Source organism: Rhopalosiphum padi, chromosome 2, assembly GCF_020882245.1.
Source record: "Rhopalosiphum padi isolate XX-2018 chromosome 2, ASM2088224v1, whole genome shotgun sequence".
NCBI lineage: Eukaryota > Metazoa > Arthropoda > Insecta > Hemiptera > Aphididae > Rhopalosiphum > Rhopalosiphum padi.
Genome location: NC_083598.1, coordinates 25,892,331 through 25,998,272, shown reverse-complemented (window position 1 = coordinate 25,998,272; position 105,942 = coordinate 25,892,331). Strand labels below are relative to the sequence as shown.

Sequence of the window (105,942 nt, the reverse complement as noted above, 5' to 3'; positions counted from 1 at the left end):
AAAGACAACAAACTCGTGTGAGTATGTTATATATATATATACACGCACATAGTACGCGCGTCTAAGTCGGGAACCACCTCTGCAATTTAAAAACGACTCGGAGTGGAGAGAGAGAGGGATAGACACAGGGATGTGGACGCCCAGTGACAGAGCGAGAGAGAGTGAAAATAAATACTAAGAGAAATGGAAAAAATAAAATAACAACCGCGAGTTCGGCCCGATGTAAACGAACCCTTCGGTTTATTCAGTACGGCCACGACCGTTGACCGGTCGACAGATCACATCATTATCATTATTATGATCGAGTCGCTGAGAGGTACCTTTAAGCCCGTTATCGTCGACACGGCCGTCGCAGGCCCCGTCAGTGATTTGTGCGATTACCAATTATTTTGCCATTACTACGCGTCGACAATATTATTATACCGCGATACTGCAGGGCACAACGATATACACCCGACTTCCGCAGCCACCGCGTAGTTATCACTATTTCCGGTCCGAGGCGCCGACGGACTCCTCGCCGTACGTTACAGGCGTTGCAGCATCACTGGCCACGGTTTCCGGACAATAATGGACGGTAAATAAATAAGCGACGTCGATGCAGAGTGCCGACGGTTGTCTATTTTTTTTGTTTTATTTTTTTTTTCCAATCGCGAGCTTTTGTTGTCGGTCAGAGCATTATCGATTGTGGTTTTGAAAAATTAGCATCCCCCCCACGGCCCCACCACGATCCCGTCGTATAAAATCCATAATAATAAAAACGCTAACGCGTTTATGAGATACAATGCGCTAATATGTTTTCATGTCAATCCGTACTCAATATATATATCCCACCGACATTTGGACCAGAAATATTTCAAGTATAGACATAATGTAATCTGATGAATATTTCGAGTGATAATGAATTGTTTCTCGTGCCATATGCATAATGATATTCTACATACATAACGATACATTTGCATCAAATCCCAAAAGGTTGTACTAAAAATTAAAATAGGTACAAATAATCTGCATGCAAGCACTTTAGTTCATAAAGACACTTAATATTGTCCTATCTAGGTAATTTATTATTTTATTCATCTAAAACCACTATTATATTTAACATACCGTATATAACTTAATTATTTCGATATTAATATATAATATAATATAATAATATATCAGGGAATTTCTTAAAAGTTTGTTCTGTGTTTACCCTTGAAATTAATGGGCTGGCTGGGCTAAATAAAATAAAACAGAAATATAGTTTTGTAACTAATACGTTTTAAAGTTTCTTAAGACAATAACAAATAAGTAATTGTTTTTTTAAAAGATTAACTCTTTATGTTTAAATATTTCAACGTCAGTCTCTTATAAATAATTATTTAATATAACAATAATTTAATCTTTCTCTAAGTAAATATGTGTACATCATAGTTAACATTTAATTTTGCAGTTATAGGTTAGGTACAAAGCTAAAGAAGTTAAATATTTACTTTCATATTAGTAATACTACATTTTAATAGATATTAACTAAATTATGTACAAAACATGCATTTACACCAAACGTTTCCTATAGTTAAAATGTTAAAATGTACTCATTATATTATAACTAAACGTATACCTACTATATAAGCGTAACATTAACTGAATTTGTCTGATAATATATTGTCAGAATTAATCAAAATATTAAAAATAAATCTAATAAAATATAAAACGTTTTTCTCTTGAACTAAGGACGCTGAGATGCTTAATGTATAATAAAAAAAAACTCATAATTATTCATACGTGTCAGCTTCCAAAGACATTCATATTTCAAATTATTGGATGTAGACCAGAACTTTTTAATAATGCATTACATCATTTTAAGATAGGTATGTAATAATAATATGTAGGTAGATAAAAAAAATGGAGTTCGTGGTTTAAAAAATACGATTAAGTACCTACGCACGTCTGTCACGAAAATATAACGAAATCAGTTTGTCGTCAAATTCGATCAAAGTGACCAACGTGTTTAGAAACGGAATTTTGAATTGGATTGGTTACGGGAGCAAATAAATAAATCGACAATGAGGTGAACTGAAAATTGCTCCGATTTTCCGGTAGTATATAGTCCATAATATAGAGATTAGAGTGTCATAGAGTTCGATAAGAAACTCGTAAAAACTTCACCGGCACGAACATTTTACCTGCACACTGTATAAGGATATAATAATATGTCAACTCCGCCGATGTATATTGTTTTGAAACAATCTTTTATGATCGAACTACACACAGCCCTATAGAGTTGGCGGTATTTGAAACGGTTTAACGTAGGTACCCATACTATATATATAATACATATAATATACACGTGTATATATATATATTAATATATATATATATATATCGTATATGTATTACAAACTTTATGATATGACGTCTTTGAATACAATTACTTTACAATCTTTTGTACTTTAGTCTTTACACACGATCGATATATCTTGCATAGTTACTCGGATGTCGTTTTTTTTTTATTTAGTATAGCGGTTTGGCGGGTTTTTCCGGTATACTGCGGGGTATTAAGACATATAGTTCGGGAAAAAACTTGGTACTTGTGTACAAATAACGTAAATACCGTGAGCCACTCGTCTCTGTATAATTCATAAAGCCATCACGCGCCATGACTTTGTGCAGTATTATCAAAAATATATTTTGACGAACTGCAATTAATACATAGGCGAGTAATAATCATTACAGTTCGTACAACCGTGTCGGTGGTTATAATTAATATCGACAGTTGATCTAAACGTTGAGCGAGTTAGTATCAATAAACAGAGATAACGTCATATTTTGTTCTATTTAATAGTGATATGAAATTATATGGATAAATAAGTGATTTTAAATTTAGAAAAATAAAGTGGTGTGTAGTTTTAAAAAACTAATAGCCCAATAAAATAGTTGATTAATAAATTATTTTCCAATGCGTTTGTATATAAAAATCGATATAATTAATTTGTCTAAAGTACATATCGTCCATATCGACATAAAATAAACATCAATTATTTTTAAATTATACGATAATATATTAAAAATTAAATAACGATAAACATGGCAGTTTTTTTAAAAAAAAAAACGATGGTTATATACATTGTACATACCTATTATACATTTATACTATACTAATCGATGAATAAAAATATGAAAGTATATCCAAGTAATGGTTTACCTTAATTTTGACGGATAAATTAACAATCGTATACTGTTGGAATTTACACGAGCCCACAATTTTTTTTTATTTGAACATGTCTGTGCTATACAAATAGCCATCGAATATTAAAATTCGTCTTGTCATAAAATATTTAGTTATAGCTACCTTTTAAAATGTAAATAATATATCTTTTGTCCAACAGGTGGACCCTACATGTTCTTAATACGCATACTAGTGACTATTAAATACAATTCCTACTTTATTTACACATTTAGTGGATAAAAAATGAATTATACTTGATAATCCTATGTCAGAAAAAGTATTTTTTCTGGTTTAATATCGAAATTTTACATTGTTAGTAATACTGAATAATTACTGGTTTGTAAAGTAACAATTGGTTATATTAATGTTTATAAAATTAATTATTGTCAATATATCATTAGTCATTAATCATTATACACACCATAAACAAGCATAATACTCGATTTTATTCATTCATCTCGGCCAAGGATATTGATATTTTCGTATCTTAGGTTTGATAACTATGTATGTATATAAATTATAAGCGATTATGATTTATAGTCAAGGAATGGTTTACCAAAAAATCATCGATATTTCGACGAAATAGACCGTTACAGTCATTAGTGATTTCTTATGTTTTACCAACTTTTCGAAGTCTAACGAAAATTCCAGTAATGTACTCCAATACAGTCATTGTTCAATTTCCAATATAATTACATACGTATGGCGTAGACATTTTTATAATATGAAATACTACTGGGGAAAAAAACTTAAAAATACTATAGTCATTATAAAATCAATAGCTTCCTCGCTTCACTCGAAACCTAAAGTACGTAGGAAATTAATCATCATACCGAAGGAGAGTTAAATTTATATCTCGTCCGGATTAAACACATGGCCATTAATTCCAGTAAACGATTAAACATTATTCTTCCAAATGAAAGTGGATTATGGAGAGATGCTATTACAATGCTACATTTCGTTACAATGCCTATGCTGTATAATATCTTAATTTTGAAATACTTGCACGAGTGAACACTAATTATGAAATTAGCAATTTCAAAAACCAGATGTTAACGTTTTAATATCCAATACTCCAATGAATATAAAATTAGGCTTTTAAAACTTTTTATTTTGTATGAAAATGAATTAATTATTTATATTACACACACGATTGGTTTTAAGATCTAACGCATACACAACACGTGTCACAATAATTATTATTATTATAATTGCCACAAATCACATTTCAATAATATGTAAAAGTCGAAATATATATTTAACTATTTAAGTAATTTAGCTTAATTTTTAACTTTAGTGAAAAAGGATAATGATAATAATTTATACCTAATAAAATAAATTAATACACATGACAATAATCTAAATGCTTACATGCAAATACCAATTAGGTAAGAGAAACGTATGTAATAAAATGTAAAGATGTATTAAACAACATGTTTTTATTATTTATCACTTTTTAAATGAAAACCTTAAATATTTATTTTGATCCATTATTTTTCAAGTTTTCAATTCATTTTTATTTAATTTATTTAAACTAATAATTAAATTACCACGAATCACATAATAAAATTTTAAATTAAAGGTTGTAAAGACGCTGTAATATGCATGATTTAAAAAGTAATGTAAATAAAAAAATTATATTATAATATTGAATAAAATACATTTTTTGATATTTTTCATAAAGATTAAAAATAATAATGTCATTATATAAGGCATAACAATAATATTATTTTTGAATATGTGAGGTAAAATACTAAAAGGTATTTTTGTCAATATTAACATTTATAATATGTACTTTATCGATTATTGTTACATAACGCGTATCTTAATGATTTTAAATTACTTTTTTTTAGTTATTATACAAAGCGAAAAAAAAGTTAAATTCAATGTTTGATCAAAAATTAGAATTTTATTTTTACTTCGAAAATTATTTAATACTAATTACGCGCCATAATATTAAAACAATTTTTGTAAGAACAAAACGTTACTAAAATATGTATGTGCCAAAAAATGTCCTAAATGGATAGTTATCGCATTTGACTGCTATGCATAGTAAAAAAGGTTATGGTATACGACATAAATGATTGCAAACTAAAAAAAAAAAAATAATAATAATAAAAATTCGTGTTGATTATTAATAACAAGTATCATTATTATTATATTCTCGACATGTGATGTATAAACAGTGTTGTAGCAATTTGTCTATAAACATTTTTTTATTACCACATTTAAATAAACTTACGCATTGACATCGTTGATGGTTTTGATGGCTTTCCGTGACATTTAAAATAATTTATGGGAAAATAACGACAGTTTGCATTATACGATGTAAAATTAATATAGGTATCTAAACCTTAAGCAATAAATCAGACGGATCAATAAATGGATTTAATTTGTTTTAATAATACAAAACTTATTGTAAATTTTTACCAAAAGTAATTGATATCACAATCTCTTTTAATAAGCGTAAGCATTGCTATCATTTAGTCATAGATGTCTAAACAATATAATTAAAAGAATGTAAGTACACATTTTTAATATTGCAAAGAAACAATGTATTTTATATAGTCATTAATAATAAGTACTAGTATAATGAGTGCTTAATATTAAAATATTTAGGGTTAAATATTAGGGTCAAACCTTATTATTAATATAAAATAATTTTTAACATACTTAATATTATCCAATTAAGAACAAACCTTAGAATGATTGATGTAACAATTTTTCTATTATTTAATGAAAAATCGAAGTCATATTGTGATAACAACTACCTTCACAAAAATTCTATTTTTTTTTATAAATATATTTAATTGATCTTTGTAAAAGTAAATTTTAAATACAAAACCCATATTATTGTCTAATCAAATGTAAAGTAAATAAATAAAGTAGGGTTCATGATTGTAACAAGACTTTTCCATTATAAAATAACGAAGTAGGTAAGTATATTGTACGCAGATGTGAACTAATACAATATATAGTCAAAATTGCATTATAACTCAAAATGTAACACTGTGAAAGTAACTTAAAATCAGTTTGCATTTTTCTTCAAAAATACATAAATAGTCTCAACATGTCTGAACATTTTATTGTATTCCTGAATGTATTGATTAATTATATTATAATATATAAATATATATATATTACATATTTATATAATATTTACATATTATATATATTATTTTTTTTTACTGAAATTCATCAGTTTATCTTATTACATATGTTAAATAAAGAAAAAGACATTCAAAAATTTAAATATAATTTAAATTTATCATTTTTTTTTTCAAATACTTGGTATACATGAAATTATGGAAATATATTTTGTTAAATTATTTACAGTATAAAAATAATGATTCTCCAATTTATAAACATGAATAATGATTATTGCAAAAATATATTTGCATATAAAATATTTTATTAATCTAAAAATAATTTCAAAGTTCGTTTAAAAAATAAAATCATAAAAAACCAGTCATGTGTTTATAATGTGTCTTCGTTAACCTCTAAAAGTAAACTAAATTCTACAATACTATTTATCTAAATATTGTGTACTTCGTATTTGTTACCTTATTTAATAGTATGTCATAATTATGTTACATTACAGTTATATTAAACTTATATATTAAATTTTATAGTATGAATTAACTTAAAATTACTTGTTAAAACCCAAGATTTCTGAATTATTTTCCACATTCTTTACTAAAAAACTATATCACAATATATTATTTTTCAATAATTAATATTACCATTAATTTTAAAATAAGCTTTAGGAAAATGTACATAATTATTAATCTATAATATATAAAATATGGATTTAATAAATATTTGTAATATTTATAAAATATTAATATTAATTAATTTGTCTGCCTCATCAAAATATATTAATATAATATTGTATGAAAAATATCGTACCTATAGAGATAGTATATTAAATTTGTAAATTTGTAATAAATTGATTCAAATTGCACAAGTACTTTGGTATGTGTTATACAATAATAATGATTTTAGTATCTATTCATTTTTAATAATATAACGTAAAAAATATAAATATTATATAGGTGCATGGTTACTCGATAGGTACACAATTACAACTGTTTAAATGTTAAAACAAAACTTATGAACAATACAAAATACAATATGTATATTTACATTAATGCACAAAAGTAAAAAAAAAAAAACGATTTGAACATTTTCTATGACAAATATGAAAGAAAAATATTTAACATTAGAGCAATTTCAATGGGTTAACCCTACTTCAGATATATTTAAAACAACACGTTATCAAAAAAACCAATTCTGTACTCAAAATCTAACAAATTAATAGATGAAGTAAAACAAAAAAAAATTATGTAAAAACTGCTACTTAAATTCATACATTAACCAATGAGATGTTTGGTTAGAAAACTGTTAAAAATGCAAATATATTTGCCAAAATATAAGCCCAAAACAATAGTTTATAATTTATAATAACAATATTAAACTTAGGTGTATACAAGAAATAGTAAGTACGTTCTTAAATTATGCATGTATCTGGTTTTCTATAAGATCATTAAATCTCAATATTTTGTATCTTTTTAATGTATGATGTCCATTGTATTTAATTAAGTATGATATACCTAATGTTAATTTCAACCACATAGATTGCAATACAATTATATTAATTTATTACGGTGCAATTCTAATACATTTTAAAACTTTCGAGTAACCTTTAGTCGCATCTAATAAATAGATGCGTATATAGCATTTTTTCCAAAATGTCAAGGTATAAATATATTATGATATCGACTAATAGTTTATCTCAACTCTAATAATACTAGTTCAAAGTTTTTTTTGTCTACTTAGAGCTTTTCAAGTTTAAATTGTTAAAATATTTAGTAAAATATTCATGCAGTATATAATATATTATACATATAAACAGTAAAATAAGCTAAAAGTATTAAAAAAAAGTATTATCGTAAAAATTAGGAATGTACCTAATTTTAAATAAATCTTTCACAGAAATATTTGATTGGATTTCACAATATTGTCAACGTTTTGTGAAAACGTATCGAATGACTTTAATCATCTAACATCATACTCACACAAGTAAACATACATGAGTGTACAAATTATTTAAAATAACGCGTAATGAGTAAATTATTATACGATAGTGCGCACATTTCGCGTAAGCGAGACGTTTCGTTGTTGTATAAACTGATTTTAATTGAAACGGTGTGGCCCGGTGCTTTGTGAATTTATATCGCAGGACCCGGAGGAGAAGGAAACGGGCCGCCGGGGCATCATCATCAGCAGGAGCAGCAGGAACAGGACAATGAACACCGTCCTGCAGCCGACGCGCAACAGCTGGATGTGCCCAAACCACCGGCACGCCGCCTGTCGCGCAGCACAATGTCACTGAAGATTGCACCTGATATACCAGCGAAACCGCCGAAATTCCAGTTTTTCCCGTCGTCCCCGACCGCCATGTGCATGAACATGCCTATGACCCCGACCGCCGACCCGACCATCCCGAATGGATTTTCACCGCAACTTTACCAGGCGTACACGTCCAACAAAGCCACAGATTTTTTCTTCAAACAGCTAGAAGGTAAACGTCGTATCATCGTTTTTAATTATAATATTATTCCTTGATTTTATTCTTGCGATGTTGTGGGTGCAAATTAACGGCAAGAAACGTTGGTGGTAGGTAATTGCTGATAATTATAATCAACAGCACGGCGTTGCATAACAAACGAAACTGAGAGCCATTTAAGTTCGAAATTAGGTTAGATCAGGTTAGTTTAGGTCAAATGTCGATAAAGAGTTATGTAGAAAATATACACTAAAGAATGTAAAAGGCCGAGGCAGTTAATTCTATGTTTGAACCCGATGAAATTCATCATATAATAAATGTGACTTCAGTTGATCGTTTAGTGAATATTAATTTTGTATAAATGAATGTAAACGTTTTACATTGCAATGGCGATATTCGCCTTTTCGCAAATTTATTTTTTAACTTTGGATACCTTTGTTCGTAATTACGAATACGGCAGGTGGTGTATATGTAATAGTATTATTTCTAACAAATAAAAAACACGATTACCCACGGACTATATGAATTACGAATTGCGTCAAACACATTATTAATAATAAAAATACCTAACGGCAGTGGCTATCTTTTGTAAGCCACTAACAATTAAAAAAAAAAAAAAAAAAGTGTACACTGCAAAAAAAAACATTTTAGTGATCTTTATAATTTCATTATAAACCGTTTATTTGTTAAAATATTGATATTTACAAAGTTAATAAATTCCAAGACCATAATAAGATTAAATTATGTTCTATTTTCAGGATAATTATAGGCTTATACGATAAATTAATTATCATGGCTAACTTTAAACGTTTAAAATAAATATCCTATAATAGCCAAAAACGTTGCATTTTATTAACACGTGTTAATATAAAAAATGATTTTGAGTATAATCCACCAAAAATAATATATTTTAAAAATATTTCTATTGGACTAATCCATAGTCATAATTTAATTTTTATAGCTTAGACGCTTAATTTTATTTACTGTCTTACTTGATCATCCTTACCATAAAAGTTTACATAAGTCCTTCCGCACACCCCTTTTATTACCATGGTTTATTTGTATCATACATTTTATATGTACGTACCTTTTATATAATATAGTTAAACAAAATTTGTTTCAATTAAAAAAAAATATGATACCAAATGATACTCAATTACAAGTATACATACAGTATATAAATTAACTAGTATTGGGTACTTTAAAAAATATATATATAAATGCCTTGAAGTTATAACTATTTTGAACACGAAGAACTATTAAATTGTAAAGTACCTACTAATCATCTTTAATTTTAAAAAGGAGTCAAAGATATCGTCTCCACGGCCAAATCAAGTTTGAGCTTTGGCGAAAGAGCCGTTTTCTGGATGTACGACAAAATTAGAGAATGGTCTAGAATGTGGCTTACTCATTTCTTCCTACTTTTCATTGCTGCTGGTTATTGCGCAGCTGGAGCTCTAATATTTCAAGCAGTCGAAGGGTCCAAAGACCAAAACATAGTTCTCAGAGGGAGAGAACAGTTGGTTATAAATGTTGCCAATGTAAGTATTGATTCATAAGCAAATTAATAATAAGCTATACGCCGGTACGTTTAAACTTAAAATATAATAACAAATAGCAGTGACATAAATCGCGATCAAAGGAATTATTTCAACATAATGTTAAGTATTAATTTTAATACGGATAATTTTTAAGCTTATTTGGTGATTTTTTTTTCTATGAATAATAATATGTATAACTTAATCAGTGGCGGCGCTAGGCGTGGACGGTGTGGGCCATTGCCCACGAACTCGCACCTCAAAGGGCCTCGCGTTCTAAAGGGCTTTATAATTAACCATAGAGAAATATGGAAGAAGTATATATACAAAAAGTATTGTATCTATGAAATTAATTTATTGTAAAAAAAAAATATCATAAACATAATAATTACATATATAGGTACTCGTCAATAATTCATCATATTAGAATACATTTTTGTACTAATGTAGTTATTTTTTGTTACTATGGTATATTGAAAATACACTATATGAGCGTCAGTTAAAATTAGAAACATGATTTATTATTTCTAAAAATCATAGGACAATTTGACAGAAACAGCATTGTCAGTATTAAACTATTAATATCTAATAATGGTCGTTTCTTGGAATTCCTCTATAGTCAACACATGTATTGTGTATGCTTTTGTTGCCGAAGCAAAAAGCCAAAAAGTCCATTTCTTGTAAATAAAAAAAAATTTAAACTTCTTATAGTATTATTAATTTAAAAAAAATATGTATTTAATTTTATAATTATGTGTAAATAAAATTATATTAAAACTACATTTGCAAATAAAAAGTTAATAATTAGAGTTTATTGTTTTAAAAAATTCTAAATCTTAATATTTATTAAATAACTATTATTACTTAAATAATGTTTACTAAAAAAATTTTAAAAAGGGCCTCTTTAAGTCTACTTCGGCCACTTATTAATTTTACCTCGCACCGCCACTGAACTTAATACAATTTAAAAAAGCGTCTATTATCTTTTAGACTGCATAATTGTACCTGAAGTTACTTGTTGGTCAACGTAAGGTTATTCTGATATTTTAACTATAACATGTAAAAATCGATTTAATTGCATTTTGCATACCACTATAATGACTGTCGTCGAAATAACACACGTTTTCTAGTTAGTAGTCCTCCCTAAAAAATATAAAATATTAATAAAACTTAAACAGATACCAATGTGCATATTATAATATTGCTTATTTATTAAATGTAATACTTAAGTAGATATTAATAATTAACGTACTTCACAATCAAAATTAAATCATTATTATTCGAGTCATTTCTTCAATATTCTGTAATATTTTTAGTTTATATTCAATAAAAAAAACTTATAACTTAACAAAACTTTATGAACTAGCTACAAACTGAAAGTATATAGAAAAATAACAAATCAACTAAGGGATACTAGGAAAATACATATAAAAACGATAAATCAAAATACAAAAGGTATTTCATATTATATCTATATCACTTTATAATATACATTAATTTAAACCAAACACATACAATGCAAAAAAAATGGTTATATTACACTAATATACAGCTATTCATTTTTACGTTTTTAAAATAAATTAAACTTTATGAATCATAAAGTATCGCATATTGCTCAAATATGCATTATACAATACAGGTAAAACAATGTAATTAAATAAATAGTTATAGGTACATACAATTTTAAGGATAAACTATTTTTGAAGTTTCATATATTTCACTTATAATGACTATACGACTATACATCTGTCTGCTACCACCAACGAGTCAACATTAATAATTAAAACTTTGAATGATGTACATACATTTATATCACTACAGACTAAAAATTATATATATTTAAAAATATATCAAAAATAACACAAGTAGGTAGTTATATGTTATAATATGTTTATAAACAATGTTCTGAAACCGTTAAATCCATTTAAAATGTAATAAATACTAATAATTAAACAAAAATATTTTTTTTTTTTAACTTCATTTAATTATTTGATGATTATATTATATACAATTAATGTACGGTTTATTTTATTGTTATTTTTAGCTGATGGAGAAAATCGTAAAAAAAAATGACTCAATATTTATAGAAACCGTAAACCTCATTCGAGATTACGAATCCTTTTTTGTGCAGAACAACAAACCAGAATGGAATTATTTAAACGCCGTATTTTATTGTGGCACTGTGTTCACAACTATAGGTAAGTTTAAATAATACACGAGTAGTGAGTACAGACCTCAAGACACATATTATATTGTGTACTTTAGACGCTCGCCGTTGTGTCATTGTTGGTATAATAAATTCTGCATTGTTCCTAATTCGTTTTGAAAACGTTTATACCTACAACTACTTAACTACATATTAACCTAATAAATTATAATGTGGAAACATTTTCGGGGACACCTAATTAGGTACCAATGGTACCATGATTGTGGCAAACGTGTAACAAATACTTAAACATCCAGATTCTTTACTATACAACTATGGATTAAAATCTAAAAATATTATATCAAAACTATAATGTACTACTCAAGTGAAAAAAAAATAGATAAAAGTAATAAATAATTTACAAATTTACATTCATTAAAATTTAAAATAATTAAATTTTTGATGTAATGACATTACCTGTTCAATTGATTTGAATTTTACTATTATACTTAAATGGATTATTATAATTTATAACATAAACAGTTTTGTACAATTATAAACAACAAATTCTCTCCTTTGAATTTATTATAATATATAACATATTATAACCTTATTAAAATGTGTACATAGAAATATGAGTAGTAAGAGTTAAAATCACTCCAAAGCGACCGTTATTATAAAGGCAGCAGAAAGTAGTAATATCTATTTGATTTTCTAAATAATAATTAATAAATAATTAGAATTTTCAAAATACTTTATACGTACTTAGTTAAAAATAAATAATACTAATTTTAAATAAACAAAAATAAAATCATAAAATAAATTGTATAAGCTCGTTTGTAGTTTTTTAATAATGATAATATCAACAATAAACAAATAGGTAAATATCAAGTATCATCAAACTTCCATCAATATTCCAAACGAAAACATCAAATAAGTATAATCTACTTATTTTCTACAAAGCATTTACTTCTTTACAACCGCATATAAAGGTATTTTATTTAGAACTATAGGTATGTCATTATCAATATAATATCCATGGTAGTTATCATCATAACAATACATTAAACAAACTTAAACAAAAAAAAAAGAAAATAATACAAGAATCTTTTAAAAATAAAAATAAATACTTATATACCAACATTAGTATTTTGCCTCAGATCTCAGAATTATTGACAATTTAATGTGCTATTTAATATTTTTGTATTTTCCATGAACTATATCAGTGTATTGTAATAATTTGTATAGATATTTTTATTTAACATTGACGCTGAAGTGCTGAACAAAAGACAATACATATTTGATTAGACACCAAAAATATTATATTACATAATAAACAATTTGTTTTCTTATATTTATGGAATAAATTCTATAAAACTATTAAAGAATAATCTTTCAACAATTCTTCATAATAGGTACAACATATTCTATACTATTCGTTACATTAAAGTAGTTAAAAGCATTCAAATACTATATTTTACTTCAATATATTATTAGAGTATACATTGAATAATTTACTTACAACATAATTAGATCGTTTAAACAATTATATTATCTTAAATTTAATTTAATTTCCTCTGTAAAAGTCTAAAACCATTTGAATTTTAAAATAGCATGTCAAAATTACTATCTTATTAAATCCTATTCTACGTCCACTAGTGTTAATTTTTAATTTTTATTTATAGCTATAGTATGTTTTGTATAATTCGATTGAACACAACTAAAAAAAAATGCATTTCATTCTATAACCGCTACCTGGTGAATGTCAATTACACAAATCTATTTAAGTTTGAATTGTTTAAGTGAAAAATAATTACCTATTTCATTATTACAACTTAAAAGTTGTAAAATAAAAATATAATTTTTCACTTTAAATATGCAGTGGGAAAAAAATAATTTTTAAAATGAATAGTAGGTAAGGTATTTCTAATTTATTATTTTATTTTTCAAAAGCTTTTGGCAATCGTTTAAAACAAAAGTTATCTACTATACCGCTGTCAAATACTCAAATCATCTAAACATTAATTGAATACAATGTAATACAATTTCAAGAAAAGGAACGATTTGAAAATAAAATTAATTATTAATGGTAATATTATAGTGTATTCAAGTTGTCGAAATCCAAGTACAAAATATGTAAATGAATGGATTAAAGCACCATAAATATAAAACCAAAAACGAAAAAGAAATCGCCTTTCGTAATACAAATGTTTTATGCATATAGCACAAATATATTTATGTTTGTGTTAAAACAAATAAACCACTTAACCACGTAAAAACAATGTCTTCGAATAGTATGAATTATAAACGAGGCATGTTAGTGCTGAATAATTTGGGTACAAAATGAATAGTTTTTAACAGGACCAATTCGAATTCAAGATAAACAATACGATTAGACATGGAATTTTCGATTTAATTGTATTTTTTGTTGTACGATGCGTTTGTTTCACTACAATAATATTGAATAGTGTTCAATGGTTATTCAAAAGGTTCTCACTAAAGCTCATAAACAAAAATATTATCAACAAAGAATAACTTCTCCTCGCGTGCCTATTTGTTTATAAGTTATAACACGTATAACGACTACTTTAGTGCTAAAATATTAATACAATTCTCTATACTCGATTTTAACAACGGTGATCAACTCAAAATATTTACAACACTATAAATAATATGTAGAACTTTAAAATAAATACTAGTTTCAAAGTATTATACATTATATGTATAATAGTTTATATCTGCAAAATTAAAATGTCAAATCACTTACTTTATTTTTAATTCACGATATTTTTGATATTAAGTGCAGCTGTTAAAATTTGAACCGATTACCAAGTATGCGCTAAAATCTTCAAATATTCACTAAAAATAATAATCTAAAATTATAATTATTTACCCTTATTTTTTATATTATAATATTTATAAATATGCGTTTTTAAAATGTTTGCAATTGTAATCGTAAAGTTGAAATACGGTTTTGTCGCTATTGTTAATAGCTAACAGCGATACGTCAGTTATTATCCCAGGTTAAAATAAAAACATGTAAATGCAACAGAATTCTAGGTCTAGTATACGGTTAATAAATAGGTATACTTGTTTACTGAGAGTACTGTAAAACTGCCAATCGGGCAACGAGAAAAGTTATTTTTATTAAATTAGCACGTATGAAAAAGATGTGTGTACAAACGGACATAGGAATGAGATGTAGTGGACGGTATACGTTATGTACGGCAAATAGCAATCATCTTCAATCCCAATTATAGTAATATTTTTCGTGACGGTGGAGATTATCACTTATTGTACGTCGATAATTGTCTAGAAAGTAAATTTGAAGAATTTAGATTTGATATTAATATGTTTTTGATTCAAGATGTATAGATTTAGAATTTTATAATTACGTATTACTGTATACATTTTGGTTTTTTTCTTTCCTTGCATATTATTATTAACTCATTATAAATTATTATTGGTCTTCACGTTGTAAATTCTAAAACTTCGAAAAACATAATATATTTTAATATAAAATAAATATACTAACACTTCTATTCTTGATATAATTTACTTGCATATAAATATACGACATTTTTGATAAAATATTTAAAAATGAATGGGGTAAAAAATACATAATATCTTATTTAAAAAAATAATTATTTTCTTCACTAGTATCAATATTATATTTACTAGAAGATACTCTTTTGATCACACTCAACTACATAATTAAATATTTCACCACATATATTATCGATAGCATATAATATTATTTATTAAACTTAATAAAAAACTTATACTTCGCATCAATTCTCAAGAACCGATAATAACAGTGTTTACGACGAAAATCGAGCAATGGTAGAAGGACGAACAGTAGACTGCGCGCGGGCTAGCCGCCGCTTTTCGGTTATATTTAACCAAGTTCTATTTATACACGGCCAGGCATTTCGCGGGCTGTGACACAGTTTTAATGTTTTTTATATGATGTGCCGTGTCAGTACACCAACGCTGGAACGTCCGGTGGTCAACGTTTTCGGTGACGGTGTCGTTAGCAGTGACGACGACCAGTTTGACTAGAAAAAAAAATTACACGATAACCTATTATTACTGTTACACCGCGTAAGACTCGCTTAAAGTCATAAAAATATCTCGGTATTTACATTGTCACGCCGAGCGATCCCGGTCGCAAACGCCGCCTGACGATGAAGAAAAGTGACGATGACGACGACGAGAACAACGAGAGTTGTTACACGGATTACGAGACCGATGGTTTCTGGAGCTCGGAGAAAACACTCTTGGAATCCGTACAGGGGAAAGCGGCCGCGAGCACGACGACGACGACCCGGAGGAGGAAGAAAAAGAAGAAGGCCAAGGACCGGGGAGACGGTAATAAGAAGCTGGACGAGGCCGGAACGGGACTGAGACACCAGTGGCGATGTTTCCTGCAGGAACACGACGACGAGTGGAAAAAGTTCTGGAGTGCCGGACGCAAATGCTTTATCAACACGGTATAGTTAGAGACGCGGTATATAGTCGTGTGATAGGCGAAGGGGTGGTGTAGTGGGGCGCGGGTGTGTGCATTGTTCGGACGGCGTCAAATAATCGATCGCGTCTGCTGTAGAGTTGTAGCAATATGGTAGGCCCCAACGGCCACGTCCCTTATATGATGCGATTAACGTACCTATTAACATTTTTCTTCGTGACTTTTTCCACCGACCGGTTTACAATCTTTGGCACAGTGGTAAATCAAAATATGTCACGCGTATACGAGTTAGACAGGATTAGATCAAAATACTCACAAAATTCTTGTATTTATAAAATATTATAGAAAGCGTTTTTTTTTGTCTTGATTCTGAGCAATAATCGATTTAAAATATTCAACATGATTTTTTTTCTTTTTCTTTTTTGAGTGCATAAGTCTCTAACTGTGTATTTTGACTATCGATACTTGGTGGTACTCTAAAAACACATTTTTGGATTGACTCGGTAATTTTATTTCGTGTTACATTACGTTCGGCTTATGCCGACAAATGGGTTTTTTCATGGATAAAAATTTACCGAGAATTGATGCTTTACCGCCGCTGCCGTTTTGCATTGTATATCCAATATATATATATATCATAAATACATCTTTCAAAACCGAGCGAATGGATTGCTCAGTTTTTCCGCTCCAAATGTATACGTCCTTCCCCGTGGTGGAAGTGGGAATCGATTCGCAATAGTGTGTAGCTACTAAAAAAAAGTAGTTTTGTCTCACAGCAAACATTTCTTTTGAATAGCGGTCAAATACTTTTCAGAGTACATACAAATTTCTGTCCGTGTTCTTTTTAGCGTATATACGAATTGCGGCCCACGTTGTTTTTGGGTACCAACTAATAAAAAATATAAAACTATAACATTATATTTTATATATTATTAAGCCTTGATTCTCCTTCCCATTTATACTCAGACCATTTAGAAATAAATTAAAAATATTGTTTCACGGCTTTAATTAAAATATTTAAAATATTAATAATGATAATATTATGTATATCTATTATGTTTCCGACCAAAACTTTTTTTTAACTTGTAACTTTCGCGCTATTGAACGGTCAACGATAACATGCTAGTTACAATAGACTACGTATCCTAAAATAATAAACAATAATAAGCATTAAAATGATAATATGTTATGAATAACCTATATTATATGATTGCCGATCACTGTGGTCGTTATCAAACGAGCAACGAAAATATTATTTATTATATGTATGATGTATGAGAATGTACAATAAGCACACATATCTTAAGATGGTAGAAACATTAGTCGCGGGCCGCACTTCGGATATTATACACCTGTTTTCGTAGTTATCTCGAGTATCTATTTCGGTGGAGTAGACAACCTGGCCGATCGCAGGTTCGGTCATAAGGGAAGTGGAGGAGGATAGGAAATGACCGCGTATATAGTCCGAACATCGGCACTATACGCGACTACTTGCTCTCTCTCTATATATATAACATATCTGACCAAGGGCGCCCGCAGAAACTTTCATCATGAGGGGGAGCAAACATAGTATATGTGTATATATAATATAATATAACCATAATGTATCGAATAAGACTGCAATGGCACTGAAAAAAATTCTATAATTCATAAGTCACTAGTTTTTTTATTAATTTTATACTAATTACCAATTTTATGAAATATCAAAATGATTGGTCATTAAATAAAAATTGTATAAACCTAGGTTGCATAACATAATTTTATTTTATTGTTTCATCTGTAACTATTTTCACTTGCGATTTTTTTTCTTTTACAAACAATAAAAAAAATTAATATTGACTAAAACAGCGGGGGGAAGGCATCCCCAGCATCCCACGATACCCCACTGCGAGCGCCCTTGCACACTACCTGACGCGGTCCATTGCTCATGACCAATGCACAGGTGATATTGGTGGTCATGTGCGGCGTGGGAGGTTTAGTGTTCCGTTACACGGAAGGCGCGTTCGAGTCGTTCTACAAGTGCGGCGTGAAGCGGGTGAAGCGCGACTTCCTGGACGGGCTGTGGACGGACAGCCGGCGGATGGGCGCGGACCAGTGGAAACAGACGGCCCGCCGGAAACTGGTCGAGTTCGAGGAGCAGCTGCACGACGCGTTCGAGGCGGGCACGACCACGTACAGCGGCCGAAGCTCGTGGAGCTTCGTCAACTCGGCCATTTACTGTTTCACCGTGGTCACGACCATAGGTAAATGCGCGCATTTCGCAGCCTAGCGCACGCCTGACGGACTGTCGGTTCAGCGCGACAGGAGTGATGTGTTTCTATTTCGCAAATCGATCAAAGCTTGTACCGCAGCGTTCTTGCCGCGTTTAACTATCGATTTATAGATACCCTCCTCATCCTCCCGCCATCGATGTGGTCCTAATTTGAATGTATTGCAGATCGATCCGTATACAGCAGATAATCCAAATAACAGATCCAATCCGTGTGCTTTAATATATAAAAATAGTGTTTTAGATTAACTATATACATTTAAATACGATATACAATAATACCAATAGGTAACCTGTAGGCCAGTGGTTTTCAAACTTTTTTTATACACGGCACACCGTAAACTTCAAAAAATTTTCACGGCACACTGACCTTTTTTTTAGATGAACAAAATTGTTTATAATTATATATACATTTAATAAGAAATATGTGATTGATGGGCTAACAAATATTTTTAATTCTTGGACGAATAGTTGACACATACCCGCATTTTCTTATATCACAATTCAGTGCAATCGATAATTTATGGAAAAACCGCGGCACACTTAGTGCATACTCGCGGCACCCAGTTTGAAAACCACTGCTGTAGGCTAAAGCCTTGTAAAAAACTATCATTAGATAAAATAAAAAAAAAAAATAGTTTTTGGGTTCTTAATCGGTCGTTGTAATTATTTGGAATTTCTCAATAATTAAAAACAGAATATTTCCATAGCGATTTGTTAACGGTTAGCAAACTAATTTATACCACAGTCGGCACGAGTGTGTATGTGTGTGAGAGAGAGAGAAAGAGAAGTTTGAGATCAGTATATTTGTAAATAGAGGTGCAGACGTGTCGACTTGACGATTTTTTCTAATTTAATCAAGCTTTAAAGTTTATATTCGTGCAGCAAAACTTTATTCGCTCACATCTTCCGATGGTAATGTTTTTCATCCAGCAAATTAATTGAAAAAGAAATGCGTTTTGCAGATATGACGTAAATTTTGATCACACGATTATATTAAGATGACCGGATAACACGGTTCTTTTTTACGGCCTTATCCCACGTTTTTCTAATATACACCATGATGGCTGCAGGTATAATGATCGTATAACGCGTATAACATTATATATCATATATATTACATTATAAGGTCTCAAAAACGTTTGACTACATTTTAACGGTGCAATAAACACAGTTCACCTGTGGTCTTATCACACCGAAACTTAATCATATTTATCACGAACACTATAAAATATTGCTATTTTTTCGTTTAAGTTTCACAGTAAATAGCGCAACGTAAGTTATATTTCACAAGGGAAATATAATACTAGTCTAACATGATTTATCATTTTTTGTGATTTTTTTGTAAAACCTAGTAGTTACTTTAATCTGATAATATTTTCAATTTAATTGTCGTACTTCGGATATGTTATATTTGCTGTACTTACATAATTATAGAATATTTTCTAAAAATCAATAATCATAATCGACAAATTTTCAATCTAATAAAATATTTTTAATACTTGAAAATTATCAATTTTTTTTCTATTTTCCTCGTAATAAAATAAAAATAAAAATAGCTTATAGTCATTGCTTTCACAGTGGTATTATTGATACTATAGCATTATTTAATATTTAGGACTCATAGGACTCATAAGTACCTATATTGTATTTGCATGATGCTCATGTAGTATATAACATAAATATTGTTAATTAGGTACACCAAAAATGAAATTAGCTATTTAGTTAAATTATCATAATGTTACTACGGCAGACAAATGATTGGTGTTTGATGTTTGGACAAGAAGAGTGATGCGATGGTAAAGTTATAATTTTATCTCGGCGCCCATTTTCCACATATAATAAATATTCACTAGGCTCCATTCGTCTAAACTTTAAACGGTTCATAAATCAATCTGATCTAACTCCCTCGGTATAAAATATTTTTGTTGCCACTAAAATTCTAGTCTTTTGATATTAGTTTTTCCGGCCACTAGACCCGGCGCAACGTATTTACAGTTTACACCCAAACATTCGTTCCATCGATCGATGTACAAAATTAGAAATATGAACAACAACAACAAAACAACACTACATGACGCTGATTACTCGCAAAACACGGATATTCGTACCTTCGTAGAAAATCTGAATAAATTATAATCTATAATATTATTATGTCCTGTGAATAATAATAATAATAATCTAGTTGAGTCGATTCCATTATGTCTCGTTTTACTAACTTTACCCATTATGCCGGTTGATATCCGTTATAGATTCACATAGTGTAATAGTAATCCATTGTTGTGCGGAACTGAAGAATTTAAACATCCCTCAGGTATAAGGCGTATTGGACGGTATTAAATAATATTAATATTACATTAGTCCAGTGTACATACATGGTGAATGAAACAAATTAGAAATAACAAGTATATACCTTGAATAGTTATCCATTGTTACTTCATGTAGGTAGGTATTTAAAATGTATACAGCATAGTGCATAGTATTGTTCATTTTCATTTGACCTACAATACGTATTTAACATGTGTAAAGTACGCATTTTCTAATGAAAATTCCGTTACATATATATATACGAATACACTATGTACGCGTAATTATATAAAATTAATTACATGCATATTTTAACAAATTACTTTCTTATTGTACACACGTGTACATTATTAAATATGTATTCAAATTTCTAAACTACTAAAACATTTTACCAACTAATAGAACACGTGAGTAGATTTAATTAAATGGGCTAAGTACAAGTTAAATTTATAATTTTAAAATTAAATTTATTTAAATTGAATGCACTTATTAGATCAGTAAACACACATCAAATTATATAATAGTCGACACATGAGTATGTAAAATGTCGGATCAAACGACTGATCATTTATAATTGTTTTAAAAATTAATCTTGAACGTTTGATCGATAGGCAATACAAATGATGCACGTTAATATGATATTTTTCTTAACATATCATGTTCGTGGTAAACACAGTATATCACTAGGTACCTATATATATTCAATACGTTGTAACTGTTGTAAGTAAATGTTAAAAATTGTTGGCGAACATCGATTATCAATAAACTTTTCATTGCGTATACTGTGAGACAACAATTAAATACTTACCAATTTCTAGTTAATGTGATTATTTAATTTAACTAAATAAAAGTATTATGTACTAGTGCATTAACTTACTACTGAAGTATTGAATAAACTAATGAATTAATATAATAATCATTAATTTTGAATTAAAAATCATTTTTATAACAATTCAAATTTGAAAAATATTATGTTATATTGAATATAGAAAAATAAAATGTAATAACAAATATAATATAATATGTTATGCTAGACTAGCGTTATACCGTTTAGTTCAATTAAAATATTAGAACTGATTGTAACATATTATTTTATTATACCTTAAATTATTTAAAAATATTTTTTTCAAAAGGTTTATAATTTTTAAGATAAAGAATTCACTGTTCACAATATTAAAATTAAAATTAAATGATTACATTATAATATGTGCAGTGTAGAAATTAATAACGTTCATCAAATACAAAATCCGGTTTCACTAAAATCACATATCTATTAACAAATCAAACAATATTATTATATTATACACTTCTCATAATTCTGCATATGAGGAAATGATTTCAGCTTGTATACATTATACAAATTCGACAAGTATAATGAGTGTATGACAAACGTTCTATTTTTTTGTTACGTGTGAAGTGCTTTCAACAAATTATAAAACTATGCCTGTTTTATAGTTTTCACTGTTTTTAAAATACTTTTCTTAAAATATTTATATTATTTATTGTCAAGGCCGGCTTGAAGGCTATGCAAATATAAAAACTGTCCCGTCCCACAGAGCCCTGCATATTTAAAGGCCTCGTGGTCAGTTGGCAAAAATAAATTTTTGGGCACTGATTACTTTAAATACATATTTTTTAATTAATTATTACCAATACTAATTAATGTCTTAGTTAGTTGTTTATAATAACAATACGGTATTTTAAATTTATTATACACAATTAAATATTAATATCATTACGTTATAAATTATAATATATATTTAATAATTGACTAAAACGAATTGTTTCCGTGTATTAATCCAGTCATCCAGATTCATAAAATCCCACCATCACTGAAGCCTCAAAAAAACAATTGAATTAACTGAACACGCCAAGTATGCCACTAGATAAGCTTTGCAATATTATTTTTCAAACAGCGCAGATATTCACCAAGCCGGTCCTTATAGTAATCTACATTAAATTTATAAACATTTTCTTTTCTTTTTCATTGCTTATCAGGTCTTATATTTATTTATTATTTTTTCATGTCTTGTAAAAAATACCTGCAGACAACCAGGCGCGGTTCTTATAAATTAGATAACTCACGATGGAATGTCGTTATTTCAGGTTACGGTCATATATCTCCATCGACGAATACTGGACGGTTGATTACCATTGTGTACGCAATATTTGGCATACCGATATTCCTTATATTGTTGGCCGATTTTGGTAAAATGTTCACCAGAGGCATTAAATTTCTCTGGGCGTTCGTCCGGCGTCTATACTACACCGGCAGCTGTCGAAAAGTTCGCAGAACTGCGCCAGTTCAAGTAAGTTAAAATAATTTCCATGACCATAATAAACCTTAAACTCTACGAACCGTATAGCGTACAATAGTGCTATCACTTATGAATGACTTGTGGATTTAGACTATGCGAATGTCAAGTCTTAGTTCGTTCATAAAGGACACGCATGACTAATAAACTATTTCATTTCAAAATATTTTATACATTTTAGCAAAAGTAATGCATGCAATATTGTAAGTGTAAGCCCAATATGAAATGTATATTATTTATAATTAAACGACCTTTGTGCATTGTATAAATATATTATTACGTTAATTATACCTTATATCACGCGCTTGAATATAGTCAAAATATAATATCTATTGACTGTTTCATCAATTACTTACTTTATTTTGCGATTCTGTCCTCTAGAATAGTATCTAAAAATAATATATATAAAATTTCAAAATGATTGTTATGATCTATAAATAATATATGTTAAATTGTTAACAGAAGTTGACTTTATATAAACACTACCCATACCTATTAAATGAATAGGAAAATGTTATCAATCATTGTGAGGGCTTTAAATTAAATTAGGTATTATTTACTTAATTAACTTACCTACGTTTATGTTGTGCTAATATTTTAAAAGTAATCGTTTTTAACTGTATATGAAATAAATATACTAAATATACTATACAATATCTATGTGTGTTTGTGTGTGTGTGTTTGTGTGTGTGCGTGTACTTTTAACGTATTAATTTATAACAAAATATTTGATAAAAATTAGATTAAAATGGGTCGAAAGAGTAATATGTTTATGACAAGTATTTACCTTCGCTTTTCTTGATTCTATACTGTATACGATGTACTATAGATATCAAAATTATTAATTCATTAAAAATTAAAAATTAAAACTATCAAACTATCCTTTCAAATATCAAATATTTCATGTATCGTACGTCAAGAGTATAGTGTACCTATGTACACGTGGTTACAACTGTTTACTCAATTTGGTAGTACATTTAAAATGTTGATCTAACGATACGTTTAATAGTTAAACCCACTTATTAAAATTTAAAGTAAAATAACAAGTGGATATAATAACCACAACACAAACAGTCGTACCATATTACAAAATTATATAAAGGCTACTGTTCTTTTTTATAAGTGTAGCATTTAAAAATTAAAACGAAGGTTCAAAATGTACAAAAACAAACTATTTAACTCTTTTAACAAAAAAAAAGTATTTTTTCTCTTATCTACAGTAACCACATTAAAATAAGAGATCGGGGGTATCATTTGATTTGATAGGTCGTTGCATTTCAAAAGTGGTAGTAATTAATTTAAAGCTATAATGGACGTTGAATTAATTAAAAAGACCGACAGTAACGGCGTTAATGTTTCGTTTCGTATTTCTATTGACCGGAGAAAAATATGTGAACAGTAATACAACGAAGACAATTATATTGTTTGTATTTCCATAAAATATACAAAATAACTTTTAAAAGCTTTTAGAAATCGATTACTTCATAAGCCCCAAATTCAAACATCGAAATCTAATTATTATTGATTTAAAATTAATTTGGTACAGTATGTTCGATATTATGCTATTTACCAAACACGCAAACATTAAATACTATTTAAACGCTTATTGAAATCAAAGCCACATTAAAATTAAAATTTTTACCAAAATCAAGTATATGACTATAATAATACTTTTATATTTTTATCGAATAAATTGTGTGTTTTGATACATTTTATGTCAGAAATGAGAGATTACACAAGTATTTATTTAAATCCTCTCCTCATCCAATCGTAATATTTTTACAGCTATTTATAATTATGATAAACTTTACCAGAAGGAAAGTAGACTTTTTGTAAAATATTAATCCTACTTTAAATGAATTTAAGAACCAAACTGAGCCGGTATAGTAGCTGAGAAACAAGTGGAATTATTATGATAAGCAATTGTAATTATTCACATTTTTGTTCTAAGTAGGTATCTTTAAACCACTTTAACCATATCTGACTCAAACTTGCAACATATTTTATGCAATAGGAAAGAGCAATATGTTATATTATATACCTATCGATATTCCGGGAGTTCACCCTCTTCCTTTATACACATCACAGTTTCCCGGTGTTTTATTCCTCCAAATTATTGTAACAAAGTCCAATACTAACCTTTTTTTTCAGGAGGTTATGAAAGGTGTACAGATGATGTACGACATTACCAAATTCCGGAGGCCAAGTAACATGTTTGGCGGGGTTCCGGATGGCCAGTCCGGATTTCCTCCAACATCTCCCAGCACGCCAGCCCTCAGCGTGTACACTATTGACGACGAGTTCAACTTGCCCGTTTCAGTGGCATTCATCATGCTGGTAGTGTACATTGTCATTGGAGCCATCATGTTCTGTTTCGAGGAAGGATGGGGATTTTTTGAATCTTTCTATTTCGTTTTCATATCCATGTCGACGATCGGATTCGGAGATTTTGTGCCCAAGGTACGTCCATTACCGTTTGATTAAGATAATTTATTACGTCCGATAATTTTCATGACCTAATTTTAATAGAAAAAGTTATTATTTGAAATCATTGAAAAAGGGTTTAAAAAAATAACTTATATTTAAAAAAAAAGCAATGCGTACACTTTCAATCCGCTAATACAAAAGTCTTACCGCGGGTTATCCATTACCATTCAATATTGATAGCAATTTAACATATTTATATTTATTTCGTAACCGTTAATATTGAACATTTATTTCACAGAACCAACTCGTGATGATTGTGTCTATCGTATACTTGGTTTTCGGACTCGCACTGACATCTATGTGCATAAACGTTGTACAGGTAAGAGTTGACTAATTCGTTTTATTTAAAAAGTATTGATATTAACATATTAAAAGGCTCAACCACTATGATAAAATAATCGGAGAATTTATTACCCATACAGAAATATATTTCTCTTATCCATCCGATCACTCTAGCGAAATTATATACTAACGGTCGTTTAAATTTTGGGAAATAAAAACCTAACAAACCTATTTTTAATCATATCCATCAAAGGCTCCCAGCTATATTATTTTAATATACATTATTCTTCATACCCCTCTATGCCCCGCACAGTTATAAGTAACTATATATTATGACATATTATTATACGTACACGAATTTCGCATTTGGTATATATTTTTTTTTTTTTACAATTAATATTTATGCATGCGATCAAGACGAATACGCTCAATATATTATAACGAAATTTGTGACGGATTCGACCTATTATTCTTTCAACGAGATACAGGGTTTTTCCCACGAGGTCATTTTTATCAACGAACATAGCGTGCTCTTTATTACGCCTAGCTTATGAATATATGCAAGCTTCCGGGTGTCCCGAATCCCGACCGTCTCTGGATTATTAATCGTATAGTATATATATATATATATATTACATATATTTGGGGTACCTACGGCGCAAGAGGATTTCGGTTCCTGTAAATGTGTACGTTGCATTATTAATTAAACAGTAGGTACGCGTGGCATAACGATATTTCCTACCCACGGAATGCGAAATCCAAAGGATAAACCTTCTAGCCGTTGTTATTATTTATTTTGGACGCACCGCAAAGCGCACGTACCGCAAGCCGAAATTTTTAATGTAAGACACTTGTATTTACCGTCAATGTTTGTGCTTTCGGATAAAAAAATGATTTTCATAGTATTATATTCAAAGTAAACTACTGTGTGACTTAACGTTTTTGAAAAAAATATTTAATTTAAACTATTTATTTAATCGTTGCTTGATAAGTCTTTTAGGGTTTTAGCATTTTATAAATTATACATAAAAATAAACAATAGTAAATAGTAATGTATTAATCATTGAACCAATAGTTTAAGGTTTAAAGCATTATATTATAATATTAAAAACATTGTTTTTAGACGAGCAGAGTCATTGGAGCCATATAATAAAAAAAAACCTTTATGTATACAAAATATTATACGATTTCGTGTTTATTATATTATTATATTTCAGGAAAAGTTGCAGAATTCGTTCAGACAAGCGACGACCAAAATAAGTGCAACAATTGGTCTCGGGTTACCAAGGACAGATAATAACGAGCCAGCGCCTATCGTAGTGAACGACATGACAACCATCGACGCAGACGACATGATGACAACTATCGATGCGGACGCAGTTACCGATAACGACGACGACTGATTTTCTTTTTTCATTTCAACGATGTACGATGACCAAGTACAAATTATATTATTATACGAGATACGAGATTCGAAGTTACAATGTTATTGTTTCCCTTGGTTGTTGTATACAATACATATAATAATAATGACGCACTCTTCCGAATCCTGTAAAAATGGAAAAATAATAATTGTGTATATATATATGTGATCAATATAAAATCGGTCAGTTTTTTTTCTTTTCTTTTTTTTTGCGTTTTTTATTTATTAAAAATAATACTTGTCCCATTTGTTGTCAACACACTGATGCATTATGAATTACGACAAAATGTGTGTACACTACGAAAATGCATTTTTACACTTTGTGAATTCATAAAACGTACAAACTAAAAACATAGTACCAATTTTCGTACATACGCATGAAAAATAATAAAAATCGTAAACAATAAGACATTTATTACCGCAAAGGTATTTAGGTATGACAACCGCATACTGTAACCGCATACTTCCAAAAAAAATCCGCACAGTCTTCCCAAAATCAAACCGTCCAATACCGCACACATTTATTTAAAATCGCATTATTGTTTAAAACCGCACACCAGTCAATCATACTTAATCAAAATCGCAATGAAAATAATTTAATAGGATATTTGAAAACACTATAGGATGTACCTAAATGTATTCGAATTTAATTAGTATCTATACTATATCTACTATACATACTATTCATTTTATCTTACTATTGAAAATTTCCAAAAAATGTTCTATTTATTTGCATAATTTAAAATTCATTAAGTATTTTAGATTGGTGGTCTCTACATGACACCAAATATATAAGAAGTATAGGTACTTTAATAATACACTAATAAGTAATAAAATATTTTATAATTGTAAACATCAAATATATACATATTATACTATACTAATTTTTAATTTATAAATTGTGATAAAAAAAAAAAGTTCAAAAGCCGTATAACAACAATTATTATAAATTATTACAATACGAACAATACCTATTTAGTTTATAATATCATACAATTGAAGTGAAATAATAAAATATATAACTATCATTATAAACATTAAAAATAGGTATATAAAATATAAATTTTATAATAAATATATGCATGTATAAACAATAAACATATTATTTAACATAAGTTATGCGTAAATAGCTAATTGCTATACATTATAGGAACTTTAATAAGAAATCTTATAATTCTAAATTCAATTATCATCTTACCTGGACGACATAAAAATAAGGCTTACTGTTGTCTTAATGCTAATAGAATTTTGAAAACTGGATATAATAGTTATACATTTTTTGATAGAAAAAATTACTCGAAAAATAACATAATAACTTTCTGACGTCCGACTAAGTTTTATTTTTATAACATTTAAAATGTTCATAATTTATGAGATGTGAATATAATGGACACCTTGTTTTGTTAAGTTCGCTTTATTTTCGTACTTAAAACAATTTAGTCGGAGTTTCAACGAAATTTATTGGGTAGATACACAGTAAACACAATTTTTAACTAATTACGCCGTTTTCACTTATATTATATTAGTACATATATTAAAAATTAAAATAGTATACATCTTATCGTTAATATTATTATGTATAATAGATCTCTTTGAAGATAATTTAATCATTTAACAATGGTAATGATTGTGTAATTTTATTATCAGCATACCATATTAATTGTTTTTGGACTTCTATACTGTCGGATTAAACAAGGTGAATTGAATTACATACTACCATTTCATTCCTAGTTAAATTATGTCCCAAACTTAATATCTATCGGCTATCATAATATTATTAATATAATGATAATATGATATTAGCACATCACAAGGAACATGTTTGCTTATCTATAATGCAAAACAAAATCTTTGGCAGTTTTAAATTCTGAGCCGAGTTATAAATATATTAATTTTACAATAATGTACGGTCATTATTATTTTGCCGTAGGTAAGCCAAAACATTTGAATCAGTAAAAATGCAATCATTTTCTGCGCTTTTGGGAGGAGGGATGATGTCTAGTAAAAAATTGAATCTACTTAGTAATCTGAAGAAGTTGAAAATTATAAATTATAAATGATTTTCAAGCAACTGAGAAAAACATAAAAAATAATATGAGGAAAATAGGAACTTTTATGCAAACCCAGTTGTATGGTATTTTTGTATTTAACAATTAATTATTGTTATAATGACTTAAAATAATCACAGAATCGTCAAATTTAAATTTATCAATTAGTAATTACTATATATTAAATAATTTTCATAATATGTTGGCTCTTTTTCAGTGTGTGTAGGTATTTTAAATTTCACAAGATTTTGTTATGTTATTCTAAAAAGTATGAGTCATAGAAACTTAAAATACTACACTGTAACTTTCATTATTATTTTCAGCGTTCAATGAAATATTCCAAAATATTTAACTAATTTTAAGCCATTTAAAAACATTTTAAATTTTAAATATAAGTTTTTTCAGATTTGATAAAAATATATAGGCTTAGAAAAAAATCTTGAAAATTTAATGCAAGATCCCACATACATTTTTCTTAGAACTATCTATATATAAAAATGTTGTTGATACAATATAATAATAATAATTGTTTTTTTGTTAACATTTTGACAATTTGGATATTTAAACAAAGAATGATGATTTTTAGTTATTTTCTTGTAATTTAAAAATATTATACTCGAAGAGACTTGAAACGTTTACTGTATCATTACATTTTACTATACATAGTGATATTTTCAAAATATTTAGATTCGTTTTAAAATTGTAAGCTATCGCTTAAACTATGCTAAGAACCTAATCAAACCGTAGTTAGCGTTGACTCAAAAATTAATATATTACGTAAATGTACACTATAATAATAATTTTTAATTAATCATAATATAATAAATTTAATGTTTAAGGAAAAATTTAATTCAACTAAGTGCAGAATTACTAATAGTAAAATAAATTGCTATGATAGCAATATAATTATATAATACAATATCATTAGAAATATAGGTGATAGATCATCTCCGCTCAGAATCATTTTTCGTATTCAATAATTAATCATTGAATTAACAGTGACTTACTCGATGACGAGTTACTGTTAACGACTACTGTACGGCAGAATGGTTACCTACTATTCAATTTTTATTTTTTTATTTATAAGAATCAAAAATAATTTCATTAAAAAAAAAAATGTTTAATCAACAATTTATGCAATAATTTACCTTGTTTTTTACAGCATCGTTAAGTTATTACTACGATGAGTATTCTAATTCATCGTTATAAACGCTAATAATATTAATTTTATTAATAACAATATATTTAATTAAATATGGATAAAAAAAATACAAGTGTCTATAATAGCCTATAGACAATTATTTTATTAAAAAAATAGAGTTAGGTTTATTTGTTATTTTAAAATATTTAGTATATTTATCTAATAATAGGAAAATTATAAAAAAAATACCTTATGTTTAATCAGTTGCAGTTATCCGACACTTGACAGTATCCCAATCTCATTGTTTTTTGTCGAATTACCGAGACTACTATAAAAACTTAAGACTAATTTGTCTACAAAAATTTTACAACGGTTTTCCTAAAACATAATATTTGTATTTCCAACAATCTTAACACATACATAATATAGATGTGCTTATAATTACGATAACGAATTTAAAGTTTTAAAAAAAAGATGACTAGGTAAGCACCATATTATATGTTATGTATCAAATTTTAGTAAATACGTTTATGATTTTTTAAATGAACGTAGATGATGTAAAATTGTCATGTTATTTAATGACAAAGTTTAGGAGATCCTGATTTATTGGATTTATGCCAGTTTATAATTAATATAAAATATTGTTTATTTTATAGGTACATGTACTTGGGTTAAAAATCAAGTTCTCCTAACTTTTTAGGACAAAAACGTAGTCCTAGGTTAGGTTACAATTATATATCACCTGATGCCGCATTTCTACCGGTTTTATAGGCAACTGAACTTTCAACAAAAGCAAGAACGGCCAATGAGCCAGAATCTTTTCATAGCCACTAAACCCTCAGTTTTATACATCTCATCATCCATCTATTTATCAAGTTATACATATTTTATTGGATATTCAAAATTAATTTTATTTAAAAAAATATAGTATAAAACAACAAAATATTAACAAGCCTCGTAAAGAGCAAGAAGAAAATATTTCATTTATAATAAATACTTGGAAAAATGTATAAAAACAATGAGATATCTCTAAAAAATTATTTGTTGAAATTTGGATCACGTTATTATGCTAAACAGTTATAAAAACTTGATTTTTGTTATATTTTTTTTTTTTTACGCGTAATAATAAATTACTGCTATGTAAGTATTATTTTAATATATTACGTTATTATTAATGTTGGTAAATTTTTTGAATTTATATTTATTTAAATATTTTTAGTTGCTCAAAGAAAAAAGATAAAAGGAGCGCAAATGTGTTGTATTTTCTCAAATACAAAAAGGTAAAAAGTGCGCAATCGTGTTGTACCGATTTATTTGTAATACACCTTTATATGTAATTGTAAAGAGACTAAGTATAAGTGTGAAAAAAATTCATCGACAATAAATTCTTCAGAACCAATAAAGCATATAATTTGATATTATTTTCTTAAATACGATGGTCTTAGGGCATCCAAAAACTGCACAATTTTAATTTTGACCCTAAAAAGGTCAATAGACAAAAACCACACAGCTTATCGGTCATTTTATAACAAATTACCGCACATTTAGAGTGGGTTAAAACCGCACAATATTTTTAGTGAAAATAGTGAAAAGATAAGATTATAAGATAAGTACTATACAATAATCAAGTCTTTAGTTGCCACTAAAGTTGCATATTTATTTTTAGGAGCATTTTTTTCAATTTTGGGAAGAATTTTTACGTCACGGAGATCGTATAAAGTTTTTAAATAATGTCGGCAGTTGGTTTTAGCCAATCAAACTTTGAAAGTTTTAAATTTTTTTTAAATTAGTATTTAAAATTTTTGAATATATAAATTTTTTTGATAAAATATGAGAATAATGAGAATAAATAATTAATTATACATAAACATATTATGCATTTTTTGTTTATCGACCTTTTTGGGGTCGAAATCATAAGTGTGCGGTTTTTAGATACGACAATTTTTAAAATTGTGTGGTTTTAACCTATTAAATGTGTGCGGTTTTAACCTACCAAAATTGTGCGGTTTTGTCCTGTATTTTATCAAAAGTGTGCGGTTTTTGGAGTCAACGATAATTTTAATTTTAATTTCATCTTATTATAAAACGATTAGGCAAATTAAAGTACTTTATATAATGTAATAACTAATAAATAAAACACTCGATAAAATAAAAATTAATATTTTCAGATAGCCTAAATCTTATAACATACCAAGGCAGCTAGGTGCCTAGATATAATAAAGTATAAGTACCTATAACTAGATATCTATATAGACATAAATTATAAGAATAAAGTATACAAATCTAACTCATTCATACTTAATGAAAACCGAAGAATCACAAAAATGTACCAGCTGCGAAGTTTCAGAGAACATTTTTTTTTTAAATAATGTATTTTTAAAATATCAGTCACACTTCGTGCCTTGTATATAAATCATTTAGATCAGAGATTCCCAACTTTTTTTGACTCGCGGCGCCCTTAATCATTTTCTAAAAATCCGGAGCCACCCATATGCCCTAATATGGCCTATAAACTAAACATATATTTCAAATAATTTCGCGGCACCCTAGTTGGGAATCTCTGATTTAGATTAAGTAAAATATTGTAATTATTAATTTAAATTTAAAATTATTAAGTTATAACCAAACCTTAATTATAAATTATGAATAAAAAAAATTTTTTTAACTTTACTATATAGTATGCAATATGTCAATATACATGTACCTACTTACACAACTTATCTATTACAAATGGTATTAAATTCCTAAACCCTAAAATTAATATGTTAATTTTTATATGAATATTTGTTCGTACAAATAACATTAGTCATGTGATTAAATAACGTTATAAGATCTTTAATTATAATTTATTTTATTTTTTATAGGGTCATGTAGCTTTTATTTAAGATTGCACTGTTACAAAATCGGAGTATACGCCAAAATGTCTTGATAATTAAAACAATAATTAAAAAATGTCTTACCTCACAAGTTTTGTATGATAAATTGATAATTTTATAATTGAACGGTACCATCTGTACTAGCTAGGATACGATGTTTGTAATTCACTATTATTTTTTCTTAAAGAGATTTGTTTGATGTATACATCATCCGTACTCTGAAATCTTAATACTTATTATTTATACGAAAAAGAGATACATGTTTTTATTTCGTTCTACAATAAACAAGATGTACTATATTATTTCAGTGATATAAACTTGACATTTTTATAAATATGTTGTCATGTTGAGTTTGAGGTGTTAAAACTGAGCAATTGACAGAAGGATTTACTTGGTGTCACAGATTTCCACCAAAAATGAACTTTCCGTTTTCCACCAGTTATAAATTAAAAAATTTTAAAGTTTGGGAACCCTTAGTCTTTACTTAAAGATTTAATAATATTATATATTTAGTAACTATAATATTCGTTTGACATTTTGTGTTGAACCCAAGGCCGTATCTGCAGGGGACCTATGAGATGCGGAACCTTTTAGGTGAAAAAGGAATTTCATCACCAAAATTGTTTCAATCATTATAAAATTATATGACTATCTTTTTTTTCTATATCATTAGAAAAATATTAAGACGCATATGAAGTTATGACTTATAATTATTAATTATAGTTAATTACACATGACTCATAAAATATAATAACTGTATAATACGTCTATACTTTATATACAATAAAATTGAAATACATAAACTAAAATTATAACACTTTTGTACCCACTAAAAAAATTCTTGACGCAGTTTTTGTTAAGCCTGATTATAGTATTTTTTTCAAGCATCAGATAATGAATACACAGTTTTTGCAAGATTTAAAGTATGCGTTGATAACATAAATTCAATAAAATATTGCAAAAATATTACCAAAACTTCGGCAGTAATTTTATATTAAATATCATGTATTTAATTAGTTGTTAAGATATTTTATTATTTAAAATTATTCAAAACCACAATAATATAATAATCGATAAACAAAAATTAAAATCGATAAAACTTAATATCCAATTAAAAAAAAAGTTTAACTTTCGTAAGAAAAATAAAGTTATAACGTTTGTTTCATAACTCCTCGCGTTATGAATAATACAAATTATAAAAATTAATAATACAAACCGTTATAACGATTTCAATACAGCAAGTATTTAGTCTTCAAATACAAAATAATATAAATAGGTATATGGATGAGTAGCTGTAAAATTATAATTTTTGACGTCGTGTTTTATTTTTAAAATATTAGAAGTCTAAACTTAAACGTACATTTTAGTTTATGTTTATTTCGTTTACTGTTTAATACATATACTTATATAGGTGTGGCTATATATACTATAGAGTACAATGCTTTGTCTTGTGAAACCCTTTTACTTATCCTTTCTTCAGCCGCTCTGCAGCGTCACATTTACATTTTCCTTGAAATATTTACTGTCCATAAAATGTTTATGGTTGTAAGTGCATATAATGTACTTATTACAAAATATTAAAATATTCGATAATTATCGCTATATAGATGATTAAAAATACACGCTCCCGACAGATCTGCACAATATACTGAACACATACGCCTCACACTATACACTTATAATATTTTCTAATGGAATTTAAAATTTAAAACGCGACGATTTGTGCTGAAAACTTTTTCTTGACATTAAAACGTATAGTCAGCAAAACTGTTTTTTACGAGTCATAAAAGTACTCCCTACGTTTGCTGCGGTGAAACAATTTTGGATTTGGGTTGCTTATAAAGTTATAACCAACATTATTTTCGCATAATATGTTCATGTGAAAATAATATTTGAGCTTATACATTTTGCTTGTTCCTTATTTAGTGTAGGTATTGCTCATTAGTTATTATAAATACCGACTAACGTATAAAGAAAATATATGAATAAAATTATTAATCTCCTTGTCTCTCGTACAGTCTAACACAAAATGCACGTTCTATATTATAATGTAGTACCTAGGTAACTATACTATAAAATGAAAATATATACAATACCTATATATATATATTGTATACTATAATATACTGGATACCCGGTAATACTGTAATAATTCGTTCGTAACGTTTGGTGGATACCTATAATATTATAATAAACATTAAAAATAACATTTAATTGCGTTTGACATATTTTCTAATGAATAATAAATAAACTACTTTTACGCAAGAAATTTCCACCTGCTCTCATGGACGACTTGAGATGGCCCGAATTTCCGCGAAACGCTTCCCCGCAATGGCAGGTGTGGACGGACAAGAAATGAATCAATCGATAGTCTTATTAAAAAACCTCAACGTCGAATTCTCTTTTAATCGCGATCATTAGTTCCTCGTCAGATACGATCCACGGTCGGTCATCGTTTTAATATAATACCATGGCGCAAGTCAAAATATCATTTTCATTATTGACAATAACATTGGTCATCTGCAAGAGATCACAATCATTCATGTTCGACCAGTGTGGTACTCGTCACACAAATCTAACCCAAGAATGTGTGGGAAAATTTATACTGGAGACTCTGGTTAAAGTCACTGAAGATCCAGAAAATTTCATCAAATCAAACGTGAGTGTATTGTATATATCATATATATCTCAATAAACATAAGATGGCTTATAAAACGTACAAAAAACTATGTGTTATAAATGAAACTTTATGATTTTGAAATGAAAAACGATAGGTCAGTGAGTACCGATCTGCTGTATATTAGGTATTGAATGAATCACTATTATAAGCCTGTTAAATTTGAATTCAATGGTCGTGTATCATTGTAAACGAAAAACGATTCTAAACGGAAACGGACTATATCACCAAGTTATGAGGTTTTTTTGATATAGCTATTAGAATAATTTATTTTACTATTGGTATTTTAGTAAGTTGGTAAAATTGTTTTCGACAGAAATAACATTTATTTAATTATTACAATAATATATTATATTTATACCATATTATATCAATTTATATACAAAAATAATAATAATAATAATACCAACACAAAATATAATAACATATTTCGGTAAATACCGTAAGACAGTAAAAATAGATTCAGAGAATCTATATAATATAAACAATATTTTTAAATAAATCAAAAATGTTATTGTGTATAGTAAAATTTCATAATAATTTAAAATACATAAAAGTTTAAGTTCCCTCAAATAATGTTTTTAAATTATAACAAAAAAAATATTAACTTATTATTTTTATTTATTGTTAAATAGGTAATTTTGTCCAAATTGGAACTTAAAATGTCTGTACAAAATAATTGTCGGAATACAATTTTTAGATTTTATGGCCTCAGTATGAACTACGTATGAAGAATCTTGTATTAAATTTTCAAAACTAAGCTATAAAACAAAAAATTTTTAAGAATTTTTTAACTATAAAATAGTTTTAAATTTTTTGAGATTTTAACAAATTTGGTCAAAATTCTAACTTAAAATGTATTAAAAAAAAATGTGCCAATGTATATTTAATATTTTTATACAGATTTTAGAGTTAAGTTTTTGAAATCTTATACTACATTTTCAACAATTTTGACCCAGCGAATAACCTTTACTAACATTTATAGAAAAAAAAAACTAATAAAAATTTAAAATTCCTCATGCCTATATTATGATAACTTAAAAAGAGTTAAAAAAATTTGAGTATAAAATTATAGAAACATTAATGAAAATAATAGTATAAATATTTGGTGAAAATTTCAAATATCTTTGGTTATTTTATTTTGAAGTATAATAAAATATTAAAAATTGTTTGAGGAGAAATTATTTTGCGCGTGAATATTAAATGTCGTAAATATTTAATTTGAAATACTCATAAAAATTTAATTTGACTTTCTGGTTGAAATTTTTTTCATATATATGTTTAAAAACTAATAAAAAACCTTGAATTACATTTTTAAATCTTGATTATAAAAACAAAATATTTTTAATTTCTAATTACAAAATAATTAACTAATTTTTACAATTTTTAAAAACTTTGTCAACATTTTAACTTTGAACACTTAAAAAAATATACTGTGACCTTAATATTTCAACATTTTTAATTTATTAATTAACAACTTTTAAGAAGCTTTATATTAAATTTTAAATCATTTATATGTGCAGCAGATAATTTTTAATAGACATTTATAAAATAAAAAATTGAAAATACCTTATGCCTATAAAAATGTCATTCTAATTAAAAACGATAATATAAACATTTGGTGAAAATTTCAAGTATCTAAGGATATTTGTTTTTGAGTCACATCAAAAAATAAACCAAATCGATTTTGTTAAAAAATAAATTACATAAAAATTATTGTTTTTCTCAATTTTTTGTTTATTTTTCTCTATTATAAAAATAATAACTGGGTATTTTTAAATTTAACCTCTTCAAAGTACAAACTAGATTCAATCTGATATCTAAAACCACTCTCATTGTTGAAAATCTAAATATTTTATCAACAACTTATCGTGTACTTATCCACAAAAAACACATCTCTCCGCTCAGAATCTAAAAAACAATAAATGTATAAAGTTTGAATTAGTTCAAATTAATTTTTACTTAACATGGTGTTATTCTCATATTTAAAGTATTCAATATCTTTAATTTTGTATTCTCTGGCAGATCACCTTAACAAAAATGTCCAATGTCCATGTAAAAATAATTTTCCATTTATAGGTGTTTTAACTATAAATATATGATGAAATGAGGAATTAAGACGTGTCTGGCAAACCTAAAATTTAAAACTAAAAATTAAAGGTACCTACACACATATTACAATACTACCGCAACCGTCATCTACGAGTAAATAACAAGTTATTGATTCAATATTTGGAAATTTCATATAAACTAAAAAAAGGTTATTATTTTAAAAATTTAAATGAAAATAAAATATATTTTTTTCCCATAAAAATCTAGTTAAATTTATTTATTAATTAAAATCCAATTATAAAATTGTGTGCATATAGAAGTATGAATACAAAACAAAAAATATTTGGTATACTTAACTATATAAACCTGTATTATAATAAATATTGAACAATTAATTGAACTAATATTAAAATTAAAACCTTCTATCGCTATATCATTTAATATTACCAATGGATATTTTTCTACTAATAGTACCAGCTACAACATAATTTGATTTTGCGAATTAATGTAGAATGTACAATATTATGAATTTATTATACTATTATGTACTTAAAGTTATACACATAAACAAACATTTTTTTTTAAAAACCCAAGAATCAACTGAAATATCGATCATTGTGTATTATATTTTTCTAAGTATTTAATGCGTACAATTATGAAGTTTAATTAATTTTAATTTTAATATTTAATTGCGCATCGTCTGATAAACAAAGCTCGATTTTACATATTTTTAAATAAATTATTTTCCATTAAAAATATTAAAACGACGGTATGAATGAAAATTGTTGTATTTTATAGCAATTGAATAACGACAGTGGAACGACCATGCGATTTATCAAACTGAAATTCGATAACGATACAATGAACATAGATCAACGCTACGAAATTGACGAAAGTAGATCGTGGAATACAGGGAATTTTTGGGATCAATTGGTTTACGCATTCAAAAAACTGACCAATTATAGTAATGATCACGGAATCCTGTTGTCCCTCCCGCAATGGTCGAAAAAATTTCCACCTGTCACAGTCGTCGATGAGAACGACATTTTTGAAGTGGTCAACGAAAGTGAGTATAAATACACATTTTATGTAACTTAAAATTAACGTATTATTAAATCTTTAAAATCGTAGCGAAAACCACTTGAATATTCATTGTAGTCTTTTAAAATATCAGACATCAAATTTATTTAGAAAATATAAATTCAAAAATAATACCTACTTTCATGGTATAACCGTAATATTATAAAAAATCAAATAACATCTTTACAACTATAAATTTTCGATTTTTAATATTTTATACTTTTATTGAGTTTATTTGAAATAACTAAATAGTACCTAGGTATAAACGATTTTTATCCATTCGGCGGTTTATACGCATGATTAAGCGTGTGATTTCTAACCCAATTGCTTAACCAGATGTGTAATATATTTTACTATTTTACTGCAATATTAAATATAGTAGAATATATGCAAAACAATATCATTTTAAAGTCACAAATTGAATTTATATAAATTCATTAAAATGGACATGATCCGTATACATGGAACAATAGAGGGTACAATATATTTTATCAAACGTTTTGAAATTGCTTGGATAGTTTAAAGGCTATAATTAGGACAATAATTTCAACATTAGATCAACATTTGGTTTGAAGCACTAGATGTAATTTAAATTTGAACAAGTAAAATATTAGTTAATTGACTAAGTTATAGAACAATACAAAAAAATATTAAAACATATAAGTACAATAAATCATATTATTACATCAAACAAAATATTTCTCACGACTAACCAATATTATATTGAAATCATTCTCGATAATTATACCTAAATGTATATCATATTATAGAAACAATACTACAAAATAAGTAGGTACCTATTACATTAATGAACAATTTATCTGATATACATTCGTTTACCGGGACTTAACAAAAATATTTGTTTCCCAATGTAGTTATTAATTTTAATATATTTTCATATTGTGATTTATAATTTAAAACAAACATTTTTTAAGCTGCAAATAAAATCGAAATAATTCGCAGTGAACTCAAATCGAAATTTTTATAAAATAACGACAATTTAAAATACCATAAAGAAATAATGTACTTTTGTATTATTGTAGTTTTATTTATATAGATTTATCATTTTAACTATCAATTATTCATGTATTTCATAAAACAGTATCAAATCAAACAATTCTAAATAAATCCAAATATACGTATTATGATTGGAATAAATAATTTCGTATATAATACTATAATGAATTAATTGTTTCGTAGAATACCTTTAATCATCAAATAAAATAACTATATAATGTTGAAAAGTTCTTGCTAAAAAATTTTATATTTTATTTATTCTGAAAAATATTTATAACTTAATTTCCAACATGAGTAGGATAAAAAAGCCGGTTCTAGGTCCACACCATGCATACCATGCACACCATGCACATCATTGCGCACCATGGCGCACCACGCCATATAAATGGAAATGGTGCGCCGTGGTGTGCCATGGTGTGTATGGTGCACCATATTATAAGAGAACTTATTACAATAAATTAATTAATGTAAACTTATTCATCTATTACGTTAACGAGTATAAATGGAAATAGTGCGCCGGGGTGCGCGGGCAATGGAGTGCTATGAAGGTGTGCTGGGGTGTACCGGGTGCGCATACTGTGGTGTGCATTGAAGGTACGCCGAGGTACGGATCATGGTGTGGACCTAGAACCGGCTTTTTTATCCTACTAGCATAATATAATTTGTATATTACATACATACTATAATACTTTTGACTTGTTATGAAAACAAAATTTTTAGCCAAAACCTTAAAATTAACATACTACGTCCTTAAATTTTGATAAAGTATTATGTATAATGCATGCAAAAATTCAGGAGTACTCAATTAAAAATTACAAAAAATATTTGATTATGACACATTTTTAAGAGTTACTAAAAATATTGTCAAGCAAAGTTTTTATGTTCAATCTACTTATAGTTAATTTAATGATATTGATGTCGAAAAAAGAAACACAACGTAGTGTGAAAAGACCGAATAGAAATATTCCCAATGCATAAACATATAAGTATATCTAAATATATTTGAGGTAATGTAAGTAAAACATTAAATAGAAATATTCGAAAATAAAGTTTTTGACACTTCATATTTTATCCTCAACTGATTCAAATTATCGAAATTCCACTGAAATTTAATTTTTTTTACACAATATTAATAAAATATACTGAGCGTAAAAAATTTATATTATATAATATTATTGTGAAAATAAAGTATTATTCATGTATCATGTTGTAAGTAAAAATACCTAGTAACAATAATAAGACAAATTTAATAAATTGGAATATTTTCATCACTTTTGCCTTTTGTTATACGCACAATATAACTAATACCTCGCAGTATCTTCACTATAATAACAAATACATTGTGTACTGAAATATTTTATTTCATATTTCAAGTTTTTAACACAAGACAATTTCTCGCTGCATATAAACATATATTTAATATCAATAATTATTTTGGCAATTTTTTCATGATACAGTAAATTTTATAACAAATAGATAATAACCTCGTCCATACATATAAAATTGACTAGGAGTTTGAAAATATTTTGACATTTTAAAAAATACCATTCGATTCACATATTATACATTGATGATTTTGAGGTTCGCTTTAGAGGAACTCTGATAAGTCATTTATTCGTCATTCTGTCAATCACTCATCGAATTATTACAATAATATCACTCTAAAAATTATAATATATATTTTACTTGTTTTGCTGGTCGATATTTCATACTCTTGCCCAATGCCCATATTATATGTATTAAAAAAATAAAAATAAAACCCCATTAGTGCGTGGATAACATTATATATATATATATTTTTTTAAATGAAAAATAATTATAAAACACAATAGAAGTAAAGACACTGCGTGTACGACAAAAAATAACGTTTTAATTTAATCACGTGTTATTTACACATAAAACTTTACACACGCGCTGACATATATATAATATTATGGTATACATAAACATAGTCTAATAAATTGTATAGACAGCACTATAGGTTTCCTTCGTTGTTGCAAAAAATACATTCACATTGTGTGCACCACGATAATTAATTTTATTTTACTGATTATAGTTTATAATATACAGATACCCATTGTATGAATGTTTTTTATATTAATGCCACTTCAGTCCAAACAAAATACGTTATGCATTGCTTCACATGAAAAAATTAAAAAAATCTAAAACAATAATAATGATTATATTCTATATACACACACGAGCGACACTCCAACGAAAAAAAGTTAAGAGAATAAAGTAATCATAAGAACATCAAACGTTTTAATTGTTCACGAGATTTTTTTAATTTGTACCAATTTATGATTATATTAAACTATAATATATAATACAATATAATAAAACACGTAGTTACCACGTAATAGTGTTATCAATAGTATGATAAATTATAATAATTTAAATAATCTGTTTGTTCTCTCTTGACGTCAAATTCGAAAACGTTAGTTAGGTATAACGTTTTAAAATGTAAACGTAAATAATATAAGAAAGATGTTCTATTATATTATTACTTACCTACAGGTTACCTCAATAATATAGACATAATATACACACGCGATAGATTCCCATTGATTAACTACAAAATTATGATTATAATAATAATTTACCTACGTACTTAACCTACTTTATACTTAACGAAATAAAAACGTAATTTTAGTGTGCGCGAAAAAACTAGAAAACACGTTTTATTGTAAACTTTGTTGGACTGTTTATCTATACGACTATACCTATGAGGCTATAACTTATAGTTATAAGTATTGAGTATTAAAGCACGTAAAAATACGAACACTGTTTGATTACTTATTTTATTAGTTAGTTTATTACATCATGAAGGATCAAATAAATCACAATTGATAAATGTACCGGGTCCCCAAAATCAATCAATCATTCATTCGTTAGATGACATCATTATAATTATAAAAAAAAAGAACAATACCTACAGTTTATATTTATTAGCATGCATGACACGGTTATTTGCATTTAAAAATTAAATATATTTTAGTTGTAAACAGATATTTTCCTTCGAAAAGTAGGTTTTTAAAAACTTTTTATTAATTATTAAAATCAATAATTATTCTCCTTAATTTTGTACAAAAAAAATTATAATAAACAAGTTATAAAAATATTCAGCCTAAACCTAAACCTAAACACAACTATTTTAATTTGTAATATAAGTTATAACAAAGTACTTTAAATAACAGGTATAATTCTAATCGAAATAACGTAATTTTTAAAGCATTTTCAATAACTAAATATTGGTATCGTCCATAAATTATCTAATAATTTATTATTGATATTTCATGATAATATATAATATATAAACTTACGTGTCAAACATGATAAATATTTTAGAGAAAAAAAACAGTGACTGCGGTGTAGAAGTCAAGTGGTTAGTGGCATTTACAAATAAAATATTGGATACGTAGGTACAGACTACGTCGGAGTCGACAAAAATAACGATGAGGTAACCCCATAAAATATTGCGGATTCTATGGAAAACGGTAACAAAAAAAGAAAAATAAACACGTAATAATAATATACGTGACTCGCGACAATAATTGAACAACAAAAAAGCAGACATGTTTCGTACGTGCGTAAGTCTCGTTTTTGGCTGAACCATTGCAGAATAAGATGTTTGAAATGCTTCGCCGTTTATAATATATTATTTATTATACATATATACTAACTCCAAAAACGATTCCAATAAGCCGACTCGTATTCAAGTATATATATATATATATAGGTACAATAGGTAATAAATTATAACTTTAAAATTTAAAATGCAATAATCATTATCATTTACGCAGCTACCACTTAAACTTCAGAAGCGTTGTGTAATCGAATGGTAGGTACATAATGATCAATGATGATATTCTCAAACTGCGATACCACTGGTCTGTGTTAGATTTCACACATACGGAACTGATTCGTATTTCGTAATACTCATAATGTGATACATACACTCGCGCGCAAAAAAAGTTTGAGAACCTCGTGTACATTATACATGTGACAACTGACAAGAAACTTTTTGACTATTTTTACTACCACTAAAATGTATGTTCTCGCAGCGAACGAATAATAAAAAATCAAAACTTACCGAGGTAACCGTTGCCGTTATATTTAGTCGGAAACCATTTCAACTAAAGTTCAAACTATTTTACTATACATGTTCAATCGTATTTGTGCTTCCACTTTACCGAAACAAGATTTGTTCAAAACATGCGTATACTTATTGTTCACGACTTCGCGGTTAGGTAGTATAGACATTATGCTACGCTCACCTAATAATAATAATAATAATTCAATATTTAATTGAATCCTTAGGTAACTTTTTATAATATTTTTACCGTTGACGCCGCCAATGGTCAATCCAAGCATCTTAACATTATTTTCCCAACTTTAACTTTTAAATAATCATCCAAATTATATATATATATAAAAAATAATTTGCTCATTTAAACTGCACCTAACCTAATTGACCGGTTACCAAATACGATACTATGTGATATTGTAATTTCTCGAATCTTTTCATAATTATTGACTATACTTCGATGATATATAATCGTCCTGTAAAATCTATTACATTATATATTATATTTCATATTTATTTATTTATTTATTTATTAATCAATATACGGACACGAGTCCTATTACATAATTATTATAAATATTGTGAGTATAAAATACATTCGTTGTACAATAAATCAACTAGTAGGTATTACTATTTATTTTTAATAATAATGTGATGGGAAAATTTTCAAAAACACCATAGTAGGTATATAAAATAAATAAATATATAGGTACTAACTTACCTCACCTAGATATTATTTTAGTGTTCTCATTTTGTTCAATAATACTTTATATGTCGTATCCGTATATATTGTCCCCGTCTCACACTAACGTACAACACGTATTGCGAATTTTCTATTCAGCAAATCCATTTTATGATTTTAGCTTTAATATTTCAGCCAATTTACCTATTATGTAACTTAAGGTAAAAATATTATCTAGGACATCCCACGGGAACATCTATTAAAAATATTATAATCTTAAATTGAGTTGTGAACATTTTAAAGCTGTTTTATATAGCTATATATATTCACTTTAAATGAAAATATCAATAAAAGCCTAAGAGATGCTCAAAAATATACTTTATCCAAACACACATAATGACACACGCATCACACACGCACATATAAATGTATACATGACAATAGTATGTTGTTTAACCCTCTCCCCTTGCAAACTAGGTACCTATCAAATGCTCATACACACCTATGTATAAGAACATAAGTAGAAATTATATATATTCACTTCTATTTACAATTTATATCACGATGATCGTTACCTCCCAGTGGCGGATCCAAAGGGGGGGGCGATCGCCCTCCCCATTCTCTCAAAAAAATAGTTTGAAGTCCCTGATTTTAGTTTTTGACGTAATTATACTTCAAGGCTAACAAAATTATAGATATATTTTTTTATTACTATTAATATAAAAAATATTTTTGTTCTGTATACAAGACTATGGAAATTAACATATGTATGTACCTAAATAAATACTTTATCAAAATTAATGTGTGCCCTTTAAAAATCGTTCCCCCTGTTATCTTGGTCTGGATCCACCCCTGTGGGTGTTGACCAGTTGCCCTCGACGGCTGTTATCGGGATTTTAAAAATATACCAGTTGCCCCTAACTGAATGTACCAGTTTCCCTCACATGATAATATTTACATGATTACAATATATAGCCCGTAAAATAGGGAAGATAAATATACAAACAATAAATAAAATTATTTATAAAAATAATGTAAAATAGTATAAAATGAAAGAAAAAAATTCATATGCTTAAAATTATGTATACCTCTACTTAATATTGTATTTTGTAATAATTACTAACAAAACAATATGAATACAATAGTCAATGAAACAATAAATATTTTAATTATGTGGCAATCAATGTGATAATTTGTTAACAAAAAAATAGTATAAAATTATAGAAAAAATACATATGCTAATAATAATTATTATACTATATTATATTTATTATTTATTACAAAATATATATACATCATACATATAATTGCAAATATCAAAATTTGATTCTATAATTTTATACTATTTTACATTATTTTTATAAATAATTTTATTTATTGTTTGTATATTTACCTCCCCTATTTTACGGGCTATATATTGTAATCGCGTATATATTAACATATGAGGGCAACTGGTACATTCGGTTGGGGGCAACTGGTGCATTTTGCTCTAGGTAGTTTGGGGGATTTGGTATGAAAAAAAGGTGCTTTTGAGGGCAACTGGTACACGCCCGCCCCTGTCACCTCCTCCCCACCAGCTCGCCCACAAAACCGATTAGACGACGACTGCAGCAGAAGCAATTGCACCCGCGGGCGCGACTAAAACAAAGATTGCCATGGCGGTGCGACTTAGATTTAGTTTTTTTTTTTTTTTCACAGTGGTTTACCTAATTACAGGTCGAGCCAAACACCCGCACAAGAAGTATGCGCTGCTGTTCCCACTGCTGGCCACGTTCAAGTTCCTGGTGATCAAAGCGCTGCTGGTGCCAATACTGGTGGCTGTCATGATCATCAAGAAGATGCTGGTGCTCGGCGTCATGGCACTGCCCACCCTGATGACCATGTTGCGACTCTGCCGAAACCCCAATTTCGGGGGCTTCGGGTTCGGTGCCGGTAACCTGGTGGCTACGGGCGCTGTCGGCCCGGTCGGCCAGGCGGCCGCGTTCGCGCCGCTCACCGCCGACATATCCGGCGACTACTCCTCGTACGTGCAACAATCGGCCGCCGCGTCCCAGCAGAACAACGCCTACAAGGACTACTCTAAGAATTTGATAGACGCCATGAAGACGACGTACCAACGGCGATGAAGTCTTCGGCGAATGTACGATCGAATCGCAGTTGATATTGTTATCATTGCGTACGACTTTAATTATATGCACTAACCCCCCCCCCCCCAAGTCAACACCACAACCCATCGACATTTTCAAAACCCGACTACCCTCATTATGTTATAAATACCTCATCTTGTTACAGCCGACACCACCTACATTGTCCAATACGCACATAATAAAACGCATTACCTAATAACTGATATTTTGTTTCCTGCAGACGCGATCTAATACATATATTATATTTTTCTTCTGAAATAACCTCCTACTTCCAAATGATTTCTTAAACTGATGACAAGTTACTTTTCGTATTTCCATTAATTTTCAGAAATTGCGTGAAAGTTAAAAGTTGGTATACCGTTTGGAGCTAATTAAGGTTTAACACCTCGCACTTTAGCTCAATGTTGGTCGATGAGTATCTAACTATTCTCAAAATAACCGTACAACATATTCCTACTTCCCTTACTTTTATTGTAACCTAACCCATAACCATAGGTAAATTTTGTGAATTCCCAAGTATTATACTCTGACTTGATTTGTTTTTCCGAGTAACAGGAAAAAAACAGATAGATATACCTATAATAAAACTGCTAGATATGGCGTGATTTACGTATAAGTATCAAACCTGATAATAAATTATCAGTGATAACATCAGTTTAGAACACAAAATCGAATTATCAGATTTTTTTTTTTCAAATTTATCATTCATTTCAAACACACCATCATTAGTGAAACACATTTGCATGTTGCATCAAAACTTTACTTAATTTATTGTTTTACATAATACTATTAATAAGTATTAATAGGTTAGTAACCTACACATTAATAAATCATAAAATATTATAATTGTATTCTTGGGTAGGTACATTTGTTCTTTTATTTATGATTATTTCATTAGTCGTATACAATAATGTATTGGTAGTGGACACTGGACAGTGGTACAATTTTCCTGTCGTTCTTTTGATGAAGTCTACGACAACAGCTTTAAAACGTGTTGTGTCTTATCGTTTAAAATTATATTATTTATTTTTCGCTTGTAAAGTAAAATTATGTTAAGACCAGTCATCAATCCTCATCTCGTGCCTTACGCTCGACGACTAATAGGTACGCATAGATTTCCAACTGAATTCAAGCCTAATAGTATTAGATAGGTGGATAAGCCGTTAGCATTGTGCTAAACAGTTCCCACCCATTTCTGGTTTTTTTTTTGGAAAAAAAAAAAGAAAAAAAAAGGTGGATAAGCCGTTTAAATATGTTAAAAGACACGCCACGTTTTGATATATTCCTGAAACCACTACCTAGATACATATAGTTAATGATGTTTTTTATTTAAAGTTTAATTATAATTTACAGATTACACCATATATATTATACTGTTAAAATGCTTTATGACTATTTTTTTAATACCTAGATAATACATTACTTAGGTATATTATATTTATTTATATAGTTATCAGTTATTCAAGTACGGTGTATGTAATTAAGAATATTAATATTATTTCAGCACTGCATATTACAAAAATTTAACAAATATAACAAAATATTATTTATTATTTTTACATTGTTTTTAAAGTGAAAACTAATTAGTAATTATCCGTCTATTTATTTATAATGTAAATATATAATCATATATATATATATGGTTCTATGCTCTTAGGTATACTTTTCTATATTTTTTAACGATTATGTATGTCGAGAATTCTAAATAATATAATAGTGTAAATTAATAAATTTACAATATGTTGTTACCTACTCGATAAAATATAGTTAGGTACATATACTATCTACAATTTATATAGCAATACCCAGTAAGTATATTTTAATAATTTTAGTTCCAATATTTATTATTGAATAAGTTATCATTTTGATGTACGACTGTACAAGAACCCTGCATTTTTTTATGAAAACAATAAAAGTTCTTAAACTTTTAATTTAAAGAGAACTTACATTTTTATTTAAAAAGAATATAACATTATTTTACCATATAATACCTATTACACGCGACAACAATGCACAAATTGTATAAGTATGTAGGTAGTACCACAAAAAGTATAATGATGAATATATTATATACCTACACGGCTACACTGCAACATTTTTTCACTCTTGCATTTTATACCTGCATTTTCACGTGGTATTTTTAATGCCATTTTGTCCCGGTGTAGATTCTTAATATGTGACCGAAATGTCTATGTTAAAAATACAAGGTGTAACAGATAGACTTGATAAAAAAAAAAAAAAATATATGCTATTTAAACGTATGACAAAATTTGACAAAAATTGTTATAGTACAATTGTAGAGTAAATAATTTAAGAAATATACTCATGACACAAAATTCTCAAAAATCATATTTATTAAAAAATTATTACGTTCCAAATTAATTTAATCAAAAAATATTGATATTTGTAATAACGCAAAAATAAGAGAAATTAAAAATAAGTTAAGAAGCATATAATGAGATTACATTAATTTTAAAGTGACAAGTATAAAGGACACAAGCCTTTAATAAATGTCAGATCTATGGAACCTTTCTCCTACACTTATAAGTGCTGGGGAATTATGGTGACCAATTAGATGTAAATATGAGAATTATTTAAAATTACGTTATTACCTTCCTCCTGATGGTCGAAGGGCTCTCGAGATCGTGATTCGAGAATATAATCAAATACACTGTATAGTGATTAAGTGTAGAAAAGCAGATTTACACAAATCAACGCAAACAAAATAATGCTCATGCACCTTACCTTATTCGCTGTTGAACTCGTTAACCAGTAATTGTCTTAACAAAATTAGAATGGGTTGATCACACGGATCCAAATAAAAAATAACACTGAAGTATTTCGTAGTAGTGAAAATGGTCCAGTTGTCGCTCGCAGTCTGTCTCTGGTGTGGTGGGTGTATTATTAAAGTATTTGGTGCTCATGCACTCTAGAGAGATGTTACTAATTCTAATGGTGCGTACGCACTGATGAGAGAAGACGACGTGGTCAAGCCTGCCAACGTCGCAGGCGGCTCCAACAAAGGCCTCCACGTCCTTCGAGAAATGACGGCGGAGAGCCCCATTGGACCATCCCTTGTCTTTGGCGGCACACGTAAAAGATCACACGCTTTGCGCCATACTGTCGCAATAAAGTGTGAGTTCCCACGTGACCAAACAATGTAAATCGTTTCTTTCATCAGTAATCAATAGGGATTATTGGTTTTTATTGACGGCTATCTACGTGCGACAACTTTACCGTTATTTATTTAAAAAGATAATAAAATATACAATAAATTATGATGTGTGAGCATATCATTACATATTTTAAAAAAAATTCTAAAAAATAAATTACTTGACTTAGATAAATCTTTTTACCATCAAAATTGTTTTTATAATCTAAATAATTTTTTTTATTTTCAGTACTAAAAAATAAACATAAAAAAAAATTAAATTATACATATAGTACTAGGGTCTCTTAATGATAAATAAAAAAAAATTGAAAATATTAATTAGAATAAGTTATTCCAAAAGCCAGTTATATATGTTACATCGTTGACAGTGACAAGTCAAAAACGAATATCCCCCTCTTTCAAAAAAACTGAGCACGCCACTGATCTAGTATACCTATTTTTTACCTTGTTGCTGCAAAATATATGTAGTATATTGTATATATGAAATATGTAAAAAGTAAACGACCATTTGTGTACAGTGAAAAATATAATTATAATATTTTAATGATTTAATAGGAGGGATTTTATATTTAATCCGACTTTATGTGATGGTGAGTTATTCTAATAAGTGAAATGAACAGCATTTCTTTTAGGCTAGTGTCTAGTCTAGTACAATGTTTAACTCGAAATTTAAACTTATATCAGGCTGTGTAATACTGAAGTCTGAAAGTGTACATATAGTAGTAACCAACGCCAATACGAAATTTCAAAAATAACTCTAACACGAACGAGACGCCACGGGTGTACATACGGGAATAATACAACTGAGTCGTTACTAATAGTATCTATACATTTGAAATACGATTTGTAAGACTATATACATACCTACAGCCTTTTCTTCTAGATAAAAATTATTCGCGGTTTGACAATTTGTCGTATATTCAGCAAAACTTATCGTATACGTGTATAATCATAACACATGTATGTGTGTAACATATGATATAAGATTAGTCGGGTCTATACCCTTAAAATCGTCACTTAAAGCCATTCGTACCCTAGCCATATATCGCAAACGTTGTAATAAATTGCCGGAGTATGTCTCTTATTTATATAGGTGGGTAGATAATATGGTACCTAACTATGTAGGTTTATTATAATAAAGTTACATGTATTCCTTCTTGACGACAATGCGATCAAGATTCAAGACGAGCGGTTCAACACCACCAATCGCTCCACACATCGTGATATACATACCAACTCTACATAACAACTGGTCAAAATTGGGGTGCGATTAATATCCGTATCGATCTGCAGCCCGCGCCGATTGACAAGGGTAAATCACGGATGGCTATACGACTCGATGGCAGTAGGCAGTTATTGGTTATTGGTAACAAACGACAGATAGACACCTCGTACCACGAGGTCTTCTCCAAATTCGAACTCATGAGATTTTCATTTTGAAGTTAAATTCACTTACGAATCGCGTCTTTTATTCAAAGTGAAATAAAGAGATGGCCGTACGTCGAAAACGTTTACTTCAGCTATGAACCATAACAGGCTTAATGAAGGAGATCAAAATGTTAATATAAATGATTCTATAATTTGACTGTATTGCATTTGTTTGTTCTCGACCTCGAACATGGTTCAGTAACACTAATCTGTTAAAAAAAAAAACAAATTTAAGGCAACACAGATGTTTATATGTATTCAAAACATTAAATTTAATATAAATAAATTTGAATACGAAAATTATAAAACTGTATAATATAAATAATATTATAATAAACAACTTAATCGTTTATCAAACACTGTTTTTAATACATAATTGCCAGTATGTATACACGATTCAAATTACCTAATTGGCTATTTTTCGGACACCACAAAAGCAACATTAACAAAATACTTTACAGCTCATAAAAATATAATAACAGTATAAGAGAACAATTAATATTATTGCCAACTTAATAATAGGTAGTAAAATAAAAAATCCAATTTGTTCAGCTAAAATCCATCTAATAAATACATCATAAATACCTATATATCACTTGTTCTCACTAAAATCGTGAATAAAAGTAATAGTTCTCAGTCAGCATAAATGACGTACCTACATTTATGGGCTATTAAAATTTAAATCAGCTCAATGAAATTTAAACCTATAATAGTTAATAAATTATTAACGAAAAACTTTTTTAGTGATTTATATTAATATTTTTAATAATAATTAATTTCCAAATTTAATATAACTGCATCAAAAACATTAAACTTTATATAAAAGATTAGTTGGTAATATACAGAAGTCAGAAAAATAAACACTTACATTTAATGTTATACGAGAAAAATCACGAAGAGGTTTTCACATAATGTTTGAGATAAATCATCTACTTGGAATCCTCGCGGACACAGGATAAAAATTATTTTTTGTGAAAACCGTGTTTGAAATTCTTTGATAATAATTTATTATCACTAAGCAAAGCAGATATAGATACCTCAATTCTAGAGTAGCCAAATTTTATTTCTTCAAATGCATACCTATAGAAAAAATAATACTATGAATCAATTTTAAATTTTAATAGAACTATTCAACCATTTTTTTATTAACACCAAATTATATATCGAAATTAAAACATTGGTAGGAGCCCCTGGTTATTTAATAATTTGAGTATTTATATACTACTCGTTAAGAAAAAAACTATCATCAAAAATACAAATAATGCATACTTCAAAAATATGTACTGGCTACTGTACCAAGATGCTTCCAAAACCAAGTAAAAATATTAACTGGTGGACAAAACAGTAGAAAAAAATAAACATTTAGAACAAATGGGATAATAATAGGTATACATAATTATAAAATTAATCATTGAAGTGTAATATTTGTTCTTAAATATGATTATATATTCAGATAGGTACACTAGGTACAGTCATTAAAAAACTTATACCTATATTTATCAGTTTATGATTTAAGAGGGATTTAATTATCAACAATATAATATAACAAAAATATTTATAATGGTGTTTTTATTGTCTGTATGTTTTAATTTCTTTTTTTTTTTACAACATTTGCTTAAAACGAGCAACAATTTGTTTACATGATGATATAATATAATGGTTAACAGTAATGTCATTTTTGTGAAGCATATACTAAATTTACAAGAAAAAATATTGATTTTCTTAAATATTTACTATTTAGCTGTAACTATGTCTATGAATATTACATATAGTAATTAGTAGGTACTGTACATATATAAAATAAATAGTAATCACTTGGTAGTAAAAAAAACCTTGTGATGTACATAAAATATTGAATAAACTTAATCATTGTAACAATTTAATTTCATTAACTTGCATTTACATTTTAAGTGTCTATTATTTATAATATTATTTGTTATTGTAACCATACACATTGCATTTTATCATTCTTAATTTTTTTATAAAAATAAAATTATTTCAAATTTATATCAAACGTTAACATAATGATATTACTTTCCTCCAAAGTGAACATCGTTATAATAACAAAAACATATCATATAACAAAAAGTAATAATAATAGTAATAATAATAATAATAATAAAAATAAATGAACATATCACAGACAAAAAGACATTTTAACATTTTTAATACACCTAACTTGTTTTTATATTTAAAAAACATAAATAGACTTGTTAAATTACAAGTCTATAAATTTTAAGATGGGTATGTCTTGTATTGTAAAGTGAAGTATTTTAATCAGTAATAACTCATATTCTTGGATAGTAAAACACAAGATCCTATTATATTGTTATAAACACTGTAAAACAACTAATAACTATTTAAATCATACCTTAGAAAGTAGTTAGTATTACATTCAACTAAATTAACATAATAAAAGACTACACAAAAATCGTCTTAGGATTTGGGACTATCAAAACCACAATTACAAGAAGTTAGTAGTGATCTTTTGAATAGAAACACTTCTTACTAAAACATTAAAATCAAAACAGCAAAATGCACAACTTGTAATTGAAATAACTTCCTTAAATTCATAACTAAAAAAAGACCATAATTGTTGTGTAAATTATATACATTTTAATATTTTATAACTTAAAAATATTCATGACTAAATTATCTAGACGGAAATATTATGTTTCAAATAATTGTATCTATAAAAATTTATAAAATGTCTCTGCTGACAACTTTTATGCTTGTGCTTTTTGTCCAATTGCCCAAAATATAAGATGTTTATACATATAAGTTACTAAGTATATATCTATTCTACAGAAACACTATTTTAACTATTTTGACAGTGTTATAAGAATTAGAAAATAAGGGTCAATAGGTACTTATTTTTACATTTGAACCAAATAAATATATTGTACATAGATATTATTATATACATTTATACATGTTACATATTATACACTAATAAAATAACATAAATATATACAATATATCTATTTGGTTATTATTTTATAAGAGAATATGTATATATATATATTATATATATATATATATACATATACATATAGTTTTTTTTAAATTAATTATAGGAATTGAGTTTGGGACAGAAAAAAAATTTAAAGGTATACAAATAACAATAATAATATAATTTTGCTCACTAATCAAGTCATCAACATTTAAAATATAAAGTGAGTAAGAATATAGTTATCATTTTGAATTTTAAGAAATATAATATAAATTCTTCTTAAATGTTAATAAATTTGCCATAAACCCGCATAGTTTTTAAAAACATGATTATTATTAACTGCTTTGTGCTTTTATAATTTCTATATATTTTTTCTTTAAACATTATATAATTTAATACTGAACACCTGAATCTAAAATTTTAACTTGGATACGCAACACTATGCAATTAATAACAAGCCTAATTTAAAAACAATTTGTATACATAATAAACTAATATCTGCCCACAATATACTAGTTTAGACCAGGTAACTCAATACTAACCTAAAATTGCTGACCTTTAGACCCATCATCTCTAACTGTATAATGACTATATATACGTGATCTTGAGGCTACAGGCAAATCACATCGAACACTAGTTGTTTTTGTAATTTTTTCATTAATCAATGCTGAATTTATTGGAGGAGGGGGAGGAGGTGGTCGATCATCAGAAATGTTTGATTTCTTCATTAGTACAAATTTGAAAAATTCATAAGTAGTCCAGGATATAGCTGTTGACGGCATTTGATACAAGACACGAGCAACCATACCTCTGAAAAATCCTCCAGGGCCACCTAAGGTATATACAGTTGTGACTGCACGGAATAAACCTTCAACTCTCACCTAGAAAATATAAAACAATTTTTACATTATAAATTTAAATATTTACATTTTAAATGTCGTTTTATATTTAAATGATTATTTTAAATATGATATAGCTATTAAATTTTAAGACTTAACTTGTAATTATTTATGAAAATTTGACATTTAAATCATAATAACGCTATCCACTAAATGCATAAACCGTTATAATAAACTAATGTCTAATTCATAATAAAATAAAGAAATGTGAATGAAAACAATAAAGTATAAGCTAGTAATAAAGACAAAATAGAATAATACAATAATTAAATAATGTACAACATATAATCACAATAATTATAATAGTAAGATATAATGAACTAATTAGCAACTAATTAGTACAATAAAATTAGACACCCATGAAATGGATAATTAATTTTTCTAGTAGCATATTTCTTTGTAAAATTATATAGTCCACATTTATAATAGTAAATAATTAATATTCGTGAATATACTAAAAATAATAATGAAATAACCTATGAACTTGTAATTCTTCTTTGAAAATTCTTTCATAACTACTTTGAATAAAAATAATTTATATTTTCAACATCATTATTCATATTTTGAATTTTAAAATATAATTTGGATTAAAATAATAAAGTTAATATAGCTATAAAAAAAGTTTTTTATAATATTTTATAATTTAAGTATTGTGTAACTTTAATATGAGATTATCTACCATTTGTTTGTTATGATTATTATATAAGTGACTTTTTAACCCAGTTACCAACATACCTAACCGCACTAACATTCTAATAGCCAATAAGTAAATATTAATACTTCAACAGAATGGACTTAAAAATAGATCATAAAGAAACACATTCAATAATAGGCGTACAAGAACAACAAAAGTGATTCAACAACCAAATATTGTAATACTTTTACACTTATAATAACTAAAATAAAGTATTATATCATTCATAAATTCAAGTGGATACTCATGATATATTTTGAATGGTGTAGCTGAACTAAGTCACATACGCCATAATCATTAAAATATTGAAATAATAAATAGGAATATGTGTGCTGAGGAAATAGTTTTTGATTATATAATTGGCATAATATATATTTAGTGATTCAAAAGAAATTTAAATACAATTTCTTACTTTTTAAATAAATACAATTAGATACAAGCGAATTAAATTTTAAAAATTGATAACTGAAACATAAATATAATATTTTAATAAAATTAGAAATTAATAATAAAATTTGAAATTAATAATAAAATTTGAAAAGTTCAAATTAATTTAAAATCTGTAGTCAATTAAAATCATATTTATTATTAATTCTGATTATTAAAAAAATTAGAAATAATAATGTCTATTACAAGACTTGTATTATAAATTTTACATATAAAATTATAGACAAAATATATTTCTATTAATTAAAAAACTAAAAGATATACATTGTATTACTTGACTTAGATAGCTATTAGTGTTTTAACATTAAGAGGACATTACAGCCACATGTGTTGTTTCCGTCTTACACATGTAAAACATAGCAAAAGCTATTTTGAGTAGGATAGAACCACTCAGGCTGTAGTGATAGTTGAGACACCAAATTGATATATAATACAGTTAAGAATATTATCTGTGAAATATCATTTTTATTTTTTAAATATCACTTATACAAAAAAATTTCTTATTGTTTCAAAATCCATTATTTTTGAACTTGAATAACTTTTTTTTTAAAACGATATCTAAAAAAATAAAAACAATATTCACAGCCGAAGTTCTCCTTTTTATGTGGTGAAAATTTTGTTTCTAAGGTAATTGCTAAAGCCTTCTCGATTCTTTCCTGTGCAAAATAGTTTTTGCTATGATTTACATTTGTAAGATAGAGACAACACATGCAAGTGTAACGTCCTCTTAAGCAAGATTTACAATAAAGTTGTATATTTTTATTTTAAAATTGAATCCTGTACTACCAGTACATGAGTAAAATTTCGTTATTACTTAATTAAAAATTATAAATGGAAAACCAAGAATAAAAATTAGATTTTTCAGCTTTTAAATTCAAATTATAATATTCAGATACGTATTTTCAAAAATACTGATTTATTAGTTATCAAAGTTATCCTTGAAATAAAATCCAATCAGAAAAATAAGGTTATTATATGATTTATATAAAAGGAAAATATTAACAAATAAGTATTATAAAAACAGAATGTCTATCTAGTAACCTATGAAATAAGATCCTTTCATGAAAGTATGATGATTAAATTACTTTCATAAAAATTGTAAATTATAAAATAGTACTTTAAAAATAGTACATCATATATAGGTACACTATTATATAGAACATTTATAATGGGCAAAATTAACATTTAAATTGGCCATTTGCCATTGAACCTATTGAATGTTCATACTTAGTTATTTATTACATGATAAGTTTAAAAGTTAATGTCATAGAATACTTTTGTTTAAAAACGTATTTATTTATTATGAATACATAACATGCTTCATGTTATTTATTCATAATTCAATAAAAATTAAAATTAAAATTTTTTTTTTATTAGATACACATACAACATTAGATATTGACGTAAGCTTTAAAATATATTCCAGAACAATCATTGTTTTAAATATGTTTTTTAATATATTTTTTAATTATCTATTAAAACTATGGCTCTTTGTATTTAAATTAATAAATGTCTTCTTTAAAAAAAAAAAAAAAAAAAAAAATGTTTTATGCAATAAAAATAATTTGTCATACAAATATTAAAAAAAAAGTATGCAAGTATTTAGTTTCAAATTCCATAATTCAAAATTCAAATCTTATCTCCAATTTTAATTAATTTTAGCTACAATGCTTTTACCTAAGTAATAAAACTAACTAAACGTATGCCTACACTTCAGAATTATAACTTGACTAATGGAAACAGGAAAATAATTTAAATAATGTATAGATAACAATTTCAAAACTATTCCCTACTAAGTACAACATATCTAGTGTAATAGGTGTTAAATCTGGCCATGATCTAATTTCATGAAATAATGATTCCAACACAATAACAAGAAACAATATGTATGTCTTCCGTTTTTTTAAACAAATAAAATGTTTAGAATAAAAATAACAATAAAAAAAATTTAACATTAAAGTTTAATAAAATTACTCATACCTCTAAACCAAAAAAAAAAAAAGATAAAAATAAATTAAAAAATACTGATTAGTTACTGAGAACTAATTGTTTAATAGAATATGAAAGCAATTAATAAATAATTGAATTTTAAAAACATTGCTGCCATTAGTTTACCCAAAATTGTTCATTATTTTATAACAAAATTATAAACAACATTTCTTCACGGGTGTTTTACAGCTTTTTACAACCTCCTAAAAAAAATGCTCAAAAACTTTACGTACAACTACTTTTAAGTATAATCTTATACTTAAATATGTACATCAATAATAAAAATATGCAAGTGTAAATTTTTTACTGCTCTTATGTTGGTTAAAGAATAAAATAGTATTAAAAAGCATTTTTGACCAATAAGACAGATTTTATCTTTGGAATAAAATATTACAAATTACTATTTAATTTCCCAACATTTCAATTTTAGTTTCAAGCTGAATATCTGTTATTACTTTTAAAAATTGTATAATTAAAAAACAATGAACTAGATACAATAATAATAATTATTATTTTTTTTTTAATCGTATTTAGTATATTTTTATGAGTTTAATATAAAATTGTTCAAATTTTTTAAAAATAATATTTCAAAAATAACTCATTAAAAATTAATTTCTATGAATTATGTCATTATAAATAATTCTAAATTGTATTTTTAAATATTAAATTTCCATATTACTTATGTATGAAATTAAAAATATACTACCTTTTTTTTTAATACAGCTTATATTTCAAAGTATTATTTATGAATATTATTTTGAAATAATATGTAATATGTAAATAAACAAAGTTAAAATAATTTAATTTAATCTGATAAAAAAATTGTATTTACCTATTTTTTACTTTTAAAATAAATATTATTGTATTTATCAAATTATTTTCGTCTATAAGATATTAAATTAACTTATAATATCACTTATATATTTATATAACCACAATCATATAAATTTAACTATAACAATTGGTCTAAATAAATCAATAACATAATATTTACTATCAACAATAGAAATCTAACCTTGTAGACGTGACATGACAACATTAAATAGTTCAATACTTGACATATTATATTGCATTCAGTTAGAATATATAAGAATAAAATTAATTTATTCCATTAAAATTATTTAGATACTATTTGTCAAAAATTTAGCTTTTCATAATTAAATCAAATCTATAGTTTATATACTGATTTGTACATGTTTCAATATTCATAGTAAAAATATGAAAAAATGATTTATTTTCCTAAATGTTAGCTTAATTAGATTTATATTAGAATAAAATTATTAATGGATATTGTAATATAACGATTGATGACATATATTAACATAGGTTAAATTCTGTATTATTACTGACCTAGTAACATAACACATTAGCGGATATAATACTTATCAGTATAAAAAATTATGAAAATTATTCTAAAAAATTAAATTTTTTACTTACATTTGTGGTTTGAGTATTTAACAAAGTCTTGCATACATCTAATGGTGTTGTTATAGCAGCTGCAAGCCCACCAGCAACACCGCCTGATATCATATGATATAAAGGATTGTATATCCTATCTGGATTCAAAAAATTTTGACAATACTCATATGTCATGAAATGAACAATTTGAAATGGTGCATTCATGAACAATTGTACCATATACGAACGATAAAATGCTCCTAATCCTTCAGTTCGCCAAATAGAACTCACACAATTTAAAATACCATTGTATGGTGAGTTTGACATTTGCAAACGTTGTTTAACAACTATAAAGAAAACAAATGTTTTAAAATATAATTAAACAAAAATGTAATGCTACTTTTACCATCTGTTGGAGTCATAATTGCATCATGTATAATAGTTGAAACACATCCCGCTACACCTGAGGAAACTGTCATATTTAAAGGTGTTTGATGAGAAATTTTTTGCTTCAAATGTTCATAAGATGCAAAATAGAGAGCATGGGCAGGACCAGCACCTATAATTACTGTTCCCATCCCACGCATTGGTCTTAAATATCCTTCATGCTTTATCATATTAAAAAGAACAGTTCCAATTCCTCGATTCCCTACGTTTCCAGATGGCATGAATGCCTGCAGTCGAGTCTAAAAAAAAGAAAAAAAATTAATTTAAGTTCAATAAATCGGAATAATAATCTTTGTAGGTAAAATCAGTCAATTAATCATTTTGTACATTAATTATCATTACATTAAAAAAGAAAGATTAATAAGTCAGTTGGTATAAGAATTATGTTTCATTAACATAAATTATCCAAACAGACTTTAAAGTTCAATATCTACCTACCTACCTAATAATACAAAAGATAAATTAAACATGAGTTCTAAATAAAGCTTGAGATTGATTTATATTCAAATTTTAATGAAGAAAATCTGAAAATTAAAACTGCATTTTAAAATAATTTTATAACCAACCTAACTAATAATAATTATAATAAGTATAATGAAACTTTACATGACGATGGCCTACATTAATTTCACATTTTAATGAAAATGAAAATATACTAAAAAATATACTAGGTACACCATATATTAACAAAAATAAAAATTATAAAAATATAATAAAAATAAACAAGATTTATCGAACAAAAATAGATCTGTATAAAAGATTAAGTCTAAGCAAGAATATTCAATCTAGACTCTAGATCTAGGTTTTATAAATTAAAATTTTTTTTAAAAAGTACCCTAATTACTAGACTATAAGTATTAACTTCTTAACATATCTTGAGATAATGCGATTATCGAAAGATACACAGTACACGTTTATACAAATTATATTAATATTTTATTCCATAAAATTCCATACTTTCTAAAATATATGAATATACACATGACTAACATACACTCACCTTTACAGAATCCAAAGGATACATTACACAATGTTCCATAATTCCTGCAATGGCACCAGCCATCATGTGATCAGTCACATTAGATGATGGTATGGTCTCATATTCATCAAAACTCATAATAAATTAATTAATTATGAACTAATAAATAATTATATTTATTTCTGAATAGGCGAACTGCCGAACTGCTTGTAAAACTTGGTTTAGTGAAAGTGAAGTCGCTCGAATATTTTTGCCCCGAGGATGGTGTTATGTGCCATGAACTTGAAGTTAGTAATGCAGTTGCGGCGATTGATTATAACGAGTTCCCAAAATGTGGTATCACCTTTCAGAACGAAAGTTGTGAAGTCTACACAAAATAATGTCAAGGCGCACCTTTAAAATACAATTTTAAATTACGTTCGTGTATGATACAGTTCTAATAAAATAACGTAAATAATAAAACGAATACATTTTATCAATATTTAAAAATTTGTAAACAAAATTAATTATAGGTGAAGCTTATTTTGTTTATTAATTTAAATTATTAATAAAAGAATAACTTAAAAATGTTTAATCATACGTGACGTAATAATTTACTTAGCTTACGATTAAACAATAATTTTTTAAGTGGAGATGAAAAGTATTTAATTATGTATATCATTTGAGTAATTATTGAGAAATCGTATCGACGATGTATACTAGCATACCTTATATATAAATATCAATGATGATTGTATTAAATTGTGCTATGAATTGTGAGTTATTTTACCCGTTACTGAACCATATAACACGATACTGGAATCGCTGAAATGATATTATATGTTAGCGCTAAAACCCAAAAACCGAGGGTGTTGAAAAAAGTATTAAAAATTAAAAATATTACTTATCATTATTCATTATAGTGTAGATAGGCCTGTTATCACTCGAGTATTGCCATAGAACGTCATGTCCATGACTTAAAAAAAAGAAATTTTAAGCACTTGTTATCTTTTATTACAATAACATGGTTGGCGGTTAAAACTTTATAATCACGATCAAAGAATTACAAGTGACTAGAATGTAGATACTAGATTGTAGGTACACGTGCGATGTTCACCGGTTTTAGGTGCTAGCATATGGCGTTATTATTTATTATTGATATCCCCAGATCCCCCTCCCCAACCAGCACTTTCTTGTCAATTAAATTATGAATATCGTAGTTTATAGTGTTTTAGTTGTTCTACCTTCGAGTTCAATAATTGTGCAATGCAGAAATGGCCAGAAAGTCGTAGCATGTATTGTGTACATAACCGTACGTCTCCGTAATAATAATATGATCGATAGAGATTCCGTTGAACGTAAATAACATTATAAATATAATATAATATTATGTTTAATCAGCCGTGAAATTGTTACAGGATTAAAATTTAATAGTGTAAATTAAAAAAAAAAAAAAGCGAATAACACGACGGACGGACACGGATGAGACTAAAATAAAAAAGTTAAGAAAACAAATAAATAGTTTACGATATAATAATGTGTATTGTGTACACCTATAACCCGACAATGACGGGCGAGTGGCGACTGAATAGTGTTAACGTATTAAGATTTTAAGAATTTGTGATACATTGATATTTTGATGATGGTGGCAGTGGCCGTGTTAGTCGATTAACCGAGAAATATCGATAGCCCGAACTATCGCATACCATAAATATATTTCGCAAAACACTATCGAACGTTTACGATAGGCAGCCGGTAAATCAACAAAACCAGGAAAGTAGATCACGGCGAGGACTGAACTGATCGTATATTATATCGGTTTTCGACGATAAGTCGGTACTAGTTAAAAATGTGAAAGTTTTGCCACTTGTCAGTCCGACGAGCAGCAGTGCGCCTGTGCCCCAGTCTCGATCGTCGAAAAAAAAAAAAAAAAACAAAACAATCGATATGCCCACAATTCGAATAATCGGGTTGATAGTTGATACCGTACCGTCGTGCGGTGTGGCAACAGAATGATAATAACATGCGTTTATGTGTCATTCATGATTTATCATGTATGCCCTTCGGCGGCAAGTTTGACCGCCGCCGACTGTAGTTATATAGAGTGCGATTAGTGCACAAAATAATTATTATGATTATTATGGCGTTACGTAAAGCAATATCGCGATTCGCGAGACGGCATTGGTCGATCGGTTTATGTGGCACGCTGACTACTGACACACACGCTGAAAATAATAAATAATATGTTTTACCGTGCCTACAGCTGATTTTAATTGCACCGACCCGCCGAGGACATCACCTTATCGCGGTCTACGGATTGGTGGTCAAATCGTCTGAGATTAGAGACTGCGCGGTGTATAACTTTGAACTTGCCCCCCGCGTATCTGCAGTCTGCACGCGGCACGTCTGGCTATAGCTACAATCGTCGAATATTATTTAATGTTTTATCCGTACCCCAAAATGAATTTATTTCCGCATTACACGAGCATGACGTATGCACATAATAATACATTATGGTGCAATAATTTTTTTTTTTTTTGCAAGTGGATAGGTAATAAAAAGCCAATGATAGTTAAATACTAAAATGTAATTTTTTTTTTTTTAATTGTGTAAATATTTTTGTTTACGAGAATCATTTAAGAACTCTTCATGCTGCATCATGGCCCATGGGGTCGAGTTAAAATTCATATTATATTCAACTTCTGATGAAACGATCCTCATTATCCCCCAAAAATGTAATTGTAATTGTTTTTAAATGAGTATAAAATACTCGGGAACAATTGATTATCTATTAATAGATAACCAGGATTTTGAATTTACCTTGTCATTGACTAGGTCACTGATTGGTATAATGGTAGTATGGAGTGTTCAATTTGAATTCAATGGTAAATCATTACACACGAAAAACAATTCTGAGCAATCCGACATCCATATTATATTAGTATTTAAATATTACTATTTACAAAGTAAATTTTATTATATATTTATATTGCTATTATCAAAAAAATGGCATTTATTATATTATTAATTAATAATAATTTCTATAGGTAGTACCTAATTTATGTTTATATTTACTTAAAATGTATCTGAATATTTTAAAAATGTCACTATAAGTATAATAATACAGGATAAATGTCTTAAGTCTTCCTACCATCAACATTTTTGAATAACTAAAAATCATAGATCTTTTTAGTATCAAATTTTGTCAACATATAAACTATACCTAAAAAACAGTTGTTTGAAATAATGATAATTTTTTTAAAAATATATTATAAATCCTTTAATCGACACTTAAAATGAAATATCATTTATTATTTGTTTTTGAATAACTTATAATAAAATTGATTTTGTCAAAAACTCTTTTACTTAAAAATTCTCGTTTTTAAGAAAAATATTGTGCATTTTTAATTTTTTACCCGCTAAAGTACCTACTAGATCCACTTTACTAATTTGAAGTAGGAAATAAAAGATTATTCCTTCTATAAAAAGTGTCTTTAGATATATAAAAGAAAAACAAATTAAAATTAACACACATTGACACATTATTATAAAATCAATACAGTCAATATGGTCAATGGTCATCACTCAAAAATCACAGAAACTACAAGTATAATTATTGAGTAAAGTAGGCTCCCTGGGTATGTCTGGCACTATGCTACTGCAGGTTGTTGAATAAAACACTATACTTGATACGTCGTACATACCTATATTTATTTTTTACTTAATTGTCTCGTGACGTATATTACACTCACTCATTTAAAATACAATTTGAACAACATTTTGTTACATTTTGAGAATATCTTTCAAGAGATTACTAAGAAAACAATAAAAAAGATGCTACTATATAATTTGAATAATGCATTATTAGATACATGTATCTCCTAGTTGTACAGACCACAACATCAGCTGATGAACTTTGGGCTCTGGCTGTATATTAAAATATAGTATTACATCTATAATCCGTGGGTAATAAAAAAAATTCGATTACATATATAGTTAGTACTTAGTTAGATATTTTCATTTGTTGTTTTACTTGTGGGGTGCCACAACTGTGTAAATTCGTAATTTGCGAACTATAATGACAATTTACAATAACGTTTGTTCGATTTAAATGCCTGTAAAAGATACACCTACGCTTTTAGCTTATAGGATATTGCAGTGTTGTTTACTCATTATTAATTAATAGTCTGTTGACTATCATTTATCACAATTAAAAACGCGTTAGAATAGGTAACTTTTAGTGTTGTTGTATCGGGTGGTAATACAGTTTAATATCTATACAAGCACATAGTCAAAAATAGTAAATACAATAATTAGGTGCAATTCACTTACATGTTACATACATATAACTCTAGATATATATTTAAAAGATGGTAATCACAATGATATAAGTGTAGCATAACCTGCATAACGCATAAGTACTACTATTAACAATAGAGTATACGTACATTGTGTTTGTGTTGTTTATATACCTACTCATTGCTCTAATTTTATTCTACTCTTATTATGTCCATGCATAATATTTTGATAATACCATTGAATGTAAATTTTCAGCAAGATAATTTCCGTCAAAAATTATCATGTTCGTTTGGGATGCGAAATTATATTGAATAATAATGAGTTATGACTAATGACTAATGAACAATGATCAATATCATATTTTCATTATAATAATAATAGGACTTTATCATAATACATATTAATACATACATTCCTAGACATAGAATCTTTAATAATAACCATTTACAGTTTTTATTTGTTATTTTTTTCTTATAGGGGACAAATAGAGAGGAACTGCCTAGAAAATCAAAAAATGACATCTTCAAAACCATATTTGGACTTCAATTTAAATCTTTTAATATGGCACATAAAACTTTTTTTAAGAGTAATTTACTTTAAAAAAAAGTTCACAGAAAAGATAATTTAAAAAAAAATACATAGTAACTAGTAAAGTAGTAAACCATATTGGCATTATCGGTTCGTTCAGAATCTCTAAAAAGTACAAAAATAATTGTTTTGATTAATAATATAATATATCATAAATATGGTATAATAAATATTATACATCAATTTCTCGTCTATACAGACTACAAGTATTTTTATATAATTATAAATATACAATATGCATACATAAATTCCAATATACCATACAGGTAAATAAACTAACATCTTATAATTTATTGAATTTATTTAATCATCTTATCTCGATCATAATATACTTTTGCAAAGGTACATATTAATGAATTTTAATTAAACATAACAAAGTGGTCGGTTATTAAATGGTTGCATCATTCTACGGCTTATACTTGTTAAATAATTTCCATCGATTCCAATTAATGTTCGAAAAACTGCCAACTATATAAATATTAAATAAAAATAATTATGCTATAACTATATTATACAATATATTTACTAAAGAATCTGTATAGAATTTAAATAATTAACTTACTTGTTCTTGGCTAATATCGAATGTATTCTCATAAACAATCCACGTGACACATTGAGTAAATGGATATGCAGTTATTGATCCCGGGTACGCATAATAGCAATAGTCTTGAGCTACATCTATCAGCCAATGAAAGTGAACATCAAATGTTGAAATAAAACTATATCCGGGATTTTGAACGGATTGCACAGCTGTGAGAAAATTACTCATTTTTGGATTGTCTTGATCTGATATCTATAAATATTAAATACGATGATAAACGTAAGAATTTTTAATTATATTACATTCTCAAATGTCTAATTCAAAACAATGTAATAATATTTTTAATTCGGCCTAAGGGATCCTGGTTGTTTGAATTTAAAATATGAGGACTTCTTAGATCTTTCTATCATTAATTTACAATGTCAAACAACAACAAAAACTAAGCTAGAGGTGATCCCATTTCTCCTCATAAAAATCATAACTAAGCCATTAAAATTCAAACGTCGCTATAAAAACGAATTATTTTACTGAAAAGAAAATTATGAGATATATTACAACATAAAAGAATGTTTAATTGTTCCATATGGACCGAATTAATATTTCGTGCAATAATAAATATATTTAGATTAGAGTAAGACTGTATGATTCATAAAAAATGTCTAATTATATTTTTATAAACTTAAATTGTATATATAGATTGGTCTGAGAAGTCTATTCTCACTATCGCACGTCACTTATTTATTTACACTAAAATATTTTGATACTCATTCTACTTGTAAACTTGTAACTGCTAACGAGTAAATTACAGTATTACTTATCGCACCTTAGACAAAATTATTTTAATACTCTCTATACATGATACCATTGTTTACTATAAATTCTGGTATTTATAAATAATTATCAATTATTATAATTTATAGTACGCAACCGACAATTAAAAAAAAAAGAAAATTGGTATTTGCTAAATTTAAAGTCAACTACTACAACTCATATAGTCTCAGTAGTCTCACTAACAACAAATGATGGCTCACCTTGTAAAACAACTTACAAATACTTAAACTATAAATCACCTTCTTACCCTTCAAAAAAACAAGAACGAAATTTGGACCATTAGTCTTATGCAAAGAACAATCAATACAAATTAATAAGTCTCACGCCTTTATAATGACCCCGAAGAAGGCCAATTAATTGAACAAACTTTTTTATCTCTATTTCCAATATGTATCTCAATTAGTTTTCTTCTTCATACCATCTATTTCTTAGACCAACAAACTCTTAATAATACCCTCGTCGCAGATTATGTATAGATGACAAGGCAACATTGGCCTACCACGACGATCTAATTATTGCTGCCAAAAACCTCACCAACCTTCTAAACGAACAAACCGTTTATTATTTTAAATGGCGCTTAAAAGTTAATGAGAATAAATAATTACACGTAACCTTTTCCTTAAGAGAAAGATTCTACTTAAATATAACTTTTGATGAAATACAAATACGATGTTTTACTTCAACCAAATATTTAGCTATTGCTTTTGACAAATGGCACATTTGAACTTTACATTTACACAAAAAAATAATATTTTTGCTTAACAATAGAAAACGCTTTTACCTACATCAGAATCTGTTGTATAAATCAACACTCAAAATAATATTATTAAATTAAATATTTCTAAACTTATTTTTAATCCATTATAGATTTATGGCTGTACGGGTTCCGCAAATATTCAAACTTTTCAATCAAATACTCGCCGTCTTGTTACTAATTTTCTTTATTATATAACTATGTTCTGCATTCCAATGATCACATGCATATTTTATAGGAAACTTATATCGTCGTTACCAATCTTCACTCAAAAATTATTCTTATCATTTAATTGTTAAACTAGTTTTAAGCTGTAGGCAGCTCAGACACGGACGTATTGGTGGTGTAACCGCCCATCCAATTTATACATTTTTACAATAAATAATTTATTTTTGTGTAATATCATAATATTTGTCTAGTAGCATATACCTACAATATTACAGTTTATTTGAAACAAAAATAAAAAAATTATGATAAGTACCATAATTATGGTACTTATTCATTATTATATTGTTTTTATTATTTGTATAAGTAGCGCACATTTGTAAATTGTATATAATAAATATATTAATTACATTAAAATAAGAGGCTAACCGCACAATTTGCTTTTATTTTATATTTTTTATATTTTATTGTCTTAGATCATATTCTAATAATATTTATTTTCAAATAAAATTTAAAAAATACTATGATATTATAAAAAAAACTATTTATTTTATAAACGTGTAAATCTAGTGAGCGGCGATGGTGCCAAAACAACTTCAGGTTACGATAAAACGGCTAACGCCAAATAGGCCCAACGCCAAAACGTCCGTATTCGTACCTAGTTCAGTAGTACCTACTTTCTCCAATTTTTTTACATACTTTTCCAAAATATGAAACAATGCAAATACCATCAGTATAAGTTATAGCTTTTCCGTAATGACCATATTCATTTTTATAATGTATCATTTGAACTTCTATTGGATAACTAAAAATGAACAATATAGTGGTTATTTTTACTAAAATTAAAATTAAAATTTAATAAAATAATGAATACTATCATTATTTGTAGGCAGATTTAGATACTAATAATGTATGTCAAGTCACATAAACTTATTAGTTATCATTTAACATTTAGTAAATCAATATTGAACTAATTGTTCCTCAAACATTAATTATTTAACCACACATGATTGGTTAATTCAACTTCAGTGAACCAATAAATTAATCAACTTTTTATGTAACTTGATATAAATAATATATTATTATAACATCAATAAATTTTAACTTACTTATAATAAAAATACTTATTGTAAATACTTATTAAATATATTATCCAATCACTAATTTTGTATATAAAATGTTTTAATAGAGATAAATATTGAACATGTTTGACAAGCTTAAAGTATACTTACTCTACAGTCTACATGTTATTTATTAACTGAATTTGGTTCATTACCATATCTCTCATCATGTATATAATTAGATGTATCGAAATTAACATTAAATAAAATATAATGTTATCTCACTTCGAACAAATTAAGTACTATAAAATGACTATCAAATACAATTTACCCCTGAGAATCGATTTGGTGTTCACTTCCTACTTCATCTTCGGCACCCCAATATATATGAATGTGAGAAAATGTATATATTTCTTCAAATAATGGTCCACCAGTAATGTGCGCTGTAATACTACTCGTTTCATCACGTACACTATGAACATGAACTGAAAAAAATAAGCAATCATTTCATTAGTTTTAAATTTATTTTTACACACAATTTTTGGAAAAATAAATGAAACTGATTTACGTGCATGTCCGTTGTTTCCTATTTTAATTTCAACGCTCTCTTCGCGCCAATATCGATAGTATAACAAACTTGACAAACTGGCGTTATAAGAATAATTCGATAATATATTAATTGGCGATTGAACTTCACCAGCTACAAATGTTTGTTCGATATATGGCCATTGATTAGGATTATCGCCAAATACTTCCATACCTGATTTTTTTAATAAAATATTATTAAATACCTATCAAACATGATGAAAATGTAGCATTATTTATAATTTACTTGGTCCATAAAGAATTAAAATTGATACGGATAAAGATAAAAATATTTTAAACATTTCTCCAGCAGTGCCTTATACTATTATACTACAAGGCTATAGGAACTGGTAAAAGTCTAAAAATTAAATGTCACCAAAATTTTCAAAATAAACTCAATTCAAAGTTTTAAAAAGTTCAGATTATAAACATATTTCTAATGCATAACTGTATATGAAATACTTACAAGTTGGCAATATATTTTTATTACGTAAATGTATAGCAATTATTTAAACAATTACTATTAGTTATTTTTCATAAAAATAATTAATGTGCACGTGTTAAATTAATTTATTAACCTAAATTATAGGTATTAGATAGCCAAATATTTGAATTAGGTCTCATAATTTTATTGGTCGATGGTTCATAGTTGATTATTACATATAATATTAACAAAAAAGATAAATTTTACACTTGTTTTTAAATATGTGTAAATATTCTTCGATTTTATTTCATTTATTTCACAATTATACCAGTGATGAACTTTTTTAAAATACATAGTTATGTAATATTTTACTCAGTAATCAGTTGTATATATTTATATTATTTTTTGAAGAATAATGAAATAATATTTAATCACATTGATCCAGATAACGGGTATCAATGTGTTACCACATTAAATAAAATAAAAATAATTATAGTGTTCTAAAATGATTCAATATATGTTCAAGTGTTTGGTGGAAAGAGGGGTTGAACCTGATCATTGGTCCCTAATTCACCGGGCCAGTATTGGCACGACGTTAATTGACAATAGGTGGTTGTCTTATCGAATAGTATAGAAAATGCTGGTCATCCACATAGAATATCCCCCGCAAATAAGTGGCATTCTCTATAGATAGCACACCCGAATAGCGAGCCGGAGTATTAGGTTGGTGACGGGTATTTTCAAGTACGTTCGTAATAGAGCTTTTTTGAATGGCTCGGCTATGGCTACGGTCTCATTGGCACCTGGTTCGTTTCTGTCCGCTGTTTCCTGAGAACATCGTCGGGATTACTGTTGTCCTGTCGTTAGAGCCAGGTTACCGCAGTAACCGGTGTCGTATCTTCGATAAACGCTTGAAATTTCGAGAACACATGATCGTCGATCGCCGAGTCATTGCATTCACGAGGAATGCAAAGGAGTTCAACAAATAAGTGTTGCTGCTGCTGCTGCTTGTCTCATTACATATCAGGAAAGTTATTATTTTCTCCGGTAATATTAGGTTAGATTAGCATTTTTAAATTATATTACTTTAAGTCATTATTTTATTTTCTCTTAAAGATTAAATTACCATAAAAGTTAAACAAACAAAATCAGATAATTTTCATACCTTTATACGTATTTGCTTTAATAAAAGCTTTCATCGCAAAACTAATTCTGCTGAACGCACATTTTCTGTGTAGTACGTTTGGAAGACGGAAATAATACATGCGCCATGCGCAAAAGACGTATATTTAATAAAATATATATCTTACGAGTTACAGTACACTAAGAAATTTATAATATCATGAATTATTATAATTTCACTTTTGATAATATCTCATAATTCATAACCAAAAGTCAAAACTCTAATAATACACTTTAACAATTACTTCAAGCCAGGTTTAAGGAGTAGAGCGTTCCATAGCCCTAGGGCTACAAGACTATAAAGACCTCAGTAGTTACCACAGTATATTTTTATGATTACATAAACTATATTCATAATATTAAAAGAACATTGTTATATTATATTATAATTTCTATTAAAATTGATATAATTAATAGTTAAATAAAATAAAAATATAGGAATAAGTTTCAATGAAGTTGTTTTTTTATTAAAATCATTATTTATTAGTTTAACTATATAATATATAATAATAAAATAAAATTGATTTTTTTTAAGGCCTTTTGAAAACTTTGGCCCCCCGGATCTTTAAATATTTTAATTCGGGCTTGAATAACTTTGATAAAAATATAATTAATAATACAAAGTAATCAATAGAAATAATAACAATGATGTTAATTTAATAACATTTTATAAGTTTAATATGCATAAAGGATTGTTCTATTATTAAATGGTTGAAGATCTCTGTCATTTTCATTTATTAATACTCCGTGATGACTTGAATGTAACTCTCTGAATTCCATTAACTATTGAAATCGAATGAATATTCAAAAAAAAAAAATTAATATTGATTTAGTAAAAAATATAATAATCTTACCTGTCTCCTAGATATTTTAATGGGCTTGGTAAAAATTATCCAGATTACACATTCTGTGTACGGTTCAGTTGTTAGAGATCCATGATAAGTATAATAATGTTGTTTTAAAGCTGTTTTCTTTATCCAAGAAAACTCTTCTTTAAAACTTCTAATTATCGACGATTTTGGTTGGACTATATATTTTAAATCTGCAATAAAATTAGCCATATCTTGATTGTCTTTTGATGATACCTATAAAAGAAATCCCAGCGGAGAGTATATACTTTTTATGCTCAACGAAATTTGAATAGTAACAAAGTTACTGTTCAAATCGGATAAATGTACATAAACATCAATACATCTTGATTAATATTTAAAATACTAGGTATTTGGTGGGTTACTTCAATATTTCAGTGTTGTTCTATGAATCGGCGGGACAAAAAATAATATCACAGTAATATGTGGCCTGTGTGGGAAGGCAACTTCAGTTTTTGGTGAAATATAACCATCGACTGCGACTCGTATCGCACAAGTCACCCCCTGGACTGTGACTGAATTAGTTATGCACGCTCTCATCACACAATATACTATTACCAGCTGCTTACGGATATTGAAATTTTGTTTTAATTTTTAATAACTACACTGAAAATGATTTTATAAAAATACACTTATATCCAAAAAAAGTGCACTAAAATTAAAATATAAACATTTTTCTGAACTTCTAAATCTTTTTTGTTGAGTGGGTCACTTTTATGGGCGTGTTAAATTTTAATAATTCAATGATGTATCATTGTATACGTATAACGATTCTAGGCAGAGACAGATTGTCAGGCTATATCACTAAATATATTTTATGATATGTTTTTGGAATATAGTTATCAAAGTCGTTTTTTACTTTTAGTATTACTACGATAGTTTGATATAATTTTTTTCCGAAAATATTGCGTTTATTATATTAATACCTATATAATATATAGTACTAAAATTTTGGTTTTTGAGCTCAGTACCGATTTTTTACAAAATTGAAAATATGTAATCACGTGAGTGTAACTTAAGAGATACAAGATACAATGTTTTCACATATTTATTTAAGTGCACAAATAAAATATTTATATCAAATTAATTACCTCTCCGAAAAATCCAACGACACAAACGCCATCACTGTAACTTAGAGCGTTTTCAAAACTTCCGTACTCTTTTTTATAATGTACAATATGAACTTCCATAGCATATCTAACGTAAAAATCAAACAAATCATTAACTTTTACACTGACACATAGTTAATTCAATTTATTTAAATCTAAAATCTTAATGGAAAAAAATCATATTATTAGATATGATTGTAAATTTTTCAAACAATAATTTGTTTTTTTTTCTTTTTTGTATATTCATGCTCGGAAATTATAATTTATATTAAATATAATAAATAATAATAATTATTTTTATTATAATTCATAATAAATTTTATTGAATGTCCATATTAAGAAAATAATTTGGGTTTTAAGAAACCTTAAAAACATCTAATTTTAAATATTTTTCTTACGTAATTAGTTGAGGAGTATTTGGAAGTAATTTTCTTTTGTGATTATTTTGATGCATCATAATTTATAACATTAAAAATACATTGAATATTACGTGTAGTAAGGAACCGAATAACAAAGTGTATCTCACACCTGCGATAGGTGGAGTGATCGGAGGGCGAACTGTTTGACGCGTTTGGCTGCTGTGACGACATTTCTCAACAGATTGAGGCGTTTGATAATTTTTTTTTATCGTTAGAAGTTCCTCTACCTACCCGTGGTGACAACTTTGAAAAACAAAATTTAATTCGTCATACACGGCCCTTATAACCTTACTTTCAGGACGACCCTCGTATTCTCAGGTTGGTAATATTTAAATTTTGTGAAATTATCATAATATACTTGAAAAATCAATACTTAAATTTATACGACTATATAATACAATACAAAGTGATCTATTATATGTCATCACTCATCACTTATTATTTCATTAACTTTTAACTTTTTCAAACATATTTTTTTACATTATCGAAACAGCATTTTTTATCGTTATTATTTTTAAATTTATTTAATTTTGTATCTAAAGCAGAATATTGTCAGCAGTATTTTAATATAGGTATAAAAAAAAAAATTCGAATTGGTTAATAGCTAACAAATATATTTATATATTAAGTTTAGATTAGCGTAATGGGGTGTCACAAGGGCACCCAACAAAATGTTTGTCTACTACTTCACTCAACAATACTTTAAATATAACTAACATTAATATTTTTCGAAATAATGAGTGTATACACTTAAATGGATCACGTTATTATATATCAAACTGACAAACAAGTATGAATTATTAACAACTTCTAATAATGTATTACCATACACACAAATAATTATGTATTATATTCTAAATTCTTGTATATCAATTTTAATACTTATTTTTGTTTTAAAATGTATTGGATATTCTTTAAACAATAATAATATTATAGGACACCATAATAAATTAAAATTCTATATTATGTCGTAATCGTCGTAGATATTTAACCTTTTAAAATATAAAATTCCAAAAGAACTTTTTTTAAAGATTTTCAATTTTTACAATTCTCAAACATTAAAATTATTACTTACTTGTGTCCATTGACTTTGTGTTCACTTCCCATATCATTTTTACCCCAATGAAAATGCATCTGTGAGAATTCATACCTACTATCAAATAGTGGGCCCCCGGTGATGAATGGCACCTCATAAGAATTATTGGCAAGTTTAACATTAACTATTAAATCAAATATTAATACAAATGTTATTATAGTATTTAACTTCTCATACCTGTATGTCCAGTATTAGAAATTTCCACTGTTGCCCTGTTAAATGCCCAATAACCAAAATAACGTAAAAATGGCAAATATCGCCTGCTTGCGTATGTTGTATTTATATCCACTGGTGACTGAAGCTTAATACCCACATGATCTTTAATAACATATGGCCAGTCATCCGAATCAAATTCTAAAATAAATTATAGTTCAATATTATGAAAACAATATTAGATAACATTAAGTAATAGTGAGTATACAATGTACCTAATATAGTAATACCTATAAGGCTATAAATGCATTAATAAATTATAAAATATATTTTAATAATAATTAATTATTTTTATTATATAATATGATAAGAATAAAATAGAGCATAAATGCATTTTATTTGAAAAGCATTGCCACTGGTGTAGTTTTATTAACATTTCATTGGCACTTGACAAAGAATATCACGAAGGTTTTTTATATACAAACTATCTGATAATCCCTATTCACAAAGTGTCAACATTGCCTTCTGCAAAAATGATACAATACTTTATAGCGAATCCGGTAATATTTAAGCGATAACTCTCAATTTACACTTTTACAGGACCGTCTAAAATTATTATCAACAAATATACAAATTGGTGAAAAAAAATACACCAAGAACAAAGCAAATTACACAAAAATTGCTATATTAAATTAGGATAATATTGCTATTATTCAAATAACTAATTTAAGGTATGGTTTCGCAGTAGCATCTAAACGCTGGATTAAGATCACAAAAGACGATAGACGCTGCATGGAAGCCGTAGCTTTAGATACCTTGTATTAATATAATAATATTATACTAATCATTTGATTAGGCACGATTATTAATATGTCCACCATGTTATAAATAATTTAAATATACCTAATAGAAATAAACTAGAAAGTAGGAACGTTTTAAGAGTTTTGTAATCGTTTTTTTTTTAAAAGCTTATTATTTGTTTTATTATACTTAAATTTAAATTAGATAGATCACTGCGACACTACATAAACATAACCCAATACCCATTATAATTTACGAATAAGTATAATATATATGTAAGGCATAATATAATACAATATTGTTTTAAATTATATTTATCTTCTACCTTTATAAAATATTGCTTACATAAAAACATTTTATTGACTTAAAATTGAGATTTTCCTGAAAATTATATTAATTTAAAAGAAAATATTTGAGAATTTTTATTTAAAATTACCTCAAGCGGGTGCTTATATGTATTAGGTATTATATGTACTTTAAAATATGATGACTGACTAAGTATACTCGTATATATTTAAATAATAAATTGCTATATGTATGAAAAGCTGATATATATATTTATAATATAATGTATTTGTTATATTTATGAATTACTCAATCGTACAAAAATATTAGCAATGTTACACTTTTGAGGGTTTTGGGACACCGATTAAAGTTATCCAATTATGTTCAAATTTTGTATAGATCATTTTCATACATATTGGAAAATAAACTACTCGTCAGAATTTGGATTTTTAGGTACTCCGAAAAAGTCTTCATATTATGATTGAAAAGAAGTATAGGTATCTAGTTAAATTTCTTATGTTGACCCCTAATACTCCGCTAGAATATTATAAAATAATATAAAAACTACTTATCATTTTAGATATTTTTAAATAAAAAAACTTTCGTATTAAAATTGTTTCACTATTATGAATATTTTTTTGTTTATGTGATAAAAAGGTTATACATAACTACATAAGTTTTAAGTAATCCCGAATATTATATATAAAATACATATTATTAAATATTACCTATTCATTGAAATAAATAAGATATAATTATGTTGTGCTCTGACAAAAAATAAAAGATATCATTATCATGACAAAAATTATTTGTTCCTCTTAGACTTAAATTTATCAATATTTTATTAAATTAAAAATAAATGCATGACTTACCCACCTACTTAACCACGCATGTAGATTCAAAGAAAACTTTTGAGTTTTGATTCATATTAATATATTTAAACACAAGTTTATATTACTGTTATTGTTCATAAATTATATTTGTTATAAAATATCAAGAATGAAACTGTAAATCATCTAATATTCTAAACGTTAAGTATTTAATATAAATATTTTAATGATTTCAATCAGATACTAACCACTGACAGATTTTGAAGACGCCAAAACAGCAAACATAAACCACAATGCAGACGTCCAAATCATTAGATGGCTGTAACAACGATCATGATGACTTAAGACACAATGAACATCACATAACGAATCTCAAAATATTTATTAATTATAAAATTCCCCTAACACCTTGATTGTGAAATAAATAAGGAAACAAAGAATGTATATTACAGCAGGTAGTACAGTTAAATTAACCGTGACGTATTTACTGTGGTAAAGTTGGTCTTAATTATTTGAATTACAATAAATTTAAAATAACAAAATATTTATTGTATGAACCTTTAAGTATACTATTCAATACAATGTTTTATACAATTTTAGTACTTGATTGAAACAAGATGTTTCTATTAATATGTATAATGTATATTGTATATACAATATTTGTCATAAAGAGAATATCTATTAAATTATTCTTATATGAAAATTATATTATTATTGTTTATACCAAAGAAATATTTCTAGACAACTGCATAATACTACTTACCCGTTCTTAGAACTTATTTGAAGTTAAAATATTTTTCAAAACAACATTGGGTCAACGATACATTTTATTTTGCACAACTGAACAATTGTCACACTTGTCCTGTTTATTTAACTGTCGTTCTGTTTGTACATGTCCGGTTATACAAATTGACCAAACTTGGTAGGAGGGTTTTTTAATTGAGTAGCTTTGATTTATTACGACATAAAGGAATACAAATTGCACAGATTAAATAATGTTGCAATATGATTAAACGAAATTCGTCGAATTTTAAAGTTCTGTATTTATTTTTTAAACATACAAATATTTTCATATACTATATTTTAAAGTGAGGCGCATTTAAAAATTGATTATCATAAAATATTTTATAACACAAAATACATTTTGATGCATTTTAGTTTAATTAATTTTATGCATCTATAAATAATTCATATACCTAAAAAAATTGAAAATGGTGTGCAATTAATATTATACTGAACTACACTATATAGTATATACATGGTAATCTACTTAAGTATCTATTAATCATTTATTTAAAAAAGTTTTAACATGATTTGTGTCTACTATAAAACAATTGTACATTATCACTATTTTTAAAATTTTACTTTTTAAATAAAAAACATATATTTTCAATTGTCCATATTTTGAAAAATAATATTTTTTGAAGTACTTCGATACGTTTAAAAATTGAATTTTAATCGAGTAATAAGGTAATAAGTTATGAATATTTAAAGTTTAAATATGTGGAGCAGTAGACCATCATTTCGCGAGTATCTTATAATATTACTCTACTCCGCTTTTTAAAAACTAAAATACTTGATACAACTAAATTAATTTCTCGTTTAAAATTCCATATTTATGTATCAAAATGATCTTTTTTGAAACGTGAAATAAAAAATACATGGCATTCAAATTAATTTAATAATTTAGAAAATGATAACAATAAAAAATATCAAAATACAATCTTATATTACTATACAAAAATGTATTTAATTTTTTTTAGATAGGTTCTTTTGTAATATTACATATTTTATAAAATATCGATGTATTTATATAAGATCTTTGGTACAATGTGCTAAAAACAGTTATTTCTATTTTTTATTGGCTTATTAAAATAAATTGATAGGTAACACAACAATTTTGATTCAGAAAATTTATATCTAAACAAAACATTTTGATTATTCAAATATTAGACTAATTTGCATGTGTGTTAACTTTTACCAATTTGAAATGATAAGGAAATCGTAACTGCTGGTAATTTAGCATATTATTTCAAAATTGTTGAAGTCAAACATAAGTATGTACTTTATTAATTAAAACATCCTTTACAATTATTTAAATTTAAAATAGTAGATAAGTAATTACCTATCTAATGATTGCCAGTGTATAGCCTCTATAATATTTAAGTTATAAAAAATTAAACATTTTTACATCAATAAATGTATACAATTATTATATTATTATGTTAGATTATTGCATTTTCTTATTATTTTATCCTTCAATAAATTTACATAATTCTAACAACAACATTTGAATTTTGAGAGTTAATTTAATATTCATCATACGTCATTTCTAATTAATGTTTAGTCCTATAAATTATAATATTATTAATATTATTTACGTGTATAATTTAGCCAATAATTATTATTAATTTATTCGTTATAGTACCGTAATAATTCAATACTCACAGATTTAACATAATTGTTAATATTATTTAATTCTTCTTTCTCTTAAAATTTTTTTATAAATTATTCCATAATAGTAATTGAATAGTTTTCATTTTTATTATAAATCAAATTTCCAGTATCATTTTGTATTAAAAATGTTACGATTAGAATAACTAATTTTAATGAATTATACTCTAAGTACTCGATGCACCATATTTCTTATCAAGATTCTTATAAAAAAAACATATACCTACCAACTCAATGTATACGTAAAACTCGTATAAGTAAACGATGCTTCCTGTTAATATCTTTAGTTACTAGTAGGTATATATTTAATATTTATAATTTATTCACCACTGGTATTAAAATTATTATATCGCTACTTAATCGTACTCAAACATATTTACGTACAACTTATGCGCAGATAATGCAAACATAATGTATAATAATATAATATGCACTTAATGTGTTAACAGCAAATAATCATTTCATTAAATGTTTTGTATATCTGCAATAGCTTATTAATTTCAAAATCATTCGTATGGAACGTTAAGTAGGCACCTATTATGTAATAGCATATTCGTAAATTCGTAATTAAGTACGAGTATAAACTTATAATATTTATCTCCGACGTATTTTGTTTTAAGATTCTAAGGCTAGTAACGATGAACTAGAAAGCTCTTACGGGAAGACAAAATGTTGAAAAAACTTTCCAAAAATAACTTATCGCTAGAATATGTATAAAATATTAAACATCGTATATTAAAACGTCAATAAAAAACGAAGAACATTACCTATATTACATATAAATCATATAATACAAACAAAAATATACAGAATATTTATTTTCTGGTGTCACTTTGACTCTAGTAAAACCCGAAACTCGAAAGTAATAATTATAATCGAAAATTAAATTCTCAAAACAATAAGCTTTTTGAGCACTACTATTATAATTAAATTTTTTTTTTTGATCAAGTTATCACAAATTTATGATGAAGCACACATCTACTGGGAGGCCTCTTCACAATATACTTATTTTCATTATATTTAATTATCTTATTATATAAATTATGTTTATTTGTTCAATAAATGTAATAGTGGTGTCACTAATATATAGATATCCAATCCTAATTATATGATGGATAAAATCCGAGTTATCCGAATAATCCGGATATTTTAAATGTAGCAAAAATAATAATAATAATAAATAATCATGGCTTAAACACAGCTTGTATAGAATATTAATAGTTAGTACCTGTAGTATACTGTATACATAAATATCAAAGAAAAGTATAAGTAAGAAGAATGAAGATGTTTATGGTTATGTAATTTACTGGTAACTCGTTGAATTCAGTCATAATTATAGTAGATTCAATATTATTTTGCTAATAAGCCACTAGTAATGACCCCTAAAATAACCACAATTTTAAGATTTATAAAAAATCAGTAATTAATATTAGACTTCATTATTTCGCTTAGTCATACACGACATAACAAGATATAAGTTATGATAAGACTTTTAAAAAGTAATTTCAAGTATTTAAATTTTTTTATTTTTTTCTTAATGATAAATGAATAAGTGAATAATTATTTATTTTATTCAAAAATTTAAATAATTACTATAGTGACATTAGTTACACGCTGGACTGAATATAATATAATAAATTATAACATAAATGTCATATTATATATTTATATTTAAAATACGTTAAATAGATATCTCTTATAAATGATAAGAACATGCATAAAATGTTAAACAATTTTTTGTTTATATATTGATATAAATATATTTTTTAACCATTTAGTCAGTTATAATTTATCATTCACAATTTATAAAATTATAAATATTACAATAAGAGGTTCAACCTGCTTCCCACTGAAATATTTTACAAACACATTTTTACTTAAGTACATACCGATACCGTGTATAATGTATATTATAATTTGTAATTAATATTGGTTAATAAATTGGTAATGTGTTATAATCTCGCTTCTCACAGATTTATTTTCTATGTACGCACCTGTAAAATACTCTATAATATACCTATTGATGTATACTGTTGCATGTTTATGGTACTCTGAGTTCGTGCGTTTATAAATATATACATGGTGTATCATGGTAATATGACAATTTTACATTAAAATTATAACATTTTAATACACTCTGTATAATATAATATAAATATATATAAAATTATCAGAGATAATCTAAAAAAACCTATAAAGTATAAAATTTAATTCTGATTTAATTGTTTGATAAATCCTATGTAAAAATATTAAATTTCTGTAATACCACTGTCTCATTTTGTTAAATTTTACGCATCAACTATTTGCGTGTAGGGCTTGGATAAAAAATGTTTGTGATAATCTATTATGGTAACAATATGAAGTATACACTTTTTTATTTCAGCTGATACTATACAATGGTACATGAAAGTCGTTTCAAACCAGGAATATATTTATCTCAAAGTCCTTCGAAATGTTCTATAGTACTGAATAATGTGTTTAAAACACATAATAATCAAAATATTTTCAATGGAGTGAATTTAATTGCTCATAGTGGTAAAATGTAACTGCACTTTTTGATACTTCTTACGTTTTGTATTTGAAATTGTAATAACTCAACTGTAATTTTTACTATTTAAATGACCAATTCGAAAGTTAATATTTTGTTTAATTGATAACACTTTTTTATTAACTGTTTTTCAAAGATGTGCTATACTTGGTGAAATTAACAGCGGTAAATCTATGCTACTTTCTTGTTTAGTTGGTGGGGATAAAGTGGACAAAGGTCATATATGGGTTCTCGGCGGTCAACCAAGAACAAAAAGCAGTAAAACTTTAACTAAATACACTGGCTATATGCCTCAGGTACTAAATTTATTATACTTTACTGCAGCAATAAGATATAATTATTATAATATATGGATATACCTATGTCAAATAATACATTTCATTCATAAATTTACAAGTTAATTATGATTTTTTTTTAGGAATTTTGTTTGTATAAGACCATGACAGTTCTAGAACTGTTTGCATACTTTGGAAATTTGTATAATATTAATCACAAATTTATTCTGTGGAGAATCAGTTATTACAAACACATTTTTACCCTACCACCAATTAATTCTACTATTAAAAAATTAAGGTGTGTAGCTCTACTTATATTAAATTAATTTTGTTCATAGTTTATTTTATATCATAATACGATTTTGTAATAATGCAAAATATTTAGTTTCAGTGAAAAACGAATGATATCATTTATGATAGCCGTGTTCCACAGACCTCGATTAGTGGTATTAGACGAGCCTACTATAGGACTTGACATATTTAAAAAAAATCAGTATATTTAAATTTTTGAAAAATATTTACTTAACATAATGATTTGTTCTTTATATAGAATTTGGAAATACTTGCATCACATGATTAGTACATGGAAACCAACAGTAGTTGTAGCCACCAATAATATCGAAGAAGCATTTTCAGCAACTAAGGTTTTAATTATAATTAATAACATTTAATAGACGATTAAAATTAAATATTGTTTTATTTATTTTAGATAGCGTATTTAAAAAATAGAAAAATCATATTTGAAAGAGAAGTAAAGGAATTACATCGATCAAACCCAAATAAGTCTATAGATGCAATCATAGAAGACCTTTACATCAGTTTAACATCTATTAATGTTGATGTATATAACATATTATATTATTTTTCTTTATACCTACTTATACATACAATGGTTTCTACATTGTGTATTATCATTAGAGTCCAGAAATTTGTGCATTTAGTATTTGCATATTTTTATTAAATGCTCCAAAAGTGACTAATACATTTCAACTAAAAACTAAAATCGAACATATATTTCCATTTTTTAGTACAAAATATAAATAAATTTCGAAATTTTAAATTTTACATACGTATAATTACTAATTGCCTAAATATAATTAATTTTTAAAAATGAATAGTTAAATCAATATTTTGTTGATTTTTTATTAAAAATGGAAATATGCCTTATTGGACCTTGACGACTTTATAAATTGTGTATATTATTACAATTAATATAGATTCTGAGTAAAAAAATAAAAAGGTTAAAAAGACCGTTTTTTTGTTGATAGTCACATTATTTTTATCTGAAATTTATACCATCTATACTGATTCAATATTTTATCATGTTCTCAAAAGTTTTCCTAAACATAAATATAAACTAAAACTGCGTAAAATAAATAACAATAACTTTAACTTTTAAAAAAAATATGTTGCATATATTTTCATATTAAAGGACATTAATATGTTCCTCGCACGACTTTTGGACACTAATGATAATGCTATTTTAATAGTACATAATATACTATATTATACAAATTATCAAATAATATATGAAATATATTATGTGCTTTAAAATAAAGTAAATTACAATATTAATTGTTTAATTTAAGTTTAGAAAAACTCTTGGATCAATTCAAATCAATCTGAGACACCGCATAATAAAAAGGTAATGCTGTTATTTGCACAAAAATGAATACCTAACATTGTTACTATAGCCTTGGCGATTTTACTAAGCACTACTCAGTACTCGCACTAGCATACAATATATGTAAAGCCAATAGCATTTCAATTATTTTTTTTTTTTTATTTTTTTTTTACTTTTAACTAAAAAATATGTGACGAAGTTAAGAATTGTTTAAATTAGAAACATTTCAACCACATTATCATCCAAACTTTTTAAAACGATTACGTCATATACTTATACAAATATTAACAGACTTATTTACAACTGATATAAAAAAACAGTTGTACAAAGATTGTTTAGTGTAACAATTACTGAATGACAATTACAGATAACTTAATGTGTGCTTATACCTTTAGTTACAAAAATACTACTTTGATAATATTTTATAACCACCTGGAATCTGAAGGATTATTTCCATAACAATAATTTATATTAACTTAATTTAAAATAATAAAAATTTGGTAACTTGTTAATTTAATATTAGAATTTTTCAAATTTATATGTTTAAAAATTATCAATTTAAGCTTACCTCCTTTAAATTAGATATGAAAATATTTTTAACAATAATGTATCATTCAATATTTCAATAGAACTACATGTTCTAAAATGTTATTACCCTATTTTCTTTAATCATACAAAATAACGCACTACTGACTAACTGACATTACATATTATTATGTATATATAATATATAATTATCTCATTAACTACTTTCATAAATGTTTATAGTTTTATCATATTTGAATATGAATTCTTGTTTCAAGATCTGAATGATAATATATAATAATAAATCAATGATAAAAATAACTTATTATTTTAAGTTATTGTTAATAATTTCTGAAACTATCAACATTTTTAACTGTTTCAATAATTTAAAAAAATAACACGTACATTTACACTCATACAATTGAGTCAAAATAATGTTTTTAAAATATATTTTAACCATATTGTCTTTATTTTTATTACTTAAATAATTAAATATATAATCTAATATTTTAAAATATATAGTATAATTATTACATAAAGTACTACATTTTAAATAACAAGAATTAATTATTGATACTAACTTATCAGTTTTTATCTCGACTACGTACCTTGACTAAATTAATAAATGTTTTTTTTTATATACAATCATCAATTTTATATCATTTTATACTATTCATTCATTATACTCTACTCTAAAATACATTATCTTATAACTTATAAAATTGTTTAATAACTATTTCATTTTTTTCAGCTAAGCATTTATAAGCAATTATATCCAAGATCAAGTATTTGGAAGTTCAAAACCATTATTATTCAAAATATTAAATTTTTAACTAAAAATTTTTGGTACGTAATTGTATGAATTAGAAAGATTTTAAATCGTGATATATGCCTCTAGTAATATTTTTTTCACACGGTCGTCTAATGTAATAATTAATTAACAAATTAAAATTTGTTTTGATAAACAATCAGTATAGCACTTGGTATTTCGTAATTAAATTTAGGCTATCAGCTAACAAAACAATAGGAACTATATATGGTTTTTTTTGTTTTATTATTATTGTATGAGACGAATAGCAACTCTGTCTAAAAGATATTTTACATTAACTGGATTCTACCAATGGTCTTTCGTTATTCATCAAGTACTTTTTTTTTGAGATAACCAAGAACAAACATATTAGACAATCATTTTACAAACCTAAAATAATGCATTTTTAGGAGGAGGAATTATATTGATGTATTGTTTCCATAAATCAACAATTTTAATTCATTTAAATATTTTTTTTTTTAAATATATTCATAATAAGCCAATGCCACTATCTAACCGTGAAGTTAACATAAAAAGATGATAGACGAGTGCCCAACACTCATTTAGTCATTTGTATCTTGTCCTGCTGTTTACTGTCCGCTATTAATTTAACCTACTCCTCAATTCAACCTCCCTAAATAGTCAAAAAACGTTCTTCTGCCCTTTTTTAAACTTCTATATTTCACCTTGTGACCTCTGATCTATACTAATCTACATTACTGTTTAATTCAAGTTCACAATTTTATGTTTTTACTTTATGTGTAATTTATTATTAATTATGACGGTGGTTTCATTTAATCGTATCAAATTTAATGTGCAAAAACCCGAAATTTATTTTTAAATCGTTTACAGAATACTTTATAATTACCAATTATTATAGTTATTATAATAATACATCATTATACTACACCGAATAGAGTAAAGAGAGAAAAAGACTGAATATATTGCATTTAAAACATGACCGAGCAACTATTTTAAATATTTTTGTAATAATTACGAGGTATATTTTACATTATACAATTTTTTTCTAATCGTGAAAATATTTTCTTGTTTTGTCACTAACTATTAATTACTATAATAAAAAACCAATCGCAATGTTATAAAAATACAATCATTTTAATTTTAGGATGTTTGTGTTATTATGCGTGATTCCATTACTTCAAGTATACTTGCATTGCATCTATTATGGAACATATCCTAAATCCATACCTATTGCAGTTTATAACCAAGAAACTGATTGCGGTAATGATCCATGTAAACATATTGAAAAATGTTCTTACTACTCATGTCACTTCTTGAATATTTTGAACCAAAACGGTGTTACAGTAGTGAGTAAAAAAAAAATGAATGAAACATTAAAACCTATCTATTTAAAATCATTTGTTATGACAGAATTATTTTGATTCTGAATTTTTGGCTAAAAATTCCATAACAAAAGGATCAACACTAGGATTTATGAAAGTTTCTAAAAACTACACAGTAGCAATAGTTAATAGTATAACACAAAGCTCGACAAAGGAACGCGAAGAGCTGTTAAAATCTAATATAAATTTTGAAATAGACATGTCAAGTAACCTATAAATAAATATCATTGTCACTAAGATAAAATTATATTTAATCAAATTCAAATATGGCTGGTATTCATAGACTTCGAATTTGGGAAATATCTCAAACAAAATATATTAAAAACTCATAAACAACATCTGATTGACGTTTATAGTCAGTACAATCTGTCAAAAAAATACGCCGATATCCCATTTAAGGTTATTATTGATAAATAAATTAAAATATATTTCATATCGTGTAATATATTTATATATTATATTTATTTATCAATTTTCAGATATATGAATATAAAAATTTAAATCTCGCCGAAAACACAGCATCCAAAATAATATCATGGTAATTTAAGATTATACAATTAATATTACAATAATTTTCGAAACTTAAAATTTTTAATAACAAATATCATAAATCAGTGGTGTATTTTATGAAGAGCTAAGAATAGTTACAATCAGAGCCGTGCGCAGGGGGGGGGGCTAGAGGGCATTTGCTCCGGGCGCATAGTTTAAAGGAACGCCAACAATTTTTTTCTGACAAATTTCCGACTATAGTCGAGTTATAACAATTAGTCAACCGCAAATTTTATTCCTGTATTATTTGGCTCTATAATAAATTATCGTATTAACATCGATTTTGAAGACGTCATTGAAGATTTTGCTTCAAAAAAGTCCAGGAAAATTAAGTTTTAAACTAAGTATGATACACTTCAGTGGCGTAGCCCCCTGAAATATTAAGAAAATTTAAAAACTATTTTAATTTTTAATGGTCTTTACAATTCGCAACAAAAATCTTAGATTGTATTTTACAAAAATTGATCAGCCCCCTCTGAAAAAAAATCCTGTCGTCACCAGTGATACACTCTTATAATACGTTTGTAAATATAATATGTATAATATTATATAATTTGTGATATGAATTAATTTTTAATTATTGTATACCTAACTATTTTGTTTAATAATTACTATTGCAATCAGCTTTAGTTCTTTGTCAAATCAATGTTCAAAATACGTTGTAAAAAAAAAAATTAAATTAAATAGGAATGAAATGCATAATGATAAATGAAATAGAGGAGAGGGGCGAATATTTTTAATTTTGCCCTGGGTGCCGAATCTTATCAACACAGCTCTGGTTACAACCAACAGGATAATTTAAGTGGGATGGTAAATATACCAAAGTCCCAACTACTTTTTTAATATACTTGTTTAGCACGTAAATATCTATAGCATTGAATTATAATAATATGTATTTAAAAGTATTGGCATATTAGCTGTTGAAAAACTAAAGTGTTATGATTTAATATAAAACTATAATTATTTTAATCTTCATATCGCAAAATATTTATATTCACTTTCTTTTCTATCCCACAGAAAATATTACTCCAAATATAACTGCTTTTATAACACGTAACGATATCCATTATGATTGTTGAGCATCAACAGATTTAAAATACATTAATACCAAGGCCGTAACTGAAAAAAAATCGGGGGTCCAACATTTTTTTCAAATATAGATATTGAAATTGTATAAGTAGTCAATAAACTATATTCATCAGTAAAATATTTCTACTTTTAAAATTTTCGGAGGAGGGGGGTCCGGACTCCTGGACCCTCCCCTTAGATAGGGCCTTGATCGGTACTATTTATAATGATATTTATTTTTTTTTATACACATTTTATTTCATTATTAAAACTTTTTAGTTTTTATTAATTTAGCGCTACATTTTCATCGGCAATGTTCTATTTTGCGTTGTTGTTGCAAAGTGAAATTCAAAATGGATACTTGATGAGAAATATGATTGCAGGTAGGTATATTTAAGATTGAAATGTATTATTGCCTATAGGTATACTAAGATTTAATATATAGGTTAAATAATACCCGAAGAAAAAATATTAATATAACATCCGAAAAAAATACATAAAATAAATAATAGCATAGATTAAATAGATTTATAGATATCAATAAGACAATAAAATTAGGAATTAGTAATCACATTTTAAGTCTCTGAAATAGTTCTGATTGTTCTAAGGTAGCTTCAAGAGTAGTTCGTGCTAATTTTTTATAATTTATTATTATTATATTATAACAATTAACAATACAAAATAAATAAACAACTTTACAAAACACCTATTATTAAATTATAATAATTAACACAAAAATTTGATTTTAAATGAAAATTACGATTTAGGTAAACATACTAATCATTTTTCTATAAAAGATATGAACTGTGTTAACAATTTCTTTGAGAAAATACATACTTTTTCGATTGCTGTGTATATTGTACTCAACTACTCAAGCCATAAAATTATAATTAAATTTATGATTTAGATTCTAAGTTCTCAATGAATATATTTATTTAAAATAATATACTTTTTTAACTGTCATCATTCGCGTTTTTGGACTAAAAAAAATCCAAATTATTTTATAAAGAACCCAAAAATAAAAATGGGTATCGAAAATGGAAATATTTAAGCATTACCAGTTTTTGAATACAATTGATTTTGTTTTTCTATTGAACAAATAATTAAAAAGAAATAACCGTAAAAACTTGAAATTGTAATCAAATATTTAAATTAGCATTTTCTATAAATTATATAGTTCTAACTATTTTAGCTCTTTTTAAAGAGTTGAATACAGAAAATGATTAACACAGTTAATTATAGGTTACAATAAATAATATGAAAACACTCAATATGAAAATAACTCATTTAACGATTTTTAACATTATGGTTTTATAGCAAATAATATAGACAATATAGTATCAGAGCACTGAAAACTAATATATATAAGTATATAACATATTTATGAAGTAAACAATCTGACCACATAAACAATTTACAAATAAAGTACCATCATATTGTAGTACCCAACCTGATTACTTTTTACTAATGCAACTTTATGAGATTATACTTGTATTACAACATTACAAGTATATTGTGTTAAAAATAGATCTAGATTTAATAGTCCCATATATTTATAAATTTAAAATATTACTCTTATATAAATACTCGTCATTAATACTTATGAAAAAAAGCGAAATTAACTTAAAAAGCTCAAAACTAAAGAGTAAATCGTATTATAACATGTAAAGATGCGGTTCCACACGTAAATTCTAAAGGTCTGTGTAGGGGCGTATTTAAGGGAGGGGCACATGGGGCCCGTACCTCATCCATTCACCTATTTTATACTTATTTTTATTATATGAAAAATTTTACAACTCTACGCCCCATGTACGCAAATTTGAACTTTTTGTTTGTGCCCCCCCCCCCCCTTAAGACATTTCTAAATACGCCCCTGGTACTATTTGTGTATTAGTTGTATACAATGGTATTTAATTTTAAATTATAATGCTTATAAGACTTGAAAACTTAATACAAAGTTTCATACAAGTTGATCCTTTAACAATTGAAAAATATCGAAAATACAAAACTAAAAGTATTTTGTAAATGTTTGACGAAATTAGATATTCAAATAAAAAAAAAAAATTTTTTTTCTTATTATTTTAGTTTATTTGTCACAATATTAATCCAAGTAGTTGAATTTTTTATTATTTAGTATAGGTAATTTTATTTTTTTTTATGCACAATTAACTTTTTATAAGTATATTTTGAATAATTTTTTCAATCAATATAATTTGCATGCACTATCAAATGAGTTTGGTGAAATAACTAGACATTTTTCGAGACTTACATAATAAATTATTACTAGGAAACGAATTTAAATGCTCTAAAAAGTAATAAAGTCATAAAAATACAGAAAAATGGTTAATAAAAGTTATATTCTTTAATACCTTGATGTATGAAATGAACGTTGTGCTTGAAAGGTTAAAAAGAAAAAATTAAATTTACATTTAAATCCATTCCCTAATTATTACCAAGAACAGCTATTAAACGATGTTTTTTCTTTGATATATTTTCCTCTCAGACATTATTTAACTGGAATAGTTATTATCTAGAATCTAAATCACCAATTTTAAATTTTAAACTATAAAAATGTTTGAAATTCAAATTACAGGAGTCACAATTTTCGAAATTTTGTTGAGTTTTCTTACCATTCAAGTAATATTTTCAATAGTTCAAGCATTTTTTTTATTTTTTCTGGCGGATTTTCTACTATACATTAGCTGGGAAAGTTCCTTGTTACTAATTATCCAGTTAAATATTGCTATCGGTACCTGTGGAATGAGCATTGGTAATTATAATATTATCTTTGAAAATTTATAAAGCCTACATTTTTATTTTATAACACAGGTTTATTCATTGGTTCATTCGCCAACAGTTCAATCAAATCATTTTATGTAACACTATTGGTGTGCTTTGTAAATATAATGTTGAGTGGTAAATGTTTGATAATTATGTATAAATACTGTTCATTTAATAATATTTTCAAATGATTTCAGGTCTTTTTTGGCCATTAAAGAATACAAAATTAGCTCTATTGCCTGTTTCAATTATATTACCATTATCTTTGCCGATTCGAGCAGTTCAAGCTATATTGATCCAAGGACGTCGATTTGATTCGATAGATATTCTTTTAGCAGGGATTTCTATTACTTTTTGGACACTCGTTTCATTTACATCATTAATTTTAAGATTAAGAAACAAAATAAACTTTATTATTTAATAATTTTTTACTTGTATTTGATTTGTTTAACTGAACACTACAATGTTTATACAAAATAATAGAAATGCATCTTCAACTACCAGTAAGGTTTCCGGTAGAAAATGTAATATTGTATTTATTTTGTAATATACATTATATTTTTTGTGGGGGGAGGAAAGGAGTTAATTAAAAAATTATAAGTACACTTTTCAAAATAATTGGGAAAAACAGTGATTTTTACAAATGTACAAAAATTTGTAAAGATGATTTAGGTTATGTCAGTAATGTATATTTATGATTATAGGTTAAGCCTTAACCGTTAAGGACGTTAAGGTGCAGATAAAAATCAAATTTTAAAATAAAATACTATATTATACTCTTCCAGTGGCGACATTTGGGGTATCGCAGGGTATACATTATAGTAGCCCTATTTTTAACTGTACCATATTAGCTACCTCAATTTTATACTGCTCCGGTAAAGCTAAAATGTAATAAATATATTTTAATAATAATTATTAAAGAATATCTTAGAAATTGTATATTATTTTAATCTACGGCCACCTGTTGATAGTTTAAAAAAAAAAATTAAATTTACGTCTTTTTAACAGTGTAAAGTGATTTTTACTTAATAGTTTTACAAATAGTGTAGAATAATGATTAAAGGATCACCGCTTAATCTTTTATTATTTTAAAACAATAATAGTTTCAATAATCTAAGAGTTTACTAGGAAAAACATCAAAAACTGTTTTTTTGAAAAAACTATATTCTATACATTATCTGGATGAAGAAATTAGTTTTGACTTTCAAAATTTCACATACACGACTAGGCGTGTTGCTGAAACAATAAAAGAATATAAAAATTGAAAAAATTGAAACTTTTTTTCTTATATATTATTGGCCACGGCAACCTAGCTTTTAAAACTAATTTTTCGTATTTTTAAGAGTGTAGGGTGTTTGAGATTGAGATACTTCTACAGTTCTACAAATAAACTAGAATATATAAAGGAACGTCGCCCTTGCTTTTATAACTGCAGTAATACATTTCAATGTTTTTACTGTACTCTGGTGCCGGAAAAATTTGACTTGCCCAAAATTTAGCAACCCTATTTTTAAACTGAATTGACGCCCCTGTACTTTTCTAAATTCTCATTATTTTTATTATATTGTTATTTATATATATTTTAAATACTTATGTGGTTATTGATAATTTATAATTTATATAACATATAATAGATTGTTAGATCAATTATCTAATGATCTAAGTCAAAACTTAATAGTATAATTTAAGATTTATCAAAATCGTATAAATAAAATGTTTAAATGATCACTAGTCTATTTAATAATTGAAAAAACTTAAATAAATGCATAATTTAACCATAAAAGTATGTTTATTCTATTAAAAAAATCACCCAATATAATATAGTATTAGGTAGTCAGGATTTAATGAAGGTGGTAGTCGCTCTAGGCGCCACTATTATATGATATCTGTTTTTATTTTTACTATTTTTAAAATAATAATGTTATATTAATTATAAGTGTGAAAATTCTTGACACTACTTGATCAAAGATTTATGTAATAGGTACTCGTATAGTTTCGTTTGTTTTTAAATATAAATATATTTTTACAATAATAATTACTAATTAAACTCGTTTAAAATATATATTACATATAAATAAAAATATTTATTTTTTTCATTTATGATGAAAAATAATATTAAAAAATCCAGCTTCTTTAATGATAATAAAAAAGCCAACGGCACGTAGTGTTCCCAAGCGGTCACCCATCCAAGTACTAACTACGCCCGACGTTGCTTAACTTCAGTGATCGGACGAGAACTGGTGTATTCAACGTGGTATGGTCGTTGGCGAAAGATGCAAGTATAATAACTGTATTTAAATATTAATAGTATAATAATTATTATCAATACAATAAAATATTATAAACAATTTATTACACTTAGTACTTACACAATAAATATTAATCTAAGTGATCCAGCTTACAAAAAGTACTTAAAAGTATTTGGTACTCTGAAGTTTAATACGCCGTGACAACTGGTAATATCTGTATCTCCAAAATGTTAACAACTAAAAAAATACTTTTTAATTATAATTAAATAGTTTTAATATTATCTTCATGATTATTAATAAATTAAATTAAAATATGCCACATTATAACGTTGTTCTATTTCTATGTTAACGAATAACGACCAGAGCCGTAGCTAGAAATTTTCTATGGGGAGGAACCAATTTCTATAGGTAGGAATTTCATAACTTACTAGGTGCTTTTGCTCATCAGTCAAACTACCGCCATCATAATAACCAACATCATTATTTTGAGGATCAATTACCTTTAAAAAAAGCTTAGATATTATGCAAAATGCATTGGAAAGCTAAGAAAGTAAACTAATAAGCTACCTAATAGCTATTATTTAAAAAATAGAAATGCAATAAAAATGTCGTTTTGGGTTTAAAAAAAAAATAGATAGATAGTAAGCTGAATAGTCACTAGAGTAAACGGAAGTCTCCAGTTACAGTATAAATAAAACGAAACAAAAGTAAATCTGCAGATATTCCTAATTTTTTTAAAACAAATAGATTAAAATATAAAAATAAAAGATCTTTTATCTTTTAACTAAATAAATAGCAAATACATTGTTATATTTTTAAATAATATTATAAGATATTTTTTTTTATTTTTAATAAATTTATTATAATTTTATATTTTATATATTTATATATATACAACGGTAGACTTTTTTTCCTAATATCAGTCACTAGACAAAAATACGCAATATGTATGCAGTATACCCAAAAACAATTGATAAATAAAATACAGATGTTTTTTCCATTTAAATTTTGAACTGTCACTGATTAATTAGCAAATGCATATCAACTTTTCATTTAAAAATACTGTTAAATGAATAATAACTAATAATTATACTGTATAATATTAAATTATTTTAACCAATTTATAAAAATTACTCACTTGATTTTGGTCCATACCAATAAGTGCTAATTCAGATGATCGAGAAAACATTTCACTATTATTATCATTAACAGTAGTGACAGTAGTGTCGACTCCAGAAAAATAACTAGTGATTTGTATTTGAATGCATAATAACTAGACGTCATGTTAAATATTTTATAAAACGTTAGCTAAAAAGTATTTATCGTGGATCTGTAAATACAAACTTGTGACTGATAGTGATATTACCATTAATATACACCTTGAGTACTATACTATAAAAGTGCTATATTATAGTATTTATTCAGTTAAAAAAAATGGTTTGTAAAATTTTAAATTTTAGAATAAGTATTAAGTATACTAAAAATTTTTACATTTTCTACTTTGTTAAAGAGAGGGTTTGAACCCCCTAAACCCTCCTCGTAGCTACAGCCTGTTAACGACCTTAATGTTTCTATCATTATTTCAAAACAGTTATGAGTTTTGTGAAAGTCTTACTTTTTTCCACTTTTTACAAAAAAAATCAAGTTCTGAATTATTATAACCACGTGCGTACGGGTGAACCGGTGAACGTCTAACAGTGTGAATCCTATAATTAATGTGATGAATGATGATTAAACATAATATTAAAATAACCTTTAATTTTAGAAAAATTTGATGTACTGTACGATATCAAAATGTAGGTATTTTGTATTATTATAATGTGACGAATTGTTTGGACATGGTTTTTTTTTTTTAAATCCCTTTGTTTTAGTTAGTTAAGTCACTAAATTCTTATATTTTACTTACCTCCACCAAAAATAAGTAAAATAAACTTAGGTCAGATAATGAGATAAGTACGTCACTGTATGGTAGGGTAGAGGCGTAACATCCAAATCCGTGGAAGTAATGCAAAAGCAGTTCCCACGGCGCCGTCGGTTCAAACATGAAAAAAAAAAAAAGGCGTAACATCCAAATAAACTATAAAATAAATTTTTACAAGTACAGAATAGACATGTTGAAACTGGTCACACAATATAGAGCTGATAAAATGTACTCTTCAAAAATAAGTGTTCATAACAATATAACATTGCCTAAAAATATTTATGATTACCATTATTGTTATTACCTACTATTTTTTATTAGAAAATATTACGTATTCAGTTTTTTTATCAATTTAAATATCTGCAGGTAATCCTCTGAGACGCTTTACATGTAAGTGGTGTCGGGATCTGTTACATGACTAAATAAATAATAATAAAAAAAGTTCCTAAATTTAAGTATCATTAATAATATTGATAGATTATTTCATCAAAATCATTCGTGATCTTTTTTTTCTCTGAACCAATATGTTTATAGCAAGTACGTATTCAAGATCAATTTTCTGCAAGGGGGGAGGAATTAAAAGGGGACCAGTAAAATGTTTTTGAAAAGGTTGGGATGGCAATGTCAACGAAGAAAGTCAGAAAGATATTATTAGAGTTGACGAAAAGTTGACGTCGAGGAACTGATGGGACAATTTTAGACTTGTATGGCGAAATGTATGTGGTAATCAAAACTAAATAATAAAGAATATAGATTATTAATATTTTAAAATAATTATTTTGGACTTTTTTTCGATATATTTATTTTTATACGGATGACGGAGAGATAACAAACCCGCGTTGTGATGGCAATGCTGTTGCCTGTTGGCTGGCGAGGCTTATCAAAAAAAAAATGCCCGCAGTATGTGCAAGCGCTTAGCGCATGCACCCTCGTGCACACGCCTATATATAGGTTGCACACTTGCAGTCTAACCTTGCAGCGAATAGCACAACGATATAGTAACGATATTTTGGCACGATAAATATCGAAAATTACGGCAGTTCAGTGGCGTACGCAGGGGGGGGGGTTGTCAGGGAGATATGACACCCCCCTTAAAAATAAATATCTGTTTAAATTATGAAACCATGACTAAAAACAAAATAAGGTCAATTCGTGCATACAATTATGATTTTTGACACCCCCTTTAAAAAAATCCTGCGTACGCCACTGCGGCATTTCGCGGCTTTTGCGGGAGAAAACCGACTTCCGCGTCACCGGCTTTTTTTTTTTGCAAGCAAACAACAACAACAAAATACACCTTTCAGAGACTTGTGAGTAGTGGTACGGTCATCCCCACCCCGACGAGCCGACGAAAGCGAGCGACGGCCGGGTCGCGCGAATTTTCCGTGTCGCAGACTCGCAGCAGCCCGATTGCCCCGGTACCCGAGTCCCGAGAAAAAGAGAGAAAGAGTGAGCGACAGTGACAGAGGGTGTGTGAGAGAGTGATAGAGAGAGTTGATGAGTATGAAGACGACGCGCCGGAAAACGGTACGGTGAACGGCGGCACACCGACAACAACAGTGTTGTGTACGGTCGTGACGGTTGGCGGGTCGGATTTACATTTGGAAGGGGGAAGAGGGGTGTTAATGCCGCCGCGGCAGCAGCTGCAGCCGCACCACCCGACCGCCGCCGACACGGTCCCCGATTTTTACACACGCACACGCACACACCGCGTACACACAACAAACAATCGCCGCTCTCTTTTCTTTCTTTATTATTTTTTCCGTTTCTCTCGGACCGACGACCGTCTCGCTCGCTCCCGAGCCCGATTCTCGTCTTCTCTCTTTCAGTCCTACTGGCGTCGCGCGCGCACGCGTGGCGCGTCCCGTTCCGTCTCACTCGCTCCCCTTCTCCCTCTCGCCGCCGACGGACGACCGTTGGCGGAACGGTCCGCCGTTCTCTCGCTCACTCTCTCTCGTTTACTCTCGCCGCCGTGACGTTGTCCGTCTCTCTCCCTCTCGAGATTTATTCTTTCTTTCTTTTTTTTTTTTTTTTTTTACTTTTAATGGCGTCCGCCGTTACTATCATCGCAGCCGCCGCCGTTTGACCCGATCTTCTCCCCCGTTGCGTTGTGTTTACAGTGTTTTGTGCACGCCATCCGAGTTTTCGCGCCACCGCCGCACTTTTCGTTCGACCTCGATTTATCATCGCTCGCGACAACCGCCGCTGCTGAAGAAAGAGCCCCGTACGACGTGACCACCAGCCACCCGCTTACGCGCTCTACATACCCACGCTCAGACGACGTTGTTTTGCCATACGTGTCGGCGTCATGTCCGCCAAACGGCAATCCAAAGGCAAAGCGAACGGCGTGTCACGCAAAAAGTCCAAGATCGTCGAAGACGACCCGCCCGTGTTGAGTGAAGAAGACGACGATGACGACCGGAGGTCCGATGACGACGACGTTGACGAGCTGGCCGAAGACAACGCGTCCCTGGTAAGTCGTCAAGTGGTTATGCGCTTCCATCGTGGTAGTTGCTGTAAAATGCGTTTTCCGCAGCTGTGCAGCTCCACCGTCTGAAGTGCTGCTCACTTGTCTGTAGATTGCTAACCTGCGGCAGGTTACCTGCCAGGTTGGGGTGCAAACCACCTTTTCTCTGTTACACCCGCGTTGCAGCGTACGCAAGGTATCAATTGTACGTTTAAAAATTGATTTTCATCAAGTACAACTTGCAGTGTAAAGCATTCATTCGTTAGTTACACATTCACCGTCAGTACACTGCTATCAGTTAACTACGTTCTTGTATTAGGTACATTAATACCTATGTGAAATAGAACATTTTCTATTATAATGTATCTTAAGACTAAATATTTGTTAGTTAATATCTATGTCGGGTTTAAGTTCTTAAAATTGGTTACCTATTCAAATTTAAATAAACAGCTTACCAAACTATAGTTTATTTATCCTCAATAAGAGTATAATATTGCTTATATTAAGTTTTTGTAATAGATATTTAAAAAAATAACTTTATTAAGGAGTTAGTAACTGTTTATACATGAGAAGACAAACTATGCTTATATTAAAAACTAATTAATTAAAATGTTATTTTCTAAATTGTGTTGAAATTATGTGTTATAGAGAGTGAAAGGTCCGGATCACATTGGTGTTGTGCTTTTAACTGGTGGAACTAATTGGGATTTAAATGGTCGCAAGTCTATGCCAAAAGGATGCAAGTCTGTTGGTCGAAATTTATATGAACCACACTTATTTGGACCACTAAAAGATAACCGTATTCGTTTGGTAGTGAGTAGCTGCAATTCTTCACACACTATCTTTATAACTGAAGAAGGAAAAGCTTTGTCTTTAGGTTTGTAGTCAATTTTTATTTAATTATAACTCATTATTTAAATTTTAAATTTATACTTAAAGGACGAAATGAAAAGGGTCAACTGGGAGTCAAAGATTTACTCAGGCGTGACGTTCCAACTCCAATTGAAGGTTTGCCTGATCATGCTATTGTTAATGCTGCTACTGGCCGTGGACATACATTACTTCTCACTGGTTTGTTTATAAATATGCTCATACTTATTTTAAATTCTTAAATCACTTAAATTATGCACTTATGTAAAAGTACTATTTGTTGTACATAAATGCAATATTACAAAATATGCTAGTTTACATTTTAGCCAAAAAAATAATTTCTTATTTGGTTAATTTGTTCTCTAGAGATTTTATTATGTTTGAAGATTTAATTATATGTTTAAGATCGTGGTGCAGTATACAGTTGCGGTGATAATAAGAATAGTCAGTGTGGCGTGAAGAGCAAAGACCCCTTTGTTACAACAGCAATGAGGGTCAGTAATATATTATATTATAGCTATGTCATGTTTATAAATGATAATTTGAATATTCTCATTTTGAAATACAATTTTCACTTAAATTATTAGGATAAAAAATACAATTTATAACCCATTGTTCTGTAAATTCTACCTGTTATTATATATTTTTTAAATTACAAAAAAGAAATAAAATTCTATAGAAAATTGTGAAAATCTTTAGATCTATATTTTAATTAGCCATCAATTATATTCAAATAAAAATATAACTATTTTTATTAAACATAATTACAAATAACTAGAATGTTTCTAAGAGAGTCTTTTACACTTTAAAGTTAACTATTGATTAAATTAATTTAAATGTCCACGTTAACACTATTTTTAATTTGAATAAATCTTAATATCTGATTAAAATAATAATTATCATTTTATTAGGTACCATTAATTTATATGAATGAATTTCAAAATATGTTTATATTAGTATAATATTAAACATCTATTTTTAATAAAATATCCAAAAAAAAGCACGTGATACACCTATACTCCATTCAATAAGAGAAAACCAGGCATTTATTATCTATTGTGTAACAGCATAAGTAGTAATCAGAAAATAAGGAAACTTAAGCATAGAGCTGGTATTTTCTCTTTTTTAATGAAGTATATGATAATATTAAAAAACTGCTAAAAAGTATTTATTATTAATATTACCTATCTAATAGTTGAATACAATATTTATTATTTATTGGCTTAATTTAATATATGTAATACCCACTATATAAAAATAACTTATTTTAGTAATAGCAACAGGTAATTTTTTGATCAATTTAAAATACTAAGATAAAGTATGAATGTTTATTGCATTAATTGTATAATTGATTGTAAAATATATTATAATTAATTTGAATGTGCATTCTGTATTAATAACTGCATATTAAGAGGATAACCACACCTTCATATGTTGTCTCCATTTTACATACAGTGTGGCAAATTTATGTTCAACCTTTCCAATTGTATGTAGTTATTATTGTTATTAGAGTTAATTGACCTATTATAAAATTAAAGGTAAGAATATTATCAGTGTTTTCACATATTTTTTTACAATATTGTACTTTTTAATTGAGTTATAAAAAAATGTTTGCCTCTTAATATTTTTTATGTTCATAATTTGCTTAAAAGTTAAACATCGTTAAAAGAACTGATAATATTATTAACTATATTTGATAATAGGTCAATTCATTCTAACAATTAAAAATTACTATTCAAAATTGAAACTGCTGAACACAAATTTGGTATGTTGTACATTTTTAAAACGGAGACAACATATTCAAAAGTGAAATCCTCTTAACACTCTGGCGGACACTTACCATTTTTTTAAATTTTCAAAACCATCTATACTAACGCACATCTTATTACTAAAATAGCACATGTATTATTAATTGGTATAATTTCACTTGAAATATGTCAGTGCCCCAATATCTAAAGCAACGTAATGTGGCAATAATATCCAATAATGTGTTAATATTGGTTTTTTGAACCTTAATAATGTTTAAAATATTTAAATAAAAAATGTATCTATTTTATAGGTTAAATATAATGGACCTCCAATTGTAAAAGTTGGTTGTGGTGCTGAGTTCAGCATTTTACTTGACTGTAAAGGTACTTTATATTCATTTGGTTTGCCTGAATATGGACAATTGGGACATAACACTAATGGAGAGTATATTGAGAGAGCTGGTGCTATTAACTTTGCTACAGTCAAACTACCCAAGCCTATAATGACTTTTGTTGAGAAAACAAAGAATAAAGTAGAAATTTTGCCTAAACCTGAAATCAGAGATTTTGCATGTGGTACAAATCATACAGTAAGATAAATAATACAAATTCCATGTTTATTTTTCATAATTTGAATTGGTTGTTTTTAGGTAGCTATTGATGACCATAAAAAAGCATATTCTTGGGGATTTGGAGGTTATGGACGGCTTGGACATTCTGAACCAAAAGATGAATTACAACCGAGACTTATCAAATACTTTGATGTTCAAAGGAGTGGTGTGAAACATGTTGCCTGTGGACCTGCATTCAGTATTGCAATTAATGAATTTGGTAGGACTAAAAATCTTAGATATATTACATTACTGATAAGTGATAATAATGATGATGATATTTTTCACAAACATTTAATTATAATGAATATTTTGCTTCATATTTATTTATTAATAATTAATGTTTGTTATTAAAAACAGGCGCTGTTTATTTATTTGGACAAATGAGTAGTCGAGGAGAAGCTAATATGTATCCCAAACCGGTACAAGATCTTCATGGTTGGAATTTACGCAGTATTGGTACATGCTCTATTGGGTTAGTTGCAGCAGCTGATGACTCTTGCATTGTTTGGGGTTCTGGAACTAGCTCTGGCGAATTGGTAATACACTTTTTTAAAGAATTATAAATTACAACTTTTAACACATTTTAACCATTCAGGGTCTTGGAGAATTAAAAAAATCCAGTGCTAAACCATGTGAAATGAAGAAACTTGATGGATTATATGTAGAACAGGTGACTTGTGGATCTGCACACACATTTTTACTTGCTCGAGATCTGTCAGAAGACGACAAAGATATTATTGCTTCCATGCCGGAATATAAACCTGTTGTAGCTTAAACTACAGTGAACAGATAAAACAACAAACAATAATATATATTTATATATATATTTTTTTTTAATTTGTATCTTAAGAACCAAGTGGTATTTAATATTTTTTTTACTATATTATTATAATTTAATTTTTTTTCTACAATATTCGTTCCATTAGACTTAAGCTTTAATGTAAATGAGCGGAACAATGTCAATCAGAACTATGTTCCTGATAGGTACAAGATTAACTGGTCTGTTCTCGATATTTTTTTCCTATTATTATCATTTATTTGTCAATTGACAAATGTTATACTAGTAAATGAATAATAATATTAAATAACTTGAGTTTTTTTTACAATTGTAGTTTTTATTTTATTTTTCCCTATACAAGTCCTCTCTTATAAGTTATAATTATATTCCAATGATAATTTTTTTTTTTTACATTATAAATTTTTAGTGCGTGGATCAAAACAAATTTTAGTATTATGGAATAATAGTCAATAAAATAATTTGTATTACCATTTGGCATTTATTGATGTGAAACATCTGATGGCGCGGTATGGTAGTGAGACCGACTGTGGTGTGGCGACGCCCCACTCGTGGCTCGTTGGCTCAAAATGAATAATAATAATAATTTTAAAAAAAAAATAATAATTTTCAATATTATTACAAAAAGAAAATTGTTGATGTTTTACATCTGCCGCAACTGCTCAGTTTTAGTTGACAATTTCAAACATATTTTTATTTTTGAGTGCGTATGCCAGTTCCAGTTATCATAAAGACTTAAACACAGTGAAATACTAATAAAAAATATTTGAAACAAGTGACTATTTTTTGTATGTTACTATAACAAACTTAATAGTTTTAAAACTATAAATTAATTCCCACTTAAAATTTTTGAGATTATACAAGTTTATCTAAATTAAACTTGTATTTCATAATTTTAGGATTGCTGAAAACTGAAAATAATATAAACTAATATACCTAACTAAAGAGTAAAATATTATATTATCAGAAAATAGGATATAAACTATAAAGTATACATTATTAGGTGAATGCAGACAATGCAGTGCAGGGGCAGTTGTACATCTTCAATCACTAACCAAGCTACAGCAACCTTATTATAGTCTTATCTAAATATACCACCATTGAGAAGTATATAAAGTTGTAAACATTTTAAAAAATATTAAATAATTTCCTTTTTATTTATTTGTATGGCTTAACAGCAAATCAACATTACAGACAAAAAGAATATGGATTTAAATAAGACAATAAAACAATATCACGGAAAATGTAAGGTATCTAACTGAAATAACTATTAGTATTTGATTATTGCACAACACCCACTTGGGGCATAAATGTGGTTAGTTCACAGATGCACGTCCAATAATTCCTTTATCCATTTCAATTTTTATTGCCTCCGACGTTATCGCGTGAACTCCTTCGATGCCCTGTTTGAATTATCTCAATTGAACTTCTGATCCATAAATCCATACGAGTTCACGAAAATGTAATACAAATTATTTGGTAACTTAAACAATAATAAGATTACTGTATTACTAAAAAGTATAATAAACTACTTTATTTATTTATTTATTTTGATACCCAGGGCCGGATTTACTTGGTTACTTAAACTTAAGATACCTGGTTCATTTTAGGCGGCAAATTTGTTATTTTGACATAGTAGTCGGCAAACCAGCAATCATGATTTTATCATGTTATATGATTATACATAAATATTCAAGTATTATTTATTATAATATTTAATATAATAGATAATAATAACTTTAAATATAGTAAAATAGGTAGTCAAAAATATTTATATAAAATATAATAAATATTTGATTTGATAGTTAATACTTGTATTTATAGATTACTATCTGCCTGGCATGCCTGCTGCTGGTCAGCACTCAGCAACATACTTAACTAAACATATAAATATTCCCATTATAGCAAGGACGTACGCAGAATAAAGTTTAGGGGGATGTTTTTGAAAATCAGTTATTGAAAAGTAGAACTTGTTTTAATAAATATAAAAAACAAATTTTATGAAAATTAGTTATACTTAAAATACTTTATTTAAATACAAACATTTATATTAAAATTGAATAAGTAAATAATCATGCAAAAACCCAAGTATTTACCTACCTATTCTAAGAGTAAAATCACCCATTACAAACGATAGAAAATAATGTTTTATGAGGGTATGACATATCGATTAGTCTAAAAAGTGTCTCAAACAATTTAAACATTATTGAAAATTTACATTTTTTTTTTTTGAAAGTCGAATATAAAATCAAATAACAATAAAATATAAAACCGATATATCATTCCCTCAAAAATATTATCCTCTATAATTTTTGTAATAAGTGATTTAACTTTAAGATTACTCAAATAGTCAAATAATAATCATTTTAGGTGAAAGTATTTATCTATGTTGCAAGTTGGGTCTGAGTGAGAAAATAATTTAAGCATAAAAATGGGGTGAACATGCTTAAAAAATTACCTTATATATAGAATACTTATATGAAAGAAACGTGTTGAGGCGGGTAGCGCGGTGCGAATGTGCGAAGAACTATTAGATATACATTAATTTTATACAAAATCCTATTTTTAGATAATAAATAAGTAATTAATTTCTAACTACACAGAATTGTTATTATTAGCATAATTGAATAATAATGCTCTTATAGTCTAAAAATTTTTCATTCCGATGAGAGTGATGAGACATATTTTAATAAATTGTAACTATAATAAATAATAATATTTAGTAAAAAAATATCAAATAATTTGGCCACAGGCCTATTGTTATGAATTAATTTGGGCTCCAGCCGCCGGGGGTTTTTTGCACCCCTAGCACCACAAGTAGTTGAGGCACTGACTACATTAGTAAATTATATTACATCTATGCATCTATAGAGTTTGGGAAAATAACTAAACCAATAATAGTAGAATTGTTTGGCATTTCTATTTAATAAAACAAGAATCTTTAATGTAAAAAAACTTTAAAAAAAATAAAATATTATCAGACTGAATTAAGAATAATTAATTACGTTAGTACGTTACCTATACTATATTAGTACATTCTATATATTATTTCATTTTTTTTTTTATTGCAATAAGTGTTATAAAT

General features: G+C 27.1%; 7 protein-coding genes and 1 non-coding gene across 17 annotated transcripts; 4 read left to right on the top strand and 4 right to left on the bottom strand.

Moving 5' to 3' along the window:
- Positions 1–220: 220 nt before the first annotated feature.
- Positions 221–28,214, top strand: LOC132920267 (TWiK family of potassium channels protein 18-like). Of its 2 annotated transcripts, XM_060982514.1 has the most exons (8): positions 221–574; positions 8,451–8,792; positions 10,080–10,318; positions 12,360–12,513; positions 23,612–23,814; positions 25,972–26,280; positions 26,546–26,626; positions 27,807–28,214. In XM_060982514.1, exons 1-8 carry the CDS (start codon positions 568–570, stop codon positions 27,990–27,992), a joined length of 1,521 nt encoding a protein of 506 aa, XP_060838497.1. In that variant the 5' UTR covers positions 221–567; the 3' UTR covers positions 27,993–28,214. The 2 variants fall into 2 exon arrangements, with proteins under 2 accessions (XP_060838497.1, XP_060838498.1); XM_060982515.1 differs by lacking the exons at positions 221–574; positions 8,451–8,792; positions 10,080–10,318; positions 12,360–12,513 and adding exons at positions 16,423–16,954; positions 18,872–19,172.
- Positions 28,215–36,515: 8,301 nt separating this feature from the next.
- LOC132920771 (uncharacterized) lies at positions 36,516–49,314 on the top strand. 2 transcript variants are annotated; one of them, XM_060983434.1, is made up of 3 exons: positions 36,516–36,736; positions 39,605–39,872; positions 47,389–49,314. In XM_060983434.1, the coding sequence occupies exons 1-3, from the start codon at positions 36,548–36,550 to the stop codon at positions 47,796–47,798; spliced, it is 867 nt and encodes a 288-aa protein (XP_060839417.1). In that variant the 5' UTR covers positions 36,516–36,547; the 3' UTR covers positions 47,799–49,314. The 2 variants fall into 2 exon arrangements, with proteins under 2 accessions (XP_060839417.1, XP_060839416.1); XM_060983433.1 differs by having other exon boundaries at positions 36,519–36,736; positions 47,371–49,314.
- Positions 49,315–50,658: 1,344 nt separating this feature from the next.
- LOC132920769 (mitoferrin-1-like) lies at positions 50,659–64,377 on the bottom strand. Of its 8 annotated transcripts, none has more exons than XM_060983432.1 (7): positions 63,109–63,424; positions 62,933–63,029; positions 62,247–62,618; positions 61,206–61,485; positions 60,839–61,146; positions 55,915–56,253; positions 50,659–52,628 (listed from the first exon to the last, which is right to left on the bottom strand). In XM_060983432.1, exons 3-6 carry the CDS (start codon positions 62,361–62,363, stop codon positions 55,915–55,917), a joined length of 1,044 nt encoding a protein of 347 aa, XP_060839415.1. In that variant the 5' UTR covers positions 62,364–62,618; positions 62,933–63,029; positions 63,109–63,424; the 3' UTR covers positions 50,659–52,628. The 8 variants fall into 8 exon arrangements, with proteins under 8 accessions (XP_060839415.1, XP_060839413.1, XP_060839407.1 ...); XM_060983430.1 differs by lacking the exon at positions 50,659–52,628 and adding an exon at positions 53,972–54,995; XM_060983424.1 differs by lacking the exon at positions 50,659–52,628 and adding an exon at positions 63,449–64,377 and having other exon boundaries at positions 55,119–56,253; positions 63,109–63,180.
- Positions 64,378–67,374: 2,997 nt separating this feature from the next.
- LOC132921566 (carbonic anhydrase 2-like) lies at positions 67,375–71,500 on the bottom strand. Its single transcript, XM_060984649.1, has 6 exons — positions 71,276–71,500; positions 71,012–71,203; positions 70,775–70,928; positions 70,082–70,187; positions 67,654–67,884; positions 67,375–67,559 (listed from the first exon to the last, which is right to left on the bottom strand). Exons 1-6 carry the CDS (start codon positions 71,328–71,330, stop codon positions 67,455–67,457), a joined length of 843 nt encoding a protein of 280 aa, XP_060840632.1. The 5' UTR covers positions 71,331–71,500; the 3' UTR covers positions 67,375–67,454.
- Positions 71,501–73,075: 1,575 nt separating this feature from the next.
- Positions 73,076–79,094, bottom strand: LOC132921568 (carbonic anhydrase 2-like). The gene is made up of 7 exons (XM_060984650.1): positions 78,960–79,094; positions 78,445–78,515; positions 76,305–76,481; positions 76,107–76,251; positions 74,595–74,700; positions 73,489–73,719; positions 73,076–73,417 (listed from the first exon to the last, which is right to left on the bottom strand). The coding sequence occupies exons 2-7, from the start codon at positions 78,506–78,508 to the stop codon at positions 73,310–73,312; spliced, it is 831 nt and encodes a 276-aa protein (XP_060840633.1). The 5' UTR covers positions 78,509–78,515; positions 78,960–79,094; the 3' UTR covers positions 73,076–73,309.
- Positions 79,095–83,040: 3,946 nt separating this feature from the next.
- LOC132921445 (ABC transporter G family member 23-like) lies at positions 83,041–88,462 on the top strand. The gene is made up of 11 exons (XM_060984483.1): positions 83,041–83,192; positions 83,335–83,494; positions 83,617–83,771; positions 83,859–83,966; positions 84,024–84,117; positions 84,183–84,314; positions 85,068–85,118; positions 86,374–86,468; positions 87,557–87,758; positions 87,823–88,193; positions 88,274–88,462. The coding sequence occupies exons 1-10, from the start codon at positions 83,047–83,049 to the stop codon at positions 88,009–88,011; spliced, it is 1,332 nt and encodes a 443-aa protein (XP_060840466.1). The 5' UTR covers positions 83,041–83,046; the 3' UTR covers positions 88,012–88,193; positions 88,274–88,462.
- A 5,879-nt stretch (positions 88,463–94,341) lies between these two features.
- On the bottom strand, positions 94,342–94,460 carry LOC132923526 (5S ribosomal RNA). Its single transcript, XR_009661182.1, has one exon. It is a non-coding gene; the product is annotated as a 5S ribosomal RNA (ribosomal RNA).
- A 3,745-nt stretch (positions 94,461–98,205) lies between these two features.
- LOC132920531 (protein RCC2 homolog) lies at positions 98,206–103,167 on the top strand. The gene is made up of 8 exons (XM_060982992.1): positions 98,206–98,835; positions 99,478–99,706; positions 99,769–99,900; positions 100,105–100,193; positions 101,759–102,037; positions 102,098–102,278; positions 102,419–102,597; positions 102,657–103,167. Exons 1-8 carry the CDS (start codon positions 98,671–98,673, stop codon positions 102,834–102,836), a joined length of 1,434 nt encoding a protein of 477 aa, XP_060838975.1. The 5' UTR covers positions 98,206–98,670; the 3' UTR covers positions 102,837–103,167.
- The last annotated feature ends 2,775 nt before the right edge of the window (positions 103,168–105,942 follow it).

Coding starts and splice junctions, on each gene's coding strand:
- LOC132920267 (XM_060982514.1), top strand. Junction 8,793..10,079: donor TTTCTTCAAACAGCTAGAAG/GTAAACGTCGTA, acceptor AATTTTAAAAAG/GAGTCAAAGATATCGTCTCC. Junction 10,319..12,359: donor TGGTTATAAATGTTGCCAAT/GTAAGTATTGAT, acceptor TGTTATTTTTAG/CTGATGGAGAAAATCGTAAA.
- LOC132920771 (XM_060983433.1), top strand. CDS start 36,548: ATGGCGCAAGTCAAAATATCATTTTCATTATTGACAATAACATTGGTC. Junction 36,737..39,604: donor AAAATTTCATCAAATCAAAC/GTGAGTGTATTG, acceptor TGTATTTTATAG/CAATTGAATAACGACAGTGG. Junction 39,873..47,370: donor TTTTGAAGTGGTCAACGAAA/GTGAGTATAAAT, acceptor TTTTTTTCACAG/TGGTTTACCTAATTACAGGT.
- LOC132920769 (XM_060983424.1), bottom strand. CDS start 62,363: ATGAGTTTTGATGAATATGAGACCATACCATCATCTAATGTGACTGAT. Junction 61,486..62,246: donor ATCCTTTGGATTCTGTAAAG/GTGAGTGTATGT, acceptor TCTTTTTTTTAG/ACTCGACTGCAGGCATTCAT. Junction 61,147..61,205: donor AATTATGACTCCAACAGATG/GTAAAAGTAGCA, acceptor TTTTCTTTATAG/TTGTTAAACAACGTTTGCAA.
- LOC132921566 (XM_060984649.1), bottom strand. CDS start 71,330: ATGTTTAAAATATTTTTATCTTTATCCGTATCAATTTTAATTCTTTAT. Junction 70,188..70,774: donor CACCAAATCGATTCTCAGGG/GTAAATTGTATT, acceptor GTTCATTTTTAG/TTATCCAATAGAAGTTCAAA. Junction 67,885..70,081: donor TTGTTTCATATTTTGGAAAA/GTATGTAAAAAA, acceptor TAATATTTATAG/ATATCAGATCAAGACAATCC.
- LOC132921568 (XM_060984650.1), bottom strand. CDS start 78,508: ATGATTTGGACGTCTGCATTGTGGTTTATGTTTGCTGTTTTGGCGTCT. Junction 74,701..76,106: donor CACAAAGTCAATGGACACAA/GTAAGTAATAAT, acceptor TTTTTACGTTAG/ATATGCTATGGAAGTTCATA. Junction 73,720..74,594: donor TCGTTGGATTTTTCGGAGAG/GTAATTAATTTG, acceptor TTTCTTTTATAG/GTATCATCAAAAGACAATCA.
- LOC132921445 (XM_060984483.1), top strand. CDS start 83,047: ATGGTACATGAAAGTCGTTTCAAACCAGGAATATATTTATCTCAAAGT. Junction 83,193..83,334: donor ATTGCTCATAGTGGTAAAAT/GTAACTGCACTT, acceptor TGTTTTTCAAAG/ATGTGCTATACTTGGTGAAA. Junction 83,495..83,616: donor ACACTGGCTATATGCCTCAG/GTACTAAATTTA, acceptor ATTTTTTTTTAG/GAATTTTGTTTGTATAAGAC.
- LOC132920531 (XM_060982992.1), top strand. CDS start 98,671: ATGTCCGCCAAACGGCAATCCAAAGGCAAAGCGAACGGCGTGTCACGC. Junction 99,707..99,768: donor AGGAAAAGCTTTGTCTTTAG/GTTTGTAGTCAA, acceptor TTATACTTAAAG/GACGAAATGAAAAGGGTCAA. Junction 99,901..100,104: donor ACATACATTACTTCTCACTG/GTTTGTTTATAA, acceptor TATATGTTTAAG/ATCGTGGTGCAGTATACAGT.